The following is a 134,369-nucleotide window of genomic DNA, read 5'->3' as shown; positions in this document are numbered from 1 at the left end:
AAGGTCATCTGGGGGGAGTGAAAATGAAAAGCCTTGCTAGGGCTTATGTGTGGTGGCCGGGAATCGATCAACAAATCGAAGACCTAACCAAGAGCTGCTCAAGATGCCAGAAGGTCCAAAATGCACCACCACATGCCCCTCTACACCCATGGGAGTGGCCCTCCTCTCCATGGCAACGGGTGCATATTGATTTTGCTGGCCCATTCATGGACTCAATGTTCTTAATAGCAGTGGATGCTCATTCGAAGTGGCCTGAGGTGATAAAAATGTCCTCAACCACTACAGAGAAAACGATTGCAGTCCTACGGACCATATTTGCCAGAAACGGCTTGCCAGAGCAGATTTGCTCTGATAATGGACCACAGTTTGTGTCCGAAGAGTTTCGAAAATTTATGAGAAGGAATGGGGTAAGGCATTACACATCCGCCCCGTATCATCCAGTCACAAATGGATTGGCTGAGAGGTTCGTACAAACCTTTAAGAAGGCAAACCTTTAAGAACGCATTACCGGCACCCGGCTACCGACCATAGAGCACATATACCAGAAACGCTGTTTACGGAGGTCACGGTCCATCATCAAAGACCCTACCCACCCCAGCCACAATCTGTTCACCCTCCTGCCATCTGGGAGATGCTACAGATGCATTCGCACCCGTACGACCAGATTTAGGAACAGCTTCTTTCCCAGGGCTGTCATCCTACTGAACTCCACAAATAAACTCTGAAGTCTGCACATCTGCCAATGCACTTTATTATGGTTATGTTTATGTTAATGTATTACAAGCCAAATGTATGTTGAATGTTTAAATGTCTTAATCTAAATGTACACTCTCGGGAGCCGCAAGCCTACATTTTGTTGTACTGCACTTGTGCACTAACAATGACAATAAAAGTTGATTTGATTTGATTTGATGTGCGACGATGAAATTCCACTACAGCATAAGGTGGACAATTTCTTATTAGCCTACCGAAACGCAACACATGCAGTTACCAACCAGACCCCGGCCATGATGTTCTTTAACCGAAGGTTGCGATCTTGTCTGGACTTGCTTAGACCAAATGTGCGAAGAAATGTTGAGGATAAACAATTCCAGCACATCAATGAGAAGCCAACAAGGAGCTTCAATGTAGGACAACCAGTCTTGGCCCGTGACTATTGAACAGAGAAATGGCAACCCGAAACGATATGCACATGGCAGGGGCCATTAATGTACACAGTGGATGTCGGGGAGAATATTGTGAGGCGCCACGTTGATCAGATCTTAGCGTCACAGGAACGAGTCAACCCCATGTCTTGCGTACCTGGGGATGAACCCGACATACCAGTAGCATCTACCTCCGAACCAATAGCAGTGGAACCCGATGAACTTACTGATAAAAAGGGGCCAGAATCGCCTCCGCACCAAGAACAAGAACCTCAGGAAAGGCGCTATCCCGAAAGGATCAGGAAGCCGCCCCAAAGACTGAATCTATAAATGGACTATTGTTGTTTAATGTACATGTTAAAGTGTTAATTGTTATTTGAATATTATGGATACTACTAATCTAAAAGGGGAGGAATTGTAGTGTATGTACCTTTAAGAGAGAACTACTTTTACAGCTCCTGTATACTGTAGTACCAGCAGCGACCACACCTGTATATAAGCCTTGAGCATGCCTCTGTACCCCAGTCTTGAGACTACCCTACTCCAGTAAATACCTGTTGATTGTTAAGTTACAGCATCCGTGTGGATATTGAAAAACATCATACTCTCAGAATCACGGATCTAACAGTAACATTTAGTAACACAGACATTGATATTCAAAACACTCATTTTGTTTCCAATGTAAATAGATTGCTTTTTTTTATTCGTTCATGGGATGTGGGCGTCGCTGGCAAGGCCAGCATTTATTGCCCATCCTTCATTGCCCTTGAGAAGGTGGTGGTGAGCTGCCTTCTTGAACCGCTGCAGTCCGTGTGATGAAGGTACGCCCACAGTGCTGTTAGGGGGGGAGTTCCAGGATGTTGACCCAGCGATGATGAAGGATCGGCGATGTACTTCCAAGTCAGGATGTTGTGTGTGACTTGGAGGGTAACTTGGAGGTGGTGGTGTTCCATAGAAACATAGAAGATAGGAGCAGGAGTAGGCCATTCGGCCCCTCGAGCCTGCTCCGCCATTCAATGCACCTGCTGATTTTAGTAATTAAAATGGAGCCAAAGCTAAACGTTATTGGGTTTCTGTGGATCTACTAACATATTGTGAAAGATTCTGAGGTAGAAATGTACTCAGCCGCAACAAAACACCCCACTGACCCCTTCAGGTGGAGAGAGATTATCAATTCACTTCAGAAGGGCTAAGAACCTGACATTTATCTGAACAGCAGGGGTGAGTTTTGCTGCCCTGTTTACATTGAAAAATGGGGCAGTAGACAGAGATTTTAAAAAATCCTACCTCCCACTGGCCCCCCGGGACCTGCCTGCCCTTGTACTCCGAGTGGGCAGCTGGAAGAAACAAAACGATAGCAAGGCACAGAGACAGTACATATAAATAGGAGCAAAGTGTGAGTGAGAGAGTTTAAAACGGATGTTCAAATTCCCAATTCCAGCAGATATTCAATTGGGAGCAGCCCATGATGTGAAGTTTATTAAGTCAAAAAAAGGATTATCATTGCACGTACCTCCTTTCTTCTAAATATTTGTTATTAAAAGATATTTGCGCAGGATTATCCCAGTTAAATGTCAAAGATCATTCATTCCATGTGGCCCATTCATGAATGTAATTACAGCTGTACCTGTAACGAGCTTTGGGAGGGGGGGGCAAGTCTGTATAAACGAGCGCAGTGCTCGGAGGAGAAAGAAGTGGACCACCATCCTTTTCCAAAACACTGTTTGGATTAAGCTATCCCTCCACAATCAATTAATCAGCCAAGTTAAACAAAGATAACGATATTTGTGATCAGGCACACTAACAAGCAAGCTGTCACTATTTTCTGCCTTACATTTGGCACTCATCCAATTCACTACATTTAAAAAAAATGTTATTGCCATCAAAATCATTATAGGTTTATAGGCTCAGTCAATTGAGCATCAGATTTATAACAAGAGGGGATCTGAGGGTTCAGGGTTCAAGTCCCTTTTCATGTGACTACCAGGACAAGCCGTGATCTTTTGAGGCTATGACTATATTTCTAATAACGAGATTTGCTGCCTAGTAGTTTACAAAATGTTGCTTTATTAAGGAGAAATAGTGACAATGGGGTAGATCTGGACTTTGTGCGATAGTGTAAAACAGGAGAGAGCGAATCGGCAGCACATTTTACACCTCTGCTGATTTTTAAATCCATTGGCTTCAGTGCACTGGCCTCTGTCCCAGGGCCCAGTGCAGTGTGAGGAGTGGCCTCTGTCCCAGGGCCCAGTGCAGTGTCTGGAGTGGTGTCTGTCCCAGGGCCCAGTGCAGTGTGAGGAGTGGCCTCTGTCCCAGGGCCCAGTGCAGTGTCTGGAGTGGTGTCTGTCCCAGGGCCCAGTGCAGTGTGAGGAGTGGCCTCTGTCCCAGGGCCCAGTGCAGTGTGAGGAGTGGCCTCTGTCCCACGGCCCAGTGCAGTGTGAGGAGTGGCCTCTGTCCCAGGGCCCAGTGCAGTGTGAGGAGTGGCCTCTGTCCCACGGCCCAGTGCAGTGTGAGGAGTGGCCTCTGTCCCAGGGCCCAGTGCAGTGTGAGGAGTGGTGTCTGCCCCAGGGCCCAGTGCAGTGTGAGGAGTGGTGTCTGTCCCAGGGCCCAGTGCAGTGTAAGGAGTGGAGTCTGTCCCAGGGCCCAGTGCAGTGTAAGGAGTGGCCTCTGTCCCAGGGCCCAGTGCAGTGTGAGGAGTGGTGTCTGTCCCAGGGCCCAGTGCAGTGTAAGGAGTGGAGTCTGTCCCAGGGCCCAGTGCAGTGTGAGGAGTGGCCTCTGTCCCAGGGCCCAGTGCAGTGTGAGGAGTGGAGTCTGTCCCAGGGCACAGTGCAGTGTCTGGAGTGGCCTCTGTCCCAGGGCCCAGTGCAGTGTGAGGAGTGGCCTCTGTCCCAGGGCTCAGTGCAGTGTGAGGAGTGGCCTCTGTCCCAGGGCCCAGTGCAGTGTGAGGAGTGGCCTCTGTCCCAGGGCCAGTGCAGTGTGAGGAGTGGCCTCTGTCCCAGGGCCCAGTGCAGTGTGAGGAGTGGCCTCTGTCCCAGGGCCCAGTGCAGAGTGAGGAGTGGAGTCTGTCCCAGGGCCCAGTGCAGTGTGAGGAGTGGCCTCTGTCCCAGAGCCCAGTGCAGTGTGAGGAGTGGTGTCTGTCCCAGGGCCCAGTGCAGTGTGAGGAGTGGAGTCTGTCCCAGAGCCCAGTGCAGTGTGAGGAGTGGTGTCTGTCCCAGAGCCCAGTGCAGTGTGAGGAGTGGCCTCTGTCCCAGGGCCCAGTGCAGTGTGAGGAGTGGCCTCTGTCCCAGGACCCAGTGCAGTGTGAGGAGTGGCCTCTGTCCCAGGGCCCAGTGCAGTGTGAGGAGTGGCCTCTGTCCCAGGGCCCAGTGCACTGTGAGGAGTGGCCTCTGTCCCAGGGCCCAATGCAGTGTGAGGAGTGGCCTCTGTCCCAGGGCCCAGTGCAGTGTGAGGAGTGGTGTTTGTCCCAGAGCCCAGTGCAGTGTGAGGAGTGGCCTCTGTCCCAGGGCCCAGTGCAGTGTCTGGAGTGGTGTCTGTCCCAGGGCCCAGTGCAGTGTGAGGAGTGCCCTCTGTTCCAGGGCCCAGTGCAGAGTGAGGAGTGGAGTCTGTCCCAGGGCCCAGTGCAGTGTGAGGAGTGGTGTCTGTCCCAGGGCCCAGTGCAGTGTGAGGAGTGGCTTCTGTCCCAGGGCCCAGTGCAGTGTGAGGAGTGGTGTCTGCCCCGGGGCCCAGTGCAGTGTGAGGAGTGGCCTCTGTCCCAGGGCCCAGTGCAGTGTGAGGAGTGGCCTCTGTCCCAGGGCCCAGTGCAGTGTGAGGAGTGGTGTCTGTCCCAGGGCCCAGTGCAGTGTGAGGAGTGGCCTCTGTCCCAGGGCCCAGTGCAGTGTGAGGAGTGGTGTCTGTCCCAGGGCCCAGTGCAGAGTGAGGAGTGGTGTCTGTCCCAGGGCCCAGTGCAGTGTGAGGAGTGGTGTCTGTCCCAGGGCCCAGTGCAGAATGAGGAGTGGTGTCTGTCCCAGGGCCCAGTGCAGTGTGAGGAGTGGCCTCTGTCCCAGGGCCCAGTGCAGTGTGAGGAGTGGCCTCTGTCCCAGGGCCCAGTGCAGTGTGAGGAGTGGCCTCTGTCCCAGGGCCCAGTGCAGTGTGAGGAGTGGCCTCTGTCCCAGGGCCCAGTGCAGTGTGAGGAGTGGTGTCTGTCCCAGGGCCCAGTGCAGTGTGAGGAGTGGCCTCTGTCCCAGGGCCCAGTGCAGTGTGAGGAGTGGTGTCTGTCCCAGGGCCCAGTGCAGAGTGAGGAGTGGTGTCTGTCCCAGGGCCCAGTGCAGTGTGAGGAGTGGTGTCTGTCCCAGGGCCCAGTGCAGAATGAGGAGTGGTGTCTGTCCCAGGGCCCAGTGCAGTGTGAGGAGTGGCCTCTGTCCCAGGGCCCAGTGCAGTGTGAGGAGTGGCCTCTGTCCCAGGGCCCAGTGCAGTGTGAGGAGTGGAGTCTGTCCCAGGGCCCAGTGCAGTGTGAGGAGTGGCCTCTGTCCCAGGGCCCAGTGCAGTGTGAGGAGTGGTGTCTGTCCCAGGGCCCAGTGCAGTGTGAGGAGTGGCCTCTGTCCCAGGGCCCAGTGCAGAGTGAGGAGTGGCCTCTGTCCCAGGGCCCAGTGCAGTGTGAGGAGTGGCCTCTGTCCCAGGGCCCAGTGCAGTGTGAGGAGTGGTGTCTGTCCCAGGGCCCAGTGCAGTGTGAGGAGTGGTGTCTGTCCCAGGGCCCAGTGCAGAGTGAGGAGTGGTGTCTGTCCCAGGGCCCAGTGCAGTGTGAGGAGTGGCCTCTGTCCCAGGGCCCAGTGCAGTGTGAGGAGTGGTGTCTGTCCCAGGGCCCAGTGCAGTGTGAGGAGTGGTGTCTGTCCCAGGGCCCAGTGCAGAGTGAGGAGTGGTGTCTGTCCCAGGGCCCAGTGCAGTGTGAGGAATGGTGTCTGTCCCAGGGCCCAGTGCAGTGTGAGGAGTGGCCTCTGTCCCAGGGCCCAGTGCAGTGTGAGGAGTGGTGTCTGTCCCAGGGCCCAGTGCAGAGTGAGGAGTGGTGTCTGTCCCAGGGTCCAGTGCAGTGTGAGGAGTGGTGTCTGTCCCAGGGCCCAGTGCAGTGTGAGGAGTGGCCTCTGTCCCAGGGCCCAGTGCAGTGTGAGGAGTGGTGTCTGTCCCAGAGCCCAGTGCAGTGTGAGGAGTGGTATCTGTCCCAGGGCCCAGTGCAGTGTGAGGAGTGGCCTCTGTCCCAGGGCCCAGTGCAGAGTGAGGAGTGGTGTCTGTCCCAGGGCCCAGTGCAGAGTGAGGAGTGGTGTCTGTTAGTGCTTTAAGAGGGCGCTAAGTGGGGCGCAAACCAACTAGCGCCCGGGCATGGCGATATCTGCGCCGCTCGCGAAATTGACCGGACATTTTGCAGCGGCGCTAAACACTACCGCCACAATCTCCTGCGCCGGCAGATCATGACATCAGTCGAGTGTGCAACGCCCCGGCAGAGCCCCGGACCGGATATTGAGTGGCGCCCCCTGCCTTACCACCTGCCGCTAGCAACGACAGGTTGAGGGGAGCGTTTTGCGGTCAGAAAGGGACTGGGGGAGCGCTATTTAAAGGCGACCGCTTCCTGCCTCTTTTTGTTGGTGACATTTTTGCACCACGCAGTCTGAGAGAGAGAGAGAGGCTTCTGGAGAGATTCAACGCTGTGTGAAGGAGTTTTGGGTACTGAGCAGCACTTTGCAGGTTGATATTGATTTGCCCTTCCTTGTATCGATTTAGAAGAGACTGTGGGGGCTGCACCCTGAGCTCTTTCCCTGGGCCTCTCCATTGTTCTTTCCAGCAGATTTGATGTACAGGTCTCTCCAGGCCGAGATTCAAGGCTGCAATGAGCAGGGTGTGGATGGAGAGCAAAATCAACCCTCCCCTTTAAGATAAAAACAGAAAATGCTGGAGATACTCAGCAGGTCAAGCAGCATCTGTGAAGAGAGAAACAGAGTTAACGTTTCAGGTCGATGACCATTCGTCAGAACTCCCCTTTAAGAACTGGCCGGCGCCAGTGTGTCTGTGTTCCATTGCTGACTGACATCACATGAGCTTCGCCAGCGCTCTGAGGTAGCGCCTCGCTCCTCGGCCTTTGCACCTTAAGACAGGTGTGAAGCGCCTGATTTAGCGCTCCAATCACCTCCAGGGGCGATAAAATCCAAGTTTGCTGTCGGAGGCGACAATTAGCACCAGGCGCTAATCTTTGCGCGCGGCCGATAATTGCGCCCCAAATGGGGCGATACCAAATTTCTCCCCCTTTCTCCCTATGTTCGAGTTCTATGTGACGATCCCGACCCCTTTTGTTGCGAGCAGTGAATTGAACTGTGGGTCAGGTTGTTTAGTCTGACTGCAACACTCCTCTGCAATGTAGACTGTATTACTCATCTAGCAGAACAGGTCAGGGAAATGTTAAGCCAGCATGGAAGAAAAGAACAGAAAATAAGTTAGAAAAACATACAAATGCAAGGCACAAAACTGCTAGTACAAAACGCTCATTTTAAATCATTTTTTTAATCCTAAATTAAATACAGTATATTGCATCCAAACTGGTACCATGGTTTGAAAGAAGGAAATTATCTTCCCAGTCTCAGCAGACTAGACTGCCATCTACTGGACGCAGGTGATCACTACAGGTCTTTGTCCTCATTTTCCCCATTTTATTTTCTAAAGCAGGGACTTGCATTTATTTATTGCTCTTCATGACTTGAGGACGTCTCAAAGCGTCTCACAGCCAATGAAGTACTATTGAAATGAAGTGATTGTTGTCGGGAAGCACCACAGCCAACTTCTGCACAGCAAGGACCCACAATCAGCAACGGGATAAATGATTGGTTCCTCTGTTTTTAATGATGTTAGTTGGGGATAAAAATGTTGGCCAGAGCACAAGGGGGAACTCCCCTTCTTTTCTTTGAATAGTGGCCATGGCATCTTTTATGTCCACCTAAGCAGACAGACAGTGGCCTCGGTTTAACGTCTCATCCAGAAGACGGCGCCTCCAACAGTGCAGCACTGCCTCAGTACTGCCCCTCCAACAGTGCAGCACTCCCTCAGTACTGCCCCTTCGACAGTGCAGCACTCCCTCAGTACTGCCCCTCCGACAGTGCGGCGCTCCCTCAGTACTGCCCCTCCCACAGTGCGGCGCTCCCTTAGTACTGCCCCTCCGACAGTGCGGCGCTCCCTCAGTACTACCTCTCTGAAAATGCAGTGCTCCCTCAGTACTGCCCCTTCAACAGTGCAGCGCTCCCTCAGTACTGCCCTTCCATACAGTGCAACGCTCCTTCAGTACTGCCCCTCCGACAGTACAGCACTCCCTCAGTACTGCACCTTCGACAGCGCAGCACTCCCTCAGTACTGCCCCTCCGACAGTACAGCACTCCCTCAGTACTGCACCTTCGACAGTGCAGCACTCCCTCAGTACTGCCCCTCCAACAGTGCAGCACTCCCTCAGTACTGCCCCTCCAACAGTGCAGCACTCCCTCACTACTGCCCCTCCAACAGTGCAGCACTCCCTCAGTACTGCCTCCGAAAATGCAGCACTCCCTCAGTACTGCCCCTTCGACAGTGCAGCACTCCCTCAGTATGGCCCCTCCAACAGTGCAGCGCTTCCTCAGTATTGCCCCTTCAACAGTGCAGCGCTCCCTCGGTACTGCCCCTCCAACAGCGTAGCGCTCCCTCAATACTGCACTGTCGGAGAGGCAGTACTAAGGAGCGCTGCACTATCGGAGGGGCAGTACTGAGGAAGTGCTGTGCTGTAGGATGGGCGAGGAAGGACCTATTTCCCTTAGCAGAGAGGTCAATTACCAGCGGCATAGATTTAAAGTAATTGGTGGAAGGATTAGAGGGGAGTTGAGGAGAACTTTTTTCACCCAGAGGGTGGTGGGGGTCTGGAACTCACTGCCTGAAAGGGTGGTAGAGGCAGAAACCCTCATCACATTTAAAAAGTACTTGGATATGCACTTGAAGTGCCGTAACCTACAGGGCTACGGACCAAGAGCTGGAAAGTGGGATTAGGCTGGAGAGCTCTTTTTCGGCCGGCACAGACACGATGGGCCGAATGGCCACCTTCTGTGCTGTAAATTTCTTCAATTCTATGATAAGGCTCAGTCTCTGTGTTTCGTTCTTTAGACTTCTTGTTGAATCATTAACGTGATGTGTAAAATATTGATTTACAATTTCAAGACAATAGCCTTTCTATACAAAAATATAAACCATAAGCAGCGAATGCAGGTGTAGTTTGAGCTGAGAACATAAGACGTATGAGCAGGAGTCGGCCATTCGGCCCCTCGAGCCTGCTCCGCCATTCAATAAGATCATGGCTGATCTGATCTTGGCCTCAACTCCACTTCCCTGCCCGCTCCCCATAACCCTTGACTCCCTTATCGTTCAAAAATCTGTATCTCCACCTTAAATATATTTAATGACCCAGCCTCCACAGCTCTCTGGGGAAGAGAATTCCACAGATTCAAGACCCTCTGAGAGAAGAAATTCCTCCTCATTATTTCCAATTTAAAAGGGTGCCCCCTTATTCTGAAATTATGCCCCCTAGTTCTAGATTCCTCCACGAGGGAAAACATCCTCTCTGCATCTACCCTGTCAACCCCCCTCGGAATCTTATATGTTTCAATAAGATCCCCTCTCATTCTTCTAAACTCCAATGAGTATAGGCCCAACCTGCTCAACCTTTCGTCATAAGACAACCCCTTCATCCCAGGAATCAACCTCGTGAACCTTCTCTGAACTGCCTCCAATGCAATGCAGCTTAATTCACATTCTATGGATTCTCTGATGACCCGGTATAATATTCGGCATGTGAAAAAGGACGGCCTGAATGTTTTAATAATTGATGTTTTATGTACTGATGAACTGGTGAGGAGTTTTCATTACATGCACATAGCAGATCCCAACAACAACATTTTGTATTTATATAGCACCTTTAATGTAGTAAAACGTCCCAAGGCGTTTCACAGGAGTATTTTAAGACAAAATATTTGACACCGAGCCCCATAAGGAGAAATTAGGGCAGGTGACCAAAAGCTCCCATGTACAAAGAAATGATTCACTCTGAGTATAAACCTGCACTTGAACGTAGTTGGACCTCAGTGAATGATGAGAAGAATGAGAAGCCCTTAACCCACCCAGTACACAATCCTGATCACACATAGCTGCTTAAGAACATAAGAATTGGAGCAGGAGTAGGCCATTCGGCCCCCCGGGCCTGCTCCGCCATTCAATAAGCTCATGGCTGATCATCGACCTCAACTCCACCTTCCCGCCCGATCCCCATATCCTACTATCATTACTTTGATATTTACCTTTGGTGTTATTATTATCATCATAAAGCAGGTACACTAAAAAGGTGAGGGAGTAAGATGCCTATTTTCTAAGAGAACATTAACTGAGTAAACTTAAATAAAAGAAAACAAAATTGCTAAAACAATGTTAATTAAAACTGAAGACTTTGGCATCACAGCTCAAGGTTTGACGAGGATAGATGAGATGACTGAAGTTGGCCACCTTGGGACCCAGTGCAGCAATGTTACATAAACTGTAAGTTAAAACCTGCACCAACACCAAGACCTAGGTAGTTTGTTCCGTGGACTCAAAGAAAAGACCGTTACATTTTTAGACGTCATCCGATATCGCTTCTTGTGCTCAATACCAAAGGCCACTCCTGTAACTGTAGCCTTGCTCGCTGCAGGATGGAGTGTGACTTTATCTGCACAATAGCTGCCCAGGGATCGAACAGAAACCCTCGTGTGACTGTGTGAATTGACGCAAGCCCTTTCATGTTCTCCTGGTTTTAATATAGCAGAATAATAAACACACCAGCACTCCATGTGATTTAGACCATAAACTACGAATCAGGTTTATTAAATGTAGAAAGTAGACAGTCGGTAAAAATCATTACAGCGGGTTTCACTCAATTACGGAATTAAGACCTTTTTCGGCTACAAAAATATAATAAAAAGATGTCACACTTTACTAACTCTCTTAGTAATAATAAACCAAAGGTACAGGGCCTTGGTGAGACCACACCTGGAGTACTGTGCACAGTTCTGGTCTCCTTATCTAAGGAAGGATATACTTGCCTTAGAGCTGGTGCAACGAAGGTTCACTAGACTGATTCCTGGGGTGAGAGGGCTGTCCTATGAGGAGAGATTGTGTAGAATGGGCCGATACTCTCTGGAGTTTAGAAGAATGAGAGGTGATCTCATTGAAACTTACAAGATTCTGAGGGGGATTGACAGGGTAGATGCTGAGAGGTTGTTTCCCCTGGCTGGAGTCTCTAGAACTAGGGGGCATAGTCTCAGGATAAGGGGTCGGCCATTTAAGACTGAGATGAGGAGGAATTTCTTCACTCAGAGGGTTGTGAATCTTCGGAATTCTCTGTCCCAGAGGGCCGTGAATGCTGAGTCTTTGAGTATATTCAAGGCTGAGATCGATAATTCTTTGGACTCTAGGGGACTCGAGGGATATGGGGATCGGGCAGGAAAGTGGAGTTGAGGTCGATGATCAGCCATGATCCTATTGAATGGCGGAGCAGGCTCGAGGGGCTGTATGGCTGACTCCTGCTCCTAATTCTTATGTTCTTATGTAAGTCCATAACATGACTCACAAGCAGGGTTTAATCTAACCATACCGAGTCTCTACCTCTATTTTGATGGACTCCTAAGATCTGTAAAGCTAGGATCATTCTGCCTGAAATAGACAGAAAGCAGTTTATGTTACGGAGTTTCTGGACAATTTTGATTTTTTTTTGTTGCTGTTCTACAAAACATATTTTTGCCCCCAGCACCATTACTAGCACCAATGGGTTTCCCAATGAGAATCCTCCTATCTGAGGTATTAGGAAGAAGAGGACCTGGGGAGGACCATTACACAGGCCAGGCTGCACGAGGTACTCTGTGCCCACTTGCTGGTACCAGTAAACCCACATCTGCTGACCAAGGTGAACATAACATGCTTTAGCAGATGACTGGTGCAGGCAGTGGCCCGTAGTGCACAACCAGAGTTAGTGATTGAAGCTACCCCGAGCTCCCATGTCAACATTTAAGAATGTTAGATAGGTGGAGAGATGGGAACAGGGCATGTATATGGGATTTGGAGTACTGCTCCTGTGGAAGATATACACCAACACAGACTGGTTGGGTTGAATGGCCTGTTTCCATGTTGTATGTAATGCCATGATGCATTAGTTATCTGGTTGCTATGTGCATTCAGCACATTAGCTCAGGTACTAGCCTGGAATGAGATAAAGACAGAAACGTTGTGGACAGTGGTGGCTATGGCCATGTGGCAAGTTAGTGTCCTCGCAGCAAAAGGCAAAGCTTCCTGATGCCTAGAACACGCGGAAGTAGTTACTCACAGTCACTGGCAGGTAGGTGTGTCGAGCTCTGCAGATATGGTTGGTATGGATATAATGCCAAGTGCAGCTCGGGTGGTTGTGATTTTAGCCATCAAGACTCTGATATGGGCGAGTGACTGAAGTTGTGAAGTAGTAGGAGTAGGTTTGCATCTCACTGGATGGTAAGGAGGGTTTAATGGACACTGAACAAACGGGAGGGCTGAAGTTAATAAAAATGTGTAGTTTGCTGATAAAAATCTAAAGAACCAGTCTGAACCCAATAGCCAAATAGTTTTTATTTATACTTGTTTTTATTTTTTTGCTTTTTATATTATATGCTTGTATTGTGGGAGTGAGTGGGGAGTAAGCATTCCATTGTACTAGTTACATATGGCAATAAAATGATCTTGAATCTTGAATCTTGAATAGTTGGAATAATACTGCCCATTATGGATCTGGAGAGCTGCGATTTACCCCAATCATTACATTTCCAAAAAAAACTTGACTGCAATATTATTTTGTGAAACCCTGTTTTGCTGATAGGTTGATATGAATCGAGTCGAACCCTGAGGTAATCACTATTTTATGATGAAAATGTTATTGAGAAATATTGGCAGGGGAATGGGTGTGGGGAAAGCTGAACTTCAGTCAATAAGAACTTCAAAGATGGCTCCCTCGCATGAGTGGTATTTGAAGACTATTTTTATTGTATTGTACAGAGACATTTTCTTAGGCAGCCACCGCAATACCCTAGTCTTCCACTACCTGCTCCCATATTCTCACATTTATACTCATACTTTAGTGGCTGATTACGTTGCACGTGTCGGAGGATTCCTGTCCATTGCAATATAAACGTCGATGGAAACGTGAGGAATAGTCAAGCAGTGACTACCCGGACATCTTCTCAGCTGTCTGCATAATGAAAGATAAAACTTGGTTAGAAAATGCTTCAATTGATTGCGTGTAGATGCTAGGTTCAGTGTAAAAGAGAAGGTAGCGCTGTAGTTAGTGACCTCAGAGCCACAATAAGTACAATAAATTCTAGTCTGAGAGCTATCTTTGTAAGGGTGTGAAAGCTCCCCAATACTTATAATAATCACCATTGCTTCAGGTTCACAAAATCAATGCCAGTTTAAAATTGTCATTATCATCTTGTATATAAATAGAATATTCAATGGAGCACTGTGGAATACTAAACTTACTCCATGAGTAAGTTGTGCCTTTTTCTATTGTATAACAAATTCTGAATTCCTGGTATCCATTGGGTACATTCCATTCATGTTAATCTAGTAGCTCGAACCTCACCGGAATAAAAAATAACGGGGTAGAGTTTCCACTGTGGCCGCAGTCAGGAAATTGCACCCAAATTGCACTGGAATTGCGCTCGTTAGGCTACAGTTCAAATTTCCGATAAAAATTATTTGCATAATCACAAAAAGTAAAATCTTCCATGAACCGGCGCAATCAGGCAGTGTAAAAGAACGTAATCGTTTATTGCTTTTTTCCAAACCATTACAGAGTATTCATTGCTGTGTTAAGCGTGGTAACCCGGTCCCGCTTTATTAATACAGCTGAAAAAAAGAAGCATTTTAATCAGCGTGTCCTGTGAGTAACCCAATTTTAAAATCACTGAAAATGACTCAGGAAAAGCGATACTGAACCGTTCACCGCTGTCATGAGTGCACACTAGTCACGTTTCATAGAAAATCAACTATTATTTGATATGAAAAATCTTTCAAAACCCACTAGTGCCCGCACGAGCGTAATCTGGCAATGTGGGCCTGGGGGCACGGCCAGTTTAGTGGGTGGGGCCAGACCGCCAGGTCGAATCTTAAACCAGCGCAAAAGATCGCGGAAAACACCAGCAAACGTGGCTTTGGGTGCAACTCACTTACGTTTAAAATTTCCCGATCTTTTGCGCGGGTTCGGCCGATTCCGCCCGGATTGCGCTGATGTTACTGGCGGAAACTCCGCCCCACTATATTCACACTTACGTTACATAACGAAGCAGAGCAATCAGGAGGTGCTTTAAACTCCACTTCCCAACTTAAAAAAACATGCAAAGATCATTGTTCTTTTTAAAAAGAAACTTATAAATAGAACATTCCGTCATAAAAAGATGATGTTGATTCTTAGGGAATATTATTTTCAAGTTTTGCCATGAGTTACATGATCACTTCATGTGTGGAGGTAAACGTCCAATTGGCTAACCCTGTACAAAGTGTACTCCATACATTGTCCAATTGGCTAACCCTGTACAAAGTGTACTCCATACATTGTCCAATTGGATAACCCTGTACAAAGTGTACTCCATACATTGTCCAATTGGATAACCCTGTACAAAGTGTACTCCATACATTGTCCAATTGGATAACCCTGTACAAAGTGCACTCCATACATTGTCCAATTGGATAACCCTGTACAAAGTGCACTCCATACATTGTCCAATTGGATAACCCTGTACAAAGTGCACTCCATACATTGTCCAATTGGATAACCCTGTACAAAGTGCACTCCATACATTTTAAGTAACTAAAAATCATCATAAACCCATTTTCTACCTGCAGCCAATCCACTTGTTCATATGATGTGACTTTCTGGGCAATTGTCAACTACAGAACCCGGGCAGTAACCTGGCAGAGCGAATCGCCCATCCATTGTAGAACCCACCCAATTCTCATTGATTTCAGGTGGCAAAGTTGAAAATTACCCCCTATATCTTATGTTTTGCTAATTTTCCTGATTCCCCTCTCAATAGCTACTATGATTGGCTTCCAACAACCACCTTCCTTTGTGCCAGGTATGACTCCAGCCACTGTAGATAATTCCCCCTGATCCTCATTGAATTTAGTTTTACTAAGGCCCCTTGGTTCCACACTGGGTCAAACACTACCTTGATATCAAGGGCAGTCACTCTCGCCTCCAGAATTCAGCTCGTGTCCATATTTGTACCGAGGCAGTAATGAGGTCTGGAACCGAGTGGTCCTGGAGGAACCCAAACTAAGCATCGGTGAGCAGGTTATTGGTGAGTCAGTGCCACTTGATAGCACTGTTGATGACTCCTTCCATCACTTTGCTAATGATTGAGAGTCGGCTGATAGGATGGTAATTGGCCGGATTTGTGCTGCTTTCTGTGAACAGGACACACCTGGGCAACTTTCCATTGTTGGGTAGGTGCCAGTGTTGTAGTTGTACTGGGACAGCCTGGTTAGAGGCACGGCTAGGTCTGGAGCACAGGTCTTCAGCACGACAGCCGGGATGTTGTTGGGGCCCATAGCCTTTGCTGTGTCCCATGCACTCAGCTGTTTCTTGGATATTCATGGAGCCTCCTCCTCCTGTTAGTTGAAGTCCCCCACCCAGAGTATATTCTGTGCCCTTGCTATCCTGAATGCTTCCTCCAAGTAGTCTTCAACATGGAGGAGTACTGCTTCATCAGCTGAGGGAGGGCAGTAGGTGGTAACCAGCACATTTCCTTGCCCATGTTTGACCTGAAGCCATGAGACTTCATGGGGTCCAGCATTAATGTTGACTCCCAGTGCCACTCCCACCCGGCGAGAGCACATGACAGGGCTGGTGATGGAGGAGTCTGGGACATTGGCTGATAGGTATGATTCTGTGAGTATGACTATATCAGACTGTTGCTGGACTAGCCTGCGGGGCAGCTCGCCAAACCTTGGCACCAGTCTCCAGATGTTAGTGAGGAGGACTTTGCTGGGTTGACTGGGCTAGATGTGCAGTTGACATGCCCTGATTCAGTGACTAGGTTATCGACTGGTCTGTCCAGTTTTATTCTCATTATTCTTTGTAGCAGTTTGATACAACTGAGTGACTTGCTAGGCCACTTCAGAGGATGTTTAAAAGTCAACCACCTTGGTGTGGGACTAGAGACATAGCAGGGGCAAGGACAGCAGGTTTCCTTCCCTAAAGGACATTCGCAAACCAGTTGGCTTTTTATGACAATCTGACAGATTCACGGTCACTTTTACTGATACCAGCTCCTTTATCCAGATTCATTTTTAATAAACTGAATTCAAATTCTCGTAGAACTTTTGTTCTACTGGATTACTAGTCCAGTAACCTAACCACTACACTACTGTACCCTAAAGTTAGCCAATCTCCTAGACATTGCCAGCCCATAAAGCTTTCGATCCTTTGGATTTTCTTGTGTTGTTTATGATTCTTCTATCTTCTGTGAATAACTTTCTCTCCAAGTCTCCATGCACCCTGCAAGCCACTCTAATTATAGAGGTTACAGGCATGTCAGAAGTGGTTCCATAAAGAAACAGGCATGTTGGGACAACCATCTGGAAGATAATGCCACAACATTCACAAATATTGGAAATAACAGGGTCTCAGATTAGGTCCTTTTGGAATTCCGCGGTATCTTTCTCCAGCCACTGATTTTCCATTAATTACCATCCTATCTGCAAACCAGTTCTCAATCTGTCTAGACAACGTGTCAACTGTTCCATGAGTCTTGAGCTTCTTTGTAAGGCTGGCCTGACTGAATCCACTCTAATTTACTGCAAAAAAAATTCTTACAGGTTTTGAATGTTATATAGATGAGGCGTACTTTCTGCTGAGAACAAACACCTTTACACTAATGCTTCTACCTATATACGCTTGAGATAACCAGTGATATATGATGTCATAAAGACTTCACTGATATGGTAAAAGCTTCCTTATGAGGTCATGAAGAAGCGCAAATGCGTTTAATATTTCAATGTTACACTGTAAGTAAATGCCACCTTTTCAGAAGTTTGAAAGCACTTTGTGTTTGTGACTGGGGTAGTAATAGATTGTCTTGATGGACTGAATAAATATCGGTTGTCCACGGACGGGCTCCTGGGGACTTCGAAATGAACTCACATCTCATCTTGTTGAAATGTACATCTTTGTGCTATTTTTAAATTGAGATGGATCCGAGGGCTTCCAGGAAGAAAAATAACCAAGTATCTATTATTAATGTTTGATGTTAGGTGGTGCTTCTGGATAGGTGGCCCTCGGCATTAGGTAAGTAAGTGCAAGGCCCTGTGTTCTCGATCGCGCCTTGTCTCCACCTGGCCCTGTGATGGCTCTTACCTGGCGGATCGTTGATTTGGGACCTCAGGGTCCGGGTTTACTGGCCTCGACACGGAACCCTTGGAATCACCTGCCTCGATGGGGAACCTCCTTGGCTCTGGGTCTGTAGGGGAGCTCATTTCTTGTTTGAAAGAGAGAGAGAGAAGGGGGTGGGAGAGGGGGAAAAAACCAACACGGGATAATGGTCAGCTTGATGACAACTTTGACGAGGATTTTTAGAACAGAAACAGGTTACGAGCAGAGCTTGCTACTTACTGGAAGAAGGAGATCGAGGTAAAGAACAACTCCCGCCAGGGTTTTCCGATTGATCAGAATGCTGAGACAGTTTGAGGCCGCTGACATCAGGTCTGCAGCTGAAACGTCACAATAACAAGGGATAAATAGAGGTCGCACGTAGGCGACATGGGCTGAGATGAAGCGGCCGCATAGTGTGCACGAAATGTCTCTGCAGGCCTCTCCTCTCGGCTGGTTCACTCTTGCTGCAAGCTCTTTGAGCAGTTTTGGCCGGTGCGACAGTAGGACACTCAGTTTCATATTTGTACAAACTGGGAGGGTGGAATCTGCCCCCAGAGCTGTGCACAGAGACCTCAGCTTTGGGGGGGGGGGGGGGGGTGGGGGGCTTCGTATTGCAATAATTGTGTAAATTATTCATTTTCGCAAACTACCAAAAACGATTGAGTTATTTACCAATGCTAACTTTATTGGAGCTCCTTGGCAATTGCTAGATCACAATGCAAAGTCTTTCATCGAAGGTTTCCGGACAGTAAGGTTGTTGAACGCAACACCGCGATTGTATTCCCACAGGACTGTCAATTTATTGCAGCATTTACTCTGTGCTTGCCTTTCTGAAATGGACATCTTCGGCTGTATATACTCCGATCTAAAGGGACCTGATGAATGGAATTTGACTAGCACATGCGTTAAGAGAAACGGGGCATCTAATAAAATATCGACAACTGTCTCATTTTAAATGAAAAAAAATGTCATCCACTTTTATGATATGGAGAATTACATTTGTATAAATATTTATCCGTGCAACGATCTGAAAGAAATGGGTATTGGCATGGGTGCTGGTTTTAACAATCTTATTAAAATTTAGATTAGAAAGTGCTTTATTATCGAGGTCAAATTTAGCAGAAAACGCAGACTTGTCTGGGCTAGCAATGGGATTGGAAGAAATGGGGTATTGGGGTTAAAATGAGGGTCGGCGCTTGCAGGAAGTCATCTTGTCGAGGTTAAGGTTGGCAGAAACAGAACCAGGGGTCACAGTCTAAGGATAAGGGGTAAGCCATTTAGGACTGAGATGAGGAGGAATTTCTTCACCCAGAGAGTGGTGAACCTGTGGAATTCTCTACCACAGAAGGCAGTTGAGGCCAATTCATTAAATATATTCAAGAAGGAGTTGGATATATTTCTTAAGGCTAAAGGGATCAAGGGATATGGGGAGAAAGCAGGGACCGGGTACTGAATTTGGATGATCAGCCATGATCTCATTGAATGGCGGAGCAGGCTCGAAGGGCCGAATGGCCTACTCCTGCTCCTATCTTCTATGTTTCTATGTTTTAAATCCTGTCGACTTGGTCTTTGAGTGAGTAGAGCAGACACACCGCGCCTTTGGCGAGGCTTTGGGTTGATGGGATAGAGACGGTGGTCTTGAGCTAGGCTCGGAGTAAGTAGACCACCTTTGCTCCACTCGCTCAGACCCTGACCAGACACATCCTCGGGCTCTAGATTCGCAGAAACAGAAAAAAAAAGCTTGGGGGGCTGGCATTTGGGCTTGGGTTTAGGTGCCGTGTCTTGAAGGCTGGGTTTGGTTTAGCTGAGAGGGAGCTGAGGAGAGACTGCGCTCCAAAGGACAGCGTGCAATAACAACTTGAGCACCTCTCGGGTACACTCAATACTGCAATTGATCCACAACAGCCAACGATTTATTTATAAAGTTTAGTTAAATCATTAATATTAGCAATACTGCTTCAGCAGTGCACAGCACAAAGTCTCCTTAGTAACAGGTAAATTATGGCATCACAATGAAGTCACATTTATATCTGCTGGGCTTATTTTGCTTGGGTGGTCACACCCGGGATTGCTATTTTTTTATAATGTCCGATTTTAGAAATAAGTTAGGAAGCCGAGAAACATTAGTTAGATTGCGTGGAACTGGATAAATTGAGGAATGTGATCGCTGAAACTCGTTAAGAAAGTGGATGAGAAGCAATGGAAAAACTGCTCCTGTCTAAAGGATATCAACTTGGAAACACGATCGGGGAGGGGACCTATTCCAAAGTCAAGGAAGCTTACTGCAGAAGCCAACAGAGGAGAGTGGCCATCAAAATCATCAACCGACAGACAGTGCCAAAGGGTAAGACACACGGGGCTGTTTCCAAAAACACGGTTAGCCCGAATAAGCAACTAACTCATCCCAATTTCATTGAATTATTTATGACATGGTTTATTTTACTTAGAACCCACGGTTCTAAAATCAGTTCACCTTCTGTTGATTCTAATGAAAAATGTCCCCCAGATGACGCACACTGAAGGAGTCGGATTCCAGAGCCAATGAAGAGCTTGCATTCTGCGCAGGTCACTGCTCAGTTGACTGACGTGACTGTTATTTCACACACAGTTGAACGTGTTAAGCGCGGTCTACATGTTTAATGCAGCGTCCCAGGAATCATGGAGGTGGGTCTGCCCAAAGTTGGCACAAGTTTCACAGGCAGCATCCTGGGTTACACGTGTGAATTGCCAATGAACGGTCCCGTGGGGACTGGAAGGGAGCAAATGTGACCCTGCTAGTCAAGAGCGGCCAGAGAGAGAAAACAGGGAGCTACAGGCCAGTTAGTCTGACATCAGTCGTCGGGAAAATGCTGGAATCCATTATTAAGGAGGTGACTGTGTGGAGTTTGCACATTCTCCCCGTGTTGGGATAGGGTGGGGTATGTGTTGGTGTAGGGGTTACGGGGATCGGGTGGGATATGTGTCGGTGCAGGCTCGATGGGCCGAAATGGCCTCTATCTGCACTGTGGGGTTTCTGTGATTTCTGTGAAGTGTTAACTGAGCATTTAGAACATTATAATATGGTTAGGCAGAGTTAACATGGTTTTATGAAAGGGAAATCGTGTTTAATGAATTTATTAGAGTTTTTTGAGGATGTCACTAGCAAGGTCGATAAAGGGGAACCAGTGAATGTTGTATATTTGGATTTCCAAAAGGTATTCAATAAGGTGCCACATAAAAGGTTGTTACGAAAGATAAGGGCTCATGGGGTAGGGGTAATATATTGGATAACGGACAGAAAACAGAGTGTCGGGATAAATGGGTCATTTTCAGGTTGGCAGGCTGTAACTAGTGGGGTGCCGCAAGGATCAGTGCTCGGGCCTCAGTTATTTACAATTTACATTAATGACTTAGATGAAGGGATCGAGTGTAATGTATCTGAGTTTGCTGATGATACAAAGCCAAGTGGGAATGTAAGCTGTGAGGAGAACACAAATGATATAGACAGGTCAAGTGAGTAGGCAGTAAGGTGGCAGATGGAGTATAATGTGGGGAAATGTGAGGTTATTCACTTTGGTAGGAAGAATAGAAAAACAGAATATTTTTAAATGGTGAGTAATTATTAAATGTTGGTGTTCAGCGAGATTTAGGTGTCCTTGTACAGGAAACACAGAGTTAGCATGCAGGTACAGCAAGCAATAAGGAAGGCAAATGGCATGTTGGCCTTTATTGCAAGGGGGTTGGAGTATAAGAGTAAGGAAGTCTTGCTACAATTGTACAGGACCTTGGTGAGACCACACCTGGAGTACTGTGCACAGTTTTGGTATCCTTATCTGAGGAAGGATACACTTGCCTTAGAGGCGGTGCAACAAAGGTTCACTAGATTGATTCCTGGGATGAGAGGGTTGTCCTATGAGGAGAGATTGTGTAGAATGGGCCAATACTCTCTGGAGTTTAGAAGAATGAGAGGTGATCTCATTGAAACATATAAGATTCTGAGGGGGATTGACAGGGTAGATGCTGAGAGGTTGTTTCCCCTGGCTGCAGAGTCTAGAACTAGGGGGCATAGTCTCAGGATAAGGGGTCGGCCATTTAGGACTGAGATCAGGAGGAATTTCTTCACTCAGAGGGTTGTGAATTTTTGGAATTCTCTGCCCCAGAGGGCTGTGGATGGTGAATCGTTGAGTAGATTCAAGGCTGAAATCAATAGATTTTTGGACTCCAGGTTAATCAAGGGATATGGGGATCAGGTGTGAAAGTGGAGTTGAGGGCGAAGATCAGCCTTGATATTATTGAAGGCGGAGCAGGCCCGAGGGGTGTATGGCCGATTCCTGCTCCTGATTCTTATGTTCTTCTGAAACAAAGGTGTTCAAGTCACATTTTATCATAGAGTCATAGAGCACAGAAAGAGGCCCTTCGGCCCATCGTGTCCACGCCAGCCATCAAGCCCTGTCTATTCTAATCCCATTTTCCAGCACTTGGTCCGTAGCCATGTATGCTATGGCATTTCAAGTGCTCATCTAAATGCTTCTTGAATGTTGTGAGGGTTCCTGCCTCTACCATCCTTTCAGGCAGTGAGTTCCAGATTCCAACCACCCTCTGGGTGAAAAGGATTTTCCTCAAATCCCCTCTAAACCTCCTGCCTCTTACCTTGAATCTATGCCCCCTGGTTATTGACCCCTCTACTAAGGGGAAAAGTTCCTTTCTATCTACCCTATCTATGCCCCTCATAATTTTGTACACCTCGATCAGGTCCCCCCTCAGCCTTCTCTGCTCTAAGGAAAACAACCCCAGCCTGTCCAGTCTCTCTTCATAGCTGAAGCACTCCAGCCCAGGTAACATCCTGATGAATCTCCTCTGCACCCTCTCCAATGCAATCACATCCTTCCTATAGCGTGGCGACCAGAACTGCACACAGTATTCCAGCTGTGGCCTAACTAGCGTTTTGTACAGCTCATCATAACTTCCCTGCTATTATATTCTATGTCTCAGCTAATGAAGGCAAGTATCCCATATGCCTTTTTAACTACCTGTCCTGCTGCCTTCAGGGATCTATGTACATGCACACCAAGGTCCCTCTGATCCTCTGTCCTTTCTAGGGTCCTACCATTCATTGTGTATTCCCTTGCCTTGTTAGTCCTCCCAAAATGCATCACCTCACACTTTTCAGGGTTAAATTCCATTTGCCACTGTTCTGCCCATCTGACCAACCCATCTATATCGTCCTGTAGCCTGAGACTTCCCTCCTCGCTATTTACCACTCCACCAATTTTCGTGTCATCTGCAAACTTACTGATCATACCTCCTACATTCATATCTAAATATTAATGTACACTACAAACAGCAAAGGACCCAGCACTGATCCCTGCAGTACACCACTGGACACAGGCTTCCAGTCACAAAAACAACCTTCGACCATCACCCTCTGTCTCCTGCCACTAAGCCCATTTTGGATCTAATGTGCCAAATTGCCCTGGATCCCATGGGCTCTTATCTTCTTGACCAGTCTCCCATGCGGGACTTTGTCAAAAGCCTTACTGAAGTCCATGTAGACTACATCAACTGCACCACCCTCATCCACACACCTCATCACTCCTTTGAAAAATTCAATCAAATTGGTTAGACATGATCTCCCCCTGACAAAGCCATGCTGACTATCCTTGATTAATCCTTGCCTCTCCAAGTGGAGACTAATTCTGTCCCTCAGAATTTTTTCCAATAATTTCCCTACCACTGATGTTAGGCTCACTGGCCTGTAATTCCCTGGTTTATCCCTACTATCCTTCTTGAATAATGGTACTATGTTAGCTGCCCTCCAGTCCTCTGGCACCTCCCCTGTGGCCAGAGAGGTTCTGAAAATTTGTGTCAGAGCCCCTGCAATCTCCTCCCTTGCCTCACACAGCAGCCTGGGATACATCTCGTCTGGGCCTGGGGATTTATCCACTTTTAAGCCCATTAAAACCGCTAGTACCTCCTCCCTCTCAATACTAATTTGTTCAAGTATATCACAATCCCCCTGCCTGATTTCTATGCCGACATCGTCCTTCTCCATAGTGAACACAGATGCAAAATATTCAATTAAAACCTCACCCACATCTTCCAGCTCTACACACAGATTGCCACTTTGGTCCCTAATGGGCCCTACTCTTTCCCTGGTTATCCTCTTGCCCTTAATATACTTATAAAACACCTTAGAATTTTCCTTTATTTTGCCCACCAGTGTTTTTTCATGCCCCCTCTTCGCTCTCCTAATTTCTTTTTTATGTACCCCCCTGCACTTTCTATACCCCTCTAGGGCTTCCACTGTTTTTAGTCCTTTGTATCTGCCAAAAGTCTCCCTTTTTTTCCTAATCCATTCGTGTATATCCCTCGACATCCAGGGTTCCCTGGCCTTGTTGGTCCCACCCTTGACCTTTATAGGAACATGTTGGCGCTGTACTCACTCTATTTCCTTTCTGAAAGACTCCCACAGCTCTGATGTGGATTTTCCTTCAAGTAGCTGATCCCAGTCCACTTTGGCCAGATCCTGCCTTATCATATTAAAATCGGTCTTCCCCCAATTTAGAACCATCTTTGTCCTTTTCCATGACTACCTTAAATCTCACCGAATTATGGTCACTGTTACCAAAATGCTCTCCTACTGACACTTCTACCACTTGCCCGGCTACATTCCCTAGAATTAGGTGCAGCAGGACTTTCTACATGCTGGCTCAAAAAGCTCTCCTGGATGCACTTTAAGATTTCCACACCCTCTAAGCCTTCTGCACCCTCAGGAGTGCACTAGGCTACCAAAAGTGTGAGACAAATTCAAAGTAGTTTCCTCCCATACTTAGAAAACTCAAGTGAAATAAGCGAACTGTCGGATCTATTTTCAGCAGAGTCCTGGCCTTGCCCTGTAATTCACTCCGGTCATGGTTTAAAAGCACCTTCTCATTTTTGACCTGCAATTTATAGCCCATTTTTAATACTAGGTGCAGTGTTCTCTGCAGATATCTCACATCTGTTGTGCTCAAGTGAACTGCTCGTCTATTGTAGAGCTTCACCGTGATTTAAAAAAAAATTCCTATTGACTTTTGCTACTCACATTTTATTGTGTCTGGCCAACAGACACTGAGCCAACAGTTTGCAGAGTCCTTTGTAGTGCCTGGAAAGTGTGATGCTGAGCAAACGCCCAAGTCTTCTGACACAGGAGGCTGTGGCTTATCTTCTACGAAATTCTTCTGTCAGCTGAATTCAGTGAAGCAGCTCATTTGAAGGAGTTTTACAGTTAAAGCAAAGTGGATGTTTACCCGGCATGCAAATTTACTGTACATCATTTAATGGGCCATATCTCTATATAATTCATGCCCTGATAACAGCCGCATTATTTATTCTATAATCGGGTATGTCACATTAAAGAAAAAAATCTCAATTTAATTGCAGACTTTAGCGTTTGCAAAATAAATGAGTATTCTGGGGCTTTAAGTCATAAAGGTGTACTGTGAAATAAGTCAACACATAAAGGTGTACTGTAAAATGAGCAACACTTAAAGGTGTACTGTGAAATGAGCAACACTTAAAGGTGTACTGTAAAATGAGCAACACTTAAAGGTGTACTGTAAAATGAGCAACACTTAAAGGTGTACTGTGAAATGAGCAACACTTAAAGGTGTACTGTAAAATGAGCAACACTTAAAGGTGTACTGTAAAATGAGCAACACTTAAAGGTGTACTGTGAAATGAGCAACACTTAAAGGTGTACTGTAAAATGAGCAACACTTAAAGGTGTACTGTAAAATGAGCAACACAAAGGTGTACTGTAAAATGAGCAACACTTAAAGGTGTACTGTAAAATGAGCAACACAAAGGTGTACTGTAAAATGAGCAACACTTAAAGGTGTACTGTGAAATGAGCAACACAAAGATGTACTGTAAAATGAGCAACACAAAGGTGTACTGTGAAATGAGCAACACAAAGGTGTACTGTGAAATGAGCATCACTTAAAGTCAACACAGTCAAAATAAAAAGCAAATACTGGAAATCTGAAATATAAACAGAAAATGCAGGAAACAGGTCAGTCAGCGTTTATGAAGAGAACAGACAAGGTAATGGTTTGGGTATAAACCCTTCAAAACTGGAAAAATACAGATGAACAACATTGAAAAATGAACATGACAGACAGAGAGACAGACAGAGACAGACAGAGAGACAGACAGACAGAGAGACAAGGAAGTAGAATAACCTGCAAAGTTCTTACATCAGATGGTTAAGTAGCTGTAGTGATAGTAACATGATGAGACTATAGGAAGAAGCATGATAAAAAATCAATCTGAAGACATTTAAGATGCCGAGAATGTGTGAATAGCTGGGGCAAGAATTGTGAGGTTATAGCTATCAGGAAAGGATGAACAGGCTGGGTCTCTTTTCTCTTGAAAAGAGAAGGCTGAGGTGTGACCTAATAGAGGGTTTAACATTACAAAAGGTTTTGATAGAGTAGACAGAGAGAGAGTGTTTCCACTTGTGAGGAAGAGCAAAACTAGAGGCCATCAATATAAGATAGTCACCAAGAAATCAAATAGGGAATTCAGAAGAAACTTCTTTACCCAAAGAGTGGTGAGAATGTGGAACTCGCTACCACAGGGAGTGGTTGAAGTGAATAGTATCGATGCATTTAAGGGGAGGCTGGACAAGTATATGAGGGAGAAAGGAATAGAGGGTTAGAATCATAGAATCATAGAATGGTTACAGCATGGAAGAAGGCCATTCAGCCCATCAAGCCCATGCCAGCTGTCTGCAAGAGCACCTCAGCTAATCCCACTCCCCCGCCCTTTCCCCGTAGCCCTGCAAATGTTTTTCTTTCAGATACTTATCCAACTCCCTTTTGAAAGCTGTGATTGAGTCTGCCTCCACCACCCTTTCAGGCAGTACATTCCAGATCCAAACCACTCGCTGCATAAAAAAGTGTTTCCTCACATCGTCTTTGGTTCTTCTGCCAATCACCTTGTATCTGTGTCCTCTGTTTCTTGACCCTTCTGCCAATGGGAACAGTTTCTCTCTATCTACTCTGTCTAGACCCCTCATGGTTTTGAACACCTCTATCAAATCTCCTCTCAACCTTCTCTGCTCTAAGGAGAACAACCTCAGCCTCTCCAGTCTATCCACGTAACTGAAGTCCCTCATCCCTGGAACCACTCATGTAAATCTTTTCTGCACCCTCTCTAAGGCCTTCACATCCTTCCTAAAGTCCGTTGCCCAGAATTGGACACAATACTCCAGTTGAGGCCGGACCAGTGTTTTATAAAGGTTCATCATAATTTCCACGTTTTTGTACTTTATATCTCTATTTATAAAGCCCAGGATCCCATAAACTTTTTTAACTGCATTCTCAACCTGCCCTGCTGGTCATGCTGATATATTGTTAGATGAGGAAAGACGGGAGAAGGCTGGGGTGGAGCATAAACGGCAGCACGGACTGGTTGGGCCGAATGGCCTGTTTCTGTGCCGTATATCCGATGTAAACCTGAACTAGAAACAGGAAAAGCTGGCAAAGTGAAACAGAATCCAGCAGGCCGAGAAGAAGAAAAAATGTGGACATACAATACTATTTCGTAATCTAAATATTTTGTATTTGTTCAATTTAAATATAGAACGAGGTCAGTTTTGAAAGGGTTAACACGCTGCTTCCACCCACCCCCCGCAAAAATACAATGTGATAACAAAAAACTCGATCAGATTTAATATTCCTGCGTGGGCTGTAACAAAAATACAGCGTGAAGATGCTGAAACTGCGGCTCACCCAGGACACCGTTGTTTCCCTGAATCCAAACTTTGCACTGGCAATTTAAACAGTAAATAGTAATTGCACTGTCTGCGGTTTCATCCCCGCGGCTTTCAATTAAACTCTGCTACAGCCCACGCACGGGCAGGAATATTAAATCTGGTCGAGTTTCTTGTTATCACATTGTAATTTCGAAGATGAATGGTACACTGGTGTTTTCCGAATGCGCAATTTACCAGGCGGGGGATCAATAACTGAAGCATTTCAGCTTCTCGCTCAGCTACTGCAGCCCTGGGGCAGGCACAGGCGGCTGTGGTCAAGTGAATGCCAGATTCAATTAAAAATGTTTTGTTAAAATGTTAATCCCGCAGGACAAAGGACATGTGTAAGTAAATATTCATTGCATTTTCCATTTCCAGATTTCATCCACAAATTTCTCCCGCGAGAGCTGCAAATAGTCCAGAACTTGGATCACAAAAATATCATTAAGGTTCATGAAATCTGGGAATCGGACGATGGCAAGATCTGTATAATCATGGAGCTAGCGGAAGGAGGAGACATCCTCGAGTACATCAAGCGAGAAGGACCCTTAGCCGAAGAACTCGCCAAAACCCTGTTCCGTCAACTTGTAGCAGCCATTCGGTACTGTCACGACCGTGGCATCGCCCACAGGGACCTCAAGTGCGAGAACACGCTACTCGATAAAAACTTCAACGTGAAGTTGGCGGATTTCGGCTTCGCTAAGAATTTCCGGGCCGGCGCGGCTGAATTAAGCAAGACCTTCTGCGGGAGCACGGCGTACGCAGCGCCCGAGGTGCTGCAGGGAGTTCCGCACGAAAGCATCAAGAGCGACATATGGAGTATGGGCATCGTGCTGTACATCATGCTCTGCGGCCACCTGCCTTTCGATGACTCCAACATCCCCAAGATGTTGTGGCTGCAGCAGAACGGGGTGGCGTTCCCGCAGCACTTGGAAGTGAGCCGCGAATGTCGAGATCTTGTCGGCAGGTTGTTGGAACCCGACTGCAGTCTTAGGCCTCCTGTCCAGGAGGTTGGCTTCCATCCATGGTTAGCAGACAGCCAATAAACATGCTGATCAAATTGGTGGTTTTACATTTTTAAGAAACAGTTACCGCAGAGGGCAGAGTACCAGCACTGGCATGGACACAACGGCAAGAGTGTCTCAACAGTTATTGGGGAAAAAAGGACGGCTCTAAAATATTTGGCATTGGATGACAGCAAAGTTCCCTTCTGCCATTATTGTCAAAGATAAACATTGTAACAATATCTCAATTAGCTTCAGTGAATATTTTCTATCAAATATTACTTGTCATTAAGGGTTATCACCGGCTAATGCGCATGGGAATTCATATACTATATATCTAGCTATCTCTCCATCGATGCAAGTTACAGATAAATGATTGTGGAAGAGGTGTGCGTGTAACGGCTTTGGAGCAGTATCTCCACAGGACAGGTGGAAACCACCGAGGCCCTGTTGGTCGTCTTATTTAGTCCAACCGATCCCGCGCCCACTTTGTAGGCAAAAAAAAAAAATTGGTGGGCAAAGCTCGACTCCGAAGATGTCTAAAACCACAAGAACACAACTCACGTAGGTTATATACCTTTATAGAAACCCTTTCAACGGTAAAGGAAGTAGTGGGGGTGGGGGTGTAAAATAATTGGTGGATCGTTTTTTCAAAAAACTAGTACTGCGTTTCATCCAAGCAAGGATGCTCATAGAAAGGATGCTCGTTCCTGTTTAATTCCAAGGCCAGGGTTGACAGCCGCCGGATCAGGTCTCTTCCTCCAGGAGCTCCAAGATGGACCAGCAAGAATCACAGAAACCCCACAGTGCAGATAGAGGCCATTTCGGCCCATCGAGCCTGCACCGACACATATCCCACCCGATCCCCATAACCTCTACACCAACACATATCCCACCCTATCCCCGTAACCCCACGTATTTAATCCCCCTAACACTAAGGGTCAATTTATCATAGCCAATCAACCTAACCTGCACATCTTTGGACTGTGGGAGGAAACCGGAGCACCTGGCGTGAACCCACGCAAACACGGGGAGAATGTGCAAACTCCACACAGACAGTCGCCCGAGGCCGGATTCGAACCCGGGTCCCTGGCACTGTGAGGCAACAGTGCTAACCACTATGCCACCGTGTTTGTTTTTTAAAATATACATTTTTTTCAGGGTGCGAGTGTGCTTGGCCCTTAATGAAAGTCGCCAAAATAAGTCAGGTGTACAAAGATTTGAGTCAATAGGAGCGGGCTTGTTAAAGTGATGACACATTGAAAGATTCGACTGAGGTGCCCTAGTAAACAATATCTCGCATCAGCCACAGTTTGAGCCCAACTATCTTGTCTGGCTGAGATTCTCCCCTATGACTCGTGCACAAAGCCAGCGACTCAAACTCTTCCACGACAAATATCTGACGTGTAACAATATGCTCTGTGTAGGTGCCATTGTATAGGAGCCAACACTCCATAGCAAGGAGGACCCGTCTGCGGAATGGGGAAATATTCAGTCACCTGACTTCAGAACCAGAGTAAGATTAATGGGTTATGATGGTTTTTGTGGTCTGCATGGACTCTATTAAAACTACTGATAAGTTCCATATTTTGACATTAAATTGCCATCTTGGTTGGTGGCAGATGGAATTCAACGTCAGTAAATGTGCGATGTTACATTTCAGTTTTTTTTTTAAATAGTAATTATTGGGGGAGCGCTGGGTAAGAGCAGAGTGAGTAGCAGCATCAGGTTCATAAGACAGTAAAAGCAGCAGGCCATTTTAAATTTAAAAAAAACTATTGGAATACTGGGTTTTACGGCAGGAGGCATAACATAAAAGTTGAGCTCCAATGGCGAATCTACATAAAACCTCAGTAAGACCACAGTTGGAGGCTGTGTGCCATTTTGGGCAGAGATTCACTATAATACAAAGGAACACATGAAAATGAAGGATTGTTTTCATTAGAGCAGTGGAGATTAAAGTGTCATTTGATAGAGGTATGAAGGGATGGGATAGAGTAGATCAAAACAGACTTGTATCTGGACCCCTCGCTCACAGAAGCAAGAGTAAATACAAAGAGATTTAGGACAGAGCAGGAGAAACATGTTTTTAAAAAAGCTCCAGGAGCTAGTGATTGAAACAAAAATATTAGAATAGATTATTAGATAGGTCAAAGAAAAAAGGGAATAAAAAAAATATAGAAACAAATCAGGTGCATGGGATTAAGGCGACTGCTCATGGGGAGAATAAATGTAAGAAGTCACAACACCAGGTTATAGTCCAACAGTTTTATTTGAAATCACAAGCTTTCGGAGTGCTGCTCCTTCGTCAGGTGAAGTGGAGAGATGCATAAAGACACAGCTTATATAGTCAGAGAATAATGTCAGATGATTACAGGTAATCTTTCCAACTGCCATTTATCACACCTCGGCAGAGAGATAATCACAGCAATCAAAGGTGTGAATGGTGTCCAAACAGGTTAGTCAGGAAAACATTACATCAAAGAACAATGAGGTGGGGTCACAAGGTCAAATGTTGCAGATGCTGGGGTCTATGAAAAACAAAAAAGACGAAAAAACTTTTTTTTTTGTTGCTGGAAATCACATCAGGTCCGGCCGCATCGGTGTAGAGAGAACAAGCCAACAACGACTTGAGTCTGGATGACCCTACGTCAGGTGGGGTTACATGTAGCGTGACATGAACCCAAGATCCCGGTTGAGGCCGTCCTCATGAGTGCGGAACTTGGCTATCAGTTTCTGCTCTACGATTTTGCGTTGTCGTGCGTCTCGAAGGCCGCCTTGGAGAATGCTTACCCGAAGATTGGAGGCTGAATGTCCTTTACTGCTGAAGTGTTCCCCGACTGGGAGGGAACACTCCTGCCTGGCGATTGTTGCGCGGTGCCCGTTCATCTGTTGTCGCAGTGTCTGCATGGTCTCGCCGATGTACCATGCTCCGGGGCATCCTTTCCTGCAACGTATGAGGTAGACAATGTTGGCCGAGTCACATGAGTATGTACCATGTACCTGGTGGGTGGTGTCCTCACATGTGATGGTATCTGTGTTGATGATCTGGCATGTCTTGCAGAGGTTGCCGTGGCAGGGTTGTGTGGTGTCGTGGTCGCTGTTCTCCTGAAAGCTGGGTAATTTGCTGCAATCGATGGTCTGTTTGAGGTTAGGTGGCTGTTTGAAGGTGAGTAGTGGAGGCGTGGGGATGGCCTTAGCGAGGTGTTCGTCGTCATCGATGACATGTTGAAGGCTGCGAAGAACATGGCGTAGTTTCTCCGCTCCGGGGAAGTACTGGACGATGAAGGGTACTCTATTGGTTGTGTCCCATGTTTGTCTTCTGAGGAGGTCTATGCGATTTTTTGCTGTGGCCCATCAGAACTGTTGATCAACGAGTCGAGCGTCATATCCCGTTCTTACGAGGGCGTCTTTCAGCGTCTGTAGGTGTCCATCGCGTTCCTCCTCATCTGAGCAGATCCTGTGTATTCGCAGGGCTTGTCCATAGGGGATGGCTTCTTTAACGTGGTTAGGGTGGAAGCTGGAGAAGTGGAACATCCTGAGGTTGTCCGTGGGCTTGCGGTAGAGTGAAGTGCTGAGGTGTCCATCTTTGATGGAGATTCGTGTGTCCAAGAATGAAACCGATTCTGAGGAGTAGTCCATGGCGAGTTTGATGGTGGGATGGGACTTGTTGATGTTATCGTGTAGTCTTTTCAGTGATTCTTCGCCGTGGGTCCATAGGAAGAAAATGTCGTCGATGTATCTGGTGTATAGCATTGGTTGGAGGTCCTGTGCAGCGAAGAAGTCTTACTCGAACTTGTGCATGAAGATGTTGGTGTATTGGGGTGTGAATTTGGTCCCCATGGCTGTTCCGTGTGTTTGGGTAAAGAACTGGTTGGCGAAGGTGAAGACATTGTGGTCAAGGATGAAGCAGATGAGTAGTAGGATGGCGTCTGGAGATTGGCTGTTGTTGGTGTTGAGTACTGAGGCTGTCGCAGCAATGCCGTCATCGTGGGGGATACTGGTGTAGAGTGCAGAGACATCCATCGTGGCGAGGAGTGTTCCTGGTTCAACTGGTCCGTGGGTGCTGAGTTTCTGTAAGAAGTCTGTAGTGTTAGGACAGAAGCTGGGGGTTCCCTGCACGATGGGTTTCAGGATGCCCTCAACTGTTTGGACACCATTCACACCTTTGATTGCTGTGATTATCTCTCTGCCGAGGTGTGATAAATGGCAGTTGGAAAGATTACCTGTAATCATCTGGCATTATTCTTGGACTATATAAGCTGTGTCTTTATGCATCTCTCCACTTCACCCGACGATGGAGCAGCGCTCCGAAAGATTGTGATTTCAAATAAAAAACTGTTGGACTATAACCTGGTGTTGTGTGACTTCTTACATTTGTCCACCCCAGTCCAACACCGGCATCTCCACACTGGGGAGAATAAACACCAATGCGGACCTGGTTGGGTTAAATGGCCCGTTTCTGTACTGCAAATCCATGAAGGTTGTAGAACACTATCCATAGGACTCTTAATTCTTGGCAAAAGAAAAAGTTAAACATATTGAATTTTTTTTGAATTTTCTAGATGAATTTAGGAGCAGAGAACATATTTACAAATAAACTTGTATACTCATTCATTTAATATTGCTTACTGATTATAGAGCTTGTTATCTGGAGGGCTTCCAACACTCAAGTTAAGGCAAAGGCTACAAAAACAGCATGCTTCAGATCTAACTCAAGTTGTACTTTAGGGCCTTTAACAGATTATTGTGATGCATAAATCAATACCCTCTGCCACTTAAGTGGCTGCATGGAAGAATTATACAATGCAAATAAGGTAGTTAAGTTTAGAATGTCAAGATATCTCTTATGCAAACACAAAAGGGGAATAGAGTTTTCAGATAATTAAAACAAAAATGATGAAAACATAGGAAACGAAGCAAAATGCTCTCCCAACGCCAAGTACGAGGTTCCAACGGAGACAGACTGAAGCCGGGTGCATTAGCTTTTTTCAATCGAATAACCAGTGATGAGCAAGTAGCCATAACACAGGACACCACTAAGATCATGAGAGTGCAAGAGAGGAGGCAGTTTAGGAAATAGTAGTTAGGTGACAGCAAGCTTGGGTATTAACAGTCTGAAGATTGTAGGAGGGAAGGCTGAGGAAGATAGGTTCTATGGTTTTAAGGGAAAAACCATCAAGCCTACGGTATCCAATTAACAGTGCAATCTTGTACATCATTCACCTTCCCCCCCTAACCACACTATTTCCTGGGAGAGGCAAAAAACATTAAAACTTCAAACCCCAGGAGATTAGTTCATCACAATCATAACTTACCCCTTATATCTGGAAATATCTTCACAGAAACTAGTCAAATCCCATCTTAAACGATTCTGAAAATAAATACTTCATGGCATTTAACCTAACTCTTTGCCCATCAATAGTTCTATCATTCTATCTTTTTAGAATAAGCTATCTAACCACACTGAATAAATCACAATGATTGTACAAACTTGAGTCATGTCCCCTATAAGGCTGTACACTCTCTCCTCTCCCCAATGCAGAGAAGTGTGAGGTGATGCACTTTGGGAGGATTAATATGGAAAGACAGTATATATAAATTACATGATTTTGAAAAGTGTAGATAAGCAGAGACCTTGTTGTCTATAAAGACAAACCTTAAAGATGGCATGGCAAGTTGATAAGGTGGTTAAAAAACATATGGGTTACTTAGGTTTATAAATAGAGGAATAGAATATGAAAGCAGAGATCATGCTAGAACTTTATAAAACACTGGTTATCCTTCAGCTGCAGTATTGTAGACAATTCTGGGCACCACACTTCAGGAAAGATATAAAGGCCTTAGAAAGGGTTACAGAAGAGGTTTTACCAGGGATGAGAAACTACAGTTATGAGGAGAGGTTGGAAAAGTTAGGACTGTTCTCCGTGGAACAGGAGGTTAAGAGGTGACCTAATAGAGGTTTTGATAAAGTAGAGAGAAAAATGATTCCCTCTGGCAAGTGGATCAATAACTAGAGATCATAGAATCAAAATTGGCAAAGGATCGAGATGGGAGAGGAGGAGAAAGTTTTTTACTCAGTTGTCAGGATCTGGAACACTACCTGAAAAGGTGGTGGAAGCCGATTCCATAAATCATTTTAAAAAGGGAGTTGCACGGGTACTTGAAGAACTTACAGGGTTACAGACAAAAAGCGGGGATGTGGGACAAACCACTTTCGAAGAGCCAGCATATGCACGACAGGCCGAATGGCCTCCTCCTGTGTTGTAAGTTTCTATGAATTCTTGGGAGTATATCCACATAACCAAGAGCTCCAACATCATAGAAATTCACAGCACAGAGGGAGGCCATTCGGCCCATCACACGTGCCGGCCGACAAAGAGCTATCCACCCTAATCCCACTTTTCAGCTCTTGGTCCGTAGCCTTGTAGGTTATGGAACTTCAAGTGCATATCCAAGTACTTTTTAAATGTGATGAGGGTTTCTGCCTCTACCACCCTTTCAGGCAGTGAGTTCCAGACCCCCACCCTCTGGATGAAAACAATTCTCCTCAAATCCCCCGACCAATTACTTTAAATCTATGCCCCCTGGTTATTGGCCCTTCTGTTGAGGGAAATAGGTCCTTCCTATCCACTCTATCTAGGCCCCTCAATTTTATACACCTCAATTAGGTCTCCCCTCAGCCTCCTCTGTTCCAAAGAAAACAAACCCAGCCTATCCAATCTTTTCTCAGCCAAAATCCCCAGCCCAGGCAACATCCTCGTAAATCTCCTCTGCACCCCCTTTAGTGCAATCACATCCTTCCTGTAATGTGGTGACCAGAACTGCACGCAGTACTCTAGCTGCAGCCTAACTAGTGTTTTACACAGTTCAAACATAACCTCCCTGCTCTTATATTCTATGCCTCAGCTAATAAAAGGCAAGTATCCCGTATGCCTTCTTAACCACCTTATCTACCTGTCCTGCTACCTTCAGGGATCTGTGGACATGCACCTCAGTGTCCTACCATTTATTGTGTATTCCCTTGCCTTGTTAGCCCTCCCCAAATGCATTACCTCGCACTTCTCCAGATTGAATTCCATTTACCACTGTTCTGCTCACCTGACCAGTCCATTGATATCTTCCTGCAGTCTGCAGCTTTCTTCTTCATTATCAACCACACGGCCAATTTTTGTATCATCTGCAAACTTCTTAAATCATACTTCCTACATTCAAGTCCAAATCATTGATATATACACAAAAAGCAAAGGACCCAGTACTGAGCCCTGCGGAACCCCACTGGAAACAGCCTTCCAGTCACAAAAACACCCTTCGACCATTACCCTTTGTTCCCTGCCTCTGAGCCAATTTTGGATCCAACTTGTCACTTTGGCTTGGATCCCATGGGCTTTTACTTTCGTAACCAGGACCTTATCAAAAGCCTTGCTAAAATCCATATAGACTACATCAACTGCACTACCCTCATCTACCCTCCTTGTTACCTCCTCAAAAAATTCAATCACGTTAGTCAGACATGACCTTCCCTTAACAAATCCATGCGGACAGTCCCGGATTAAATCGGTGTCTTCCTCAATGAAGATTTATCCTGTCCCTCGAGTATTTTTCCAATAATTTTCCCCACCACCAAGGTTAGGCTGACTGGCCTGTAATTACTCAGTCTATTCCCTTTCTCCCTTTTTAAACAACGGTACCACGTTAGCAGTCCTCCAGCACCACACCATAGCCAGAGGGGATTGGAAAATGATAGTCAGGGCCTCTGCTATTTCCTCTCTTACTTCTCAACAGTCTGGGATACATAGAAACATAGAGATAGGAACAGGAGTAGGCCATTCGGCCCTTCGAGCCTGCTCCGCCATTCAATGAGATCATGGCTGATCTTCGTCTGAGATCATAGCTGATCTTACCAGTTCAGTACCCCGTCCCCGCCTTTTCTCCGTAACCCTTAATCCCCTTAGCCTTCAGAAATATATCCAATTCTCTCTTGAAAATATTTATTGAATTAGCCTTCACAGCCCTCTGTGGCAGGGAATTCCACAGGCTCACCACTCTTTGAGTGAAGAAATTCTTCCTCATCTCTGTTTTAAATGATTTGCCCGCTATTTTTAGACTGTGACCCCTGGTTCTGTGCTCCCCGGCCATTGGAAACATTCTCTCTGAATTCAGCCTGTCCAGGCCTGCCATAATTTTATATGTTTCGATGAGATCCCCTCTCAATCTTCTAAACTCCAGTGAGTACAAGCCCAAACTATTTAATCTCTCTTCGTAGGTCATTCCCGCCATTCCAGGTATCAGCCTGGTGAATCGCCGTTGCACTCTTTCCATGGCAAGAACATCCTTCCGCAGATGGGGCGACCAAAACTGTACACAATACTCCAGATGCGGTCTCACCAGCACCTTGTACAGCTGTAGTAAGGTATCCCTATTCCTATACTCGAACCCCCTGGATATGAAGGCCAACATACCATTTGCCTTCTTAATCGCCTGTTGCACCTGCATGCTCTCCTTCAGTGACTGGTGCACAAGAACACCCAGGTCCCTCTGCACTTCCCCATCTCCCAATCTATTGCCATTTAGATAATAATCTACCCTCCTGTTTTTACCCCCAAAGTGGATAACCTCGCATTTATCCACATTATAGTGCATCTGCCACGTATCCGCCCATTCCCCCAACCTGTCCAAATCGCACTGTAGCCTCCTGACATCCTCATCAGAGCCCACCCCTCCTCCTAGTTTAGTGTCGTCAGCGAATTTGGAAATATTGCATCCAATTCCCTGATCCAGATCATTTATATATATTGTGAACAGCTGGGGTCCCAGGACAGATCCTTGCGGCACCCCGCTGGTCACTGCCTGCCACTCCGAAAATGAGCCGTTTATTCCAACTCTCTGTTTTCTATCCGCCAGCCAGTTCTCTATCCACGTTAATACTTTGCCCCCAATCCCATGAGCCTTAATTTTGCATGATAATCTTTTGTGTGGAATCTTATCGAAGGCTTTCTGGAAGTCAAGGTACACCACATCCACTGGCTCTCCCCCATCTATTTTACCAGTTACTTCCTCAAAACATTCCAGCAGATTAGTCAAACACGATTTACCCTTTGTAAATCCATGTTGACTCTGTCCGATCCTTTCCCCATTTGTCAAGTGCTCCGCTATTTTATCCTTAATAATGGACTCTAGCATTTTGCCCACAACCGATGTAAGGCTTACTGGTCTATAATTCCCTGCTTTCTCTCTACCCCCCTTTTTAAATATTGGGGTAACATTAGCTACCCTCCAATCCACGGGTACTGTTCCCGAGTCAATGGAGTTCCGGAAGATGATCCTTAGAGCATCTGCTATCTCCAGGGCCACCTCCTTAAGTGCCCTAGGATGTAGTTTATCAGGCCCCAGGGATTTGTCGGCCTTCAGTCCCCTCAACTTACCCAACACCATATCCCTAGAGATACTAATTTCTGTCAGCTCCTCCCTCTCATTAGTCCCTATGTTTGCCGATATTCCTGGGAGGTTATTTGTGTCCTCCTTTGTGAATACAGAACCAAAGTATGAGTTTAATTGGTCTGCCATTTCCTTATTCTCCATTATATATTCTCCCGAATCGGACTGCAAGGGACCGACTTGGGATTTTACCAGTCTTTTCCTCCTGATATACCGATAAAAGCTTTTGCAGTCTGTCTTTATGTTTGCTGCAAGTTTACTTTCGTATTCTATTTTCCCCTTCCTGATTAATCCCTTTGTCCTCTTTTGCTGTATCCTGTACTGCCCCCAATCTTCCGGTCTGGTGCTTTTTTTTGCCAGTTGATATGCCCTTTTTTTTGATTTTATGCTGTCCCTAATTTCCCTCGTTATCCACGGTTGAGTCACCTTTTTAGGTTTATTTTTATACCAAACCGGTATAAACATGTTCTGGAATTCTTCCATTCTATCTTTGAATGCTTGCCATTGTCTATCCACTGTCAATCCCCCCAGAAACACCACCCAATCAATCTTACCCAATTCCCGTCTCATACCCTCGTGACTCCCTTTATTTAAGTTCTGGACCTTAGTCTCTGATTCAATTTCCTCACTCTCCATCTCGACTGAGAGCTCGATCATATTATGATCGCTCTGACCCAAGGGGCCTCGTACAAGAAGATTGCTGATAAGTCCCTTCTCATTGCACAATACCCAGTCTAAAATGGCCTGATCTCGAGTCGGCTCCTCGACATATTGGTCCAGATAACCGTCCCGAAAACATTCCAGGAATTCCTCCTCCTCAGAATTTTTACTAATTTGGGTAGTCCAATCAATATGTAAATTAAAGTCACCCATGATGACAGCTGTGCTCTTATCGCACGCTTCTCTAATTTCCCTTTTTATGCCTTCCCTCACCTCCATATTACTATTTGGAGGCCTATATATCACACCCACTAACGTTTTCCTCCCCTTGCTATTTCTCATTTCTACCCATACAGATTCCGTTTCATCCGAGTTAATATCCTTCCTTTCCATTGCATTAATCCCCTCCTTTACCAGCAATGCTACCCCACCTCCCCTACCTTTTTGCCGATCCTTCCTAAATATTGTATATCCCTGGATGTTAAGTTCCCAGCCTTGCCCACCCTGCAGCCACGTTTCTGTAATCCCAATCAAATCATACTTGTTTACCTCTATTTCCACAACTAATTCATCCACCTTGTTCCTAATGCACCAGGCTGATACCTGGAATGGCGGGAATGACCTACGAAGAGAGATTAAATAGTTTGGGCTTGTACTCACTGGAGTTTAGAAGATTGAGAGGGGATCTCATCGAAACATATAAAATTATGGCAGGCCTGGACAGGCTGAATTCAGAGAGAATGTTTCCAATGGCCGGGGAGCACAGAACCAGGGGCCACAGTCTAAAAATAGCGGGCAAATCATTTAAAACAGAGATGAGGAAGAATTTCTTCACTCAAAGAGTGGTGAGCCTGTGGAATTCCCTGCCACAGAGGGCTGTGAAGGCTAATTTTCATCCAGGCCTGGGGATTTATCCACTTTCAAAGATGCTAAACCCCTTAATACTCTAGATTTTTGCACCCACTCGAGCCTTAATAATCTTCACAGCACATCGTATCCTCTCATCTTTACATCATTGATACTAAGATGCTTCTGAATTTTTGTTTGTTCCCTTTAAGCTGCAGATATGGTATCCCACATACTCTTACTCATCACCACATTCCCCCAAGTCTCAGCACATAGTATCCTATTCCAATTAGGGTAGATCTTTGAGGAAGTCACCAGAATGGTGGATGAAAACATCCAATTAATGTTGTATACCATGACTTCCAAAAGCATTTGATAAACCATAACAGATACTATTAGGAAAAATTATATTGGATCAGTAGCTGGTTGACTACACTTCAAAAGTACTCCATTGGCTGTAAAGTGCATTTGGACATCCTAAGGTCTTGAAAGGCGCAATATAAATAGAAGTCTTTCTTTAACTCACCCAAAAGTCAGCATCCCCAACAACACAGCACTGAAACATCAGCCTAGATTTATGTTCTCAAGTCTCTGCAGTGCAATGTGAACCTACGACCTTCTGATGCAGGTGAGAATGACACCTCAGTGCAGTATTGAGTGAGTGCCACCAATGAGGCAACGGTGCCAAGAATAATCCTTTGCAAGCCTCCAGGTCCACCAAATTCAAACAGGAAAATCGCTAAGAAATAAACAAGCACAAACAGGACCAAGTTGCTTTGATTTGAGGCTCAGTTTGCCAAAGTGTGGAGGCAGTCTAGTCAGTCAGTGTTGAATGAGACCATTAGGTTCTGGTTCATTACAGACATAGAATTACATTACTGGGCAATGGAAATTAATGCTTATACCTACTACATTTAATGCTTTAGGATATAAAAGTATTCAAACAAGAACTGTCACATAGTATAACAATTGTTTGAACTAACCACATGACTGTAGATATTTGCACTGTATATATTGCTTTTACTATTTCACCAGTGATTTTCTGAGATAATTGTTTGAAAACTGACATTTAGAGATCCTAGCAAGGTGGGATTGGGAGTTTGCGAAACTAGTAGACTTCAGTTTGGAAAGGCACAAGAATATTTCCAAAGACTACTGACTTTTGAGAACTAAATGCGAATCAGCAAGAAAATAAATATGGCAAGCCTGCAATATATTAAGGCAATTATTGTAAAGGTTTATAGTAACACATGGCAATTCATCTTCCATGTCATTGACCTTTCACAGTCTAATATTTCAGTATTAATTGCTGCCACATCAAGATGGAGCAAAATTTAATTAAAAAAAAAAAAATCAAAATTCTTTGTTCCACTGGTACCAGATTGGAGGGGGAAAAAAAAGTGGAAATGGAAGCACAACTTCCTCCATGAAGTGAAATGCGTTAAGGCCAGGAAAAGACAAGATCTAGAAATCATAAGAAAAAGCAGTCTACATGTAAAAATGAAAAGCACATAAATACACGAATATTCTCCTCAAATCTTTCTCGTTGAATGTGCCTTTGCTGTTTGCGCGCCAGTTTTCTCTCCTCTCTCTCTCGCTCAAGTGTTCATTATTTTTCCTCAACTTTAATGTGCTTTGAGGCATCTTCTGTATAGAAGCAGCTCTCCAGAAATACAAGTTGCTGTTGTCACCACTGTGAACGGAGTCTACTCATGCAGAATTTAATCAGTACTTTAGACTATTAGCAAAAATGGCATTAGCTTTAAAACTAACAGCATCAGTTACAACAAATACAGGCTTATAATACAAAAAGTTAGATGAAAGCCACCAATGTATTGGCAGATATGCAAGTGCTATTTTAACTCGCAAGTGACATTTCAATGCCAAAATGGCTTTCAAGCACGCTAATTTTTGAAAAGATGATATCAGAAAGGCACTTAATGAATGACTGCACTTTAAAGCACTGTTATGCTTGACAAGACAAGTAGCGGTTTTAGACACACAAGGACATGTACAATTTTCAGTTTCAATACAAGCCTAAAGTCTTATGATAAGTAGTCACTTAAGTTTGATGAAAATGCTTCTTTTCAAAAAAAAAGTGTGAAATTATGCATAAGCTTTATAAATCCATAATCAATTGCATGGATGATTTATAGTTGGGCGATTGAAACCCAGATGCTGAAAAGTATAGAATTCCAGATAGGAAGTGATGGGATACAGGAAGATCATTCAGAGCGACATCTGCAAGGTACAACTCAAGAATGCTTCATTCTGTACCCAGGACATTGGAACACTACTGCACCACGTTGGTGTACGGTGCTATGAGACCTTTGGTTAATGTAAATGTCAGTTACAATGCCACAGGTCACAACAGCATTCTTTCCAGGTTGCAAAATACCATCTCAAACCACGTTTAGTTTAAGAGGTTTTTTTTTTTTTTTAATGAGTCTGAAAAATCTAGCAAGAAATGTAAATGATTGAGGCGACAGCAGTGCTTATACACGTACAAAAAGGACACCTGACTTGTTCTCACATAGCCCATTTTGAAAGAAACATGCATCCATCAAAAGAAAGTTACTTACCATAAGGCTTCTCATTATACTGCATACCAAGCGTATAACAGTGAGTCAGATTTTTATTTTGTTTAACTTTGTCATTTTTTTTTTTTTAAAGTCTTATTTACAGCTAAGCCTCTCCAACAGAAAGTGCAGTTGCCACCATTTCCATCTACCTCAGTATAGTGTGGGTTTATTTAGAGTATTGGTGCGAATACATGATAAGGGAGCCGGGGGAGGGGGGAAAAAATCACACCCTAGCGAGTAAACTTTAATGTTAGACGATACTCAATTTATCACTTCATGTTGCACCCAGCAGGGAGGGACAGATCAGCTATCAGTGCTTGAAGTAGCTCAAATCTGATCTGCAGCTAGAGTTTAGAAGCACCGAGTTTCAACACATCTAGAGTGTGGTTTCAAAAAAGTCATGTACCTTCCATCAAACTTTACTGAAATACTTGCAACATGTGTCATATTTCTTTCTTGAATAAACTTCCAAACAGAAAATACCCAGGTCAGGCAGCATCTGTTAAGAGAGCACAAATTAGTCGACATTTTGGGTACAAGACATTTGAGGAAACGTCCCGTACCTGAAACATTGACTGACTTGTGTTCTTGGCATATGCTGCCTGACATGCTGAGTACCTCCAGTGTTTTCCGTTTTTGCTGCAAATTTCTAGTAACCAGTATTTGCTTTTTGAATAAATTGTACCAGTTTTACACTTACCTTTTCAAACCTCAAGCATGTCGATAACCAATGGACAATTCAATAGTATGTACAGAAACGATGGTAATGGCACACTCCAGCAGTGAAGCCACAATCAGTCAGCAGCACAATTAGTGCTTTCAATTCGTTCAAGTAATGCAGCTTCCTGGTTTCCCATACTGGACTGTTCCATTTTCGTTTTATTCCCTAGTTTGCTCTACAGAGGTGACCTGTCGCCATGCAGTCTTCAACCAGGAATGGTGAATGAGCCGGCAGATTTCCAAACTGCTGTCACATTTGCTTTGTAATCCAGTAATAGGATCAATACAACAATCTGAATTTTCCTTCTTCCCATTTCTCACCAACCCCTCCTTCCCAAAAAAGGTGGAACATTTCGCAGTGTGTGCTTCAGCTAAAAAATTTACAAACCTTAACTTAGCAGACACGTTAACCTTATGAGGTTTCTGGTATCTTTTTCACCACAAATACGACAAAGTTGACAATTTCAATTTAGATGGTGCTTTAAAGGTTCTGTAGATCGGTTTCAGTAGTCACCATTCAAAATTTACAGTATCAAATTTGTGGAAGTATATGATTGGTTACAAGCAACTTGAAAGTTTTTTTTTAAAATCACAGTACTCAAGATTTATAATGCCTAGTAGCTCAGGCATCAAGATTATAACCCTCTTTTTGGGAACCCTCCAGTTTTAAAAGCAATTCAATGTCCAATTAGCATTTTCAGCTGACATTTTGTTTTATTTAAAAAGTGCTTAAACACCAAAAGCATTAGTCAATTCACCTTGTATAATTTAAGTTTAATAGATGTAAGTGCAAGTCTGTAAAAGATCCAAGGGAATTCAAATTACAAAACTAATTAATGGTTTCCCATATCTGAAAGCTAGAAAATGCATATATAATTTAAAATATATATTGCACAACCAACCAGCTGTTAATTACACGAAAACAGACCATTAGAAACAGTAATAGCAATGTCTCTCACTGAATATAACTTTAGTCTAAACAATGAAATATAAACCATGCTCCATAGTTCTCTGTAATTACATGCTAAGAAGCCTGCTATATGATACAATAGCATGCAGTATAAAAGATGTTACCCAAGCTTATTGAAGCAATGGCACAGGAAACCTGTAATACACACTACAGGCTAAGAATATAAACACAATGCTCATTACATCAGAGTGAAAGAATTCAAGAAATCAACTGAAGAAGCAATGTCCAATTCCATTTTATTCCCAATCTTCCCAATCTTCATCTTCCAGCTGAAACAAGCCAGGTTTTTAAAATTAGAAATTAGTCAGGCAACACATGTCTATGGCATTCAACAGTTCTAATATTAAGCAGCAAGGATACATTCTACAAATCCCCACAAAGGTGAAATACCATAATACAAAAGCACCAATCACACGAGCAAAGACATCAGTTTTTCATAACCAGTTTGCTGTACACAACTGAAATGTTGACAACTTGCACCTGCAGCTTGGTGGTCAGCAGTCGTTTCAAAAAAAACTTTTTTTTCACCGCTTCTGACCACTTTAAAAGTGTTCAACATTACCACAAAGTGCAAAAATATATGGAGAATTGGGCAGAGAAAAGTAAATCAATTGAATTTTAAAACTCGGGAATATCTGCTCTTTCCATTCCAAATACGCCACAATAAACAAGTGCCCAATGCTCCCTTGAAGCTGCGCAGCGGTCTAGAGGTCCCGCAAAGCCAGAAAAACCGCACAAGCGCGGAATTTTGAATGGCCCGCGTGGGTCAAAAAAAGAGGGAATATTGGGAGTGCCTTTGAGCTTGGGATATGATGCTTTCACATGGACCACTTAATAATGCAACATAAAATAGGCCCTTATTGCATACTAGAGAAAACAAAACCTTTTAAATTAGATTTGTCCTTTTCTCCCCCTCTCCTAATTAGCATACAATAAGTAATAAAACATCTCAAACCACTTCACATAAGAAACAGAGCAACTGGTAGAGGGTTTAGGAGAGTTGGCTGAAGGCACAATGAAGGTAGGTTTTGAAAACATTTATTGGAAAGGAGGGAAAGGAAGTATTAATTGAAAAGGGTTAGGGAGGGAGTTTCCGAGGATGGAGGCAAGATGGTTGAAACCTCTTGCCACCAAGCGAGGAATGCATTGAGGGGATACACAAGGGCCCAGACTCTCAGGTGTAGGATGGAGGCAGGAACTGTGAATTGAGAGCTGCGACACAGTGCAGGTCCGCAAGAATAGGGATGATGAGTCAGTCAGACACAGTGTGGACAGCAACGTTTTGGACAAGTTTAAGTTTGTGTAGTCAGAGAGTTCAGGAGACTCAGTCACTCGAGAAGTCGCCTTGAGGCATTGGATGGATGAGGGTCTCCGCAGCAGAGGGAACAAAATAGTGGCAAAGGCTGGCAATGCAGCAGAGAAGGAAGCATGCTGGCACAGTGACAAATAGGATATGGATGGCTTGAAGCTCAGCTGAGTGTTGAACAGGGCACTATCTGGTTTATCCTGAGTGAGCAGTTAGCGAGGGCCATGAGATTAGAGACTTTGGTGGAACCAAAAGTACAGAATCCAAACTGTTGCAAGATCAATTTTATTAAATGTATGAGTATAGACGTCACCTGTTTTCCAAGTGTAAGATTCTGAGGGGGATTGACAGGGTAGATGCCGAGAGGTTGTTTCCCCCTGGCTGGAGAGTCTCGAACTAGGGGGTAGAGTCTCAGGGTAAGGGGTCGGCCGTTTAAGACTGAGATGAGGAGGAATTTCTTCACTCAGAGGGTGGTGAATCTTTGGAATTCTCTACCCCAGAGGGCTGTGGATGCTGAGTCAGAGTATATTCAAGACAGATCGATAGATTTTTGGACTCTGGGGAATCACGACATATGGAGATCGAGCAGGAAAGTGGAGTTGAGGTAGATGATCAGCCATGATCTTATTGAATGGCAGAGCAGGCTCGCGGGGCCGTATGACCGACTCCCAATTCTTATGTTAACCTTTAATGTGGAATGACACAATGTGGGTATGATAATGTCAGAAAGGCACCCTCCAATACAGAATAAGTTTACTCTTGTGCCCCCAACTCCATTTTACCCGACCCATCCAGTATCTAAGATTAACAATCTGGCTGGCAGGTCAAAAACACCCAATGTTGCTCCTCAACTGAACAGTCAGGAGAGGCAGTGGAGTGGTGTGGCGAGGTGGGGCAACCTTTCCTTGCCCCCCCGGAAGGCAATCTCTCACCCTGTAGGAGGAATCTAAATACCAAATGTTCATTAAAATCAAGGATTGGATTCAAATTCAGATCAGCCATTTATTAGAGTTTTTTTGAGGATGTAACTAGCAGGGTAGATAATGGGGAACCAGTGGATGTAGTATATTTGGATTTCCAAAAGGCATTCGATAAGGTGCCACATAAAAGATTACCAAGATTAGGGCTTATGGGGCTAGGGGTAATATAGCAGCATGGATAGAGGATTGGTTAATGGACAGAAAACAGAGTCGGGATAAACAGATCTTTTTCAGGTTGGCAGGCTATACCTAGTGGGGTGCCGCAGCGATCTGTGTTCGGGCCGCAGCTATTTACAGTCTAGATTAATGACCTAGATGAAGGGACCGAGTGTAATGTATCCAAGTTTGCTGACGATACAAAGCTATGTGGGACAGTAAGCTGTGAGGAGAAGAGAGTCTGCAAAGGGATATAGATAGACTAAGTGAGTGGGAAGCAAGGTGGCAGATGGAGTATAATGTAGGGAAATGTGAGGTTATTCACTTTGGTAGGAAGAATAGAAAACCAGAATATTTTTTAAATGGTGAGAAACTTTCAAATGTTGGTGTTCAGAGATTTGGGTGTCCTCGTGCAAGAAACACAAAGCTAGCATGCAGGTACAGCAAGCAATAAGGAAGGCAAATGGCACGCTGGCCTTTATTGCAAGGGGGTTGGAGTATAAGCGTAAGGAAGTCTTACTACAATTGTACAGGGCCTTGGTGAGACCACACCTGGTGTACTGAGCACAGTTTTGGTCTCCTTATCTAAGGAAGGATATACTTGCCTTGGAGGCGGTGCAACGAAGGTTCACTAGATAGATTCCTGGGATGAGAGGGTTGTCCTATGATGAGAGATTGTGTAGAATGGGCCGATACTCTCTGGAGTTTAGAAGAATGAGAGGTGATCTCATTGAAACATACAAGATTCTGAAGGGGATTGACAGGGTAGATGCCGAGAGGTTGTTTCCCCTGGCTGGAGTGTCTAGAACTAGGGGACATAGTCTCAGGAGAAAGGGTCGGCCATTTAAGACTGAGATGAGGAGAAATTTCTTCACTCAGAGGATTGTGAATCTTTGGAATTCACTGCCCCAAAGGGCTGTGGATGCTGAGTCGTTGAGTATATTCAAGGCGGAGATCAATAGATTTTTGAACTCTAGGGGAATCAAGGGATATGGGGATCAGGCGGGAAAGTGGAGTTGAGGTCGAAGATCAGCCATGGTCTTATTGAATGGCGGAGCAGGCTCGAGGGGCCGAATGGGCGACTCCTGCTCCTAATTCTTATGTTCTTACCTAAAAGCCTTCAGTTTCAAGCTTACTTCACTGTTTTGCCGGTAATGCAGGAAACTAATTATTAAAAAAATCTTTCATAAAAGTTTAATTTTAAACCCAATTTCATGAAATTTGAATTTCTATTCATTTTGCTCCAGCTAATTTTGTCCACATAAACAAGCCATCAGCTATCAATGTCCATTATATATGAGCAGAGGTACCAAGACCTTTTAAAATTAATGAAATCTAAAAATAATTTAATTTATATACATGAACATTATTTCAAACTTGCCTGATTTTTTACCAAAGTACTTTATCACATTCAACATTATGAATTATTTTTAAAAGCACAATGTAGGGAGGGGAAAGCAGATTGCCTATCGAAACAAACACCGATTACCATTAGAAAATTCAATGGGAAAGTAAGTGGGCTCCTAAAGACAAGAAAATATTTTTTCACGTACTGTGTCGCAAATAGGGAAATTTCTGTATTTTTCTTTGAAGTAGTGTATCTCCATGTGACCTTGCTCACCATTAGTCAGAGGAAATCAATGGAACTATAATAATTGGATATATTCTACCACAAGCGGGCGATTCGATCCAATCCGCTCTGCCAAGTTACCATAGAAACATAGAAGATAGGAGCAGGAGTAGGCCATTCGGCCCCTCGAGCCTGCTCCGCCATTCAATGTGATCATAGCTGATCATCCAAGTTCAGTCCCTGCTGTCTCCCCATACCCCTTGATCCCTTTAGCCTTAAGAAATATATCCAACTCTTCCTTGAATATATTTAATGAATTGGCCTCTACTGCCTTCTGTGGTAGAGAATTCCACAGGTTCACCACTCTCTGGGTGAAGAAATTCCTCCTCATTTCTGTCCTAAAAGGCCTACCCCTTCAGACAGCAAAGCTGAAAATTCCCCCCTCTCCCACCCCACCCCCCCATCTTTAGTAGCGTTTCTTGTAACAGACAGAGGTATTCCCTCAAATTTAGACGGTTAAGGGGTGACTTGATTGCAATTTTCAAAGATATTAAGGGGAATGGATAGAGTAGATAGAGAGAAACTATTTCTGCTGGTTGGGGAGTCTAGGACTAGGGGCAGAGTCTAAAAATTAGAGCCAGACCTTTCAGGAGTGAAATTAGGAAACACTTCTACACACAAAGGGTGGTAGTAGTTTGGAACTCTTTCACAAACAGCAATTGATGCTAGATCAATTGTTAACTTTAAATCTGAGATTGAAAATGTTTTGTTAACCAAAGGTATTAAGGGGATAAGGGGCAAAGGTGGATATATGGAGTTAGGTCACAGATCAACCATGATCTCACTGAATAGCAGAACAGGCTTGAGGGGCTCAATGGCCTACTCCTGTTCCTATGTTACAGCAATACCTCTGAAGCAATAAAAATAGGTACCACTGCATCATTTACCCACTGATTTCAATGTAGAGGGCAGGACAATATTACCAACTCAAAGATTTTAATATGCAGTTTTATTTGGAGGTGGCTTTCACTTCACTATTAAAAGGACAAGAGACATTACACCTATAGATGAGATAAAGTTGACCGTGATCAGGAAATTAGTTTAGATGAAAGGGACTTTATTTTAGGTGAATTAAATTGTACACTTTCCAAATGCAAGCAAGAGTTAGACACCCAGATAATGTGGGATTCATTTTTCATTACCATTGCATATATTCGTCCTTCTATATTGTGCCTTCAATCACAAGTGATTGACAACAGTGCCTTCAAAGGCCATTAAACAATATAAGACTGAGGAATTCTCCTGTAGTCTTTAGTTCTAGCAGTGCGGTTTAGGTCATCCACCTGCAACATTTCATCCCGAAAAGTTACAAAAGAACATTTAGGACTGAGATGAGGAGAAATGTCTTCACTCAGAGGGTGGTGAACCTGTGGAATTCTCTACCACAGAAGGCAGTGGAGGCCAAGTCACTTAATATATTTGAGGAGGAGATAGATAGATTTCTAGACACAAAAGGCATCAAGGGGTATGGGGAGAGAGCGGGAATATGGTATTGAGAGAGAGGATCGGCCATGATCATATTGAATGGCGGAGCAGGCTCAAAGGGCCGAATGGCCTACGCCTGCTCCTATTTTAGGTTTCTAAAAGACAAAACACACCTGCTCCATCCAAAAAAAGCTGTTGTTTGCTAATAGAGAAAAAGGGTAGGTTAACAATGTGACTGTAACCAGTCCACAAAGGGTTAAGTATTATGCCATTTAGTATCTTTCTGCCTTTTTGGTTCAACATATTATTTTATCTGTAAATAAATCTGATCAAGTAGTTTAGTCTGCATTCAGAGCAGCACGTTATTGTCCCCCTAAGTGGTGAGAGAATGTGGCAGGCATCCCATGTGTCCTCCAGCAAGTGATTTATTCAGACAAGGTTAACCGTTGAACAGGAGCTACACAAACCCACACCGAGCAGCCAATAAAAGGAGTTAGCTTTGGGTCAATAAGAAGCACAGTCTGTTCAAGAAAATAATTTAGCCAGGAACACAAGAAAAGTGTCAGGAAAAAGCCCAAAATGTAATATTGTTTTAAAACAATCTTCAGCATTACATTCATTGTAAAATATCTGAAGTACTGTACTTTTACTAGAGTCCCTCAGAACTAGGTCAATACTAGGTCTCCCCTCAGTAGCGGAGGGAAAAATACACCAGAGCATTAATTTACTCCACAGGTTCCCTGTTTACCACACCTGATGATTCCTACAAGACAGCCCAATTCCTTAGTCTTGTGGAAAGTAGAAGGTAGACAGCAATTACCAGTAACATTAAAGACTTCTCAGCACATTCACACCCGTAGACAAAAACCTAGTATTGTACCTGTCCTGACACATCCACCCGAGACAGCGCTAACTGGACCTCTTCCTCGGTCATATCCAGATCAAAGTCTTTTTCCCAGTCCTCACTGATGTCTGTGCTAGACCCTGAAATAAATATAGAACTAGTTAGAATGAAAGTAGTCATAAATGTGAAATTTAATTTTTTTTTTAATATATATAAAAAGGACATGGTCAAGTGACAATTAGGAAAATTAAGCTTTGTTATGCTGCGGATGTGGTCAGAAGCTCATTTCAGGGTCAAATATGACACCAAGGTTGCAAACAGTGTGGTTCAGCCTCAGACAGATGCTAGGGAGAGGGATGGAGTCAGTGGCTAGGGAACGGAGTTTGTGGCGAGGACTTTTCTAAATAACTTCTGTATGATATATTAGCATTTAGTGATCCATTTAACATTCTTATGGTCCAAATTTCTATTCTTTTTGTTCCTCTTATTTTTGTACCAAATCTCCCCCATTTTCTCCTGAAGGTGCAGATTCCTTGCTGGGTTGTGGTTCCACAGGAACCAGCCACATTTCAGTACCTCACGCAACTGAACCTGGATAGAGCGCGCCAGCAGGTTCGTGGCCCGCAGGATCTCTTGGGACTGAGCCCGATCGGTCCTCATCAAATATCTGCACACACAGCTTTTCCAGCAAAGGGGGATGTGATCACTGGTATCCATCTGTGGGAACCCTGTCCAATTTCCTTGTCCCCCAACTCAGGGTGCTAAAACCAACTGCAGCACCCGTCACCGTCTCAGCTAAGATTAGCGGAATACAGACTCGGGATGAACCTAGGCTATCCAAAGAATTCTATATTTTAAAAAAAAATATTCTTTGGCAAGAATAACTTTCAACAATTGTTACTGGCTTAATTACTCCATAAGCTTCTAACAATCCACAAAGTGTAACCAGGGTAGCTGACTAATCAGGAGGTTGTTCAAATTTGGTCCTGCTTAATTACATAATTGATCATCTAAAATGTGCAATTAAGCCAAGAAAACATTGGCCGCCCTCTGCAGGCAACATCACTGATGGACAACCCCTTCTCCAAACACTCATTGGCCCCTTGAGGAGCAGCACTCTCTCACACACTCCCAAGGTGGATATGTGCCAAAGAAGCCTTTAAATGAAAATAAAACACCGGCGGCGGGCGGGGGAAGAGAGAAAGACTCTACATAGCAAGTATACAATAAAAAGATGGTAGACAGAAAAATCAAGCTAACCCTCGCACTCTCCCACACAAAAAAATACATTTCCAGTTGTGCAATAGTAATTTGCTACAGCGAGCACAGGAGGATCTTGCCCTAAAAATAGCAGGGTTAAATCTCCTATGCAGTGCATTAACATTGTGCATAGTGTATGCCCCAGTAATGAACTACAGGAAACTTTCAATTAACTGGCCCCTAAATAACCGGAAATGTCGGTTAACCGGCAAAATTCAGGAGTGGGTTCAGGTAATTTTTATTACTTTTTTTACTCCATTTGTTGCTGTGCAAGGGTGTGGCTGCAGCTGTTGCTAAGCTACAGAGATGCTTGCAACTTGTGCCGATTGTTCTGAAGCTAAGCAACAGGGTTTGTTGCTTTATACGGAGCTCTGAGCTCCGTATCTTTTACTATAGCGTTCGGTTAGCCGGAATTTTTGATGAACCGGCACGACGTCAGTCCCGTCCGTGCCGGATACCAGAAAGTTTCCTGTACTAGGATAACTGGTAATACCACAGGTGCACTTTGAGATCACACATGAAGTCATTACTTAAGGCCATGTACTATTGGATCCTGGATCTGCAGCATAGAACTTTTTAATTAAAAACATTTCACCACTGGCATATTTGAATTTAGTTATAATGAATACTTTTACAATTAGGTGACCAAGGGCCCACATGGCCGCACTTACTTTCTCTGAAAACAATGGGTAAAACTAAAATCGGCCTGTCACCAGGAAGTTAGTTACTGTTCTTTCCCTCGAACGCCCCTACTGTCTAACATCACAGACAAGTTAAGAGTGTTTAGAAATACTTCAGATACACGGAACTTCTAAATGCATGTCTCCTTAGGGCCAGGCTAACTGCGATCCCACTTTTTGATGCTCTTTACTCAGCAATGAGCCATTAACATTTTTAGCACTATCTTGGTAGTTCCATCCTCTAGCATTTCACTTGTTGGCTTACAAAAATGGAGAATGTCCACATGGAGACATTTTACTGTAGTTGGGAACAGATTAAAAAGATACATTTTGTTTGTGAATTCAAACAACAAAATTAGAAAAAGGATGCTCATCTCTTTCTAGATTCCAGTGATGGAGGAATGATCTAATACAAAATATCACCCAAATCCACATTCAACCAGTTCTTAGTCAAGTGCATGATGAATTTTTAAAGCCTCAAACGTTTTGTTCTGTTGATTACTTTCCATTTTGTAAGTCCCCATCTCTTTTGGCCCAAACAGATAACCTGAACCTCAATGGTTCTCATTTCCCGCACAATAAGATTTAAAGACCAAAAAATGTTATACCTTTATCTTAGCTGTGACTTTGATTGGGGTCAGATTGATCATCTAAAGTTTGAACTTTGCAACATTACACGTTAACGGGCAGATCAGTTAATTATTTACCAATAAACATGGGCCAGCGTACAGATTTAGAAATTCAGTTTTAGGTTTCATCTCAGTTGTTTTAGTTAAAAATCACAAATTAACAGATTTCACCGATTATAAACATGCTTGTAACTTCTTTTGGTTATTTTCCGTTATGACCTCTCGTTCCACCCCCCCCATGTATACCCTGCACATGTACTCCATTTAGAACAATAATCACCTTTCTTTCCATTATTGGAAGGTGTCGATTTTCCACTGTCTGAGTTCAGTTCATACACTCGCAAATCAACTGGTCCATCGTCTTTTGTAGTCTCCAGTCTGCTTGGGTTCTTTGCCTCAATCACTACTCCAGATACTGCAGTAAACTCCTTTGTTTTTGGATCTTTTGTTGATCCATTTTCCTCGCTGTCAAAGGTGGAAAGTCTATTGTTGGCCTTGGGAATATTGGACTTCAATTCCTGTTCTACCACCAGCTCCATGGTGGTTTCCACTACGCCCTCGACGATCTCTTTCACCGTCTCCTCCGACCTCGATGTCTCGCTGGAAGTGGAGATCTGGTTTCTCAGTTGGAGTTCTGTGGGGCTGCTGTCAGCATTTACAGATTGGTATTCCACTGCGGTTTGTGTAATGTCAGCAACATCCTGGTTCTGGAGTTCAATTGAATGCCCTATCCTGGAGCACGCGACTGGAGATTGCACAGATAATATTGGACTTTGCGGCATATGGTGAAAATCTGAGTTCAGAGGCGAAGCCCCTACGAATTCATCTGAAAAAGAGTACAAGCATCGAATAGAATCATTTTTTTTGTATTGTATGCAGTCAATTCTTCACTTTGAAAAATGTAATGACTCCCTTTTAGTGTTAAAAAAAAAAATCTAAATGCTCCAGAATCGTATTACTTCGTTTACTACACTGTTACGATCAGGGGATGAAATCATCTGTACTCAAGAAAATGCCACTTTGTGGTTTGAAAACGATTTAAAGTAATCATTGTAAAACTTGCTGCTTTAGGCATTTATTATATATACACTTTCACAAACTATTAATTTGGCTTAAATTTGAAATAATTTTTATTTCTTAGACTAATCTGTTCTAGAGCACTGCTATCAATACTCCTCTAAACTAGAGAGGAGTAGATAGCTGTATCCGAGCAGCTGGTTCAAAAAGCCAAATAGCCTCCTTCGGAGCTATCACTTCTATCATTCAATGACACACACTTTTTCCAGCATGGTTTTAGAATTGATGAGTTATGTCTCAATCTCCTGGAATTATGTGAGAGGTACGTATTTAGGTGCCACTCGATGCTTTTTATAAAAGTTTATGTTTAATTGGATCAATAGCAAATTAGCTAGCTGGGTTGAAAACTAGCTTAGCAATATGAAACACATGGTGACAATTGGAAAAGCTGTGGCTAGGAGATAGGGACAGTGGAGTTCCACTCGAGTCCCTTGATGGCCTCACTAGTCAGAAATGATTTGAAAGAGAGTAATGAATGCAATGATGACAAAGTTCTATGCCCAGGTGACAAGTATAAAAAGGTGAACAACATTCAAAGAGAGGCAGACCAATTAAGTAGAGGGACCATGGAGAAAATTCATAAGGGAACAAGAAATACTAGCAGGGGAGCCCGGCGTTGCCAGGGCAATTGAAATATGTACACAGGGAAGCAAAGCTGGAAAAGGAAAAAGGAGATGGGTGAAATTACTGATCATTTGCTGGAAGTTTTCAGTCAATGTGAAACGTTTAGCAACAAAACTAAAACACTAGAATACATCTCAAGGGTATTTGATTATTAGGCAGAAGTTATTTTAATCTTGGGTAAATCACTACGGAGCTCACATTTGGGATCTGGTGCGCAATATTCCTTCAAAGGAACATCGATGTTATGAGGTGGTTGGAAAAGAGAAACATGAATACCAGATCTCTAAATTATGCAGCGACGGTCACAGCTGAACTTTTCATTAGAGGATAAAATGGGGGACGAGTACAAGAGATCTTTAAATAGAGAGATGGAAAGACGACATAGATCCCAGCAAACTATTGGATTGGAATGTCAGAAAGTTCAAAACTAATAAGCCTCATGGGAGACTTGAGGTGCGGCTTCCCCTCCCCCTCCCATAGCAGTGGACACGTGGAACAGAATCCCAGCAAAAGCAGCTAATGCAGCAATTAATTCCTTCAGAAACAGACATAAAAATCTGGTTAGGAATGGGTTTGAATTTATAGGGACAGCAATACTTTCTTGGGCACAATTACTATATTGCTTAGGCAGAGGGGGGAGGGAGAAGAGAAAGAGAATTTATATCTGTGGAACATAGCCAGCCAGGATGAATAGTGCAGGTGCAGGGAATAGATTGATATTCTAGAGTTTTACTTGATTTCCTTAGAGATTGAGTATTTGTGTGGAATTTTCTTCCATCCCAAGAGATTAAACAGTGTCCACGGAAGGGCTGTTTGTACACAATCCATGAAGAAAATAGGGTTAATAGATCGAAGAATCTCTTCTCACTTCAGGCTTTGAGTTTTCTAGCCTGGTTTTTTAGTTTCAGTAAAATTCTAGGCTCATTTAACAATTAAATCAACAATTACCCCTATTAATTCAGTGTGTTTTGCTTTTAACTCTACAATACCCTGTTATCTCAAGATAGGTTCAGAAAGTATTCTACATTTGTGCTAAAATTGAGTACTTACAATTTGAATATAAAATGTGTTTCTTGCTGTGCTCATGAGCATTCCAGGCCCACTTTACAGAATACTAAATCACTTTTTCCAACTCAATGTTCTCTACCCATGCAGTATCTTAACATTTAATATCTTACATAAACTATTAAATAAATTCTGTACACATCGGATTACAGAGCAGATCTTGAATAGAATATGCTATTTATTTAAAACATACCAATATGCGAGCAAATGATCAAGAGTAACCTCACAGACTGTTTTAGTGGAATATCAAAATGCTTTATTTTCCAAATATTCTTTAAAAATCAATTCTTACAACGTAACGTTGCAACAAAAGTTTTAGCAAAAGCTATTCACTTTTCTGTTTAACCTCCAACTTGCCCATAGTAATGCACAACAATGTCCTTACCCTCTTCCTCTTCCCACCTAAGCTCCTCCGAATGAGAAGTCTGCTCTGCTCTCTGTTTCAATGCTATTCTCCGGCTTTCCTCCTGTAAGGCACATCAACAGTAAGCAGGTGCTCCAAACACACTACTGGAAATTATATTATGCAAAAATTAACAGGACCAGACGTTTAATATTAAACTTCACCTTATTCTAATTTCTGAGATCAGAAACTACAGTTAGATGCAGTGATCACGTTTGAAAGAGTAAATTATTTTATATTTTGGCAATGATCTTTATATGCACAATAAAGACAGTATTGTGCCCAGTTCTGGTGTACAGCATCTCCAATTCTGACTGCAAGCACGTTGGTACAAGTACAGGTGTGAAACAAAAAGGAATTAATTGCCAAAATAATTTCAGAACACTGCTTCACATCACTTGACTTTCCAAGTCCTTCACCTTTCACTTTCACCCATCACAACAACTCAGCCACTGTTAACCTACTTAAGCACTCCCTTGCCTGTACCTTCAACACTCTTGTCCCCAGTGAATCAATTAGTGTCTCAACCCCATTGCTCTCCTTCATATAGCCACCCTCACTCCCTCAACACAAGCACAAATTTGAACATACCTGGAGTGGCATGATCTAGCCATCAAATATCAAATTTGGAGTGACCCTGTCATGCATTACTGTACTTTGCTCGCCTCAGTCAAAACAGTTTATTGCATAGGACCATCCTGGACCCTACCCCCCCCCCCCCCCCCCCCCAAATAGCAAAGTGTTTCCTTTCCTTTAATAACTACCAACCCTCTCTACTCTCACCACAAAATAATGGAAGCCAAGTCAAGGGAGGAGATACTGTTGTTGTGGGGGGGGGTGGGGGGTGTAAAGGAGATGGAGAAGTGACGTGAAGGGAATTCCAGAATGTGGGGCCCAATAGCTGAAGTCACAGCCACCTTCTCTTCTTAGGCAGTCCCTCGGGACCGAGGATGACTTGCTTCCACATTAAAAATGAGTTTTCAGGTGACTGATGAGTCCAATGCGGGACCGACAGTCTCTCTCCCAGGTGGGGCAGACGGTGGTTGAAGGGGCAGGTGGGTGGGGAGCTTCGGTTGACGTGCGCTCCTTTCACTTGCTCCCGGTGAAGAGACTCGAGGTGTTCGGCACCTTCCCGGATGCTTCTCCTCCACTTTGTGCGGTCTTGGGCCAGGGATTCCCAGGTGTCGGTGGGGATGTTGCACTTTTTCCAAGGAGGCTTTGAGGGTGTCCTTGAAGCGTTTCTTCTGCCCACCTGGGGCTCTCTTGCCGTGTCAGAGCTCCGAGTAGAGCGCTCGTTTTGGGAGTCTCGTATCGGGCATGCAGACAATGTGGCCCGTCCATCGGAGCTGATCGAGCATGGTCAAAGCTTCGATGCTGAGGATGTTGGCCTGAGCGAGAACACTGACGTTAGTGCACCTATCCTGCCAATGGATTTGCAGGATCTTGCGGAGGCAGTGTTGGTGGTACCTCTCCAGTACTTTGAGGTGCCTGCTGTACATGGTCCATGTCTGAGGCATACGGGAGGGCGGGTATCACTGCTGCTCTGTAGACCATGAGCTTGGCGCCGGGTTTGAGGTCCTGGTCTTCAAACACACTCTTCCTCAGGCGACTGAAGGCTGCACTGACACACTGAAGGCGGTGTTGGACTTAGTCATCGACATCTGTCCCTGTTGACAGTAGGCTCCCGAGGTATGGAAAATGGTCTACGTCGTTCAAGGCCTTGTCGTGGATTTTGATAATCGGGGGGCAGTACTGTGTGGCGGGAGCAGGTTGGTAGAGGACCATTAGGAGAACTTGTGGGGGGGGGGGGGGGGGGGGGGTCAATGCAGAGCTTTCAGTTGCCTCAGTCCTATGCTTTGGAATTCCCCCACTAAACCTCTCCTTTAAAAGACCATCTCTTTGGTCAAGCATTTGGTCACTCCTCCTGACCGCTCCTTTGCTTGGCCTGGTTTTCCGTTTTTTTACGCATGTGTGAAATACCTCAGAATTTTTTTTTTTATTTTTTTTTTTAAATAGAGATTTTATATAAATGCAAACTGTTGCTGCATATCCATGAAAGATAATTAATTTAGTTTACAAGCACATTTTTAGGCATACTAGATGGCATATCGAGCTCAAACAAAACTCCCAAGCTCAATCACTTCAACCAATTCACCAGAAGTTGGGAAAACTGAAAGGGCAAGTGAAGCAACTTTTTTGATTACTTAAATTATAACAAAATACTGTCATTTTCCAGCAGTTTTAGTTAAATCACTTGTGTATACACTGTAAAAATTCATTGTAAGAAAAGGTATTATTCATTTCAGAAGCAAAATACTGCAGATGCTGGAGACCTGAAATAAACACAGAAAATGCTGGAGATACTCAGCAGGTCAGGCAGGCAGCATCTGTGGAGAGAGCGAGAGCAAGAGCGAGCGAGAGCGAGATTTAACGTTTCAGGTCGATGTCCTTTCGTCAGAATGGTTCTGATTAAAAGGTCATCAACCTGAAACGTTAACTCTGTTTCTCTCTCTCCATAGATGCTGCCTGACCTGCTGAGTATTTCCAGCATTTTCTGTTTATATTTATTACAGTTCCACTGGTGAATCACAGAAATTGCATTTTTCACGAGTGAAAATGCCACAATATTATTGTTTCAAACAATGAGTAAAGCCTGTAAAATGGAGATCAGAATTATTGGTAAGTACCCATTATTTGGTGTGATGTATTTTAACGAGACAGCTTCTATTAACAAAGTGTAATTCGGCACCCACTTCCATTCCAATCTAAACTTCTACACCTGGTCAGCTGACCAAACAACACAAACCTAACCACAAACAGATACATCAGCAATAAAAGTGCATTGCCATCATTATTAAATTATCAGTAATGACCCACCTGTTCCAGCTGATATAGTTTATAAAAGTATCGATGCCAAAATTCTGAATGTGACACTGCTGCTGGCACCTGTTTCGGGAAAATAAATGTGAGCTTCTGTTCCATAGTTCAAGCACGTAACCTTTAATCGATGAACGCAAATAATACATTGGGAAATAGCTTGCGAATTGAAGGATTTATCGATTTTTTTAATTCCTTTTTCTAGCCCCATTCAGATCTCTACATGACAACTATTCAGCCAGCCAGGATAGCAGGCATGTAAATGTGCTCCCGGGACTCAATCAAGGTCATCTGAGCTGTCTACTAAGATTAGTAAGAGAGTAATCACAGAATCACAGAAACCCCACAGTGCAGATAGAGGCCATTTCGGCCCATCGAGCCTGCACCGACACATATCCCACCCGATCCCCGTAACCCCACGTATTTAATCCCCCTAACACTAAGGGTCAATTTATCATAGCCAATCAACCTAACCCGCACATCTTTGGACTGTGGGAGGAAACCGGAGCACCCGGAGGAAACCCACGCAAACACGGGGAGAATGTGCAAACTCCACACAGACAGTCGCCCGAGGCCGGATTCGAACCCGGGTCCCTGGCGCTGTGAGGCAACAGTGCTAACCACTATGCCACCGTGCTGCCTAGTCCAATGTATCTGGTTTTCAATTTTTCCAGCCTGTGAAAAATTGCTTGGCACTTCCCTCCATCAAGCTGGAGATTGGGAATTTACCATACAAGAACTTCAGGGGTAAATCCACCAAATCATACCATTCCATGCCACATCAATGCATTATGCCAACCCAGGTGCTGTTACCATACATGAAACCTTTGCAACTATAGCAGTTTCCTCCACTATAGTGCATATTTACAAAATTTAAAACTGAACATGAAAATGTTGGGTATCAAGGTTAATAATTAAAACCTTTCTAATAGAAGTTATAGCTAATCCCCATGTTATGGCTGTTCAAGTGAAATGTGTTGGCGAGATCAAACCAGTTTCACATTGAAATGGCCCCACAACACAAAACTGGCCCATCATTTGATGGAATTGGGATTGATCGAAGAGTCTCATTTAGAGAATCAGCAAGAATAAGCAGCATGGTCGACACAGCACGCACCATCTTTGTGTAAAGCGCGCGAACTGAAGGACTGTTAACCAACAGGCCTGAGATTTCCCCTTTCTGATCTTCAAGATTAAAATCAGCAATCCACTCATCATAGAGCTCCAGGGGACCTGCAGAGAAACAAAAACAGAGTTCATTACAAAAAAATGCAACCTGAATTGTAAATTCCAATGAAAGGCATCATCTATTACAATAGCATAGCGCTTCCATTTCATACAGTGCTTATTCTTACTGCTTCTCCAAACGGGTCTGCCAAATTAATCCCAAATTATATTGTGATAGTACAGCTTTGTGCTGAAGGCTCATTTTTAAATGAAACTGGTTTTATATTGCCAAACTAATTTCACCTGAAGGACTCAAACATGGGGATTGGCAAAGAAGTTAGTGGGTTAGCATGCTATCCCTGGATCCAGAGAGATGGGATGAAAGAAGTTTGTCCTCGCTACTGACTGCAATAATCTTAAGTGAAATAAGTTCCCAATTTCCAATAAATACAAAACTGGCAATTTCACTGACAATAAGGTGTGGGAAAAGGGAAATTTGCCCTGGTATTGTTCTATGATTGATATAGAGGGAGATTTACTGGACATCTATCCTGCATTATACCTGATCTGATTTGATGCGGACATCTGATGGCAAAAGTATAAGTGTTCCGTTTTTCACGAACAAATCATTCACCAACAAGTGATTCCAACGTTCTCTGACTTCATTGAAATAAACAGAGCATTGCAATGTGCATTTTCACAGAAGTGCAACTCATCAGTAGTGAGACTTGCAATGGTCTTTCAGTTGTGTCAAAAATATGGACATTTAATTATTACGGTCTCTATTCCAGGAATAATTTTTAAACCATTCTAAATCACAGCATGTCATTGAATAGTAACTACAGGTTTTTATTTTCAAATTGGGAGTTATTTCCATAGTTTAGGACTAGAATGTATAGCCAGACGGATAGAGCACAAAACCGAGAAGGCAAGTGTCTGTACAACGGACTGGGACAGCCACACCTGGGAGTACTGCGTATAGTTTTAGTCATTGTACTACAGAAAAGATATCCAGCATTGTCGGAAAAAAATTACATCCAAACTGATACCTAGCTTATGAGGAGAGGTTGATAACCTATAATTGCTATTATGAAGAGAAGGCTCAGGGAAACATTATTCAATAATTTGAAATTGTTAAGGGAATAGATAAATTGTTCCCTGATAAGATGCCTATGATTGCTACAAACACTAGAAGCCAAGGGATACAAACTCAAGCTTAGAAGAGAGAAGGTGCACAGACAATTTAGATTGAATTACTTTACAAAGAGCATGGTGAATATGTGGGACAGATTGCCTTGGGAAGATGGTGTGGAAAAAAATTGAGATATGACTGGATATTTGAGGAAGTGGGCGATATACAGGCATCAATTCTGGGACTGGCCAGATGGACCCCATAGTCTCTTCCGGTCCTATATTTCTCACTCAATCCTCTCAAATTACAGTCTCTTTAAAACCTACTACAGGTAGACTATCCTTTATCCGAAAACCTCGGGACCAGCCGTGTTTCGGTTTTTGGAAAATTTCGGATGGTATTTTATAAGACTGGGAAATTTGTCGGGGGTCGGCGGGGGGGGGAGGGGGGGAGGGGTCGGCGCACAACTTACGCTGAACGAAAACACTTTCGGTTTTCAGAGGATTTCAGTTTTCGGAAGTGTGGATAAAGGATACACTATCCCTTATCCGAAAGGGTGGGGGTCGGTGGGAGAAAAGAATATCGGGCAGGCCGCTGTATTGTTGGGTTCACTCTCCCGGTACCTCCTTCACACTGCCCGGCTCGGCCTGCAATCTCCTACCCAGGAGGGAACTCAGTGACCCTCTGCCCTGCTCAGCGTAAGTCGTGCGCCACTCTGGTCATGTCGTGCGCACGACTTACGCTGAACGAAAAAACCTTCGGTTTTTAGAGGGTTTCGGTTTTTGGAAGTTCGGATAAAGGGTAGTCTACCTGTATCTATTAGAATAAACTCAGCAGACTCAAATCCAGAGGGCCCACACATTAGAGCAAAACTCAACACTACATAGCTTATAAACGAAGAACATTTGTCAAAAAGATTTAGGTTCCATTAAGTTTCTTACCATCTGGCTCGTTACAGTACGTTGCCGGATCAGCCTGTAGACTGTAAAGACGAGCCTAAAAACCAATACACTTGGTTATTTAGTCAAAGAATTGACATCAATCAGTAGCACAGTGGTTCAAAAGGACTTATTCACCAACCAAAGTGTAGTGAATTGTCAAGGTAGGTTTCAAATCATAATCTGGTTTTCCATATGATGGATGCAAAAAGATGATATATGTACACAACAGAAAAGGGAAACACCAGATTGCTTTCTTGCTCAATAGTCTCTAAATGAGTTTAAATATCCATCAAGTTTTATCTTGATGGTAATTGTTATTGTTCTCATAGGGTTAAGCCTTTCATGTACAATGCAAACAATTTTGAGCAACTACTATTGCTTATTTATATTTACATATATTGGACTTATATGCACTTGAAGTGCCAGAACCTACAGGGCTATGAACCAAGAGCTCGGAAGTGGGATTAGGCTGGAGAGCTCTTTTTGGCCAGCACAGACACGGTGGGCCGAATGGCCTCTTTCTGTGCCGTAAATTTCTATGATTCTATTCTACAAAGAGAAATTTTGGCACAGTGGCACTGCTTCCAACCAACTCTTAGAAAAAAGGTTACAATAGTTACTTTACACAAATGCTATGAAGTTGGAAAAGCTGGACACGCAGTCATAGCTTCATCAACATTTGGGTGGCTGCACGTGAGCTGCTGAAATGATATCATGGGTATATGATGGAATATCTCTGAATCGATGCCACTGATAACACTAAGGAGCTCAAAGCTGTATTTTATAACGTGTATTATTATTTTAAAAAGTTTTATTTGCTATAAAACAGAAAGAAGTCACAGCTTTCTGGGTCCCGTGTTGCTGTGCCAGAATTTCCTTGGTAGCAGGGTTCAGGGAGGAAGTAACAAACACACAAAACAGACTTTTAGCCCAAGATGAAGGAAAAATATTTAAGTATTCAAGTCTTTTCAGCTAAGCAACTATTATTCAGTAAGTGTCTTCTACATTTTTGTCACATATCTATTCCTCTGGCTTTGCAGCAATGTGGTCATGAGAGGTGTACGATATAAACAAGATATTAGTAATAATTAATAATCCCTCCACTCTACTTTTCAATGCACCCAAAATCAAATGCATTGCAACAAATATGGTGGAAATGGAGGGAAAATACCTAAAATTCAGAAACCAACAGAATTGGTTTGCATCACGATGTTCAGAACCACACATTGTTGCTGCAAGTAAAATTTAAAGAAAAATTACAAGTGAGGTGCAAGCATAACCTGTGTCATAAGCCCTCAGCTAAAAAAAACTGCTTTATAGAAATTCTAATTGAAAAACTCCCATGATATGAGGTGGCTGGCCTCCTGATCAAGGTTACCATCTTCAACGGGCTTCTGACTGGTATGAAAATCTGACATTTTATTCCTCAATTTGACTCCCAAGGCGACCGAGGGGTGGCCTAATAGAGGTCTTTAAAATTATGAAAGGTTTGGATAGAGTGGATACAGAGAGAATGTTTCCACTTGTGGGGAAGAGCATAACTAGAGGCCGTCAATATAAGATAGTCACCAAGAAATCCAATAGGGAATTCAGAAGAAACTTCTGTAAATCTTCTGTTAAAAGGGCATGTGCTCAAACAATTAACAGTCAGACCCGCACAGTGCAATAAAATATAGGCCAAGAGTTTCCGCTTTGGCGCAATCGGCAATCCGGGATTGTGCTCAAAATTGCACATTTCAGAAGTGTTTTTTCCTCTCAAGTTTCTGTTCAAAATCGGCCACGAACCAGCGCAATTGGGCAGCATTTTAGAACATTAAAAAAAAAAAATTTTTTTATTTTTTCCATTAAAAATATTCCTGGATATATTTAAGAGTGGTAACCTGGTGCAGTTTTATTAATACAGCTGAAAATGGGTTTTTCACAAAAAATAAGCATTTTAAAATCAGTGCCTAGTCCAGCACCTGCAAATAACCTGATTTTAAATAACTGAAGATGACTTTAAAAATTACAAAACCATTTACTAGTTACATTGGTGTACAGTAGTCAGTTTTAGTAAATTATTTTTTTTTTAAAAAGCTTTTAACACATGTCCATTGTGCCCTTACAACAAAAAAAAAGCTTCATTAAGAGCCTCCTTAAAGGCCCACTTAGCGGAAACTCACAATGGTGATTCATTCAGTTTTGTGGCCGGGGCCAGCATCCAGCGCTTTTTTTTTAAACTAGCGCAGAAGATCACAAACACTTTGCGCTGGACATAACTTGCACTTAAAATTCCGCCATCTTAAAATTCCGCCATCTTTGAGATGGTTTGGCCGATTTTGGGCGAATTGGGCTGAAAAAACCAGCATAACAGAGTGGAAACCCCTGCCCATGAACTTTGCAAGTTGGATAATGCTCATTACAGACAGGCAAAGTGCTGAAATTGCAGTTGTACAGACCTATTCTGGTAGCAATCCAACTCCCTAAGCTGCTAATATTCATTCAAGTATTTAGATTCACTCCCTGCCCACCCCCCCACCAAGTAACACTCGAATCTAAAAGTGCTAAACTAAGTAGCTTTTTAAAGACTAGAAGTGAGCTGCAAATTGTTGCCGGTACCTTGGTACTGTCGTAGAGTTCTGTAGTACCAGATGGTGTTGCAACCAGTGTTATAACATCACAATCAATCGTTTTGTCTGGAGGAGGAGCAAACGTGTCAGAGAGGACTCCCAGAATGTTTGATAATCCCTTTTTGACTTGCTGTCCTGCTCCTGTCGAGGTTTCTGCCTAGAACAAAATATCAAAGAAAGGCACTTATGTTTTAACACTTCATACAATTAATATACTAACACAATGTGTGCCCTCTATCGCTACATGTGGCAACCCCTGCAACAGAATACTTTGCCAATGGGAGTTCAGAGACGGTGAAGTCACATTGATTGAACGCTAGGAGACTCTACTGGGAGTTTGCTGGAAAAAATACAGCAATATTATTCAAAGCAATCTGATGAAGAAATTATATTCTGACCTGTACTGCATAAAAGAACTAAGGGACTCAAGAACTTATCCTGACAATTTTCTGTTAGTCACAATTACCCTTTCACTGTGCCACAATGTTTACACTGCAATTCTATTGCCTTCTAGCCGTACATCCAGATGCCCCCAAAGAATGTTAGGAACATCTTGGTTTGGAGTACAAGGCTCTGTGACAAAGTTGTGAAAACTTCATAAGCATGCATATAAAAGGTTAAAAGTTAAATAATCTTAAAACAACTGGTTTTTATATAGCGTCTTTAACATAGTAAAACATCGCAAGGCGCTTCACAGGAGTATTATAAAACAAAATTTGACACCGAGCCACACAAGGAGAAGTTAGGGCAGATGACTAAAAGCTTGGTAAGAGGTAGGTTTTAAGGAGGAGAGAGCAGTAAAGAGGCGGAGGTTTAGGGAGGGAATTCCAAAGTTTAGGGCCTTGGCAGCCGAAGGCACGGCCACAAATGGTTGGGTGATTAAAATCAAGGATGCTCAAGATGCCAAAATTAGAGTGGTGCAAATATCTGAGGGTTATGGGGCTGAAGGAGGTTACAGAGGTAGGGAGGTGCGATTTGAAAAGGAGGATGAGAATTTTTAAAATCGAGGCATTGCTTAATCGGGAACCAATGTAGGTCAGCGAGCACAGGGGTGATGGGTGAACGGGACTTGGTGTGAGTTAGGACACGGGCAGCCGAGTTTTGGAATGGCCTCGAGTTTACGTAGGGTAACACAGACATTCTTGTAAATTATACAGGAAGGAAATCCTGACGGTGGCTGGAATGTTGGCCTTTGAACAAAGAACCATAGGTTGAAATCCCAATCTCAACTAACATTCATAATCTTGACTGTCCTTGAGAGTAAGTCTGCCTTCTTGGTGGCAGCCTCTGAAGAAGCATCTCTCGTCACATGAAGAGGATTGCCCCTGGTGAAGCCACATTAACAGCATCTGTGGAGATGGCCCAGGCCGATCCATCCCAAACAAGAGCACGGTCGATGCAAGGGTTAATACAGGAAGCAGAAGCAAAAACAAAACACAAGTTTACCCACTTCCCCCCTCCACGTCTGTAAATTCTCTTCACACTGAACAATCTTCAGCTACGAAGCACTACTGGAACAAAGGTAGGCTGGTTACACGCATATCTGGTACGCTACTATCCTCAGGTGAAATGAACCTGACTATTCAGTGAATTATGCACTGAAACACTCAATTATCAATAACTTGTATTCACATAGTGTACGGTCACATCCCAACGTGCTTCTCAATCAATAAATTACGTTTGAAACAGTCATTTATGTAGGCACAATTATAGAAAATGCCATGCATCAGCAATGCTGGCCCAAGCAATTGCAATTCCTCATCAGGAACTCTGTTTGATGGGAGTGAGAAGAATAGATTTTGTACACTAGAATGCTATGACTGCATCAGTATTATGCTTACATCAAATGTTTTAACTGGCGTGAACGATATATTGAAGTAATGCAGTTATATACTCACACTCAGCTTTTCCTTCACTGCGTTAGCAGTGGCAGCAATTGTACATGCTGTATCATGTTGTACCACATGTGAAAACTCTGCAAGATCCCGTTTCATAAACTCCAACGCTTCAGTAGACTGTCGGGAGGAAGGTGACATGAACAGTATTATATTCTGTAAAGCTTTCTTAGAGAAAACAAATCTCTGCTTTAATTTCTTTCATCCCTCAAGCTCTTCTTCGAAATAATGCCATGGGATCTTATACATCTACCCAAGCGGGCACACGGGGGCCTCGGTTTAAAGTCTCAACCGAAAGCGGCACCTTCGACAGTGCAGCACTTCCTCAGTACTGCACTGGAGTGTCAGCCTAGACTTCTGTGCTAGAGTTCAGAAATAGTTTTTGCTACAGTTTAGACACATTAGTAATGATGCTAGAAAGAAAAAGGCCTTTTAAAACTAATTAAAATAGGTGCAACAATTGGCCTCAACAACGCAAGTTAAAGCGCTGCTGGATTCCTCCTGATCAGTGTCCAGCAGCCCCTGTTGGAAGTGCACACATGTGGACATCAGGCGAGGACAGGGCCAGACTTGGCTTTGACAGCCTGGAGTCAAATAACTCACTGAATGTCAGCATTCTGGCACATGCATGAAAAACAGCCACTTTGGTAAGAAAAATCAGGCAGCAACTGGCACCTGTTGAACCATACTCCAGCAACAACCACACTTCAGCTCCTGCAAAGAGCAGTGGGGAGACAACTGCTCAAAAAATATATAGCTCCATCTCCTCCACTTCTGCTAGGCTCTGCCCTTGATTCTGTATCTTACCAAAGTGATCTTCACTTTCTTCCTCTAAACACATTTCCAAAAGCAAGGCCAGTGGCTGCAAATCTCGGTTTGGAGTGATTCAGTTTAAAAAAAAAATACGTCCAACTTATGAACAGTCAGCGAGCAAAGGTTTAGAGCATTCTGTATTTATCGTCTGATAAGGATTAGATTTCATAAACCATCTGGTTGCTACCTCCAATAATCTTTACAATTCTTAGACTCAGCTACACAATATAATTCAAAGGCAGGCTCGATTCTCACCTTTTCTTTTACTGACTGGAAACCTTCCTGTATCCAGCTGCCCCACCAACTCCCACCAGATTCCCTGCAAGGAAAGAGGACATTCCTTTAATTAGAACTCTTAAATAAACATTTATACTAAAAAAAAAACGTTTGCATCTATCTGCATTTGTATCCCATTAATTTTCTTTTTCAAATTTAACATTCAAGTGATGCATTGCTGACAATCCAGGCACCAGCTGAATTTGAGAGAGTTCATAGGAAAGGTTTAGTAACGAGTTGTGCCAGAGTACAAGTACAGGAGCTTGCAGCTAGGATCCTCATTTACTGAGTTCACAATCTTAACAAGACTACCTATGGAAGGGTGGGGAACCAAAGTATACTTCCACAGCAAAATGCTGAAGTCAACAAAGGCACACGTCACTCAGGTATTCTGTACACCCCTAAGGACCTGGTTACAGCAACGCAATGGGAAGAAAGATGGAAACAAGGATAGTTGATTTGTTTTTAAGAAATGATGTGCTATTAGGCCAAGAAGTTATAAAAGTCCACTGTAAAGTAGATTACCACACTTGGAAATAAGTCTATCCAATCAATTAGTACACACAGACAATCACAAGAGAAAGCGTTCTTTGGGCCATGATCAAATGGCTGCCACACACAGTAGAAAAATAGTTATGTGCAAGGTTTTAGAGAATTAACAAATGTAATTCAGGATTTATATCAAAGAGAATTTATCCATTACAACAAAATATTCAAAATTTGAAAGAAATTATCCAATGTGTTAAATTTACCAGTAGCACAAAAGAACTATAATCACTTGTTTTCGTTCTATTAAAAAAACGCTAACATCAGGGACGGCTCAAAAATCCCAACTATAGCTTCCTTGTATAATGTTTAAGCTTGCCTTTATTTATAGCACATTTATTTTTCTTATGCACCAAACAGCTATCTAACATATAGGCATCTGGGCCATCATTGGAGTTTTCCTGCAGGCTATTTGGGAGTACAGCAGTATCAATGATAATGAACACTGTTCGCAGTAATTGCGCTCAGGGGAGGGTCCTTGGAATTCAGCACCACTTTAAGGCCAAGGTCTAGCAACTACTGGGACAAGAGAACGGAGATCGTACATCACATCCAGCCAATTTTTGTGACATATTACTAAACAAAGTATTCTAAACATATTTATATATAAAAAGGAAAGTGTAACAGTAGAAATTGTTTAAAAAGTGACAATTACAAATTATCTATATTTACAAGTGCTAACTCAATCATATTGCAAACAAATATTAATGGTTTGAGTGAAGTGTTGGAAAATAATGACAGTTGTTGCAACAGCGCTCTTGCTCAGCCTAAATGTTCATTTTATTCCCATGAAAGGTCAGTATATTTTTTAATTGCAGCAACGGAACAAGATAACGAGCGAGTAAAAAAAAAACAGGAAACGAAAAAGACAAAACAAACAAAAGAGGACACACACAAGGACACAAAGAACCAAAAAAATAGAACCAGCAACATGAAAGCATTAGAGGCACAAGACAGACTGCATTCTCTCATCTAGTAATGCTTACAAAAGGTCCGTTCCCTACCCTCCCTGTCAAAACCGAACACCAAAATTTGCCAACCCGCCCCAGCGTTTTCCCCAACCCACACTCCGATTCTCCATAAGCAATCAATGCCAGAGATCGGTTATGCATACACGCTAGTGAATCTCCTGTCGCCTTGCTCACCACTAAGCAGAGGTCAGTTAACTGTGTTTATGATAATAGGTTGAGACAGTACACAGTCACCTCTGGAGCAAGCAAGAACAACAGGTATTCTTGTGATATTGTGTCACAGCCCCAAGGTGAAGCAAGTGGAACAGGCAATACCATTACAGCATTCCGCAGATTTCAGTGTACTATTGGGAGGGGGCATCACCAAATGAAGGATTTTAATATATTAATAGATGAGATATAAATATATATTACAGAAACATACATATACATACACTTTTTGTTCAAAAGGTGAATCTTCCCCCTTCTAAATAGTTTGGGAAAGGTTTTGAATCAAATCCCTGGACTCCTGTTATAAACAGGATCCATATCTGTGCTAAGCAGATACCAAAATGTACAAACACCACAATTTTTACCTCATGCACCAAAGCACAGTAATAATATCTCGTTAGTGAAAGAAGTTAACATTTACTTCACCTATGAAATTTTGCAATCATAGAAATGATCTCAACTGTTAGTATGGGCATATTTAAAAGACAATGGAGGCCTTGAACAGCATTAGGAAATCGCATGGTTAAAACCCCAAAATTAATCACAACTTGTCCCTTATAAGCTCATTGAACATCTGTTATATTACATAGAGAAAAAAGTGTTACAAGATAGAAAAAGTTATGGTCTCAAAGGCTTTTGGTTTGTCCTCCTCACTCATAGCCACTAAGAGTAATGTTTTCAATTTTGCAGTATAGGTATTCATACATCACAAGTTCGAGACAGGTGAGGTAGGGCACTCTGCCCATCCATCCAAAACAACTACAGTCTATCACAGCGTTCAACTGTCAACCCAAGGTTTTTGCTTTCATCATCATACCTAGAATTCCATGTCACAGGTTGATCATTGTGTGAAAAACTTCCCGAAATCATTCCTAAATTTGTCTTTCACTGGTTTGGAACTGTGCTCTCTTTAAAATCTGAAGTCAAGATCTGGATACACTTATTTCTTCTTGGTCACCACTTGTAAAGCCCAAATTTCTCAAAACTTTCCTGAACTCGGTCTGGAGATCATGGCCATTTGAGCAAGGTGAGAGAGAGCCACTGCACATCAGGATAAAGCAAATCCTCCAGAGCACAACTACCTCCTTTAATAAATCAACTTTTAAAATAAATTCACAAAATGGCTAGCCTCCTGATTAGAGTTACCACTCACTCAGTATCTCGCAAACAGCAAGGTGCTCTGGCAGCAAAGAAAGACAGCATAAGAACATATGACGTAGGAGCCCCTCGAGCCTGCTCCGCCATTCAGTAAGATCATGGCTGATCTGATCTTGACCTCAACTCCACTTCCCTGCCCGCCCCCCATAACCCTCGACTCCCTCATCGTTCAAAAATCTGTCTGTCTCCACCTTAAATATATTCAATGACCCACCCTCCACAGCTCTCTGGGGAAGAGAATTCCAAAGATTCACAACCCTCAGAAGAAATTCCTCCTCATTATTTCCAATTTAAAAGGGTGCCCCTTTATTCTGAAATTATGCCCCCTAGTTCTAGATTCCCCCACAAGGGGAAACATCCTCTCTGCATCTACCCTGTCAAGCCCCTTCAGAGCCTTATACGTTTCAATAAGATCCCCTCTCATTCTTCTAAACTCCAATGAGTAGAGGCCCAACCTGCTCAACCTTTCTTCGTAAGACAACCCCTTCATCTCCGGAATCAACCTCGTGAACCTTCTCTGAACTGCCCCCAATGTAAGTATATCCTTCCTTAAATAAGGAGACCAAAACTGTACGCAGTACTCCAGGTGTGGTCTCACCACGCCCTGTACAGTTGTAACAGGACTTCCCTATTTTATACTCCATTCCCTTTGCAATAAAGGCCAACACTCTATTTGCCTTCCTAATTACTTGCTGTACCTGCATGCTAACTTTTTGTGATTCATGTACAAAGACCCCCCGATCCCTCTGTACCTCAGCATTTTGTAATCTCTCTCCATTTAAATAATTTACTTTTTTATTTTTCCTACCAAAGTGGATAACCTCACATTTTCCCCACATTAAACTCCATCTGCCAGATTTCTGCCCACTCACTTAGCCTATCTATATCCCTTTGGCGATTCTTTGCGTCCTCCACACAATTTGCTTTCCCACCTATCTTTGTATCAGTAGCAAATTTGGCTACATTACACTCAGTCCCTTCATCCAAGTCATTATTAGATTGTAAATAGTTGAGGCCCCAGCACTGATCCCTGCGGCACCCCACTAGTTAGTTTGCCAACCTGAAAATGACCCATTTATCCCGACTCTCTGTTTTCTGTTAGTTAGCCAATCCTCTATCCATGCTAATATATTACCCCCCAACCCCGTGAGCTCTTATCTTGTGCAGTAACCTTTTATGTGGCACCTTATCGAATGCCTTCTGGAAATCCAAATACACATCATCTACTGGTTCCCCTTTATCCACCCTGCTCGTTACATCCTCAAAGAACACCAGCAAATTTGTCAAACATGATTTCCCTTCCATAAATCCATGCTGACTCTGCTTGACTATATTATGATTTTCTAAATGTCCTGCTGTCACTCCTTTAATGATGGACTCCAGCATTTTCCCAATGACAAATGTTAGGCTAACTGGTCGATATAGTTGCCTGCTTTCTGTCTCCCTCCTTTCTTAAATAGGGGCGTTGCATTTGTGGTTTTCCAGTCTGCTGGGACCTCTCCAGAATCCAGGGAATTTTGGTAGATTCCAGCCAATGCATCCACTGTCTCTGCAGCCACCTCTTTTAAGACTCTAGGATGCACGTCATCGGGTCCAGGGGACTTGTCCACCTTTAGTCCCATTAGTTTGCCTAGTACTTTCTCTCTAGTGAGATAGTTTTATGTTCCCCACCCCCACAACCCTTTGATTATCCATTATTGGGATGCTTTTAGCATCTTCTACCGTGAAGACTGATACAAAATATTTGTTCAACGTCTCCGCCATTTCCCGGTTTCCCATTATTAATTCCCCAGACTCATCCTCTAGGGGACCAACGTTTACTTTAGCTACACCCTTCCTTTTTATATACCTGTAGAAGCTCTTACTGTCTGTTTTTATATTTCTTGCTAGCTTACTCTCATAAGCTATCTTTTCTCTATCATTTTTTTAAATCGTCCTTTGCTGCTTTTTAAAAATTTCCCAATCCTCTGACCTTTCACTATTCTTCGCAACAATGTATGCTTTTGTTTTCAATTTGATACCATCCTTTACTTCCTTAGTTAGCCATGGATGAATCATCCTTCTCTTAGAGTCTTTCTTTCTCACTGGAATATATCTTTGCTGAGAGTTGTGAAATATCCCCTTAAATGTTTGCCACTGCTTTTCTACAGTCTTACCCTGTAACATATTTTCCCAGTCCATTTTAACCAAGTCTGCCTTCATACCTTTGTAATTACTTTTGTTTTAAGTTCAGGTCACTAGTTCCAGACCTAGCTTTCTCACCCTCAAACTGAATTTGGAAATTCTACCATGCTATGATCACGCTTCCCAACAGGATCCTTCACTTCGAGATTAATTAATCCTGCCTCGTTACACATTACCAGATCTAAAATAGTCTTCTCCCTGGTTGGCTCCACAACATATTGTTCCAAGAAACCATCCCGTATACATTCTAAGAACTCTTCCTCAAGTCTACCTTTGCCAATTTGCTTTGTCCAATCAATATGAAGATTAAAATCTCCCATAATTATAGCTATACCTTTCTTACAAGCCTCTATTATTACTTAATTTATTCTCTGTCCTACAGTGTGGCTACTGTTTGGGGGCCTGTAGACCACTCCTACCAGTGACTTTTTACCCTTATTATTTCTTATCTCCACCCAAACTGATTCTACATCTTGATCTTCTAGGCCAATATCATCTCATTACTGCACTGATCTCATCCCTTATTAACAGAGCTACACCACCTCTTTTTCCTTTCTGCCTATCCTTACGAAATGGCAAATACCCCTGAATATTCAGTTCCCAGCTTTGGTCACCTTGCAACCATGTCACTGTAATGGCCATCAGATCATACCCATTTATTTCTCTTTGTGCTGTCAACTCATCTATTTTGTTACGAATGTTGCGTGCATTCAGATATAGAGTCTTTAATTTTGTATTTTTTTCTCACTACTCTGATCCCTCTTTCTGATGCACTCTTATGTGTATACGCTCTGTCCATTCCTGTGACACTCTGGTTATCATTACCCCCATCACTACCCTGCACTTTTGCCTTCTCATTTTTCTTCGACTTTTTTTTTTTTTAAATTTCCGCTCAACGTATCCCTCCCCCCCCCATTATTTAGTTTAAAGCACTATCTACAGCCCTAATTATTTGATTCGCCAGGACACTGGTCCCAGCCTGGTTCAAATGAAGCCAGTCCCGGCGGAACAGCTCCCTCTTATTCCAGTACTGGTGCCACAAATCTTTGAGCCACTCGTTCATCTCTGACCTTATTTACCCTATGCCAATTTGCACGTGGCTCAGGTAGTAATCCAAAGATTATTACCTTTGCAACACGTCGCGTTTCCACATTTTGCCTTTAAACACAAAAAAGCTGCAGTCCTGGTCAAGAGGTCAGCCATCTCTCGTTAATCTCTTTTTCCCCCAAAATTGCATTTTTATATAGGAGATGGCACATATTATTAAAAATACTCTTGGGCACAAAGACTGTAGGGACTATCGTGCACAAATTTGTCAATATTCCACAGACTACCATACCAGTAGCAGTGTACTGAAAGCTTGTTTCATTCCTCAGAAATTTCACAATTCACTCAAGATGGCGATGGCAATATTTGCATATAAACAAGCATAGCGATTCAGCTCTCTGCAATATATTATAATAGATACATAGAATATACAGCATAGAAACAGGCCATTCGGCCCAACCAGTCCATGCCGGCGTTTATGCTCCACTCGAGTCTCCTCCCGTCTTTTCACATCTACCAGCATAACCCTCTATTCCCTTTTCCCTCATATACTTATCGAGCCTCCCCTTAAATGCATCTATACTATTCGCTTTAACCACTCCCTGTAGTAGCGAGTTCCACATTCTCACCACTCTCTGGGTAAAGAAGTTTCTTCTGAATTCCCTATTGGATTTCTTGGTGACTATCTTATATTGATGGCCTCTAGTTTTGCTCTTCCCCACAAGTGGAAACACTTTGTATCTAAAATGTAGAAAGAGCACAACTGCAGCTTTCAGATCTACAGGATGTCCCAAAGTGTGTCGCAGCCAATACATTTACTTTTGAAGTGTCATCAGTTAGGTAAACAAAATGCGACAGCCAAGCTGCACAAAGCAAAGTCTCACAAACAGCACACGAATGATTGGTGCAGTTGGTTGAAGGTGAAATGTTGAGCAAGACCCTGGCAGAATTCCCTGCCCGAACACAAAACAGTTCCCTGAAATTTTTTCCATCTACCTAAACAGGCAAGTGGGGCTCCAGTTTAACACCCCAGCCAAAAATACAAAACCCAAAGTTACGACCATCCAATACAATATATTTCACCTTGCATCAAAGATACGAGGTCATTTTTGAAATTAAAAATCTGTCCCAAGTATAAACAATTTTTTTTTTTTTTTTTTAATTTAAAAAAGCTTCCTCCCCACCCCATCGACAAACACCAATGAAACTAGATTGCATTTTACAAAAAGCAGGTAACAGTGAGGAGAATAATGGTAGACGTCAGGAGGATAGTCAGACTGGTGAAATGGGCAGACACATGGCAGATGAAATTTAATGCAGAGAAGCATGAAGCGATGCATTTTGAAGAAACAAACAGGGTGAGCAAAATAAACTAAACGATACAATTTTAAAGGGGGTGCAGACACAGAGATCTAGGTGTTCACGTAGGTGAGGGTGCAGAGGAGATTTACTGGAATGATGCCAGGAATGAGGGACTTCGGTTATGTGGAGACTAAAGATGCTGGGTTTGTACTCCTTAGAGCAGAGAGGGTTAAGGGGAGACTTAAGAGATGAGTACACATGTTTTTACGCAGCCTGAAAAGGGTAGTGGAAGCAGATTAAACATCAACTTTCAAAAGGGAATTGAAAATACGTGAAAAGGCAACACTTGCAGGGTGCTGGGGAAAGAGCAGGGGAGCAAGACTAATTGGATAGCTCTTTCAGAGAGCTAGCACAGGCACGATGGGCTGAATGGCCTGCTTGTGCTGTATGATTGTAGCAGATGCAGAGCGAAGATCAGGCTTCGAGCAGTATTCAGTGCTTATAAACACATGACATCATCTGTTTACTGCTTCATAACTTGCTCACACGCATCAATTAATTATTTACTTGGACGGCATCAATGTAGTTTTTAGAATTTGTACAAATGTTCTTGCCCAAAAATCGTAGAGAAATCCACAGCTAGAATATTTTTACGGAAAATATACATCAACATGAAGAGCAGCAGGCAAGAAAATGCCTTCTAAAATATCTGAACATGACCAATAATAGACAGTAAATATATACATTTTTATTAATTACCCCCAACAGAAGAATGAGGAACTTGCAATGAGCTGGAGATAAAACAAAGTAAAAGTGTTTGATTATATCCACCCCCACCCCCATCAAAATCAAAGAATCTAAACAGTGAAGTAGTTTGCAAGGCAGACCGGGGCCTGCTGAGTGTTTCACATACCCAGTATCTGCAGCATTTCGCTGACACCAACCAACACAGCCCATCCCACAGATCCCCAGACCCCGACACAACCCATCCCATCCCCAGACCCCGACACGACCCATCCCATCCCCAGACCCCGACACAACCCATCCCAACCCCAGACCCCGACACAACCCATCCCCAGACCCCGACACAACCCATCCCATAGATCCCCAGACCCCGACACAACCCATCCCCAGACGCCGACACAACCCATCCCATCCCCAGACACAACCCATCCCCAGACCCCGACACAACCCATCCCATCCCCAGACCCCGACACAACCCATCCCCAGACGCCGACACAACCCATCCCATCCCCAGACACAACCCATCCCCAGACCCCGACACAACCCATCCCATCCCCAGACACAACCCATCCCTAGACCCAACCCATCCCCAGACCTCGACACAACCCATCCCCAGACCTCGACACGACCCATCCCATCCCCAGACCCCGACACGACCCATCCCATCCCCAGACCCCGACACGACCCATCCCCAGACCCCGACACGACCCATCCCATCCCCAGACCCCGACACAACCCATCCCCAGACCTCGACACAACCCATCCCATCCCCAGACCCCAACACAGCCCTTCCCATCCCCAGACCGACACGGCCCATCCCATCCCCAGACCCCGACACGGCCCATCCCATCCCCAGACCCCGACACGGCCCATCCCATCCCCAGACCCCGACACGGCCCATCCCATCCCCAGACCCCGACACAACCCATCCCATCCCCAGACCGACACGGCCCATCCCATCCCCAGACCCCGACACGGCCCATCCCATCCCCAGACCCCGACACGGCCCATCCCATCCCCAGACCCCGACACAACCCATCCCCAGACCTCGACACAACCCATCCCATCCCCAGACCCCAACACGGCCCTTCCCATCCCCAGACCGACACGGCCCATCCCATCCCCAGACCCCAACACGGCCCATCCCATCCCCAGACCCCGACACGGCCCATCCCATCCCCAGACCCCGACACAACCCATCCCATCCCCAGACCGACACGGCCCATCCCATCCCCAGACCCCGACACGGCCCATCCCATCCCCAGACCCCGACACGGCCCATCCCATCCCCAGACCCCGACACAACCCATCCCATCCCCAGACCGACACGGCCCATCCCATCCCCAGACCCCGACACGGCCCATCCCATCCCCAGACCCCGACACGGCCCATCCCATCCCCAGACCCCGACACGGCCCATCCCATCCCCAGACCCCGACACAACCCATCCCATCCCCAGACCGACACGGCCCATCCCATCCCCAGACACGGCCCATCCCATCCCCAGACCCCGACACGGCCCATCCCATCCCCAGACCCCGACACGGCCCATCCCATCCCCAGACACGACCCATCCCATCCCCAGACCCCGACACGACCCATCCCATCCCCAGACCCCGACACGACCCATCCCCAGACCCCAACACGGCCCATCCCCAGACCCCGACACGACCCATCCCATCCCCAGACCCCGACACGACCCATCCCCAGACCCCGACACGGCCCATCCCCAGAGCCCGACACGGCCCATCCCATCCCATCCCCAGACCAACACGGCCCATCCCATCCCCAGACCCCGACACGGCCCATCCCATCCCAAGACCCCGAAATGGCCCATCCCATCCCCAGACCCCGAAACAGCCCATCCCATGACCCCGACACGGCCCATCCCATCCCCAGACCCCGACACGGCCCACCCCACCCCCAGACCCCGACACGGCCCATCCCACACCTCCATACCCCGACACGGCCCATCCCACGCCCCCAGACCCCGACACGGCCCATCCCACGCCCCCAGACCCCGACACGGCCCATCCCCAGATCCCCAACACGGCTCATCCCACCCCCCCAGTCCCCAACACAGAAACATAGGAGAGAGGAGCAGGAGTAGGCCATTCGGCCCCTCGAGCCTGCTCCGCCATTCAATGAGATCATGGCTGATCATCCAAATTCAGTACCCTGTCCCTGCTTTCTCCCCATATCCCTTATAAGAAGTAGGAGCAGGAGTAGGAGTAGGCTATACGGCCCCTCGGGCCTGCTCCGCCATTCAATAGGATCATGGCTGATCCGAATCTAGACTCACGTCCACTTCCCTGCCCTCTCCCCGTAACCCCTAATTCCCTTATCTGCTAGGAAACTGTCTATCTCCATTTTAAATTTATTTAATGTTGCAGCTTCCACAGCTCTCTGGGGTAGCAAATTCCATAGATTTACTACCCTCTGAGTGGAGAAGTTTCTCCTCATCTCAGTTTTGAAAGGGCAGCCCCTTATTCTAAGATTATGCCCCCTAGTTCTAATCTCACCCATCAGTGGAAACATCCTCACCGCATCCACCCGATCAAGCCCCCTCACAATCTTATATGTTCCGATAAGATCGCCTCATTCTTCTGAACTCCAATGAGTAGAGTCCCAACCTACTCAACCTTTCCTCATACGTCAACCCCCTCATCTCCGGAATCAACCGAGTGAACCTTCTCTGAACCGCCTCGAGAGCAAGTATATCTTTTCTTAAATATGGAAACCAAAACTGCACGCAGTATTCCAGGTGTGGCCTCACCAATACCCTGTATAACTGAAGCAAGACTTCCCTGTTTTTATACTCCATCCCCCTTGCAATAAAAGCCAAGATTCCATTGGCCTTCCTGATCACCTGCTGCACCTGCATACTAACTTTTTGTGTTTCATGCACCAGGACCCCCAGATCCCTTTAGCCTTAAGAAATATATCTAACTCCTTCTTGAATATATTTAATGAATTGGCCTCAACTGCCTTCTGTGGTAGACAATTCCACAGATTCACCACTATCTGGGTGAAGTAATTCCTCCTCATCTCTGTCCTAAATGGCTTACCCCTTATCCTTAGACTGTGACCCCTGGTTCTGGACTCCCCGGCCATCAGGAACATCCTTCCTGCATCTAGTCTGTCTAGTCCTGTTAGAATTTTATAAGTTTCAATGAGATCCCCTCTCATTCTTCTAAACTCCAGCAAGTATAAGCCCAATCGACCCAGTCTCTCCTCATACGTCATTCCTGCCATCCCAGGTATCAGTCTGGTGAATCTTCGCTGCACTCCCTCCATGGCAAGAACATCCTTCCTCAGATAAGGCGACCAAAACTGCACACAATACTCAAGGTGTGGTCTCACCAAGGCCCTGTACAACTGCAGCAAGACATCCTTGTTCCTGTACTCGAACCCTCTCGCTACGAAGGCCAACATACCATTTGCATACTTAACCACCTGCATGCTTACCTTCAGCGACTGATGCACAACAACACCCAGGTCTCATTGCACTTTCCCTTCTCCCAATCTATTGCCGTTCAGATAATAATCTGCCTTCCTGTTTTTGCCACCAAAGTGGATAACCTTGCATTTATCCACATTAGACTGCATCTGCCATGCTTCTGCCCAATGACCCAACCTGTCTAAATCATACTGGAGTTTCTCAGCATCCTCCTCACAGCACACACGCCCACCCAGCTTTGTCTCATCTGCAAACTTGGAGATATTACATCTAGTTCCCTCGTCTAGATCATTTATATATATTGTGAGTAGCTGGGGTCCTAGCACCGATCCCTGTGGTACCCCACTAGTCACTGCCTGCCACTCGGAAAAAAACCAGTTTATTCCAACTCTCTGCTTCCTGTCTGCCAACCAGTTCTCTATCCAAGTCAGTACCTTGCCCCCAATCCCATGTGCCTTAACTTTACACACTAATCTCTTATGCAGGACCTTATCGAAAGCCTTCTGAAAGTCCAAATACACCACAGCCACTGGTTCTCCCTTATCTATTCTACCAGTTACATCCTCAAAAAATTCCAGATTAGTCAAGCATGATTTACCTTTTGTAAATCCATGTTGACTTTGTCCGATCCTGTCACTGTTTTCCAAGTGCTCTGCTATTACATCTTTTATAATGGACCCTAGCATTTTCCCCACTACCGATGTCAGGCTTACTGGTCTGTAATTCCCCGTTTTCTCTCTACCACCTTTTTTGAATAGTGGGGTAACATTAGCTACCCTCGAATCCATGGGAACTGTTCCAGAGTCTATCATCAAATTTTGGAAGATGATCAGCAATGCATCTACTATTTCTAGGACCACTTCCTTAAGTACCCTAGAATGTAGATTATCAGGCCCTAGGGATTTATCGGCCTTCAATCCAGTCAATTTCCCTAACACCATTTCCCTACAAATACTGATTTCTTTCAGTTCCTCCCTCACACAGCCCTTCCCATCCCCCCACACCCTCACCCCAAACACACATCCCACCTCCAGCCCCCCAATACAAGTCAAGGCAGAATCCTGCAGCATTGAGCCCAGCTGTGAATGCCTCAGAAACCCGTGTTTATCTCAAGTCCCGAGGCCCGGCTAGTGCGGAGAGAGAAGCCCGGGGTTGGGGGGCTGGTGCGGGGGCCCCGGGGGTTGGGGCCGAGCCGGGGCCCGGGGGGTTGGGGCCGGGGCCCGGTGCGGGGCCATCACTCACCCGTCCGCCATTTCCCGGGCTGATGTCATCGGTGTTTAGCGACCCTTCACCCCGACCCCGCGTCACGCTGCTCCGCTTCAGCCGGCCGAGGACAGACTCATCCTCCCTGCTCGGTCAGTCTGGGGTCTGTGTCGGTCGGTCTGTCTGGGCTCGGTGCCGTCCGTGTGTCGGTCTATCTGTCTGGGCTCGGTGCCGTGGGTCTGTCTGTCTGTCTGGGCTCGGTGCCGTGGGTCTGTCTGTCTGTCCGGGCTCGGTGCCGTGGGTCTGTCTGTCTGTCCGGGCTCGGTGCCGTGGGTCTGTCTGTCTGTCTGTCTGTCCGGGCTCGGTGCCGTCGGTCGGTCTGTCTGTCTGTCCGGGCTCGGTGCCGTCGGTCGGTCGGTCTGTCTGTCCGGGCTCTGCTCCGGCCTGTTTTCTCCGCTCCTCCCCCGCGCGCTCTCTCACACCGACGTTTAACGGCTCCGGGCGGACTACGGTGGCCGGCCGGCGGTTTGGAAAGCGTTTTTTGCCTCCCGCTGTTGCGCCGAGGTTTTGCGTGCTGACGTCACTCACGTTTGTCGTTCACCGCCGGCACGGCACGTGCTTATGCTAAATTATGCAAATCGCCTTGCATATGTAAATTAGGGGGTTAGCTGGGGGTCTTCAACAACAACTTGTGCAAATCAACAACAACAAATTGTATTTATATAGCGCCTTTAACCTAGTAAAACGTCCCAAGGTGCTTCACAGGAGTATTAAAAGACACAAAATTTGACACCCAGCTGCAAAACGAGAAATTAGGGCAGGTGACCAAAGGCTTGGCCAAATCCTGCCAATATGCCTTTTATTTCCAATAAATATCATAAGCAGACACTGGGTTGTCATCAAACAGAAAAGCTAACAATAAACCCATACAATAAACAAAGGAAACTTGCAAACTTAAATAATCTTATTTCCAGCATCCACAATGCACTGCGGTCACTGTGGTGCCCACCGGTCACAGAAGGCCTCAAGCACACTGGATGCAGACACCGCCTGCTTCTTCTCCAGGGCCACCCAGGCACGGACAAGCCCGGAGAGCGAGGCAGGCAGCTAGAGTGGAACCCCCCCCCCCCCCAGGACAGGTCATGTCCAACCTGGACCTGTAGATGGCCACCTTGGCCAGACCAACAAGAAGGTCCTCCAACATGCCAGCAGCACCTGCTCCACACCACAGGGTGGCCAAAGATCAGGAGGGTGGGACTGAAATCTGAAATGGAGCCAGAAGTTAAGGAGCAGACCCTTCAAATAATGAAGCAGGGGCTGCAACTGCTCACATTGAACAAAAATATGGCAAACAGTCTCATCCGGGGGGGCAAAAATCTTTTTTTTAATTCATTCATGGGATGTGGGCGTCGCTGGCAAGGCCAGCATTTATTGTCCATCCCTAATTGCCCCTTGAGAAGGTGGTGGTGAGCCGCCTTCCGGGCGGCCGAGGGGGTCTTCCAGCCGGATTGCCTCCCTCTCTTCCGCGGCCATGTTCGCAGCCGGGTGGCCCTGGAGATGGAGCACGCGGTGTCCGCCGGCGAGCTCGAGCTCTTTCGTGACCGGTGGGCGCCGCGGGGACTGGAGTGCGTAGTCGGGTTAAATAATCAAATTTTAATTTGATTGGTTAAGTTTTGTTTAGGGGTTTATTGGGCTTTTTGTTACAGTTTATTTGTTTAATGACTGTTTTTGGGTTTTACAAAAAGAGGGAGCCGCCTTCTTAAACTGCTGCAGTCCGTGTGCTGAAGGTGCTCCCATAGTGCTGTTAGCGAGGGAGTTCCAGAATTTTGACCCAGCGACGATGAAGGAATGGTGATATATTTCCAATTCAGGATGGTGTGTGACATGGAAGGGTACTTGGGGGTGATGGCATCAGCTACATCAGGACCTAGCTGACACCCTCTGGTCTGAATGGCTCAGTGACACATAATAACTTTAACAACTGAACTATTGTGAGACTGCATCTTACACAATGTGTACTAATGCTGAGCATATGGAGCTATGGTAAGGACAGAAAATTTTACCCATAGAATTGAGGCTCCATGGTCTACAATTTTATTTTTGTTTTAAAATTAAACAGACCCCATGGGGGGAATTTCCCGGGGGGTCAGCGGGCGCGATCGGTGGGAAAGTTTTTTTCTGACAGCAGGTCGGGACCCCACTGTCAACCCGTCGCCACGCGCCTTTACCAAATGTCGGGTCTGTCAGCGCTGTGCGGCGGCGGGGGAGGCAATTCAGGTCATTATTATCTTGTTAACAGAGGATTAACAACAATTTTGAGCTCACCTTTAGAATTTACCAGCTCGCCCACGGGGCCCACGCTGCTCGGGGATCACGTCTATTAAGCTGGGCGGGAGTTGAATGGCCATGGAATCATCTCATTACTTGATAGTTTGAAATGTGCTATAAAAGCTCCCATCTCACAACTGTTCACTTTCCAAGCTCAGAAGCAGTTGCTTACTGCATTTGGAAGACAGATTGAGCTTTATGCAGGTTGCCAGTGTCACCTCATTGGAACAACCTCTCTCACCATTGACAGATCGCTTCTGTCATCTCAATTTCACCTGCCATCTATCCATCAGCATGGGTATGGTTTATACTGTCTCACCTTGGTCCTCAGAATCGCACCACGATCAGCCTCAACACCAGCAGCACCAGGCACACCAGCAGCACCAACAACAACACCAACCTTCTCCGCAATCACCTGATGCTGCACAGGACACAGGGCATCAGCACCCGACCACATTGCTGCCCAGGAGACCAGGGATGGCCTCACCATGGCCAGATTTACTTCACTTGATGCTGTACACCCTGGCTGCCACATGATGCGCCAGGTTGGCACCACCACACACTGACACCATAAAGCATCCCTACAATGCCCAAGCCATTCCTTTCACACCCATGACCATTGCGGGAGGTACAGTTAAGTCTCACCATTCACTGCAACTCACTAAGCCACTTCCAAAGGTGCACACAAATCTGTCCAAGAACGCAAAGTGTTGAAAATAAAGATTTCAATGTTTGGCACCACATTAACAGAAACTTCACATGAACATTGGCTAAAACACACAAGTGCCTACCCTTGTGTTTTGTTACTTGGTATGATTGGACTAGGATGAGGGTGAGTGTGAAGGATGGCTAGTGAGATGGGGAAGTGATAATGTCGATAGAGAGGGATGGGTGGAGGTGCAAGGTAAGTTGGTGTGAGTAAAGATGTGCAGGAGTAGGGTAGGGAAGGCAGAGTGATGGGGATGTGATGAGTGGCACAGCAGGATGAGGTTGAGTGGCTTTGCAGTAACATTTCGTGATCTACTGAGATCATTGAAAGGTTTGCACCACTGCAGCCTGGTCCTCCTAACGAATCCCTGCTTGCGCCCTCCTGTGCAATGTGCAACCAGGCTGTGTTGATCTCCTGGGGAGGTCTCTTCCGCCCATTGGAAGGGAAGAGAACCTCCCTGCGTGCTGTGACTCGCTCCATAAGCAGATGGAGGGAGTCATGGGAGAGCCTGGGTTCAGCCTTGCACCTCTGTGCAGTGCTTGTCAGTGTTTGCAGCACCTCAGTGCTGTAGAACATTGACAGCACAAATGTCAAACTAAATTTGGCCATGGTCTCTTTAAGGAAACCGGCTGATGACACGTCATCAGACCCGCTTCCTTCAGTTGGAGCGGTAAACGCGCTGGGCGGGGCTTAACAAGCCCAATCAGGGGAAAGTCATGTCAGAGGCCGGGATGGAGCCAACAGCGGGGCCACGACCCGCCACTGACCTCGCCCGCCATGGACCCACCAAGGTAGGAAAAATCGCGGCCCTCTTGTCTGTCAACACTTGCTTCCAAATACTAGACACAGTTTATGTACAATACAGAGCTGCAAGGTAATTTCAGGGCGTGACACAGTCTCAGGCACCGATATTGACTGGGGCGGGTCTTGTGAGTGAGGACAGGAATTACAATATTGGGGACAGACCATCCTGTTGCCTTTGGGATGATTGGCACCAGTGAGATGATCACCATGCTAACTAAAAATAACACTCAATGTGTGGGGTAGCTTCATTTTTTCCAGTTTGTTTCCGGTTGCTGAGGGTGAAGGGTCAGTATACCCTGTGTGGTTGATGCAGAATGACTTCCGCACTGAAAGATTGGTGTAATCCCTGCCAGTGTTTAAGTAATATTCCACAGTGGCTGCGTAGTATATGTAACACTGTCAACATTAAATGACAGTAACATTCCATGCAGTTCTTCCTCACTACTTCTGTTAACCTTAAAAACGTTACTGTAATCCGAGACTGCATAAAACACTTAAGCCAGGGTGCTTTCTGGCATGAATCCAGTCAGTACTAACAGCCTCCCCCAAAGAGACCTTGTAGTGGCATTCTGCCAGGCTTCACAGACTTTTGGGGGGAACACGGATACTAACAGAGCGATATCAGCAACATATGGCTTTGCCCAAGTGCTGTCTGTCTAAAATCTCAATGGCGTAACACCATCTGGGTTTGAGCAGCTTGCGAGTAGTTAAAACTATCCCAGTACGGCAACTCTGATCTAATAAAATAAGGAAAGCTCTGATCTATAATTGAGTTATTCCAGGTAAGAATGTTCTGAGAAAGGAGTCTGTGATTTGACATACACATTCTATCTTTAATTCTTAACATATGTCAGTTTAGTTGGTGATTCTAAGCATTTTTACAGTTTATTGGAGATAGCCAAGCACACTGGGGCAGAATAGAAGGAATATTTCTCTATCTAACTTATGCTGCATTTCCTAATCTTGGAGGGTTTAAAGCTGACACTGGAGGCGCGATTTTAACTCTGCCGGCCCAGAACAAAGCAGACGGACGGGCGGGCAGTTAAAGTGACCCGTGCGACTCGCCCGCTGACATCCCGCTCTCCTAGGAAAGGGTGATCACAGCATGGTTGAATTTCAAATTTAGTTGGAGGGTGAGAAAGTTGTATCTCAAACCAGTGTCCTGATCTTAAACAAAGGCAATTACAATGGCATGAGGGCAGAACTGGCTAAAGTGGACTGGAAAAATAAATTAAAAGGTAAGACAGTTGAAATGCAGTGGCGGACATTTAAGGAGATATTTTATAACTCTCAACAAAAATATATTCCAGTGAGAAAGAAAGATTTTAAGAGAAGGGAGCACCATCCGTGACTAACTAAGGAAGTAAAGGATGGTATCAAATTGAAAACGAAGGCATACAATGTTGCCAAGATTGGTGGGAGGCCAGAGGATTGGAAAATTTTAAAAAGCCAGCAAAGGATGACTTAAAAAATAATAAAGAGAGAGAAGATGAATTATGAGAGTAAACTGGCAAGAAATATTAAAACAGAAAGTAAGAGCTTCTACAGGTATATAAAAAGGAAGAGAGTAGCTAAAGTAAACATTGATCCCTTAGAGGATGAGAATGGGGAATTACTAATGGGGAACGGGGAAATGGCAGAGACTCTGAACAAATATTTTGTATCTGTCTTCACGGTAGAAGACAACAACAACATCCCAATAATCAAGGGGCCACAGGGAGGGGGGAACTAAAGACAATCACCATCCCTAAGGAAATAGTACTTGGTAAAATAATGGGACTAAAAGACGACAAGCCCCCTGGACCAGATGGCCTGCATCCCAGGGTCTTAAAAGAAGTGGCTGCAGAGATAGTGGATGCATTGGTTGCAATATACCAAAATTCCCTGGACTCGGGAGAGATCCCAGCGGATTGGAAAACCGCAAATGTAACACCCCTATTTAAGAAAGGAGGGAGACAGAAAGCAGGAAACTATAGACCAGTTAGCCTAACATCTGTCGTTGGGAAAATGCTGGAGTCCTTCATTAAGGAAACAGTAGCAGGGCATTTGGAAGATCATAATGCAGTCAAGCAGAGTCAGCATGGTTTTATGAAAGGGAAATCATGTTTAACAAATTTGCTGGAGTTCTTTGAGGATGTAACGAGCAGGGTGGATAAGGGTGAGCCAGTGGATGTGGTGTATTTGGATTTCCAGAAGGCTTTTGATAAGGTGCCACATAAAAGGTTACTGCATAAGACAAGAGCTCACGGAGTTGGGGGTAATATATTAGCCTGGATAGAGAATTGGCTAACTAACAGAAAGCAGAGAGTCGGGATAAAAGGATCATTTTCCAGTTGGCAAACGGTAGCTAGTGGAGTAATGTGGAAATGGAAGCTATGTAAGAAAACTGAAATAAGAGATAATGAATAAATAATGCAGAGGTTCAGGAATGTTCTAAACAGAGGGCTCATAGGTAACCTCGTCAGACACGAGTGAGGTCACTACAGACGCCAGTTAAATGAAGTAAGACATAAACTAATCAAGGAGATGAGACAGGATGTGGAATAGGGTAAACTAATCATCAGGGTGCAGGGACAGTAACAAATGTGTAACCAAAGAGATGGGACAGATTATAGGATAGTATAAGCCAGGAGGAAAAACCCCAGTAGGAAGCGAGGACCTAGGAGCAACACTCGACAACAGGGACCTGGGGACAGAAACCCTACGTAGAGATTTGGACAGAGATTGATCACCTCGGACCAAATCGGGTAATATCAATATAAGTTGTGAGTCTTATATTTTGGAATTGTACTTTAAATAATGAATGGTGTTTGTTAAGCATTTATTAAAGATAAATCTTTGTACACGAGATCTGTTGCCTGTGTGTTTGTTCAGACCAAACTTACATTTGAACCCTAAAAGGAAAATTGCGAACCTATTTGTTTGATCTTTCGAACATCTAGCGAACTCTGAGCAACAGTGCCGCAGGGATCGGTGCCGGGGCCCCAACTATTTACAATCTACATTAATGACTTGCATGAAGGGACCGAGTGTAATGTAGCCAAGTTTGCGGATGATACAAAGATGGGTGCAGAGGACTCAAAGAATCTGCAAAGGGATATAGACAGGCTAATTGAGTGGGCAAACATTTGGCAGGTGGAGTATAATGTGGGAAAGTGCGAGGTTATCCACTTTGGCAGGAAAAATAAAAAAGCAAATTATTATTTAAATGGAGAGAGATTTCAAAATGCTACAGTTCAGTGGGACCTGGGGGTCCTTGTGCATGAAACACAAGAAGTTAACATGCAGGCACAGCAAGTAATCAAAAAGGCAAATGGAATGTTGGCCTTTATTGCAAGGGGGTTGGAGTATAAAAGCAGGGAAGTCCTGCTACAACTGTACAGGGTGTTGGTGAGACCACACCTTGAGTACTGCGTACAGTTTTGGTCTCCTTATTTAAGGAAGGATATACTTGCATTGGAGGCAGATCAGAGACGATTCACATAGTTGATTCCTAAGATGAGGGGGTTGACTTATGAAGAAAGGTTGAGCAGGCTGGGCCTATACTCATTGGAATTTAGAAGAATGAGAGGTGATCTTATTGAAACATATAAGATGCTGAGGGGGCTCGACAAGGTAGATGCAGAGAGGATGTTTCCCCTCGTGGGGAAATCTAGAACTCGGGGGCATAGTTTCAGAATAAAGGGTCGCCCCTTTAGAACTGAGATGAGGAGGAATTTCTTCTCTCAGAGGGTCGTAAATCTGTGGAATTCTCTGCCCCAGAGAGCCATGAAGACTGGGTCATTAAATACATTTAAGGTGGAGATAGACAGATTTTTGCAAGTTAAGGGAGTGAAGGGTTGTGGGGAGCGGGCAGGGAAGTGGCTTTGAGCCCAAGATCAGCCATGATCTTAATGAATGGCAGAGCAGGCTCGAGGGGCCAAGTGGCCTATTCCTGCTCCTATTTCTATTGTTCCCACAGGCGTCTGAGCAGGCGAGAAGGATGTCTGCCTAAAACCAGTGGGGTCCTTCTGTAACTATGCAGATCGGGCTCTGATGATGTCATCGGGGCCCGACTGCTATTTTGACCATGAGTCAGAGCAGGGAGGCGGCTGTGGTTTTCCCGCCAGGCCATCCGAGTGTGAGGAGGCGTTGGAGGATAAATCTTTTTACTTTGTTTTACTTTCCGCGTAGGGCCAGGAGGAGCAGGAGTGCTGGTTCAAGCCCCACAAGGAAAGTTTCGGCCTCCCTCGCCCCAGGCCCTGCCCCTCGATCGCATGGACCCCCCCGCTCCCCGTGATTTACCCGAGAGCCAGGGACCGTTCCTTCGGTCTCCGGCGCCCCAACATTCAGCTCCCGCTCAGCGGCCAGCTGCCACTTTCGGGCAGGGCACTGACCCAGGCCTCACGCTGCTGACGACAGGACGGTTTTGCCACCATCTCGGCCCCGACTCCTTCCCGGGTTTAAAACCTTGGGAGCCTGAAGTGGGAAGGGGTTCCTTTCCTCAGCACCAACATCCTGGACCAAGGCCAGCAGCGACCGGTTGGGCCGATTGGCCAGTATCTGTGCTGTATATCCTCTGTAATCCTCCATCTTGAGCAACACAAACATTCTCCTAAGGAAAAAAATATTTTTTTAAAAAGCATTGCTATTTTGTATCAAACAAACACTGAGATGTTATCAGTAATTCCTAAAAGTATATTCTAACATAGATAAAATATATTTTCTCTAAAATTATAAAGGAAAATGAGCTATTTTCTTCTCACGGTGTTTATGGCCCATTATGGTCTGACATATCAACAACTTAAATCTGACTTAAGTAGGTTTTCAAAAATATCTAAACATATTCCTTGGATAATATTGTGAATTTTTAACATATAATTGCTAAATGTGTTCGCCCTGGGACCCATGGGCCACAAAACAACCTCAAGCCCAGGCAACCCAGACATTTACACTTCCTGTTCACCGGTTTGTCCTATATCAAAGTGTCAGTTGTGGCTCAGTGGGCAGCACCCTCGCCTCTGAGTCAGAAGGTTGTAGGTCCATAGTCCCACTCCAGAGACATGAGCACAAAAATCCAGGCTGACACTCCCAGTGCAGTGCTGAGGGAGTGCTGCACTGTCGGAGGTGCCGTCTTTTGGATGAGACGGGAATGGTCTGGGATCAGCTACTTGTAGGAAAATCCGCATCGGAGCAATGGGAGGCTTTCAGAAGGGAGATTGAGATCATACAAGGGCAACATGTTCCCATAAATGTCAAGAGTGGTTCCAAAAACCACAGGGAACCGTGGATGTCAGGGGATATACGGGAATGGATTAGGAAAAAAAGGAGGGCTTTTGGTAGATACAAAAGGCTAAAGACGGAGGAAGCCCTAGAGGAGTACAAAAAGTGCAGGGGGATACTTAAAAAAGAAATTAGGAGATCAAGGAGGGGCCATGAAATAACACTGGCGAGCAAAATAAAGGAAAATCCGAAGATGTTTTATAAGTATATTAAGGGTAAAAGGATAACTAGGGAAAAAATAGGGCCCATTAGGGACAAAAGTGGCAATCTGTGTGTGGAGCCGGAAGATGTAGGAGGGGTTCTAAATGAATTTTTTGCATCTGTTTTCACTATGGAGAAGGACGATGTAGACATAGAAATAGGGCGGGGGGACTGTGATATGCTCGAACATATTAACATCGAGAGGGAGGAGGTATTGGCGGTTTTAGCTGGCCTAAAAATGGATAAATCCCCAGGCCCGGATGAAATGTACCCCAGGCTGCTGTGTGAGGCAAAGGAGGAGATTGCGGGGGCTCTAACACATATATTCAGGACCTCTCTGGCCACAGGGGATGTGCCAGAGGACTGGAGAACCGCTAATGTAGTACCATTATTCAAGAAGGGTAGTAGGGAAAAACCGGGGAACTACAGGCCAGTGAGCCTAACATCAGTGGTAGGAAAATTACTGGAAAAAATCCTGAGGGACAAAATTTGTCTCCACTTGGAGAGGCAAGGATTAATCAGGGATAGTCAACATGGCTTTGTCAAGGGAAGATCATGTCTGACTAATTTGATTGAATTTTTTGAGGGGGTGACTAGGTGTGTGGATGAGGGTAACGCAGTGGATGTGGTATACATGGATTTCAGTAAGGCCTTCGATAAAGTCCCGCACAGGAGACTGGTCAAGAAGGTAAGAGCCCATGGAATCCAGGGTGCCTTGGCACATTGGATACAAAACTGGCTTAGTGGCAGAAGGCAGAGGGTGATGGTCGAAGGTTGTTTTTGTGACTGGAAACCTGTGGCCAGTGGGGTACCACAGGGATCGGTGCTGGGTCCCTTGCTGTTTGTGGTCTACATTAATGACTTGGATATGAATGTAAAGGGTATGATCAGTAAATTCGCGGATGATACTAAAATTGGTAGGGTGGTAAATAGCGAGGAGGGTAGCCTCAGTCTGCAGAACGATATAGATGGGTTGGTCAGATGGGCGGAACAGTGGCAAATGGAATTTAACCCGGAAAAGTGCGAGGTGATGCACTTTGGGGGGTCTAACAAGGCAAGGGAATACACAATGAAGGGAAAGACCCTAGGCAAGATGGAGGGTCAGAGGGATCTGGGTGTGCAGGTACACAGATCCCTGAAGGCGGCGGAACAGGTGGATAAGGTGGTAAAAAAGGCATATGGGATACTTGCCTTCATTAGCCGAGGCATAGAATATAAGAGCAAGGAGGTTATGATGGAGCTGTATAAAACACTGGTTAGGCCACAGCTGGAATACTGTGTGCAGTTCTGGTCGCCACACTACAGGAAAGATGTGATCGCGTTAGAGAGGGTGCAGAGGAGGTTCACCAGGATGTTACCAGGGCTGGAGCGCTTCAGCTATGAAGAGAGACTGGGCAGATTGGGTTTGTTTTCCTTGGAGCAGAGGAGGCTGAGGGGGGACATGATTGAGGTGTACAAAATTGTGAGGGGCATAGATAGGATGGATGCTGAGGAGCTTTTCCCCTTAGTAGAGGGGTCAATAACTAGGGGGCATAGATTCAAGGTAAAGGGCGGGAGGTTTAGAGGGGATTTGAGAAAGAACTTTTTCACCCAGAGGGTGGTTGGAGTCTGGAACTCACTGCCTGAAAGGGTTGTGGAGGCAGAAACCCTCACAACATTTAAGAAGCATTTGGATGAGCATTTGAAATGCCATAGCATACAAGGCTACGGGCCAAATGCTGGAATATGGGATTAGATTAGACAGGGCTTGATGGCCGGCATGGACACGATGGGCCAAAGGGCCTCTATCCGTGCTGTATTACTCTATGACTCTCTATGAGACGTTAAACCCTGGCCCCGTCTGCTCTCTCAAGTGGACGAAAAAGATCCCACGGCACTATTTTGAAGAGGAGCAGGGGAGTTATCCCCGGTGTCCTGGGGCCAATATTTATCCCTCAATCAACATTCCGAAAACAGATTATCTGGTCATGAGCACATTGCTGTTTGTGGGAGCTTGCTGTGCGCAAATTGGCTGCCGCGTTTCCTACATTACAACAGTGACTCCACTTCAAAAATACTTCATTAGCTGTAAAGCGCTTTGGGAAGTCTGGTGGTTGTGAAAGACGCTATAGAAATGCAAGTCTTTCTTTCTATTTGAATTTCATGGGCTTTGACATTTGGAAAGGGTTGTCTTTAGTACTGTCGTCTCGTCGGTGGCCAAATCTTAAAACAAGATACCAAGACCTGTTAGTATCAGCTCTCCGAAATATGTGCATATTATTGGGAAGGTGGGTTTTCATTTTACATGTGGCCCTCAGAGCTCAAAAAAACGGTTCAGACACTTAAACCCAGAAATAATGTTCCACTGTTTGGCAGCAGAGGGAGCTTGGAGGCTGTGAGCTGCTCTCCGTTTGTTCGGACAGTAATGACTGGATATGATGTCCCAGTTCCAAGCAGCAGCAGCGTTGCTCTCCCATACTGCTGTGTTACCAAACTACAATACATAGTTACACAATTCATTTGTTGTCATTCAGTCTTATTCAAATTTTCATTCAACACGATTTACATTTCATTTCTTTTCCTGGTTACCTCAGTTCCTCATCTAAGCACAATAATCACTTATATTACAAAAAATGGAATCAATTCTGCAATGTCAGTTTAATTGTACCAAATTCACTCTGTTTACAATTCAAAGCAGATTTGGCGGCAGTAAGGTTTGCACATGAGAACCCCCATTCCCTTCGCCCCGCCGCTGGCGCTGTGCCTTCAGCCGTCTAGACTCTACACACTGGAATTCCCTCCCTAATCCTGTCTGCCTCTTCACTTCCTTCTCCTCCTTTGTTAAAACCCAAGTATTCGACCAAGCCTTTGGTCTAAAATCTCTTTCTTTTGGCTCGGCATCAACCTTGGTCTGATTACACTTCTGGAAGCGCCTTAGGGTGTTTTTCTACATTAAGGGTGCTACATAAATGCAACTGGTTGTTGTTGTTGGGATGTGGCTGAGGATGCGGAGAGATCAGTAACGTCAAAATCACATCATTGCCATGTATGTGCGCCTGAGGTCAGGAGAAACATCGCAGAACCGGCACAGACACGATGGGCCGAATGGCCTCCTTCTGTGCCGTAAATTTCTATGATTCTATCCAACACCAAGTGCTGCTTTCCTTTGTCACACTGGAGCTTTGCCCACAGAAGCAGGAAATGAAATCACCTTACTGGGCCCATGTGCGCTGCCTTCTTTATATTGCGAAGCTGGAAACAGGCCTTTTAAAAGAAACAGAGTCATAAATGGGGCATCACTTCATTTAATGAAACATAAGAAATAAGAGCAGGAGTAGACCATATGGCCCCTCGAGCCTGCTCTGTCATTCAATAAGATCATAGCTGATTATCGAGCTCAACTCCGCTTTCCCGCCCAATCCCCATATCCCTCGATTCCCCTCAAGTCCAAAAGTTTATCTATCTCAGCCTTGAATCTCAGCCAAAGACTCAGCATGCACAGCCCTCTGGGGCAGAGAATTCCAAAGATTCACACCTTTGAGTGAAGAAATTCCTCCTCATCGCAGTCTTAAATGGCCGACCCCTTATCCTGAGACTATGCCCCCTAGTTCTAGACACTCCAGCCAGGGGAAACAACCTCTCAGCATCTACCCTGTCAATCCCCTTCAGAATCTTGTATGTTTCAATGAGATCACCTCTCATTCTTCTAAACTCCAGAGAGTATCGGCCCATTCTACACAATCTCTCCTCATAGGACAGCCCTCTCATCCCAGGGATCAATCTAGTGAACCTTCGCTGCACCGCCTCCAAGGCAAGTATATCCTTCCTCTGATAAGGAGACCAAAACTGTGCACAGTACTCCAGGTGTGGTCTCACCAAGGCCCTGTACAATTGTAGCAAGACTTCCTTACTCTTATACTCCAACCCCCTTTGCAATAAAGGCCAGCATGCCATTTGCATTTTCTGCAGTCTTAAAATGCAGTCTATTTCCATCAACAAAAACGAAGTTATCTCTTTAAAGCTGATCTAGTGAGCGATTGTTTGCATAAGCTAATGTTTACCATAATCGAGTTTTCCGTAAACATTTTTCCCTATTTCTCCTTCCGCCCGCGCCCCCCCCCTCAAAATAAGCCTCTGCAGCACCCTCCTGCATCCAGTTGGAAAGATTAACCACGTCAGTGTAAGATCTTGATTGACCTGTCGAGAAGCACAAACATTGCGGAAATATACCCAAACGTGGACCCATTATACCATACCTCATTCAGATAACCCGGCTGAGAGCTGTGAAACCTACTTTCTGTGGGAAGATAGTGCTGAATCTCACTTTGCTTTGTCTGAGAATATGTCAGAACAACATTAAAGTTTTCTTAGCAACTCAATTGTTTTTCTCTTACACAGATGGTTGCGAGTTTGAAGCCACTACAGACAGAGCATTGTTCCAATTCTTAACCAGGCCATTAGATGGAATGTGTTGTGTCCGTCAGTAATAAGACACAAGACTGCAGGAGAACGGTACAACAGGTGTTTACTCAACATGGTTCACTCTGGAACTGAACTGTACAGATTACTACTCAGTGCTATATACAGGTGTGGTCACTGCCGGTACTGCAGTATACATGAGCTGTAAAAAGTAGTTCCCCCCTTAAAGGTATATACATTCTATATATACATTACAGAATGACTATTAGGAGCAGAGTCCACCTGATGGGGGAAGATGAACGTTTGTGTGCCAGGCTCCACATTGGCATAGTTTGAACACCCAAATGAGACTTGCTGGCATGTGAATTGTTGGAGCATTTTTCTGATGAGACGAAAGAAAGTCACTGTAAGAAAGTCCAGACTTGTCCTACTTTCACTTTCACAGCACAATAGATTCACAGTTTATTGGGTAACACAGGGAAGGGACTTGGATGCAATGGAGCTAGTGGGATTGACTCAAAGGCCATCAAAGACATGGAGGGAATCAGAGACATGGGGAAACTTGAGAAGCACAGAGGCATGGAGTGAGGGAAGAGGAATTGAAGTTAGATAAGAGAAGAAAGGGGAGGATCAAAGGCATAGAGCAGATGGAAGAGGAAAATAACAATGATCATGCATCAATATCAGTTATTTTTCTCAAATAATTGAATACAGAAGATTCAAACTGCTTCCTGTAACTTACCACCCAAGAGTCAAAAATCAAAAATACAAGATGGAGTCCCATATAAATTTAATTGACCAGCTAGGACAGCCATTAAAATTATATTGGATTAGGGAGAAGTTTGCATGCAAGTAAGCTCAATTCTCCTAGCTGATGGAGGTTCCCAGGAGGCAAGAGGCCCCTGTAAATGAGGAAAAGTCATAAATGTAACTTTGTCATAACTTCACTGGAGAAATTCTTTCATCGTCGCTGGGTCAAAATCCTGGAACCCCCTCCCTAACAGCACTGTGGGAGTACTGCAGTGGGGAAAGAGTTAAACTGACATCGCTGGTAGTTTCACTGAATGGTGTAATAAAGACAATAATCTAATAGGCCTTTGCAGTAGTAAACGTTTTCTAAGTTGCTGAACTTGAAGTTGCGATAACCTCGCCGGACATGGAACCATAAAGAGGCCTAGAGGATGTAAGTTCTGTTCTGGCAGGAAAGTAAAACAATGAGTTGGAAGTAAAGAGAGGCAGGAAAGGAGGACAATGAGTCAGAAGTACAATGTTGGTGAGACCCCATCTGGCATAAACAAAGGTCATAGGTGCAACAACAGCTTGGGGGATAACGGACATACACTTTTCCGATAATGAAGGCGGTATTTTAATGTAACGCAGCATAGGCAACCAATCAGTGAAGATGCATATGGGCCATGGTCCAATCAGGTGGCAGGAATGAATTTTGAATGAGCTGGACATGTGTGTTGTAATGTATAAAAATGTAGTGTTTGCTGTACCAATTTGGAAAAGTCTGGCTAAGACAGAGCAGACTGTCTCCCCACTGGTGCAATAAAGACAACTTGACTATCGATCTAAAACCTTGTGTCGAGTGTTGGTTTAAAATATTCCACAACAGTACCTTCACCACAAGGACTGCAGCGGTTGAAGAAGGCGGCTCACCACCACCTTCTCAAGGGCAATTAGGGATGGACAATAAATGCTGGCCTTGCCAGCGACGCCCACATCACAGGAATGAATAAACAAAGAGGCCAGTCAACGTGCACATTTCCAATGTGGTTGCGTGCTAACTGTGCTAAACCTGCCAGTGTAGAAGCGTGAATGTAACCACATTTCCTCGTGCTACAGGTACAGGAAGCAGATGAGTTCAGGTTGCCTGATAGTCTGGAGAGACCTATGTGCCATTGGATAGAAACTTTGGTTTCACCTTTGCAAAGATTTGCAAGGAGTTGATTTTTAATGTGCCTGCGGACGGGAGGCATGCACCAGTTGTTCAGCCGCCCAGTTTACACCCCACTTGATTTTCTTTCCTTTCCATTCCCATGTTCCCGGAACAGGAGGCCAACTTTGGTTCCTGGGATTGAATTAATTGTGAAGTAGTAAAAACAGAAAATTATTTCGCACAAATTTTCCAACAAGATGGTTGTGATTTTGAGATGTGAAAAGATCTTTCAATAGCTGAAGGGTTAATTAATGCATCCCGAATCATCACTGCGCCCTCTTATAACATCCCAATGAAAGCCAGCCTGGACAGATGCTTCCTTCACTGTTCGAGTTGCTTTTCTTCTGCATCTCATTTGACCTAAAGTTGAACCATGGAAATTAAACAACAAACTGTAATTTACCATGGACGAACATTTACTGTCTGGAGCAAATCCAATTTAAGAACAATACTTCGCAACTAGTCCTGACATTGTAATTGACCCTGCTTCGGGTCTGCATTATACCAGTCGTCATCGATTCTGCATGGGTGACTTCAGTTTTTAAACTCCATGCTATGGATTGGTACTTAAGGAGTAGTGTTGCTGTACTGGAGAGCTTCATGAAGCCAGGTTGACTTGTTCTATAAACCCTCCGCTGTAACTCTGCCATTTTGCTGCAACAATGGTGGTATTCCTGCAGATCTCTGCAACTTCAACTTTTGTTTCATGTACTTTTTAAATTTTAGATTATTATTAAAACTTGGATAAAAGTAATAAATCTGTAGAATTATGATTGGCAACACTCATCATTGCACAGGCCACAGCCCTGGCCAATATTTATCCCTCAATCAACATCACTAAAACAGATTATCTGGTCATTATCACATTGCTGTTTGTGGGAGCTTGCTGTGCGCAAATTGGCTGCCGCGTTTCCTACATTACAACAGTGACTACACTTCAAAAAGTACTTCATTGGCTGTAAAGCACTTTGGAATGCCCTGTGGTCATGAAAGGCGCTATATAAATGCAAGTCTTTTTTTTGCCTTACACGTAAATGTCTGGTAGCAATTCTAGAATTAAGACATAGGAAATAGGAGCAGGAGTCAGCCATTCGGCCCCTCGAGCCTGCTCCGCCATTCAATGAGATCATGGCTGATCTTCGACCTCATCTCCACTTTCCCGCCCTATCCCCACATCCCCTTAGTACCCTAATTAACTAACTCATTAATTAGTCAATTCATTAATAAGAATAGCTGGAACTTTCTGGGAAATGGATGGATAAAATGGTGGAACATATTCCTTTAAACCTTTGGGTCTTTTTTTCAAATCCAGCTCAGCTGAACAGGTTGACAATCAACTGCACGGCCGCGCAGCGGTCTGGAGGTCCCGCGCATGCCGCTCACTGGCTTTTGCATTGAAGAAACCGCGCATGCGTGGAAATTTGAATGTGCCGCACAGCTAGTTAAAGAGATCACACACCTAAAATAAAAATTGGAGGGAACATTGTTGCCTCTGGCAGCTCTCCGGCAGGGACAAAACTACCACTTTCTTTTCGTAGCTGTGACTTAGAATTATGGAAATTTCAGTACAGAAAGAACCCATTCATCCCATCGTTCCTATACCAGTGCCAGTACCACACTGGAGCTATCTACTTGAATCCCATTCCCTTGCAGGTCCCCCATATCCTGTAATATTTTACCTCCACCTGTGTTTACCCACATAACATTAGTAACTGCAATTTGAAGTAATATGTGAAATTCACTCGGACATTTCTTAAGAGACGTGATAAGGCACTAAATAAATGAAAGTCCTCTTGCCTTTTCTACAAGTGACTTTACTCTGAAAGAGAGCCACACCCAAGACTGGAATTTGTCTTTGATGTCTCCAGATGTGGTCTGACCTGCTGTCGACAGCCACTATTTTCTGTTTTGTTTTACTCCCAAAGACTTCATTTCGGAGAATGTTTTCTCTACCTAATTAATGAAAATGCCCACTCTCTTTTAAATGTCTTTCCCACAGCAATGTTGCTAATTATTTCAGTTCCTCGGCAGCAGTCGGAATGAGGAACTGCGTGCTGCAGATGCCTGATCTGACTATTACGATTTGTTGAAAAAAGCGTACCATTAATTTGGCAAATGTCACACACCATCCTGACTTGGAAATAGATCGGCTGTTCCTTCATCGTCGCTGGGTCAAAATCCTGGAACTCCCTCCCTAACAGCACTGTGGGAGTACCTTCACCACACGGACTGCAGCGGTTCAAGAAGGCGGCTCACCACCACCTTCTCAAGGGCAATTAGGGATGGGCAATAAATGCTGGCCTTTCCAGCCACCCCCGCATCCCATGAACGAATAAAAAAAACCTCAGTGATGGGACGATGTTTTTTAATTTACCCTATGTTTATTTTTTAGGTTAATGCTTTTGACAATTTTTTTTCTTTTACAGGCTGCGATTTATTTCGATGTAAAAGAATTTTGGCTTTACATCAATGCAAACCCTGTATTATAACTCAGGAGGGAAGTCAGTATGCAGATGACACTTGCATCTGCGCTCACTCAGAGGTCGAACTCCAAACCATCGTCAACACTTTCACCGAAGCGTATGAGAGCATGGGCCTTACACTAAACATCCGTAAGACAAAGGTCCTCTGCCAACCTGCCCCCGCCACACAGTACTGCCCCCGATTATCAAAATCCTTGGACAACGTGGACCACTTTCCATACCTCGGGAGCCTACTGTCAACAAGGGCAGACGTCGACGACAAAGTCCAACACCATCTTCAGTGTGCCAGTGCAGCCTTCGGTCACCTGAGGAAGAGAGTGTTTGAAGACCAGGACCTCAAACCCGGCATTAAGCTCATGGTCTACAGAGCAGCAGTGATACCCACCCTCCTGTATGCCTCAGAGACATGGGCCATGTACAAGAGGCACCTCAAAGCACTGGAGAGGTACCACCAACGCTGCCTCCGCAAGATCATGCAAATCCATTGGCAGGATAGGCGCAACAACGTCCGTGTTCTTGCTCAGGCCAACATCCCCAGCATCGAAGCTTTGACCACGCTCAATCAGCTCCGATGAACGGGTCACATTGTCCGCATGCCCGATACGAGACTCCCAAAACAAGCGCTCTACTCGGAGCTCCGGCACAGCAAAAGAGGCCCAGGTGGGCAGAGGAAACGCTTCAAGGACACCCTCAAAGCCTCCTTGAAAAAGTGTAACATCCCCACCGACACCTGGGAATCCCTGGCCCAAGACCGCACAAAGTGGAGGAGAAGCATCTGGAAAGGCGCCGAACACCTCGAGTCTCTTCGCCGGGAGCATGCGGAAGCCAAGCGCAGGCAGCGCAAGGAGCGCACGTCAACCCAAGCACCCCACCCACCCGCCCCTTCAACCACCATCTGCCCCACCTGTGACAGAGACTGTAGGTCCCGCATTGGACTCATCAGTCACCCGAGAACTCATTTTTAATGTGGAAGCAAGTCATCCTCGGTTCCAAGGGACTGCCCAAGAAGACAAAGAAGTCAGCCAGCTCGAGCTCTGGCGAGTGGGGTAAGTCAGTTTTCAGGAGGCAGTCTTACACTGCCTGTAGATATGCACTGACTGCTGCATAACTGACATGGAAATGAAAGCTAGATGACTATTAAGGACCAGAGACAAAAGGAGTCTGAGAAAGCTTCTCATGCCCCCAAAACTGATCAGAATTTTGAAGTAATTGACACTTAGTGATCTAAGCAAGACAGCAGGAGCTCAGATTGTCACAGCAATGTGAAAGTGAGTGTTCCCTTGAATTTGCTTTTGAGGTACATGGTCAGGGCAGGTTAATGGGAGAAGTGTTTGCTGCTTTGCCTTGCCCCTGACATGAGAATGCTTCGATGCTGTCACTGGGTGCAAAGTGAGGAAGCCATTCATCACTCAATGTGAACGTATGCAAATGAAATGTCGACATCGCTGATAAGAACATAAGAAATAGGAGTAGGAGCCATTCGGCCCCTCGAGCCTGCTCCGCCATTCAATAAGATCATGGCTGATCTTCCACCTCATCTCCACTTTCCTGCACTATCCCCCTATCCCTTCATTCCCTCAATATCCAAAAATCTATTGATCTCAGCCTTGAATATACTCAACGACTGAGCCTCCACAGCCCTCTGGGGTAGAGAATTCCAAAGATTCACCACCCTCTGAGTGAAGAAATTTCTCCTAATTTCAGACCTAAATGGCCGGCCCCTTATTCTGAGACTGTGACCCCTGGTTCTAGACTCCCCAGCCAGGGGAAACATCCTCCCTGCATCTACCCTGTCAAGCCCTGTAAGAATTTTATATGTTTCAATGAGATCACCTCTCATTCTTCTAAACTCTAGAGAATATAGGCCTAGTCTACTCAATCTCTCCTCATAGGACAATCCCCCCATCCCAGGAACCAGTCTGGTGAACCTTCGTTGCACTCCCACTATGGCAAGTATATCCTTCCTTAGGTAAGGAGACCAAAACTGTACACAATACTCCAGGTGTGGTCTCACTAGGGCCCTATATAATTGCAGTAAGACGTCTTTACTCTTATACTCAAATCCCCTTGGAATAAAGGCCAACATACCATTTGCTTTCCTAATTGCTTGCTGTACCTGCATGTTAACGTTCAGTGATTTATGTACAAGAACATCCAGGTCCTTCTGAACACCAACATTTCCCAATCTCTCACCATTTAAAAAATACTCTGCTTTTCAATTTTCCTACCAAAGTGGATAACTTCACTTTTCTCCACATTATATTCCATGTGCCATGTTGCTGCCCACTCACTTAGCTTGTCTATATCCCCTTGAAGCCTCCTTGCATCCTCCTCACAACTTACATTCCCACCCAACTTTGTATCATCAGCAAACTTGGATATATTACATTTGGTCCCCTCAGCCAAATCATTGATGTAGATTGTGAATAGCTGAGGCCCAAGCACTGATCCTTGCGGTACCCCACTAGTTACAGCCTGCCAACCTGAAAATGACCTGGTTATTCCTACTCTCTGTTTTCTGTCCATTAAACAATCCTCAATCCATGCTAGTATATTACCCCCAATCCCATGAGTTCTAATTTTGTTTAATAACCTCTTGTCGAATGCCTTCTGAAAATCCAAATACACCACATCCACTGGTTCCCCCTTATCTATTCTGCTAGTTACAACCTCAAAAAACTCCAACAGATTCGCCAAACATGATTTCCCGTTCATAAGTCTGTGTTGACTCGGCCCAATCCTATTATTATTTTCTAAGTGCCCTGTTACCTCTTCCTTAATAATAGATTCTAACATTTTCCCTACTACTGATGTCAGGCTAACTGATCAGGTGATGCTTAGTATGCTGCGTGATTCTCCGCATTTTAACTGTTACTCATTGATGGCACAGTAAATATTAGATTAATGGGATCGAGCTGGATGTTAAAGTGGACACGCCACATCTGACACCAGTCTGTAATCACCCAACCATTTAATCAGAAAGGATGGCAGCTGCGATGGATTAATTTGCATAAGAAACAAGCATAATGATGAGAGGCAAAGGTTAAAACTCACTATGATGTCAGCCGTAGAGCTTCTTCTCTTTCTGAATGAAGTTACCAATGAAATTGGCTGCAAATTTTGCCTACAAATGTGGGCCACAATGGCCATCCCATGTGTCTCTAATTAACAGTGCACACTGGTTCTGTCTATTTTATTTATTGTTAAAATGAACCGTTTCATTTTGCATAAGTCCTTCTGGGACTCGCCCAAAATGTCTCTCCCCAGCCGTAAGTTTTTAATTCTTTCCATATGTGAACAATGTTCCCTTCGACTGGTCGACTGACAGCAATGAAAAGTCCACTGGCCTCGTCAAGGTGTTTATCACACTACCCAAACAGATCAGGTTCTGCTCAATCACAATATTGGGCCAGATCTTGCTGGAGTCGAGGTCTCTCGATTGGGTTAGTTAGACTTTCTCCTGCACCCTTCAGCTCGACATTCTTTTACGCCGTAACTTGCTGGACGTGTGAGCTAATAACCTTCGTAAGATATGCTGCTATAAAACTTGGCATTGATGTTGTGGGACATTGCCATCACATTTCACCACTTAATCATCACTTTTGTTACTCACACATGCACTTTAACATGCTCACTTCACAACCCTGCAAATGTTTATCAACATCCCAGGGAACTCAGACCCTTGAATCCACTATTTTTGATATGTTTTGACAGTTCTTAGTCAGGCCACTTCCTGGAACATCTCTGTTACAGTTCAGATATTTTCCAACGTTTTTCTTGTACAAATTGCCTGGTAAAAGTTTCCATAAAATTTGATTGAGGTGTTCAAAATCATGAGGTGTTCAGACAGAGTCGATAGAGAGAAACTGTTCCCATTGGCGGAAGGGTCGAGAACCAGAGGACACAGATTCAAGGTGATTGGCAGAAGAACCAAAGGCGACATGAGGAAAAACTTTTTTTACGCAGCGAGTGGTTAGGATCTGGAATGCACTGCCTGAAAGGGTGGTGGAGGCAGATTCAATCGTGGCTTTCAAAAGGGAATTGGATAAGTATCTGAAGGAAAAAAATTGCAGGGCTGCGGGGAAAGGGTGGGGGAGTGGGACTGGCTGAAGTGCTCTTGCAGAGAGCCGGCACAGGCTCGACAGGCCGAATGGCCTCCTTCTGTGCTGTAACCATTCTATGATTCTATGATAAGCAGATCGCATCCCTTACAGTCTGAAATCCACATCTTTTACTCTTTGCAAACAGAGTTAGGGTAATTCAGATTTAACAATTCCTACTATTTCTCCTGTCAATCTGGAAGGTGGAAATGCAAGTCCACTTTGTACAGGCTAGAATTACTGATGAATTTACAGAAACAAAGATATAGATGGTGACGTAAGAAAACTACTAGGCACTTGGTCTAAGCGTTAAACAAAGCTTTAATCAACTGTTTACAACATGGAGGTCTAGTTGTGTCCTTCACTAGTTCCTGTTAAGAATGTCCTGCGCAAGCTGGGCCCGTGCCCGAGTATTTATACTCTCCCTAGACAGCGCCACCCGCAGGCCGCTCAGTATTATTTCATAAGTCTTTCTTTCATGAATGACTGATTCATGTCAGATGGTATACTATACGGCACAAGCAGTCATTTATAAATCTTACAAGTGGGATGACTTTTTAAGAGTCCGTTGTTTTCCCAGCTCCCTCTGGCAAGTTCTTAAAATGATACAGTCTCTTACTGTAATACATAAGCTTACAGAGTTCTAAGCAGCGCCAACATTTAGCGACCAATGACAGAACTAAAGAACAGCCACAAGGCCTTACATGCGTATAGCGAATTTCTTTGATGTCGAACCAGCCCCTTTGCAGAGTGCCTTTTAGCAACCAACTTTGAAGAACTTCTAAAACATCCGCAATTGACAAGTTACTTGGCCATGGTTATCCCAGGAAATCAACAATGAGCTATGCTTGGTGAGCAGTTGGCATCACAAGATACATCCATTGCAAACAACATTCTTGCCAAACGTCAAATCTAAGCACACAAACTATAAACAAATGATTAGCCGTGACAGGATACAACATTTCATGCTGCGTTTTGTTATCTCGCAAAGAGAGTAAATAATTCTGCTAACTGATGGTGGGGCGTTTGGGCTAATTTGAAATGCCAATGGCCAGCGTGCAGAATGCTGCTGTTTTTTTCTTTATTGAACCAGCACAGACTTTCCCATTTGTGACAACCTCGTGAGAAGTAAATGCTTCACCCAAACTGTGGAAGAACATTATTCATTCACCAGAGAGTAAGGCTGAGCAAAAAGCTGTACAATGGATTTCCTCTGCTATCTTCACCTATTAACCTGCTAAAATGAACAGAAACAAACTGTACAAAGTAGTGGATGCGTTTTACAGTGATCGCTGCAAACATCAGATTAGAATGAAACTTTTTTTGACTTGCAAGGAGAAGGCAACAACAGGGATTTATTATGTTGGCGTGGTATCTGAGAACAGTAAAGGGGAACTCAATTTGCTGTGGGCAGGAATTTCGGATCTCACGACAGTTTGGCACGATAAGAAATATCTGCACACTCCAATGCCCAGAGCAGCAGCACGGAGGGCAAAGTCAGTGAATACTGGCTCCATGAAGTAGTCAGGAAGGATAGAGGGGATGGGGGATGAATAGTGTCAACCTGGGGCGGGAGAAAGAGTGCCAGTGTAAATCAGCTAGATTGATCCCTGGGATGAGAGGGATGTCCTATGAGGAGAGATTGTGTAGATTGGGTCTATACTCCCTGGAGTTTAGGAGAATGAGAGGTGATCTCATTGAAACATATAAGATTCTGAGGGAGATTGACAGGGTAGATGCTGAGGTTGTTTCCCCCAGGCTGGAGAGTCCAGAACTAGGGGGCATCGTCTCAGGGTAAGGGGTCGGCCATTTAAGACTGAAATGAGGAGGAATTTCTTCACTCAGAGGGTGATGAATCTTTGGAATTCTCTACCCCAGAGGGCTGTGGATGGTGAATCGTTGCGTATATTGAAGGCTGAGATCGATAGATTTTTGGACTCTAGGGGAATCAAGGGATATGGAGATCGGGCAGGAAAGTGGAGTTGAGGTCGAAGTTCAGACATGATCTTATTGAATGGCGGAGCAGGCTCAAGGGGCTGTTTGGCCGACTCCTGCTCCTAATTCTCATGTTCTTATGTTCTTAAATTGATGGAGAAGTGGAAGAACAAAACGAGCATGAACTGGGGGTTGGGGAGAAGAATGCCAACCTGAACTGGGAGAAAGGCAGGAAGAGTGGTCTCGTGAACTAGGAAGGGAGAGGGTCAATAAACAACTTGACAATCAGATTTAACAACAAAGATTGCCAATACAGCTTCATAATAGACTGTAATTTCTCCACAAGGAGGATAAATTGCTATAATCCCCTCCACAAAAAATCAACACTTGACCCTCCATCTTTGCAAACTACCTCCCCATCTCCAACCTCCCTTTCCTCTCCAAAGTCCTTGAACATGTTGTCGCCTCCCAACTCTGTGCACCTCTTTCCCTGAACTTCATGTTTGAATCCCTCCAATCAGGTTTCCACCCTTACCACAGTACCGAAACGGCTCTCATCAAAGTCACAAATGACATCCTTTGTGACTGCAACAAAACTAAATTATCCCTCCTCGTCCTTCTTGACTTGTCTGCAGCCTTTGACACAGTTGACCACTCCATCCTTCGCCAACGCCTCTCCACCATCGTCCAGCTGGGTGGGACTGCACTCGCCTGGTTCCATTCTTATCTATCTAATCGTAGCCAGAGAATCACCTGCAACGGCTTCTCTTCCCGCTCTTACATCGTTACCTCTGGTGTTCCCCAAGGATCTATCCTTGGCCCCCTCCTATTTCTCATCTACATGCTGCCCTTTGGTGACATCATCTGAGAACACAGCGTCAGTTTCCACATGTTCGCTGACGACACCCAGCTCTACCTCACCATCACTTCTCTTGAGCCCTCCACGGTCTCTAAATTGTCAGACTGCTTGTCCGACATCCAGTACTGGATCAGCAGAAATTTTCTCCAATTAAATATTGGGAAGACTGAAGCCATTGTTTTTGGTCCCCGCCACAAACTCCGTTCCCTAGCCACTGACTCCATCCCTCTCCCTAACATCTGTCTGAGGCTGAACCACACTGTTTGCAACCTTGGTGTCATATTTGACCCTGAAATGAGCTTCCGACCACATATCCGCAGCATAACTAAGACCGCCTATTTCCACCTCCGTAACATCGCCTGTCTCCGCCCTTGCCTCAGTTCATCTGCTGCTGAAACCCTCATCCATGCCTTTGTTACCTCTAGACTTAACTATTCCAACGCACTCCTGGCTGGCCTCCCACATTCCACCCTACGTAAACTTGAGGTCATCCAAAATTCGGCTGCCCGTGTCCTAACTCGCACCAAGTCCCGTTCGCCCATCTCCCCTGTGCTCGCTAACCTACATTGGCTCCCGGTTAAGCAACGCCTCGATTTCAAAATTCTCATCCTTGTTTTCAAATCCCTCCATGGCCTCGCCCCTCCCTATCTCTGTAATCTCCTCCAGCCCCACAACCCCCCCCCCAAGATATTTGCGCTCCTCTAATTCTGCCCTCTTGAGCAGCCCTGATTATAATCGCTCAACCATTGGTGGCCGTGCCTTCAGCTGCCGAGGCCCTAAGCTCCCTAAACCTCTCCGCCTTGCTGCCTCTCTTTCCTCCTTTAAGAAGCTCCTTAAAACCTACCCCTTTGACCAAGCTTTTGGTCATCTGCCTTAATTTCTCCTTATGTGGCTCGGTGTCAAATTTTTGTCTTATTATACTCCTGTGCAGCGCCTTGGGAAGTTTTACTATGTTAAAGGCGCAATATAAATACAAGTTGTTGTTGTTGTAGAATCTTCCAATGTTCCAGACACTAAACATTTCAATCATTTATGCATTTAAAGACAGTGGAAAGGTGAACAAGATACCAAATGTGAAAGATCACAACACAGTTCAACCCTCTTCACCCATGACTGTGTGGCTGTTCATGGTTCCAACACCATCATCAAGTTTGCGGATGATACCACGGTAGTAGGCCAGATCACCAACAACGATGAGTCAGCCTACAGGGAGGAGGTCCAGCATCTCGTGAAGTGGTGCGCCGATAACAACCTGGCCCTTAACATCAAGAAAACCAAAGAAATCATTGTGGACTTCAGGAAGTCTAAAGGCGGAAGTCACACCCCCATCCACATCAATGGGGCTGTGGTGGAAAGGGTGGACAGCTTTAAGTTCCTCGGAGTCCACATCACGGAAGACCTCTCCTGGTCCCTCAATACCTCCTCTCTGGTGAAGAAGGCCCAGCAGCGCCTATATTTCCTAAGGAGGCTGAAGGGATGTAACCTGTCACCCCTGATCCTCTCTAACTTTTACCGCTGCACAATAGAGAGCATCCTGACAAACTGTATCACAGTATGGTATGGCAGCTGTAGCTACTATGACTGGAAAGTCCTGCAGCGGGTAGTCAAAACTGCCCAACGCATTACCGGCACCCGGCTACCGACCATAGAGCACATATACCAGAAACGCTGTTTACGGAGGTCATGGTCCATCATCAAAGACTCTACCCACACCAGCCACAGTCTGTTCACCCTCCTGCCATCTGGGAGACGCTACAGATGCATTCGCACCCGTATGACCAGATTTAGGAACAGCTTCTTTCCCAGGGCTGTCATCCTACTGAACTCCACAAATAAACTCTAAAGCCTGCACATCTGCCAATGCACTTTATTATGGTTATGTTTATGTTAATGTATTACAAACCAAATGTATGTTGAATGTTTAAATGTCTTAATCTAAATGTACACTCTCGGGAGCCGCAAGCCTACATTTCGTTGTACTGCACTTGTGCACTAACAATGACAATAAAAGTTGATTTGATTTTTTTTTTAGGAAGATATTCCTCAGGAGCAAGAACAGAATTGGCGCAGAATAGCGTTTGAAGATTGTTGGTCTGAGATTTAGCATTTTTCTGCAATGCACCCTTTGTAATGATCTTATTGTTGTGAAATATAACTGTCAGGGTTTACAAGACCAACCATGCTCACAGTCAGATGAGTTAGGAAATGGACTGATGAACAAGTATGGTAAATTGTTTACTTTTTGCATGTAATCAATGAAACGACAGTGTAGCCTGTTAGTGTGTCAAAACCCTGCACCAGAAAGGAGTGGGGAGCAGGTTAACCATGCGTTAAATTACTGAATCATCATGCTGCAGTCAGAATGCTACCACATATGGCTCAGCGCCTACTCTCAGAGAAGCATTGCTGTAAGTTGGCAGCAACTCCTCGTGGCTGTGAATGGTTTGGCAGTAGGAGGCCAACAGAAAAGCGCACGGGATAAAACGTAAGATGACTTAAAGGGGGTCTGAGTATCAAAACAAAATACAGTAAATAAATCCTTGTCTTACTGCCATCCATCCCAAAGGGGCAGATCAGTAGCTCCAATACTGCAATGTTGGACTTTTGGCATTACCATCACCGAATCCCCCACCATCAACATCCTGGAGGGTCACCATTGACCAGAAACTTAACTGGACCAGCCACATAAATACTGTGGACACAAGAGCAGGTCAGAGGCTGGGTATTCTGTGGCGAGTGTCTCACCTCCTGACTCCCCAAAACCTTTCCACCATCTACAAGGCACAAGTCAGGAGTGTGATGGAATACTCTCCACTTGCCTGGATGAGTGCAATTCCAATAACAATCAAGAAGCTCGACATCTTCGGCAGCACCTCCCATACCTGCGACCCCTACCACCTAGAAGGACAAGGGCAGCAGGTGTATGGGAACACCATCACCTCCAAGTTCCCCTCCAAGTCACACACCATCCTGACTTGGAAATATATCACCGTTCCTTTATCATCGCTGGGTCAAAATCCTGGAACACCCTCCCTAACAGCACTGTGGGAGCACCTTCACCACACGGACTGCAGCAGTTCAAGAAGGTGGCTCACCGCCACCTTCTCAAGGGCAATTAGGGATGGCCAATAAATGCTGGCCTTGCCAGTGGCGCCCACATCCTAGGAACGAACAAAATAAATTTACAATCCAATTTGCCCAGAACCTTATTTTTGACAGTCTTAACCAGGTAGTTTGTGAGAGGGAGGGTCACAGGGCCAAGCAAAGTCCCGTTTTGTGTTGCTCACCCATACCTGCTGGTGGCTCAACAACATATTGAGAGTGTTCATTAACGTTTCTCAGGCTGGCCTGTCTCACCTTCCCAGCTCAGGATTGTATGATGCTGGGGGTAGGAGGAGGTAACATAGAGGGAGTCAACCTATGCAACAAATCCCTTTTTTCCTTCTAATTCTTCATAGAATCCTGTGAAAATATATTAAAAAGTGCAGTGTGTGAATTTTTGAATTATTTTGTTTCTGCATTTCTTCCTGATTTCAAAGTTATTCCCATCTCAGAGCAGTCATCTCTTTGTTAAATAGTTCGGTTTCTAAACCATCTTGAATAGGTAGTAATGGTTGGTTGCTGTTGAGTTGATGGCGCTGACCTGAAATTAACAAGGTTATTATTAGACAAGGGAGACTGTGACTCTAAACATTTGGATTGTAGTGATAAAACTGGCAGTGATTAAAACGTTTTATGTTGCCTTCGTAAAAAAAATAACGGGACATTCATGAAGTAATCAAATCCAACTGCAACATAATCACTTCAATAAAATTTGTCGCTTGGATTGTTTTTAACAGAATACTAAACCAGTTGAGATATGGTCTCTTAAAAGATTCAGAAGACATAGCTTTTATCTGAACAGTACTGCTAGCTTGCAAAGCTCCAGAGAGCACAAAGGGACTCAGACAATAGCACTGACCACTGACAATAGCAAAGTCTTTGCCAATGCGAGACTCGTGGCTGGAACATCAGGGGGACCATTGGAAATACATTTCATCTTAGTAACAACCCCTGTCTGATCAGAGCCCTTGACAATCGCTTTAGAAAAACAGTTGCGGATAATTTATTAAGCCATATCGCCCTTGTGAAGGCAGCTCTTTGTTCTCTCCTTGCCCTTGATAAATGTGACATGTTTAAAGAGCTCTCAGGGTGGCAGGTGCTAAGACTGTCCGACTGTCCTCTCCAGAGGATGAGTGCTCGCATCACCTGGTCCCAACGTCCCCAGCATCATGGTATATGAAACCCCATGTGGGAGGATTGTGGGCAAGGACAAGGAGTGCAGATTTTGAATGGCCTGCGACTTTTTTTTTTAATTAGTGATATTTGCTTCTGCAGGTCCTGCATTGTCTGTCTGTAGCAGATGGCTTGCATTCATTGGCTACAACAACAAGCAATCGGGATATCAGCGGTGCTGCAAAGAGACTCCGGTGCAAAGATTTATTCTGACAGCTTTAAATTGGAGGCCTTTTATTTCCTAAATCTATCCAGCCACTGATCATTTCTCCAGATTTCACAAAAATACAAATTCAATGCAGGTAAACACAAAGCTGATCAAAGCATTTTGCTGATCCAAGCAAAGAATCCCAAGGTATCTCATCACTGCCCCTTCAATCTCATTATACATGAAATCCTGATCAGAGCCCAACATAGAAATGCAAAAACCTGATCCAAGCATATCATTTTGCTCAATTATTCAGAGCTCATCACGCTGAACATTGTCAATCTGTTACCTAATTCCGCTAACAACAGCAGGGAAGGTTTAGAAATCTGTGTTTTATTTTACAAATTGACACTTTCTTGCATAAGGTGGTCGGTATTTTTTTTAAATAGCAATGTTTTCTGTGATTTAATGCCAGTTCAGTTTTCAATGCAATGATCAAAATGAGCTCATTTATAAATAATGAGAAATGATCATCCTGTCTATACAGTCCACAAACAGAACCAACTCAATGTTACAAGAATTTGAAATAGATGTAACCTAGACAACTTCAGTATCACACAGCAGAAAAATGTGACCGAGCCATTGACACACGTGACGTGAGATGGGTCAACTTCTTCAGATGGGTGATATGGTGTCAGCCAGTGGCTCAGTGGGTAGCACTCTTGCCTCTGGGTCAGAAGGTTGTGGGTTCAAGTCCCACTCCAGGGACTTGAGCACACAAATCACAGAATCACAGAAACCCCACAGTGCAGATAGAGGCCATTTCAGCCCATCGAGCCTGCACCGACACATATCCCACCCTATCCCCGTAACCCCGCGTATTTAATTCCCCTAACACTAAGGGTCAATTTATCATAGCCAATCAACCTAACCCACACATCTTTGGACTGTGGGAGGAAACCGGAGCACCCAGAGGAAACCCACGCAAACACGGGGAGAATGTGCAAACTCCACACAGACAGTCACCCGAGGCCAGATTCGAACAAATTCGAACAAATCTAGGCTGATACTCCAGTGCAGTGCTGAGGGAGTGCTGCACCATCAGAGGTGCCATCTTTCGGGTGAGATGTTAAACCGAGGCCCCGTCTGCTCTCTCAGGTGGATCCCGTGACACTATTTCGAAGAAGAGCAGGGGAGTTCTCCACGATGTCCTGGCCAATATTTATCCCTCAATCAATATCACTAAAGCAGATTATCTGGTCATTATCACATTGCTGTTTGTGGGAGCTTGCTGTGCGCAAATTGGCTGCTGTGCTTCCTACATTACAACAGTGACTACACTTCAAAAAGTACTTAATTGGCTGTAAAGCACTTTGAGACATCCGGTGGTCATGAAAGGCGCTATATACAGTAAATGCAATTCTTTCTTTTTATGATGGAACTCTACAGTCCCTGTGAGCATGGCAGGCTCCACATCGCAGGCTGCCGTTCATTAATGAGCAAGTTATAAAAGTTTTTACATATTCTATAACTGCTGGTTTGGTGTAAGCTATTGTCTTCTTGTGACAACTTAAGCCTTTCAATTATGTCACAATTCTTAATGCATTCCAGCCAAACGTATTCTAGATGAAGAATTCAACTCTAAATAATACACGTTAGAAATAAATCGTGATAAATATTTCTGTATGTTGAGTAGATTAGAAACATGGATGCTTCTCTTTTGTAGGCACCTACACAACTGGCAGCGTTTGCCCTCATTACCCCTCTGAAACTGACCGCAACTTCAGGATTTAGCACCTGGGCAGCCTAACGCGGAAGTCCTGAAGTTGCGGTTTGTCATTCACTGCTCCGACACTGGCTGCGCTGTGGACCTCCCTCCCCAACCCCCAGAGCTGGCAATCAGTGTACTCTGTCAAATCATGGAAACGGACGAAAACGTTGGCCCTTCTGTGGTAATACCGCGGTTAAATACCCCATTCAAAGTAAGACCCTGTGCTTTACAAAGGTTCAGTTTGGGCCGGCTTACTGTTCTCTGCCAGCCAAAGATGATTAGGTAAACTTGGGTGTGTTCCTTTGTTCTTTTTCTCACTTCCACTGAGATCTGTTGGAACTGTTTCTTTCCCCTTATTGGCCCTGGGTTTTTTTTGCCTCTCCCAGGATATTACATGGCTGCCTGGGGGGGCGGGGGTTAAGAAGTGTCTTGTTATGATGTTCCAGGCATCACGAGTTTGGGGCAGGCTTGATGGAGCAGCTAGTCTATTCTGATTGTCATTTTTGTATGCCTCTATGTTGATACCTCGCTAGTGTGTGTAGGTTTATTTTATGTGTGTCTGTTCACACCTAGTTTCAAATATGAAAGGACAGCACAAAGCATTTTTGCAACGGAAGCTATATTATTAAAAGATCATCAACAACAACTTGTATTTATATAGCGCCTTTAACATAGTAAAATGTCACAAGACTCTTATACTCCTGTGAAGCGCCTTGGGATGTTTTACTGCGTTAAAGGTGCTATATAAATACAAGTTGTTGTTGTAAAACGCTTCACAGGAGTGTGATAAAATAAATGTGACACCAAGCTATGTAAGGAGAAATTAGGGCAGGTGACCAAAAGCTTGGTCAAAGAGATGTGTTTTAAAGAGCATCTTAAAGGAGGAAGCGAGGCGGAGAGGTTTAGGCAGGGAATTCCAGAGCTTAGGGCCTAGGCAACAGAAGGCACGGCCACCAATGGTTGAGCGATTATAATCAGGGATGCTCAAGAGGGCAGAATTAGAGGTGCGCAGATATCTCGGGGGGTTGTGGGGCTGAAGGAGATTACAGAGATTGGGAGGGGCGAGGTCATGGAGGGATTTGAAAACAAGGATGAGAATTTTTAAAATCACGGCATTTCTTAACCGGGAGCCAATGTAGATCAGCGAGCACAGGGGTGATGGGTGAACGGGACTTGGTGCGAGATAGGATACAGGCTGAGTTTTGGACGACCTCAAGTTTACGTAGGGTAGAATGTGGGAGACCAGCCAGGTGTGCTTTAGAATAGTCAAGTCTAGATGTAACAAAGGCATGGATGAGGGTTTCAGCAGCAGATGAGCTGAGGCAAGGGCGGAGACAGGCAATGTTACGGAGGTGGAAATAGGCGGTCTTAGTTATGCTGCGGATATGTGGTCGGAAGCTCATTTCGGGGTCAGACCATCTCCACATTGTGGGTATACACAATGTACCAGCCATTCCAGAGGTGTTGCAGCTGTGGAGGGTTAATCAATAGTAGCAAATGTAAACCAATCAATTTGATGAGTTATAGATTACTATTATCAGATGAGACCAGCCTAATAACAATTCTGGATAATAGCGTCATTATACTGAACATTTGGTGCAATGTGATTTCTGCGCAGGAGATTGCAAGAGTTGTATTAAAACTGCTGCACTGAACCACGTCAGTTCAGCTTTTGGCATCAGATGTGAGACACCTGCAAACAGCCTGGGTGATCCTTCAACCTAATGTTAGAAATGAGAGAAAATGGTTCTTTTCTGGCAGCGATTGAATGCTGGTGACAAGAATTCTACACAGGAGTTTCAGTCTATAAGCGTACAGCTCTGCTTTCCCTCGACCAGAGAAAAAGAGAAAGACTTGCATTTCTATAGCGCCTTTCATGACCTCAGGACATCCTAAAGTGCTTTACAGCCAATGAAGTACTGTTGAAGTGTAGTCACTGTTGCAATGTAGGAAACACGGCAGCCAATTTGCGCACAAATTGATGTCAAACAGTATCTGCAGTGTAACTGTAGCTTAAGTTTTTTTATATTTATGCTTATATATCCTTACTTATAGCACTAGTGTTTGACATTCACACCGAGCTCTAACCTCCATACAATGGTGAGGATATAAGCAAGAACATTTCTAAACACATAAATCATTGGGGGGGGATTTTAACCTCAAAAAACGGGTGGGTTGGGGTCAGGTGGGAGGCTAAAGAGTTAAAAATCTGAATCCCGACCCCACCCCCCTCCAAACCGCCCACCTCCAGTTTTAATGGGGGCGGGATGGAGGGGCCGGGCAGCCAACCCGCTCCCAGGAGATGGGCTTCCCATTTAAATATTATAATGAGGCTCCGTGCCCCATGGCGATCCATCATTTTAACTTTAACTGTGGGCGGGTGGGTTTCCCGGGCCTCGGGAAACCTGCCGGCTAAAGGGAAGCGAGGACTGCTGGATCCTTTTACTTACCTGCTGGATCCAGCATTCCTGCCTCACCAACCTCCCGCAATCGGACACCACCCCCCCTTCCATTTGGCTGGCTGTGGGTGGGAAACAGTGATTCCATGTGCTAATCAGGCCCTGCCATTAAATTCGTTCTCCCGGGTTTCCCGACCACTTTCCAGCCCCACCCACCTCCACATTAAAATTCTGGCCATTGTTTCAGGAGCAGATTTCTGCAGCATGGTTTGATTTTGTTTCAAACGCCTCACCATTACATTTCTCAGGGATGTTGCCATGTTTCGTAACATTGATTAACGAGGGAAAGCTATCGTCACACCTTCCTTCAGCTTTTGTATATTTGTTGGAATAAGCTACACAAACAGATCTGTAGTGTCATTAAATGGGAACGTCATTGCCCTGGGAGGAGTGTGGCCAGTATCATTTTGATTTTAGAAAGGGCTGAATCTTTACCGGTGGCGCTGCCAGTATTCATTAGAGCCGTGTCTTTAGATTGTAGTTATACTGTACTACTAGTGTGATAACTGGTAGCTGTAAAATATGAAGAGCAATCAACAACACCTGGTTATACTCTGGGCTATAAGTCACACCCTGCTCCCTCAGTGATTATTTTTTAATGTTAGTGGGTAAGAGTGTTTGCTTTTCTCATCGCATTAAAAGGACTTTGCCGAGGAGATCAGACAGGCCACCTCAGTGCTTTTTTTAAACCCAGCTTCACACAGCATAGGAGTTATACTTCATATATTTTGCTTTAACATGAAAGTGACTGTAAAATTACAGCCTGCGGTTGTTTTTCAAGCATTTAAACACCCAGGTTTTTATACTTAAGCTCCTATGTACAATTATATGATAACGCTCCTCCATAGCTTCATTGGAAGACCGACAGAAGTTTTACATTGCATCACCTTGTCAGATCCGCAATGTGTCTGCTGAGATGGTATGCTTACATCAAGAACTTCCTCTAATCAAAATCAAAGGCTTCAACACGATTCGTTTGTTTTCAATTGTCAACTGGTAACTTTTAAGTAGTTCTGCTAATAACTCTTGATCCACCACGGAATTATTTTGGGAGCAACATGGAGTTATGTGGGGTTGTGGGGGGGGAAACTAAAATAATTTTAAAAGTTAATTTTCTGAATCAGAGACAATTTAAAATAAAAGGTGTGTAAAAACCCTATTTAATATTAAATCACTATATCATTGGCTGATGAGCAGCAATGATCCCCAACTTGTTTCAATAACTAAAGATAATTTGAATTTCGGAATGAACTGGTTCTATTCTGAAACAGTTAATTAAAGCATTCTGCTATTGTGTCATGCTTTGATTACTTCCTGGTCTCCTTTTCATTTAGGATCTTTATATTTATGTCAAACAAATGAATTACAAGGTTTTAAATTTACATGAAAATAAACCAGATCATTTATTTAAAATGGTCACCTTAGTAAAGCTCACTTCTTGGTCCAAAAATAAATTGACAACCTACGATTAAATCTAATATCAATAATATCCTACGTACATTTTAACATAACAGTATGACATTTTTATAGTTCGCCAGCAGCACCAATATTAGAGCACACACTTCCACAGTGATTCCAGAATCTAAACAATGGTGTGGAAAAATATGTTCTATAGACTTTGCAGTTTATTAGAATGTCCTTCTAAAATAAATGGCTCCCTTCCCTATGTTCTGCCATATTAAAATATAAAATAATATTTGCTTATATCATGGTTTGTGTGTCCAGACCCATAGTTTATGTACAATATTTTTGTTGGTCTGGGTTTTATATCGTGTTTAGAACACAGCCAGATTCATTTAAAAGAACTGAATAGCACAAGGGTCTCCATAAATCACTTCTGTCCTGTCTGTCAGAGAGACCATGATCTCCCTGTGCTACCAGAACAATGGTGCACACATACTTTATTCAGCCATGTCCACTCATTGGGTAAATACCATGTCGAACAGATTCCACGGTGTCTTCTCCATTTTATATTTGTGACCTATCAAAGATCATTCTTTCAAAACGATCATGATGCTCTACACAATACATTGGAGAAAAAAAGTAAAAGATACTATTAACAAGAAACATTTGTACATATTTTATCACAGCATAAATTTAGAAAGCACCGTTTACAACCTCAGGATGGCCCTAAGGGCTTCACAGCCAATGAAGTATAGTTGCTGGAGGGAATCACAGCAGCCAATTTGCGCACAGCAAGCTCCTATAAGCAGCAATAAGATAAATGACCAGATAATCTGTTTTTTAGTAATGTTGGTTGGGGGATAAATATTGACCAGGGCACCCGAGCAAACTCTGCTGCTCTTCTTCGAATAGCAACGCGGGATCTTTTACGCCCACCTGAGAGAGCAGATGGGTTTAATGTGTCATCCCCAAGATGCCGGCCCAGAACTTTCTGGTTCAGTGTAAATCGAAAGATAGATTGAAATTTACACCAGTCTCTACGTCGATCTTGCCGACTGGTACTCACGCCAAAATTTCCTGCCGATATTCTTAGTATATGCGGAGCATGAAAACTGGTGTAAACAACAATCAGGGCCAGAGGAAAGCGCAGAACTTACGCCATGCTCCTTCTTAAAATTCCTCTTCATCTATGAAAATTGAAGTTTGAAGCCATCATTTATGCACATAAGGCACAGCATGTTGAAGAAAATGCAATTGTGGTGGCTTTCTGAGCTACAAAAATGCATTCAAAAAATACAGTGCAGGACTTCGTAAGAATTTTACTTTTTAAATTGCAAAAAAAAAATCACTGTAAAGCTCCATAAATTGTGACTTTGGTCCCTGCTGCGCCTAATTTTTTTGTTGCCTTTAATCTATGCCCACAGAAAACTAGTATAAATGCAGAAAATTCACGAGCTCTTATTTACATGGGGGGGGGGGGGTGGTGGCAGCTATGTTGAAGAGCAGCGAGTGTTCGGTGGAAGTTGAACAATTGCCGCAAAAAATCAAGGAAACTCAGGAGTAGTGTAAAAAAAAACACGACTTAAGTGACAGATGCCTACATTTCCATGACCTTTTACTCTTAAAATTAGTATTTCCCCATTCTTATGCTGCTGTTTTAGTGCAAGTTTCCAGAGTCTCACTCAACAACAACTTTATTTATATAGTGCCTTTAACGCAGTTAAACGTCCCAAGGTGCTTCACAGGAGCGTTATCAGATAACATTTGATACCAAGCCACATAAAGAGCTATTAGGACAGGTGACCAAAAGTGTAAGATTCGCAAAATTTCTACATTTCCCCAAAGGTTATTAATAAGAAAAGGGACCCTGCATGGACATTTTAATGAAAAAGGGTACCCAAAATGGCGTCTGCTCCTCATGGCAGAAAACCTGTGAGATTTTTAAAACTTGGACTCTGCGGCACAGGCAGCTCATGGAGAAATCGAAACCAAAGCTGCAGTTTCTGTGAAGAGAGACTTTGCATTTTTAAAACCAAACAGGACTTTGAATTATGTATTAGATCAAATTGGAGACAAATCTAAATCCAGTTAGGCCTATCGTTAAGGCCATCAAGCAGTTTGCATAAATAAACAGCAACAGATTAAGGAAGCCATCGAGGCTGGACAGGCCCATCAAGGTGCATTCATGACAAAACAAGTCAATTGTCAGGCCAGTAGGTGCGATTACCGGCCATCTAAAAACAGTTAGAGTAGATTGCCACCGTTATTTAAAATAGCCCACCAAAATTAAGACAAAGAACTAACCTGATTTGGCGCGCAGATAAGGGCCATCCAAAGAAGTATAATTGTAGGCCCACCAGCAACCTTCTCGGCTCTGCTCTCAGCCTTGCTCCGGCTCTGGCTCCGGCCCCTCGCCCTCATGGCTGCTGCTCTTTCCCCGTCCCGCGCTTACCCCCTGGCCTTTGCCCGTGCTTTTTCCCACTCCATCCGGAATCGCCCAGGCACTGCATCGGGCGGACACGGACAATTCAGGCCAGGCGAGGCGGGACGCGGCGAGGCGAGGGGGAGATGAAGTGAGGAAGACGAAGGAGAAGATGAACTGAGGAAGACGACTGAAGACAGGCTTCGAATCATCGGGCCTTCAGTCTCAGCTGACCTCCGACTATCTTCATGCAAACTCAAACTGTCGGCTGAGGAAGAGAAACCGCCATCCCTGCAAGGTAAAGTACCCAAGCAGAGACTTTAACTTTGGGTTACTTGTACCTGGACAACGCCCTTGCAGCACCCGGAGACCACGTGACGACGGCAGGCTCCAGAGAGCACCAAGAGCGAACCCCAAACCCCACTGCTGTTTTGAGTTCAGCAGAGCCCTTTTGATTGGTGAGCATGGAGTTCTGACCCCTCATAGCTTAATCTAGTTAGGTATAGGGGGTAGGATAAGGATAAGGGGATTGTTAAGATAGTTTGTTTTCCCTTGATGTGCCGTGTGTTCCCCATTCCCTGTATAAGTATAGTTATTTTGTATTTTGCCTGTAGAAGTGTATACCAGTAACTTTTTCATAAGATTGTATTAATTTCCTCTTCAATAAAAATCTTAGTTTTTGCTTACATCCAACCACCTGTCTACTCGAGTCTTTTCTGTATCGCCGCCTTGTACCTAAGTTCGGTGTCTAGAACCCAGGGGCGTGGGAGCAATTCGAACCCCTCGTAAACAGTCAGAGGCATAACTGACTGGGCGCATGCGCCACCCCACACCACCCCCTACAAAAGCTTGGTCACAGAGGTAGGTTTTAAGGAGCATCTTAAAGGAGGAAAGAGAGGTAGCGAGGTGGAGAGGTTCAGGGAGGGAATTCCAGAGCTTGGGGCCCAGGGAACAGAAGGCACGGTCGCCAATGGTGGAGCGATTAAAATGGGGGATGCACAAGAGACCAGATTTGGAGGAGCGCAGCTATCACGGAGGGTTGTAGGGCTGGAGGAGGTTATAGAGATAGGGAGAGGCGAAGTCATGGACTGATTTGAAAAAAGTACAAACACTTTTTCAGTGCTGCACTGCAGTGTCAGCTTAGATGATGGGCAGGATTTTCAGTGGGCCATGAAGGCAGGATTGGAGGCGTGTGGGGGGGTTGAAATCCTGAAATCAGGGGTCCCGACCCCATCCTGCACAGAACCTGCCTCCATGCCAGTTTCAAAGGATATGGGTACCTGTCCCGCACTGGGACCCGCCTACCCAAGGCGGGAAGGGATTAGTGCCAATTAACTGCCTGTTAACAGCTAGTTAACAGGCAGTTTTTAGCCTAATCCCTATTTTTAATGCTGAAGTGTGGGATTCCCGATGGCTCCAAACCACGCCAAGTTTGCAAGGCGGGCCGTCGGGTTGAAGGACTTGGAGGGGTCGAGATGTTAGTGTGCAGGTGAGCGATGGGTGCATGAGTGCAAAGGTAAGTGTGTTTGGTGTGTTTAAAGAAGTTTAAATTACCTTTTCAGCCTTCCTTCCTTTAGGTCTCAGGAGTCACTTATCTCGCCGGCACAGAAAGCAGAATGGCTGCGAACTGTCAAAAGTGACAGCCTGCAGCTTTCTGTGCAGGAGAGATTTCTAACTGAGTCTGTGGAAAAGGACTCATGTTAGAAGTAAGACTGTCAGGGCAGGATTTTCATTCAGGAGTCGGGTTGGAGGCGGGTCTACAACTTTCAGGGTTGTAGTCCCGCCTCCATCGAGATGCAGCCAATCCACGCGATTTTAACTTGATTGACCTTGTTGAGCCCACCCAGTGGGCTCAGCAGGCCAATTAAGGGCCACCCGGCAACAGGTGACGTCAGACTGAAATTTCATCTGTCAAGAGGTTTTGACAGATGAAATATCAGCGTTTCACAGCTGTTTGAAGCTGTCAAACACTGACAGTCTTACTTCTAACATGAGTCCTTCTCCACAGACTCCGTTAGAAATCTCTCCTGCATAGAAAGCTGCAGGCTGTCACTTTTGACAGTTCGCAGCCATTCTGCTTTCTGTGCCGGTGAGATGATGGTCTCCCGAAACCTAAAGGAACGAAGGCTGAAAAGGTAAGAAAATGTATGTAAAACTTATTTAATCACTTTAGACACACCAAACACACTTACCTTTGCACTCAGGCACACATCACTCACCTGAACACCGACATCTCGACCCCTCCAAGTCCTTCAACCTGACGGTCCGCCTCCTCTAACTTGGCGTGGTTTGGAGCCGTCGGAAATCCCATACTTCAACCTTAAAAATAGGGATTAGGCTAAAAACTGCCTGTTAACTACCTGATAACAGGCAGTTAATTGGCACTAATCCCTTCCATCCTCGGGTAGGCGGGTCCCAGTGCGGGGTGGGTACCCGCCTCCTTTGAAACTGGCATGGAGGCGGGTTTGGGTGCGGGATGGGGTCGGGACCCCTGATTTCAGGATTTTAACCCCCCGCACGCCTCCAATCCCAACTCCACGGCCCAATGAAAATCCTGCCCTCACTGTTTGACAGCTTCAAACAAACAGCTTTCAAACACTGATATTTCATCTGTCAAAACCTCTTGACAGATGAAATTTCAGTCTGTGATTTCACCTGTTGCCGGGTGGCCCTTAATTGGCCTGCTGAGCCCACTGGGCTGGCTCAACAATGTCAATCAGGTTAAAATCGCGTGGATTGGCCACATCTCGATGGAGGGGACTACTACTGAAAGTTGTATTCCTACCTCCTACATGAAAATCCAGTCCGATGTATTCAGGTCCTGGAGCTAGTGGCGAACCCACAACCATCCACCTTATCGAGGTGAGAGTGCTAGCAGGGAGCCAAAGCCGACACCTTAAATTGTACCGGGACAGTGATCCACCCACAATTACCAGGCACCATCCATTGAATACAGTGGAGCACAATAAAAAATCGACTTATAATTGCAAGACTATTGAGTACCATTTTACATTCCCAGAGCATCAATATAAAATAGATTATAAAATGCTTTATTTTTTTGCAGAAACATGTAACAGCGTCAATTTTATTTTCTTACTGAAACAAATAACTAAAACATGAATAATTATTCATTTATTAATGATATAAACAGAATGTGTTTCAGGGAATCATTGAGGGTGTAAAATACTTCTAGTGGCTCAGCAGAGCGATCGAAAAATGGGAATGTTTGCATTTCTGCAGGGCCAGGTTACATCAAACTGCGGAATGTGCTTCACACAATGACCGACTTCTTGCTATGCAGTGCCTGTGGTCGTGTAGATGAACCACTCGCTATTTGTGGGTTCTGCAGTTTTGCCACTCCAACTATTTCCGAAGTTCAGTTTCTCACGAATCCTGCACCTACTGCGAGAGAGAGAGAGAAAGGGACGAACTGCAGCTGGGATAGAACTTCGATATAGATTATTGTTCACATGTCTTCAGAATCAATTGCGTATCCTTCTTTCTTATTCACAGGCTTTTTAAAATCTAAAACTTGGCGTCATCCGCTGACTATAGGGTGAGAACTTAGTTGAACTGTCAAGGGAGGGGGGAGAGGGAGGGGGTGACAGTAACTCCCAGGGGTGTAAACAGAACAGTAAAAGTACCCTGGATTTATAAAAAGGCTGTGTGCAAGTGGTCCGCTTAACACAGCCTCTTCTCCGGCCAGTTCTGGTCTGAGCAAGGGGTGGCCCCGCTACACCACAGAAGCTGATTTTCTGAGATTTGAGAGTCACTGAACCCGGGAGCACATTTGGCCTGTAGTTTGGACAACCCAGCATTAAAGATTTGCAGCCGAATATTGAAAGAGCCTAATTGAAAGGCATTAGTTACAAAGTAAAAAAAAAGTGAAGTAATTGCATTGCAATCATTTTTACCCGTTATAAAAAGCAATGAGTTCAAACCAGTGAACATTCCTGTCTTCCCTTCCTGTACAATCTCTTACACTTTTGAAACCCCAGTACATGGTTACCGAATCCCCATCTTCTGATTTAATCTTAACTATTCTTTCCAACTTTGCTGTTGTATTGCACTGCGGACCTGACCCCTCCCTTCGGGTTCTTCAATAATAATTACACCGCCTGGATCCTCTACTCAAAGGATCCGGACTTATCTACATTTGAACTTTCACCATTACAGCTAGAGTGAGCAAATATTTACCTCAAAAATAAGTGGATATAAAACTTTGAGAACATTTATTAGTTTTAATATAGCTTTGACTGTAAACAGCTGACGTTGCATAAAATACAATTTCCATGCGCTTCTTGCTTAATCGTCCAAATAGGATTTGACAATATTGACATTAAATATGGTTTGCTGGAATCAACTTGGTTTCATTGGGCCGTGTCCAAAATGTGGTTGTAAACATACAGAAAAATGTGATGTAACGAAAATAAAAAAGGTTTTGCATTCCTCAATGTTTGCTCATTTTACAACAGTCCCTTGCCAGACATTTAAAAAATAAACATTTACAGTAACTCTCCAATGGTCGGCTAACAATGTTTAAACCACTCCCCAACCTTGTTCGTTCCCCAACTGGGGCTCAGAACCGAACGACCCGATAGTTTTTTTCCCAGCTTACATCTTCCTTCCTTCTGCACAGACTGTTCACAGTTCTGCTTCCCCGGTAATGTAACCAGATTGGTGCTGGACCTAGCGGACATCGCGTAGCCAACAGTTAGAATCTTGCATTATTATTATTCACCACCAATTTTTTTTGCATATAAATCGGATTTGGACAGTAAAGCAGATTGGTTTCAATACACTATACCGAGCAGGAGGTGCTGCAAACTGTGCGAAACTCGGCTGTTCCCAACACAGAAAAGGAAGTTAGTTAGAGTCTCTCTCCATAGGGTGAAATATTGTTCAGCAATTCTTTCATTCCATCGCCTTACCCCCAAAATTCATCATATTGGTAAGAGTCTGCCCAATTTAATTAAAGAATTTGCACTTTAACAGACAACCGCCAGCAACTTAGTTAAACAGGGTTATAAAAACAAGGAAATTCCTCGAACTCTCCCGCCCCACCATTAAAAAATAAAAGCCCGGAATGCACAATTAGATGGACACATCTCTGTACATATATACACACACACAGACACAGACACAGACTGAAAGCGGGTCCAGTGGAAGGGGTTGCAGCCCCATTCTGTCGCTCTATTTGTTGGTGGAGGGGCGGCCGCCGGGCAGATGCTGCGGGACAGTTTGACACAAGGTGCAGGGACACGCCACCCCGCCCCAGTGCCGGTAAGCGTCGCTCAGGGGCACGGCAGGGGGCGGCGCTGAGCCCTTCAGTAGATCGGGGGCGGCGGCGGCCGGTCTGCCGATGCCCAGGAAGCCGATGGGAAGAGACGGGGGCGGAGTGGCCATGGGTCGCAGCGGCTGGAGACCAACCTGCCCACACCTCTGGGGGTGGAAGTGGGCCTGTCCTCCATAAACCTCGCTCACCAGCTTCTTCATCTCCTCCAGCGAGCTGCTGAGCATCAGGATGTAGTTTCTGGCCAAGAGCAAAGTGGCGATTTTGGAGAGTTTTCTGACAGACGGCCCATGCGCGTAAGGCATGACTTCCCGGAGGCCGTCCATGGCCACGTTCAGGTCCTGCATCCGCTTGCGCTCCCGGTAGTTGACTTTCAGCCTCAGCTCCTGGCTCTCGCATTCGGGCACTTCCTTCTTAGACTTGCTCTTGCTGTCCAAGCTGGCCTTTGGCGGCCGGTCGCTGCCCTGGTCCTCCTGGTCGCTCAGGAAGTCCTGAAAGAGTTTGTTGTGTCTGGAGGCGAGGGAGCGAGGTCCAACAATGTCCATTTCAGGCGAGGAAGCGCGGCTGGAAACTGACCCGGCGTCTGAATCCATCGGGCAAAGAGGTCACTTCAAACCGGCGTCAGGCAGGCGGTGGCAGCGAGCGCCTCTGTGCCGAGGAGGTGGCTTCAGAGGGATCTTTTTCCCTTTTCCTCCCCTCCTTCACTCTGTCGCACATCAAGTTATTTATACAGAATCCCGCGGGGCCCTTAACAAAGGAACAATGAATGATATAATGAGCTTGTTATTCTGACATCCAATCATTAGGGCTGCACAATTTCACTGGCCCGTTTAGCGCTTAACTGTTCCAATCCCCCCCAAAAATCCCAAATCCGACTCTTTGAGCCCCAAGTCCGCTCACAATCGCGCGAAATCAGACTTTAAATCCAAGTACTGGCTGGGTCGTTGCCGGATTTAGCTAAAACAGATCGCCAGTTTGGAAAGAGCTGCCGCCTTGAGGATTCGCTGTAATTTAAAGAAAAGTTTCAGTTGCACAGAAAATACATCCGAAAAGCAAATCAAAAAACACGTTGCATTTGGAGCCGGGGCAGGATTGCCAGCAAAACTATGGGGCAACTAACTCCAGGGGCAATCGCTGCCCCAGATACCCTGGACCTATCTGTCAGTACCTGCTCTCCAATGGATTGGTAAACAGAAAGCTAAAACTGATGCATGAACAGGTCTCTCGGGAGGGACTCGGGACTGTCAAATTGCTTTTTTAAAAATTGGTATATTTTAGAAACATAATCAGGTGGAAAATATGCACATCTAAATTGTCAATTTAAATAATGCCCCCGCCCCCCATAATACTATGAATGAACTGCTGACACCTCCTGAATGATCAGGACTTTTACACCAGTGTTTTTTGACACAATAGTCATTGCCTCCAGATTCAACACCATTTAGTTGAAGGAACTTTTCCTTAATGTGACCATTTTTTAAATAACCTTTTGTTTGTGTTGGATGAGCCCCTGTTCAGAGCATTTCTCCCCGTCTCCCACCACTCTTTATGTCTTTACAATGCAACCACTTTAGTTTCCTAATTTAAAGTTTTGTATTTGTACTCGACCTGCCGAGTACATTCGTAGCCTGCGCCTCAATCTACAAGGACGGGACAAATAAATGTTTCAAGAAAAACTCAAATGGTTTCCTTCCCCGCCCCCACTATTGCCTTCTTTGACTGGAGCTATCAATTAGTTAGTCCCATTCCTCAGTCTGAGCATACCATGTGCTAAATGTTCACTCTAATCCAAACTGGGGTTAGTTCAACCTAAATCTGCATCTGTCGCAGTTGCAGCGGCTTCTATCCTGATTCAGGTCAGGTGAACGTGAATGGGAGCTTGCTGCTGCTCCTCGTGGTTTAGAATGGGAGCCGTGTACACTTTTGGTAGAGACATAAAAACATAGAAGATAGGAGCAGGAGTAGGCCATTCGGCCCCTCGAGCCTGCTCCGCCATTCAATGCGATCATGGCTGATCATCCAAACTCAGTACCCTGTCCCTGCCTTCTCCCCATATCCCTTGATCCCTTTAGCCTTAAGAAATATATCTAACTCCTTCTTGAATATATTTAATGAACTGGCCTCCACCACCCTCTGTGGCAGAGAATTCCACAGGTTCACCACTCTCTGGGTGAAGAAATTCCTCATCATCTCTGCCCTAAATGGCTTACCCCTTATCTTTAGACTGTGACCCCTGGTTCTGGACTCCCCCGCCATCGGAAACATCCTTCCTGCATCTAGTCTGTCTAGTCCTGTTAGAATTTTATAAGTTTCAATGAGATCGCCTCTCATTCTTCTAAACTCCAGCGAGTATAAGCCCAATCGACCCAATCTCTCCTCATACGTCATTCCTGCCATCCCAGGTATCAGTCTGGTGAATCTTTGCTGCACTCCCTCCATGGCAAGAACATCCTTCCTCAGATAAGGTGACCAAAACTGCACACAATACTCAAGGTGTGGTCTCACCAAGGCCCTGTACAACTGCAGCAAGACATCTTTGTTCCTGTACTCGAATCCTCTCGCTACGAAGGTCAACATACCATTTGCCTTCTTAACCGCCTGCTGCACCTGCATGCTTACCTTCAGCGACTGGTGCACAAGGACACCCAGGTCTCGTTGCACGTCCCCTTCTCCCAATCTATTGCCGTTCAGATAATAATAGACCATAAACAAATAAACTGTAACTAATAAAATATTAAATGAAACTTAACAAATTAAATTGAAATTTGGTTGGCCGGGGTGATAATGCACTCCAGACCCCGCGGTGCCCACCAGTCGCAGAAGTCTCGAGCGTGCCGGCAGACACCGCATGCTCCATCTCCAGGGCCACCTGGGCGCGAACATGGCGATGAAAGCGAGGCAGGCAATCGAGCCGAACGAATGGGAGCTGTGTATTGGGATGTTTACATCAGCCTGATGGATGCCCCCTTATTTTCAGCTGGTCTTAAATCCAGGACCAAGCCAACAAAGGTTTTCCGCTCTGAACTGTAGTCCTTCCCTACAAAAGGTGCAAGCAACTGAAGACTACAAAATTTTGATTTGATTCGTTAAGTTTCATTTAAATTTGGTTTAATTTGCGGTTTATTGGTTGTGCCCCGTTAAAAGGGGGCACTTGCTTACTGTCTTATTGGTGGTAGCACCAGCCACCAATCACCAAATCTCAACGCGAAAGATGTAGTCCTTCCCCTGACTACTTCATGAGATGTTAATGTTCTTGCCTGATATTGTGATCATCAGTTAAAATCATCAGGATACGTGCACTACCTGTTCAATTAGTCTGCTGCAAATCTCCTACTTTCTAGCCACTAGGTCAAGTGGTAGGAATCCTTCCATTAAAGTCTGATTGGAATGAATGTGCTTTGTATCATTTGCCAGGATTCTATTGCAAAGTCACTGTAAATGCAAATTTGGAGCTAGTGCATAAATAGTGAACAACCTGCCATTATTAATCAATATGATTAGAGGATTATCAGTTGTACTGTTAAAAATGTGTGAAGCATATCTAAATACTCTTCTACCTGTTGAAATGTTGGTATTATTTTTAACAAGTCACTATTTAATCCTGTTGATCAAAATGCACGGCCTGGATTTTGCAGTAAGAATAATGGTTCACCATTATTAAGGAGTAAATCGGACAGCAACTTCCGGCATCCACACATGTGCAGTTACACGCGGAAATCAGGAAGTTGTACTTATCCATCAACCAACACCTAAAAACAAATGATCTAGTCATTCATTTTATTTTGTTTGTGGGACCTTGCTGTGTACAAATTGGCTGTCGTGTTTCTAATTGGTTGTCAAGAGCATTGGGACACTATATAAATGCAATCAATTCATTTATTTATTTATTTATTTTTCTCTTTCTCTCTTTCATAATGTGCCACAGATTGGTTAAGGATGCAAGTGCTTGCCCACAGTTCCCTTGGTAGGGAGTTCTTGGTAGGTGCCGAACACCTCGAGTCTCTTTGCCAGGAGCAAGTGGAAGCCAAGCGCAGGCAGCGCAAGGAGCGCATGTCAACCCAAGATCCCCACCCACCCGCCCCTTCAACCACCATCTGCCCCACCTGTGACAGAGACTGTAGGTCCCGCATTGGACTCATCAGTCACCTGAGAACTCATTTTTAGTGTGGAAGCAAGTCATCCTCAGTTCCAAGGGACTGCCTAAGAAGAAGGGAGTTCTGAACTATTACCTGAGCCAGATCCACCCAGGGCAGATGTTGAGTGAAGGCTCAGCTCAGCAGTAGATCACTAGCCAGCCTTCTTAGTTCAAAAATATAAATTAAAAACAATTACAAATGTGTTTTTCACTATTGGTTAACATAACTCCCAAGAACTTTAAGCAGCAGGGTTTAGGATTCGGATTGATTTACAGTCAATAGTTAGCTGCAATAACATTTAAATAATTACAGAAATGCAATATGTGACAATAAACTTTTATTTAGTTAGAGATTTCGATAAGACTGTGCCAACCAATTATTTTGTAATATAAAATTCTATCAAATTATTTAAAAAAGCCAATATTCAAATACCATTTAAAAAATAAGTCTTGTTAAATCTGCATTCAGCATCTTGCACTATAATGTATCAATATTACAGTGAATTTTCCCAGTTAATTTGTATTGGATTTTGTAATTGATAGAAATGTAAATTGCTCAGGTAATACATTCTTACAGTGATGCCAAAAGTCTTTTATAAAACAGCTTATGATTTTCTGATCGAATAAGTTTGCGTAGCGAAGAGATGATAATTTAAATGTGTCAGTTAATTTGTAATGAATTAAATTCAATTATTTAGCACAGTCCTAGATTTTGCTATGCACATTGTAAATGTATTAGTATTTATTGGAGTTAAGTTATTTTGCACACATGAAGGCATATGAAATAGTAAATTTAAAAAACTGAATTCAAAATTCCTTCTAAACAGTCTTGGATTTCCTCTGAATTTAATCACATACTTCATGGTGTACATTAGTACACAGTGCAAGCACACACACAAACCAAGTGTGTTCCTCAGTCTAGTTAGCTTTACATGTCTGAAGAAGTCTAGAAATGAAGTGGGACAAGTTAATTTGGAATAACTTGTTAGGTACAGTGGAACACTGATTTTTAATTATTTTGATGCAAATGTATTCTTTTAATAAATCTTCTATAGTCATAGAATCATAGAACGGTTACAGCACAGAAGGAGGCCATTCGGCCCATCAAGCCCATGCCGACTCTTTGCAAGAGCACCTCAGCTAGTCCCACTCCCCCGCCCTTTCCCCGTAGCGCTGCAATTTTTTCCCCTCAGGTACTTATCCAATTCCCTTTTGAAAGCCGTGATTGAGTCTGCCTCCACCACCCTTTCAGGCAGTGCATTCCAGATCCTAACCACTCGCTGAGTAAAAAAGTTTTTCCTCACGTCGCCTTTGGTTCTTTTGCCAATCACCTTAAATCTGTGTCCTCTGGCTCTCGACCCTTCCGCCAATGGGAACAGTTTCTCTCTATCTACTCTGTCCAGACCCCTCATGATTTTGAACACCTCTATCAAATCTCCTCTCAACCTTCTCTGCTCTAAAGAGTAAATCTTTTCTGCACCCTCTCTAAGGCCTTCACATCCTTCCCAAAGTGCGGTGCCCAGAATTGGACACAATACTCCAGTTGAGGCCGAACCAGTGTTTTATATAGGTTCAGCATAACTTCCTTGCTTTTGTACTCTATGGGCTGGATTTTCATTGAGGAGTTGGGTAGGAGGCGGGACTACAACTTTTGGGGTTGTAGTCCTGCCTCCATCGAGTTGTAGCCAACCCACGTGATTTTGACTCGATTGACCTTGTTGAGCCTGCCCAGCGGGCTCAGCAGGCCAATTAAGAGCCACCCGGCAACAGGTGACGTCACAGATTGACATTTCATCTGTCAAGACCTTTTGACAGATGAAATATCAGTGTTTGACAGCTGTTTAAAGCTGTCAAACACTGACAATCAGTACTCTAAGTTAATTCATTCCTCTCAGGATGATTTAGAGATCTCACTGGAACAGAAAGCTGAATGCTGCAATTTTTGACAGCTCGCTGCCATTCTGCTTTCTGTGCCGGTGAGATGAGGGACTCCCGAGACCTGAAGGAAGGAAGGCTGTAAAGGTAAGTAAAACTTCTTTAAACACTTTACACACACCAAACACACTTACCTCTGCTCTCATGCACCCATCACTCACCTGAACACCGGACATCTCGACCCCTCCAAGCCCTTCAGCCCGACGACCCGCCTCGCTAACTTGGCGTGGTTTGGAGCCATCGGGAATCCCACACTTCAGGAATAAAAATAGGGATTAGGCTAAAAACTGCCTGTTAACTACCTGTTAACAGGCAGTTAATTGGCACTAATCCCCTTCCCGCCTCGGGGAGGCGGGTCCCAGTGCGGGTCGGGTACCCGCCTCCTTTGAAACTGGCATGGAGGCGGGCTGGGGGCAGGATGGGTTCGTGCCCCCCCGATTTCGAGATTTTAACCCCCCACATGCCTCCAATCCCGCCTCCACGGCCCAATGAAAATCGAGCCCTGTGCCTCTATTTATGAAGCCCAGGATCGCGTATGCTTTTTTAACCACTTTCTCAACCTGCCCTGCCACCTTCAATGATTTGTGCACATGTACCCCCAGGTCTCTCTGTTCATGCACCCCCTTTAGGATTGTACCCTTTAGTTTATATTGCCTCTCCTCATTCTTCCTACCAAAATGTATCACTTCTAACTTTTCTGCATTAAATTTAATCTGCCACGTGTCCATCCATTCCACCAGCCTGCCTATGTCTTCTTGAAGTCTATCACTATCCTCCTCACTGTTCACTATACTTCCAAGTTTTGTGTCATCTGCAAATTTTGAAATTGTGCCCTGTACTCCCAAGTCCAAGTCATTAATATATATCAAAAAAGCAGTGGTCCTAGTACCGACCCCTGGGGAACACCACTGTATACCTTCCTCCAGTCCGAAAACAACCGTTCACCACTACTCTCTGTTTCCTGTCACTTAGCCAATTTCGTATCCATGCTGCCACTGTCCCTTTTATTCCCTGGACTTCAACTTTGTAGGTAAGCCTATTATGCGGCACTTTATCAAATGCCTTTTGGAAATCCATATACACCACGTCAACCACATTGCCCTCATCAACCCTCAAAAAACTCGATCAAGTTAGTTAAACACGATTTGCCTTTAACAAATCCGTGCTGGTTTTCTTTAGTCAATAGAAGACCTGAAACCTCAGTAAGAACCCCTGGTGCTGCTCTGAGGACTCAGCTGGTTAAAGCACTGAGTAACTAAGCCATACAGGTCAGGAAGTTCACTGATTCAATCCCCAGTGTATTTGGTCGGGGGCATGGCCAGTTTTGTGGGCGGGGCCGGCTTCCAGGGCGATGTTTTATAAACTACCACAAAAGATCGCGGAAACTCGATTTGCACAGGACGTAATTTGCACTTGAAATTCCTCGATCTTTTGCGCTGGTTTGGCCAATTTCGGGCGAATTATGCTGAAAAAACCAGCACAACACATATCCTCAGATAATGAAGCAGTCCATGCCCGCCTGCAACGAAATCTGGATCAAGTTCACGCTTGGGCTGATAAGTGGCAGGTAATATTCGTGCCACAGAAATGCCAGGCAATGACTATCTCCAACAAGCATGAGGCTAACCACCGCCCCTTGACATTCAATGGCAATACCATCGTTGAATCCCCTCCATCAACATCCTGGGGGTCACCATTGACCAGAAACTTAAATACTGTGGCAACAAGAGCAGGTCAGAGGCTAGGTATTCTGCCGTGATTTTCTCATCTCCTGACTCCCCAAAGCCTTCCCACCATCTACAAGGCACAAGTCAGGAGTGTGATGGAATACTCTCCACTTGCCTGGATGAGTGCAGGTCCAACAACACTCAAGAAGCTCGACACCATCCAAGACAAAGCAGCCCGCTTGATTGGCACCCCATCCACCACCTTAAACATTCACTCCCCCCACCACCGGCGCACCATGGCTGCAGTGTGTACCATCTACAAGATGCACTGCAGCAACTCGCCAAGGCTTCCTCGGCAGCACCTCCCAAACCTGCGATCTCTACCACCTAGAAGGACAAGGGCAGCAGGTGCATGGGAACATCATCACCTCCAAGTTCCCCTCCAAGTCACACACCATCCTGACTTGGAAATATATCGCCGATCCTTCATCGTCGCTGGGTCAAAATCCTAGAACTCCCTCCCTAACAGCACTGTGGGAGTACCTTCACCACACGGACTGCAGCGGTTCAAGAAGGCGGCTCACCACCACCTTCTCAAGGGCAATTAGGGATGGGCAATAAATGCTGGCCTTGCCAGCGACGCCCACATCCCATGAACTAATAAAAAAAAAGCTAAGAGTGAAGTTGAAAGAGATCCAGAAGTACCAGTGGGATTGCTGCTCATGAATTTCAACTCACTGTGGAGGAGCAGCAAAAACAAATGAAAGAGAATGCTGAACAATATAGCCAGACAGTAGAGTACAAGTCAGAGGGATACTGCCTCTGGTCAGATCACATATAGAGCACTGTGTCTCGTTCTAGTCAGCAAGTCACAAGGGAGATATTGATGCTGTGAATGCAGTGTAGAGAAGAACCATTAGACTGATCCTTAGAGCTATGATGAAGGGAGAAACTTGGACTTTTCAGTCTTGAGAAGGTGACTGAGAAGGTACGACCACAAGATAGCAAATAGAAAAGGTAAACCTAGAACTCCACTTCAAATTAAACCATGACAGTAGGACAATTGGACACAGGTTTAAACTAGAGGAAGGTAAATTTAGAAGTAATGTCAGGAAGTTCTTCACACAAAGAGTGATCAACAGATGGAATGGACTTCTGGGTAGGGCAATGGATGCAAAAACCAAAGGAGAAACAGCTGGATACTGTGATGGTGGGACTGTAGGTTCATCCTGGGTGGATTGGTGAAGATAGGCCCAATGACCTTCCTCATCCATACCTGTCTTGTGACCTTGCGATATGTGAGGGAGTGTTTCAGTGGCACTCAGCTGACACTAAACTTGTGCAAAAGGATTTAACTAGCAGGAAAATTAAACAGCAAAACAATTTTAATGTTACTTCTATTTCCTTAATCTGATATTTTCAGTTGTGCCAGTGCCATAACTAGCTACTAAAATACAGCACAAGGACAAAGGATCATAAGGCTTGAAACGTTCAACCTCCCACCACAGATGCTGCCTGACCGGCTGAGTCTTTTCAACATTTTTATTTTAAAACTTTGTGTGGTTCTTTTCATTGCTGTTTTAAGTATGCAAAAAACATCTATACAGGTACATCGTAACATATTGTTTTATTCATTTTTGTTTTCCGTTTTTAGTTAGATTCCCTTCCCCTTTAGGTCCCCTACCATGTCTGTATTGTTCTGTATTCTAATGCTTGGGCAAGTGATCAGCTACAAGATCATTGCCAATTGAGTGTCAGCCGTGGCTCAGAAGGTTGTGGGTTCCAGAGACTTGAGCACAAAATATCGAGGCTGACACTCCCAGTGCAGTGCTGAGGGAGTGCTGCACTGTCGGAGGTGCCACCTTTTGGATGAGATGTTAAACCGAGGTCTCGTCTGCTCTCTCAGGTGGACGTAAAAGATCCCGCTGCACTATTTCGAAGAAGAGCAGGGGAGTTATCCCCGGTCAACATCACTAATACAGATTATCTGGTCATTATCACATTGCTGTTTGTGGGAGCTTGCTGTGCGCAAATTGGCTGCTGCGTTTCCTATGTTACAACAGTGACTACACTTCAAAAAGTACTTCATTGGCTGTAAAGTGCTTTGGGACATCCGGTGGTTGTGAAAGGCGCTATACAAATGCAAGTCTTTCTTTCTAATTGTATTTTTTTTTTTATTCATTGATGGGATGTGGGCATTGCTGGCTAGGCCTGCATTTAGTGCCCATCCCTAATTGCCCTTGAGAAGATGGTGGTGAGCCGCCTTCTTGAACTGCTGCAGTCCATATGGTGTAGGTACACCCACAATGCTGTTAGGAAGGGAGTTCCAGGATTTTGGCCCAGTGACAGTGAAGGAACGGCGATACAGGTCCAAGTCAGGATGGTGTGTGGCTTGGAGGGGAACTTGTAGGTGGTGATGTTCCCATGCGTCTGCTGCCCTTGTCCTTCTAAGTGGTAGAGGTCGCGGGTTTGGAAGGTGCTGTTGAAGGAGCTTTGGCGAGTTGCTGCAGTGCATCTTGTAGATGGCACACACTGCAGCCTTTAGGAGATGGACAGAAGTGATCTGGCTCTTCAGTTTTCCTTCTGTCCTGTGGGAAAGTAGCTACCCTCTGTTTAGTGTCTCCTATAAGTAACCTGTGTGATAGGTATGGACATGAACCTACAATCTACCACTGGACCGCTTGTAGGTTGCCCCCACCCCCGCCCCTCTCCCACCACCTCCATACTGATATTTCAGGATTAACTACTGACTGTACTGCTCCCTAATTTTAACTCAAAATTAGTCAATGAAAAGGCCGTTGTCATCAAAATGATGGAGAAATTTGATTCGATCAAAATGTTAACAAGTGAAATGGAGTAAATCTCAGTTTATTACTGGTGCACATGGAAGATAGTTTCATTTAAAGAAAGAGGACACCTTTAAACACAGGACATTTTACTATATCTATTTACTCATACACACTGGTCTCATGCAGGGCAGTATAATAATTTCATGATTTGCTTCCCTCTGTTTCCTCAAGAGCCCCTTTTACTTCTATGTATCATCTTTCCTTCAAGTTGATGAACAAGTGGGTGGCAGCAGGCTCCTTTCCAACTTTTCATTATCAAAACAGTTCTCTGCTCCATGGACAGGAAATCTGTCTGTTGTTAGAAAGACTGGTCCATAAGTTTTCTTCCCATGAGATGGGATTCCGTGCTGTGCTGTTCATGATGAATCCTAACTAATAACCTGGATGATCACTGGTGGAACTCATTGCACATATGGTTAATGAATTAGAATGTCAATTGATGCTGGAACTGCAAGTCCTAACCACATGGATGTGAAGTGAATGCCTTGACTGCCACATTACCATACATTTCCTGAAAGGATTTTAAGACCCAGAACTTAAGGATAATATTTTTGATGGCGTTTACTGTAATTTAGTATAATTTTGAGCTTATGTCCAAATTTCAATTTTTGAAGGTTGTGGGTTCAAGTCCCACTCCCATACTTGAGCACAAACATCTAGGCTGACACTCCAATGCAGTGCTGAGGGAGTGCTGCACTGTCAGAGGTACCGTTAAACCGAGGCCCCGTCTGCTCTCTCAGGTGGACGTAAAAGATCCCATGGCACTATTTCGAAGAAGAG

The 134,369-nt window shown here is 44.7% G+C and overlaps 3 protein-coding genes and 1 long non-coding RNA gene across 5 annotated transcripts; 1 reads left to right on the top strand and 3 right to left on the bottom strand.

The window, feature by feature from the left end:
* Positions 1 to 13,185: 13,185 nt before the first annotated feature.
* On the bottom strand, positions 13,186 to 17,941 carry LOC147103387 (uncharacterized). The gene is made up of 3 exons (XR_015072998.1): positions 17,839 to 17,941; positions 17,584 to 17,704; positions 13,186 to 13,413 (listed from the first exon to the last, which is right to left on the bottom strand). It is a non-coding gene; the product is annotated as an uncharacterized LOC147103387 (long non-coding RNA).
* Positions 17,942 to 19,667: 1,726 nt separating this feature from the next.
* On the top strand, positions 19,668 to 28,489 carry LOC147103386 (testis-specific serine/threonine-protein kinase 3-like). Its single transcript, XM_085963156.1, has 2 exons — positions 19,668 to 19,942; positions 27,755 to 28,489. Exons 1-2 carry the CDS (start codon positions 19,798 to 19,800, stop codon positions 28,420 to 28,422), a joined length of 813 nt encoding a protein of 270 aa, XP_085819282.1. The 5' UTR covers positions 19,668 to 19,797; the 3' UTR covers positions 28,423 to 28,489.
* Positions 28,490 to 43,379: 14,890 nt separating this feature from the next.
* Positions 43,380 to 80,769, bottom strand: bsdc1 (BSD domain containing 1). Of its 2 annotated transcripts, XM_085962941.1 has the most exons (11): positions 80,250 to 80,769; positions 67,365 to 67,428; positions 66,300 to 66,416; positions 64,391 to 64,558; positions 61,793 to 61,847; positions 59,670 to 59,785; positions 58,553 to 58,621; positions 55,658 to 55,739; positions 52,787 to 53,332; positions 49,974 to 50,077; positions 43,380 to 43,865 (listed from the first exon to the last, which is right to left on the bottom strand). In XM_085962941.1, the coding sequence occupies exons 1-11, from the start codon at positions 80,276 to 80,278 to the stop codon at positions 43,833 to 43,835; spliced, it is 1,383 nt and encodes a 460-aa protein (XP_085819067.1). In that variant the 5' UTR covers positions 80,279 to 80,769; the 3' UTR covers positions 43,380 to 43,832. The 2 variants fall into 2 exon arrangements, with proteins under 2 accessions (XP_085819067.1, XP_085819068.1); XM_085962942.1 differs by lacking the exons at positions 66,300 to 66,416; positions 67,365 to 67,428; positions 80,250 to 80,769 and adding an exon at positions 65,636 to 65,805.
* Positions 80,770 to 121,937: 41,168 nt separating this feature from the next.
* On the bottom strand, positions 121,938 to 123,803 carry LOC147103384 (oligodendrocyte transcription factor 3-like). The gene has a single exon (XM_085963155.1). The coding sequence runs from the start codon at positions 123,594 to 123,596 to the stop codon at positions 122,904 to 122,906; it is 693 nt and encodes a 230-aa protein (XP_085819281.1). The 5' UTR covers positions 123,597 to 123,803; the 3' UTR covers positions 121,938 to 122,903.
* Between the last annotated feature and the right edge of the window lie 10,566 nt (positions 123,804 to 134,369).

Source organism: Somniosus microcephalus, chromosome 20, assembly GCF_052327205.1.
Source record: "Somniosus microcephalus isolate GS21.2 chromosome 20, FLI_Smic_1.0, whole genome shotgun sequence".
In the NCBI taxonomy this organism is placed as follows: domain Eukaryota; kingdom Metazoa; phylum Chordata; class Chondrichthyes; order Squaliformes; family Somniosidae; genus Somniosus; species Somniosus microcephalus.
Note: the sequence above shows the minus strand (reverse complement) of the source record. Positions and strands in the feature narration are given on the sequence as shown.

Excerpts from the sequence above, each read along its gene's own strand:
- LOC147103386 (XM_085963156.1), top strand. The coding sequence starts at position 19,798 with ATGGAAAAACTGCTCCTGTCTAAAGGATATCAACTTGGAAACACGATC. Across the intron at positions 19,943-27,754 it reads CCGACAGACAGTGCCAAAGG|ATTTCATCCACAAATTTCTC; the intron begins GTAAGACACACG and ends TTCCATTTCCAG.
- bsdc1 (XM_085962941.1), bottom strand. The coding sequence starts at position 80,278 with ATGACATCAGCCCGGGAAATGGCGGACGG. Across the intron at positions 67,429-80,249 it reads GCCCGGGAAATGGCGGACGG|GGAATCTGGTGGGAGTTGGT; the intron begins GTGAGTGATGGC and ends CTTTCCTTGCAG. Across the intron at positions 64,559-66,299 it reads CAGTGAAGGAAAAGCTGAGT|GCAGAAACCTCGACAGGAGC; the intron begins GTGAGTATATAA and ends ATTTTGTTCTAG.
- LOC147103384 (XM_085963155.1), bottom strand. The coding sequence starts at position 123,596 with ATGGATTCAGACGCCGGGTCAGTTTCCAGCCGCGCTTCCTCGCCTGAA.